Here is a 144,179-nt window from a genome sequence, read left to right as displayed (position 1 = left end):
TATTATTTTTTAACAATAATTTAACTGGTTGTGGGGGGATGACATTATCAAATGCTTGCATCCACTTCTAAGAAATTGAAATGGTGTCTCTGTTATAATAACATAAATATTTATTATACAGTTATAGTCTTATAGAGTATAATGTTCACAAAGCTGAAACTATTATACCACTTAAATTCAGTAGTTTAATAGAGAGGATAACGAAATCCTCTTCTTTTAAAAAAAAAATATTTTAGTAATCCTTTTCTTGTTATAATATTATAATAAGACGTTAAAATCTTCGGGTGCGCAAATTTGTTTTTACTGTACATTTATATCCCACTTATGAACAGTTTTCAATTCATCCCCAACGCTTAAAATTATTCCTTATTCAATATTCTATATCATTAAATACTGGTTTTTTAGTTTTTAAGATCTCGTTTCGCGTCGCTTACGATTAAGCCACGCAATAACAAATACAGTGAAGAATACGTTGTATGCACATCACGCATTCGGGAGGCATTTTTTTAAAAAGTATTTCGTCGTATGTCTTGTTTTATTAAATTGTTAACAAGGCGCGAATGAAAGAGTTTCGCAAACCTATTGTATTTGCATTATATTATTTTATAAAGACGTCGCGACGTTTAGCACATATTATTATCATATTGAACTCGGCGACGGCGTAAAAAAGACTGCATTATATTATATTGTATACGAAAATAAAATATTACGTTTACACTGTGATCGTCAGAATGCAACGTACAAGATAAGCGTCCGCATCACTTGTGGGTACCTGCGGCAGCTTTATATAATAATATAATATGGGAACTGCCGCGTGAACAATATAAATCCGTTGGATTGTTTTAATTTGTAGAATTTTGTCTCGGACGTTTTTTAATCTCCCAATACGATCGCGGTACATACAGTATCAAACCCATATAGATATATTATCTCCGCTGGTCCATTGTACGACGTAGCACCGCGCCGATGAAGTATGAGGCTGCTAATTTTTGTTTATAGCGCGCGCGACCGTATTATTATGTAATATATATTAATAAATTGTACATGGAAACGTTAAAAACCAACAACGAAATATTTACCTATGATATACGATATATATTAATTGTATGTCTGAACCGCATTATTATTTATTATGCGCATGAATAATATTATTCTTTAGTTTTGTTTTTCAAACTAAGTCTTGTGCATATATACCAATATAATATAATGTATGCGTAGGAATTTTACTAACGTGCGCAGTTCTAAATTAAAATGTTTTTGTTATTATTTTTAAATTGTGTACAGAATATATACTATTAAGCGTAGTGAAAGCGAATAATTTTGATGGTACGTATTGTTTTCCAAATATTATGAATCGTGATTACAGCGGTCAAGCGATGACTGTTAACTGTTGTTAGTCATATTACAGTATTAGGTATACTGATACACTTATATTAGGATTATTATATCCTTATGAACATTGCTCATTATATCATTATTGAATCGCGATTATAGGTATATGAGTACAACAATGTTTTGAAATATTTTAAATCGTGTGTACAGCCATTAGTCAAGAACTCGTATGCTTATTGAATGGTGATAATGTTCAACTTAATGTTTTATGGATACTGCGAATTTGGCTGTCGAGTCATAAATCATAATAACCTGGAAGGCTGTAACATGCTGTTCATTTTTCTTCCAGTATTATCATCACGATCAATTACTGCGCATTTGTTAGAATCACGCAATCATAATATTTACATTGCGTCGTTATAATTTATGTTAGATGGTATAACGACCCAATATAATTATAAAAACAATGGTAAATTTAATAAAAAAATATTATTCTTTGTATTTATTTGTACATTACTAAACTACATTAAATTTTATACTTGAACGACTTGTCTAGTAAGATCTGGCAAAGATCAATGCAATATTAAAGTGATATACTAAAGGCCAAACGACACTCTTGGTCGCTGAAATGTTGTCCATTATTTAAAGGTATCCAGTATTCAGAGGGTTCAGTTTGTAAAAAAATGTTTAGGCCTCCCCCCCCCCCAAAAAAAAACCCTGCTTAAATGTGTCTGTTAGTGAACTTTCACTATTATGATACAATTTGCAGTTGTTGAATTTTAAATATGGCATTACGATTGTAATTAGCGAGCGAAGCAACTGAAGAATTTTTTCACTTACATAAGGATGTGCTCTGTGAAATCTAAAATTTCTTTAGCGTAGGCTCTAAGTACGCGTATATCGTGCAGTCTTTATAATATTATTATGTACGCAATAATTATTTATCTCCGACCCAAATACGTTTTCTGTGTATATAATAGTGTATAATATATAGGTATGTATGTATAATATACTTACGCGGCCAACACAAATCATCTCTCACGTTTGTATAATTTTATATACGCGCACGTAAGGAGTGTAAACATAAATTAATATATAATAATAATAATATACTCGTTAGACGTGCGCGTGTGATTATCCTATTAACCGTTCGACACCGTAAACGGCTTATTATATTTTTAGGCCTGTTCGATTTTTTTTTTTTCATAATCTTAGCCGGTACAACTATACATATATGGTAACCTATCGAATAAACACATAATAATTAATAATATCCAATACGTGCGCATTACACGTTAGGACTTGAACGCCCATAAATTTGCGAGTTGTATGTGTTTCCGCGACAATTCGTGACCGCACGTCGTGCCCTCTATAAATAGTAAATACATCATAATATACACTGCACATACAGATTACAGACACAACTCATTTCATACTTTATTGTACCTAAAACTTGTTTGTGTGTTTTTAATTTCATCACTTCTCATAAACGGTTTAATGAAATAAGATTATTTTTTTCTTAGTTTTATTTTATAATTTAAGCACACATATCGAATCTTCGTTGGTCTTAACAGTAATATCCATCTGTATTATTAATAATGATATGTTATATGCCGTTGAGTAATATTTCTCGACGAGTCCAACGGCCCACTCTACAGTAGTGTTCCTTCTAATAACGATAATATAATACCCCCTAGCAAACACGAAATAAAAAAAGGTTACACCCCTTTTGAAAATAACATGTTCTTAAAAATTGTGACTTAAAAACGTTTAAATTATAGTTATACAGAAAAACATACATATTCTATCATGACTTACGAGTTCATAATATAAGAAATGAGCGTGTTGTACACTATTTCGAAATTGATCTAAACTGTTAACGGAAAAAGTATTTGTATTATCGTACATATATTCTACGGTTATAATAATGTATAATAATTATAATCCACGAAACAATGCTTAACTTTTAGTCTTGTACGTTAAGATTACTAATAACCATAATTATTTTGCAATAATTTATTATAGATAATAGATATTATTTTATAGTCCGGGAACACATTTGTATATCCACTATAATATATAACAATGTATTTTTCTATTAAATTTGTTAACTCTCTCACTAAAACGCTAAATTTATTATTTTCTATACAAACCATGTATCAGTGCAATTTACCTCTTATAACATAAAAGTAGACGCAAATGTTACATATTTTTAAGCCATTTTTTGTACTACCTAAAAAATGATAACAATGCTCCCATTTTTTAATTAACAATATATTTTGAAAATTATATTCAAAAATATAATTGTATAAAAACTATTTCCCCAGACTATGGTATATCATCATGTTGTTGCATATTTTTCTTGGCCCGTCGTTTCAAATTTAAAATATTATGTAGGTATTGTATTTGCATATGTACCATAATAGCTATGAAAATATTATTTAGTATTTATTAGTATATCACATTACCTAGTCCTAGCTACAGTTGACTAAATTATAATAACGCATGATGATATTATGTAATAAACGAGTGCGGTAGCCGTCAGCAGCAAAAATTAACGAATCTATTGTGCGGTACTGCAGTGTTCTGTATAATATAATATTATAATACACAAAAAATATATGTTCTTTTATATCGGGTGCTGTATACAAATATATATTTAATACGAGCGTGATAAAATATTATGTTGATTCGAATTTAGCCTGGTTAAAATGGTATCATATACTTATGCTTAGACGGTTATTATAGTTATGCATGTTGTAATGTAGAATTATAGCGACGCGACATATAATAGGTACCGAATCCGACGCATTTTTAATATAATACGGTGAAACCTCCACTAAAGTGTATTACTAAATAGCAGACATCTCCAAATAATGAGTGTTTTTTTTTTTTTTTTGATGGAAAACATACTTTCGACTAAATGAAATCAACTTCCGAATAATGGACAAAACTTCGGTGACTAAAAGTATTTAATATTTAGATGTTTAATGGTGTTATATTATTCTCTCGTGCGTAATCGTGTGAAATTACATTAAAATTAATCTTCGTGTACGATATAGATATAGAAATGTTCAGTATACAATAACACGTGCAGGATTTTATTTAAATTAAAGTTTTTACCTAAGATTAATTACAGACCCGTGAGGAGATTTGCCTCCATATTATAATTATTTGAATTACTCTAAAATTTAGTCTACGATTGTCGATTAGAGTCATATAGGTACAGCCTCAACAGGTTGTAGTGGACATGTTAATATAATTGATTTATCAATTACGGACAGTCATTTAGCAATGTTTTTGATCAGCTAAAAAAACACTGAAACTCAGATCTTCGATTTTATTGCAATTTAAGAATTGATTTTATATCCATATTAAAAATGATTATTAATTAGGCCCGGTTTTTCATTCACATTTATCCGTCAGATAACACGAGTTATCTACGTATCTACTTTGTGTGTTTGTGTAATGATTGTGTGAATAGAAATGTTTTAGTAAAAAGAGGATTACGGGAACTGTAAGTCTGTAACGTCTGTAACCCCCGCGTACGCCATAAGCAGTGTGCGTGTGTTGTAAATAAGTACTATTGTTAGTTTATTGAATTCTCGTTTGCGCCGCAAGGAAAGAGGAACCGCAGAGAATAAATATAATAATAATTTTGTACTTTTTTTTTTTTTTTATACCGGGGCGCCAACCCGCGGCAACAGGGCAGTAAGTTAGTTGGCGTCTCGAAGATGGTATGGCGGCAGCGCGTCGTCAATGTAATATATTATAATAATAATATTATTGTGTACGATATTTCAGCAGTAGACTATGTTATGATGCGCATAATAATAATGCGCGTCGCGCGTGTGTAACGGTCCGTTTCTAACGCGCGCAAATCACACGGCCATCGGTCGCAAACAACGCGCGGCACAGACACGCGCACTATAATAATATGGATGGAGTATATTATATTGTATTTTATTTTATTTTCTTTTTTATTCGTGAAAAAAAGATTCATCGATTTTCTGTGGAAGAAGAAGAAAAATATACTCGTCGAGACGACAATTTATGTATAAAAATAAAACGACGGTACGCGTGTGATGCTTTATAATATGCTGAAGGCTGCAGTGTCCAAAACTCGCACACAAGGGATTAGTTCGTGTGGAATAACTGCCAGTGGACTAGCGTGGTGTCTGAATATAATATAATGACAATCGACGTGTAATGAACTGCCGATTCGAACTATACTCTCTTTCTTCGCTGCTCCTCCGCCGCATTCGGTTCGCGCGCGGTCGGACCTTTTTGTCGCAACACAAAAATATCACATTATATTATATTGTACGCGTGAAATAACGTTTATAAATTATTATGTATAGTAATATTGAATAGTGTACGTGTGTCGTCGTGTATTATTATAATATGTATATTATATACTATATTATTATGTACGACGCCGACGTACAGACGAGACTGTATACAGCGGGAGACCATACAGTAGTATATTATAATATATAAATCGGCAGTTCTACAAAAGAATCGTCATCGATATTATATTATTTTGTTATAAATATAACTTGGTATGTACGGAGAAAAAACCTTTTATAAAATAATACTCGTCTCGTATACATACAGAGTGAGTCACCGAGCATATACTCGCTTAGCCCATTTTTTAATGTAATAATGAATTTATTCAAATTTTAAATTTGAGAATATTTAAATATACTTAAAAATCATATTTTCAAATTCGTAAGATTGTTTGTATCACTTAAGGAATGGCAATACAAAATTCTGTTTTACAAATTACAACCCTTTCCTTTTTTATTCAGTACCTAAATTGGCTAAATTCATAGTATAAATAAATAATAATTTACAATAAATCTACATAATATTTTGAAAATGTCATAACACTCATAACGTATAGTAAGATTCATAAATTATATTTATAATAGATATATTATTATGAATCACAATATATACGTAAAAGTTGTAAGTCCCTACAGATTTTCAATAATTTTAACCTATAGTGATTAAATTTTATCATCATTTATAGAAAAAAATTCAAATTTCAAATGTCAAAACATTTTTTTTATTTTACACAAGTAAAATCCACAATCTATCACAAATAGAATAATAAAACAATAAGTGAAAATGATGGTCGATTGTATGGCTTGAGTGGCGGATTTAAGAAGCCTAGCCTATAGTGATGGCATTTCAACAGTTATTTTGTATACATTTGTAATGTCTATAAATAACTCAAAAAGAGTCAAAATATTTTGAATTTTTACTACGTGTAGGAAATGCAAACATACACATTTGGTGAAAATTGCAAGTATCTAAGGTTATTCGTTGTTGAATTACAACAAAAAACAAATATCGATTTGGTCGATTAATCGTATAATTACGGTTTTCCGTAAAATTTCCGTTTTGCCGGGTATTCTGAAGTACCTATACTGGAAATTTTACCTTTGACCAATCGATGTACCAAACTACCAACTAGATTTAATTTTCTACTAGAATCTACCTCCAAGTTTAAAATCAAAGCGTTATTTTTATATTTGAATATAACTGTATCATTGAAGAAGAAAAGGGAACGTTCGCATCCTCGGTGTTTCACCCTGTATATACTATTGATCAACTGCAGGCAAAATGTCCAGCGTATATACATGTATATACTGTCGAATATAATGACGGGTTCTGTACATCTATACAGGCTAACGTGCGTTATATTGCTTTTACCACTTCATTAAATCGCTACTACCCCGTAGCATATGCAGTCGCATCCGTATATTATATCGATAATAATAATAATAATAATATATATATAATATTAAATTATATTGTTGCACGCGCGCGCTTGTGAGTGTGTTTGTCGAATGATATTGCCACGGAGCGCCGCCGCCGTCGCTCTGCCATTGTTGTACCGTCATTTTTATTGTTGTATACGCATGCCGGGACTCGCAGCCGAAAAGGCATTTATTCTCGTCCAATAGTTATTATTATTATTATTATAATGCGTGTGTAATTTTATTTTTTGCACACGCACAATGAATCGCTGCGACAAACCGGTCCCCGAGAATTTTCTCGCACAAACACACAGGGTTGAATGTAGTGGAAAATTGTGAAATAAAAATCACACTCGCACACCGAATATCATGTACATTATACAATATACATATATACGCTTCACGTCATACATACATAGATATACATACGGCGATGTTATTGCTGATGATGCTGCTCGCCGGGGACAAAGATATTAATGGCCGCGTTTTTATCGAACTTAATTGTATTCGATGGGCGCGCACAACACAGGGGCGGGTTTGCGACAACGCGCGCCTATATATACCCATTATTATATTGTATCTATTATATATTATGTACGGTGCCTTCCGCGTACAATAGTGCGTATACTATATTATGCTGTACACATTTTATTCGCGTGTATTATTATTTTTATATTTTATTATACATGTCCATAGAAATGTGTGTGTGTATGTATATATATGTACGCGGCGATTATATATTTTGCATATATTATACGTCACGATGATGTGATGTTATGCGGCGGAGGTGGTCTTCCGTACTGCAGAGTCGCCGATGACAACGACGCGTTGACACTAAAAATGCCTATATAATATGTTTATACATAAAACGTGTAATACTTGTATAGGTATACTACGGTATAAATATATGAATACGACCAGGTTGTATGCGCCTACCCAACAACCCGGTATGTGACGTATAGGGCTGCGCGTGCATTTTCCGAACGCAGTGGACAGTGTAATTTAAGGGTAGGTAAAAATAATACCACCGGTATCATTCAAAAGACGCACATCGCGTCGTTAAAAAGCACTTAAACCCGCCTTCTGTGCAGCCTCCGCGGGATTGTAAAAGCCCCTCGACCACGTGCGTTTGAAAATAAAGAAATCATTGGCCAAGATAATTTATAATAACAATAATAAGCGAATTATTATTATTGTCCCTGTGACTGCTGTAACGCGTAACCTACGTGTATAACGTATGTACGCAATATACATTGGTAAATTACACAAACGTCTGCGTGCGCGGGTTTCACGAAAATAATATAGTATATATGATGATAACAACCATTTTCGAACAATATAAATATAAATAATAGTGTACGGTGATCGTGAGCGAAAAAAAACGGTAATCGATTTTCAGAAAACTTACCTTTTTTTTCATCGAGTCATCGCCTATTATACACATTCTTTTACACACCTGCAAGCCTTGTATATATATATATACAAACAATTCGTTTTGTTTAAACGTTCAACCGCATTTATGCTGTTATGTACTTCGTCGCATTAAAAAAGGGACTCGGAAAATTGTAGAAAAGATCGTTTCAAAATATATTATATTTAGTCATGTATATCTATAAGTAAAAGGTAAGAAATATAATCCTATGTGGCTATGTATATACCACCACGGATAGTCAGATAACAAAATGTCGACATTTTTCAAATTAACGCGCAATTAATATTGGTGTAATATAACAACGTCAAAAAAAAAAACAAAAAAAGTAATAACTATTAACAGCTAATAATATTATAGTTATTATTATTATTATAGTTACTAATCACAAATCATTTTTAAAGGTACAATTTAATTAAATATACAATATTTTTTTAACAGTCATCGAGCGTTTTTGACATGGGATATATTTTATCCATCGCAACAAAAATTTTATCCTGCGCCTCCTCGTCAGAGATCGGGTCAGTAAGTAAAGTAATTAATATATTATCTGTCTTGATTTAATGTATATTTACATTACAAACTATAGATACAAACTTTCAATCGCGAAAAACAAAAATATTATAATTAATGTTTATAGTTTTAATTGATAATAATAGTGAATAAATTAAGTAGAAGAAAGAACGAGTAAAAAACATATTATATAAACATACAATATAGTGCTATATGTGTCCTCACACAAATATATTAAGATAACAAATACGTATAATAATACTAATAAGTTAGCAATAAGTAATAACTAATAACCATTTTAATGAATAGATACTTTTTTATAAAAAATTGATTGTTTTTATCAATTCACTGCTTTCACAATACATTAGCTAACAAATTAAACAGATTATTTTATGAACTTTCAACCTGATTTTTACTTTTTGCTTACGTGCAAATATTTTATGCTGATGAATGAACTATTATTATTTATATTATTTATAACATATAGTGTAGGTAGGTACACATAATTATGTAATTATATTATACGTACTTTTAACGCTAATTAATTTGTAAAATAAAATAAATTTCAAGTGTTCTCTTGCTACTCCTAGGTTTTTGTTGTACATTTTTATTTCTGTAAAAATGTGTTGGTTTTAAAATAGATACTAGCATAAGCATGTATACGTGTATGCATATATTATTTACGGCACAATATAAAATAATTGGTGGCCTAGTGTAAAAATAACGCGTAGGGATCAATTTTACGAAGGAAATATTTATTATACACACATTATAACTTGTCGTTAAAATATAATCTTCTGCATTCACATTAACGAAAATATATTAATGTATACATACATATTTCATCATCAGTATGTATGTATTTATACCAAAAAACTCTATATTATAATTTGTATACGTTAAATCGGTCGATTTTTAATTGCAGCACACGAAATGTATTTTAGTTAAATTTAGATACGCGCTTGAATGTTGGACGTTGAGTGGTACGTATTATATACTTTAAGAACGTAATAGATATAATGAGTAAAATCTATCATCACAATAATCGATTCGACACGAGCTACCAAATATTAATTATACAAGCGGTGTATGTCTATTAAGTGGTGCGCGCCGTAGTGTATAGATAAATAATAATGAAAAAACTACCGTTGAAATTTGAAAAGCGTCGCATGCCATTATACACCGCGTGCACACGTGCAGCAACAGTGTATATTACAGCCGTAAAATACATAAATATACTTAAATCATTATAAATTATAATATACTATACATGGGTCATAGACGCGTGCAGCAAGACGCTAGTAAGTATGTTTATATTTTCTGTTTACAAATAGCTCGCTATAAGAAAAGGTGCTCAGCATTGTATGGAAAAAGAAAAGTATCCGGGAACGATGTTAAGTAAAAACGCTGCAAGTTTGATTTTACGATCGATTTAATCCGAACCGCCTTGCTAATTTAACACGCAAACCTGCAAGCCCAATGACGATAGGTGTATTATTATTAATGATATATGTATACAGAGTGATTCACCACTAACTATGATGCTAACTTCCATTTTTTCATTGAATAATGAAATTATTTAAAAAATTATAATTTTAAAATACATGGACATCATTAAAATGTTTACAATATTATGAATAATAGTTCTTAAAAATGGTTTTATAAAAATATAAAACAAATATAGGTATAATATCAGATCTATAGAACTTATTATCCTTTGACCATTTTTATAAATTATAAATATTGATGTATCAATATATATATTTATTTATTTAATCTATAGATTAATAAAAATTACCATAAACAGCTATTATTATATTTTTTTCGAAAACCGATTATCGTAAATCTATTGTCCTTAGAACACAAAATTGATAATTCAAAAACTACTCGTTCGAATTTTGATTTTGATATGTCAAAATTATGTAAGAAGAATTATCCACTAAATAGTTTACTAACTAAAAGAAGAGGAGGTTTTAAATTGAAATCATCTTCTTAGTATTACTCCTAAATACTACAAAAAAGCTCAAAAATTTTAAAATATGGTATTTAAGTATATTTAAAGATTCCGACATTCAGCTTTTTGAATATCTGCATTATTAAAGAAGAAAGTGGGAGTGAACATATGCTTATGGTACCTACATTATGTACATAATATTGTTATAAAAATGATAACATTACTTCGTTGCGTACGGTATACCTATATATGTGTAATATTATTATACAACTATACTATAATAATATTATAATAATATTATGTGATATGGCGTAGCTTGCACGTACGATATAGCTTCGACTATACGAGTCATGTGCGGGGGTACCGTTTGACAATAAAACGATTAAGAACTTAACCGCCGGGGAACTATGTGTCTCTCTATACATGTATATATAATACACGTATACATGCGTTATTATTATTACTATATATACATATGTAAGTGTATATAACTGGTACACACACACACACACATACATACACACACGAACCGTGAACAATGGGTTACACGCTGCATCACCCAGGGGAAAACAAACTAAACGCCGCAGAATCACAGCATATTATTATATACGCGTGTAGTAGTGGGTACCTACCACACACACTTTGTCGTTTGCACGCCCGAGTGTGTGTGTAACGAAAAGGGTGCGCGAATTGGCCTATCGCAAACGCATTTCAGACGATGCGCTCTGCCCCGCGTTTAAAACGAGACTCTCCCTTTTCGTTTATAAATAATAATAATAATAATAATATGTATTATAATAGGTATACGTATATACCATACAAGCGACGCGGAGGAGATTCCCGGAGCACATTCACACGCCATTCAAACGACACGTTAACGAGATCGTATTTATATAATATTATAATACTAAATCGCGTATATATGTGTGTATGTGTTCACTTTATAATATAATATATATATATATATATATACGCGTTTTATAATGTAATTTTCGAGAGTTAAACTAATCGTTTATATCGCATCATCATATTGAATAATACAATATTAATATTGCAGTCATCGAGGACGGGAAACCCATTAAAAGCGTGTGTGCCAGTGTGCCCGTGTATGTGTGTGAGTGAGTGTATAGGGCCATTTTTAATACGATTTATTTTTTACTGTACTCTACTTATTAGTTTACAAAAATCAAAAAAAAAAAAAATGCATGAAATAGGTATACCGTCATACGTTGGCACATGTTATACATTGTTTATGTGCACACGGTTAGTGTAGCGTTTTCCTCGTATTATAATATTTTTAATTAACTATATAAGGCAATCGAAAATATTGTAATAATCAATAATATTAGTTGTTATTACACAAATCATTGACGAAAAATTATATTAGCGTACCAACTGTAATTAATTTTGGAATTTTATTGTTGAATTGTTGACCCTTTTCCAAAACTCCTAAAGTAAGACTTCTTGAATATTATGTTACACGGTTAGTACTTAGTATAAGACGAAGTATCTACACATTTATTATCCATATAAATAAGTTAATAAAGTATAAGCTAAAAATGGCTTATTGTATAAAAACAAATAACACTCTTTAGTCTCTAGGATAATCTAAACTCTAGAGAGTAGAGTCTATACAGAACTTTTAACTAAGACCAAAATTAACGTTAATATTATTGCTATGACTATTTCAACTTTTGTCAGTTCAACAGGATGCTCTTTACAGAATTTAATTAGTCTGAAAATCTCGTGGAAGAACGTTTGTTAGAGTTCTATGTAATTTTGAATGTATACAATTATCTATTTTAACCATGCGGTCGTAAAATAATAAAATCACATTATTTTTTAGGTTAACTAAAAATTAATAAATTACAACTTAGTTCGAATTTTCTAATTTTACGATTGGTGAGTAAAATAATTTTTACTCGTACTTATGAAGCATATTCATAGTGTTTAAAACATAATATTTTACTACATAAATCAATTTTATAATTTATAATACTAACATTTTTTTTTTTTTTTAATAATATTTATTTATTTAAAATAATAACAATATGTTATTGATACATTTCATACGTATTGTTAAATTATAAGTATTCTAAAAGTTACAATAAATATCACGTGACTCGTATAATTTCATAAAAAATTACTGTTAAACGCTACAGTTGAAATACCAATAGACATTTTTAAATAATAATAATAATACATTTCTTCAACAAAACAAAATATACAATTTTACAAAAATAGTAATTATGGACCATCATCTAATTTAAATACTTGGATTTTCGTGATTTAATTGATATAAAAAGATAGGCCGATGGTCCCTTATGCACGCCAGTACATTTATAGAAGCTTCCTGTACGATCTAAACACTTATATAGACGAAAAATTTGTTTTTACGACAAAATCATCAAAACGTGACGAAGGCGAATAAAATAAAAAAAAATTTCACGTTTTTTTGTACGTTTAAATATTTCGGCGACTCATCTAACAACGCGTGTTAAAGTGTCGGAACTATAAATATATGTATATACATTTTAAATAAAATATTAAATTATGTATATTTGTTTTATTTATATATTAATGCAAAATTAGCACTGGATTTGCCATAATAAACAGTTTTTAGATAAAGGTAAACAATAATATTAGTTTTTTTTAATCGAGTTAAATTATTATATGAGGACAGAGTCATAGTATTTTTGTATTTAAAAATTATATGTAAGTTGATAATATAATTTTATTAAGTCATGTAGGTTTATAATATATTCATAATATAGACCTCGGATGGGCAACTGGTGGCACTCTTACCATTTTTAACTGGCCCGGTGGCCCGTGCTACATTTCAAATTACTTTACAAAAATATAAAATGTTAGGATTTTTTTGTATTTTATATTATCATATTTATAAAACCGACATAATTTTTATTGTAAAACGTAAATATGCATTCTTATCTAAGTACTGAACTATACTAATGTCAATTTTAAATTGTATTGACCTTTTTTTTTTGTTCTCTGGCCCGCTAGATTTTCACTTTCTAATGATTGGTGCTCCAATATCATTGAGGTCTATTATATTACTCTATGGTCTATCCCTAGATTATAAAGTACCTTTGCATCGAGGAGGCAATGCGATAGTAGTTCCCGCCGCGTCATCGGTTTCAAACTGAAAAAATAAGACTAAAGTACCTATTTATTGGGTAAAGTTTTGATACTTATTTTATTTTTGATTACCTATATATCGTGATTTCAAGCTTTTTATAATATGTATATAATTTGAATTTTTCCAGGGCTTATACCATATGTGATACACAATTGTACTTACTAATGATTAAATAATTTGTTTAAGATGGTTATTTAAAATTACGGTTTGTTTTTGTTACGCTACTTGCAATGTATACCTATATTTCATTTTAAACATTCCTTCATATATACCACCTGTTAAGTATTCAATGGATTCTGAATAGTTAATTGTAGGGCAGTTGCAGCACCTAAAACTATTATTATTTTTGTTTAAAGAAGAAGAATATAAATTGTTTTTATCAAAATCAAATTTGTAAAAATTACTGATTTTAAAATGAATAAAATATGATTTAGATAAATTATAAGCTCCAGATAATCATTGTCGAGGCAATTTTTAATTAAACTGATAGTATCACTAGTATCTTTTTTAAATTATTAAATAAGGATCTGAGTTACTAAATATCACAAATGTCTCATCTATACAAAGCATAATATTTCACTTCTAATATCTATTCGTATTGATTAGCTAGAATGTATAATATTTTATACATACCTAGGTATGTTATTTATTAGGAATTAGGATATCCATCGAGAACGACTGTATCGTATCTACTTAAAATATACGGCTCACCACTTATTTAAGGAAAACGCCATTCAATGTTATTTAATGGAGTACAAGTGAGTACAACGCATATAATATATGATATTATTCGGTGTTTGCTCTCAGGACGACTATAATAACTAGCATTATTTTTCTGGAATCGTTTTTTTTTTCGACATTACTCCGCGATCATTTTTGACCGATACTGTTGTTGTTTTTATTTTATTATTAAACGAAATAACCATTAAACGTATATTTAAAGACGATAGTGCCGTTGTATTATATATGGTTACCATTGTTTTTGGCGCATGATCGCATGAAATGCAGCCGTATAATTTTATAATAGAAACCGAGCGCAAGTGATCATTAAATTTCTCATCGGTAGCCTACTTTCACGAACATATACACACACACACACAAACACACATAAACAGTATTTTAAATAATAATAACGACGATAATAATGGCAGCAATAATTATTAGACACCGTCGATGGCGACGGGGTTTTGGCAAAGTGAAATAGCACGTTTCCGCGACCCTGTTCGTTTAATTGCACGACCGTATGGTACGGCGAAACCCAAACATTTCCGTTTTTAATAGGTATGTGTAGAAACAACGACAATAATTGTTACTCTGCAATTCTCATTATATGCATTTAAATGTTATGATATTATGTTTGTTCAGTGTTTATTTTTCTTCGACTTGTATACGTTTTTTTTTTTTTATGACCATCGATTTGCCTCCTCGTCGTCGTTAAACCAAAAAAAAAAAAAAATCTTCTGGTCGCATTTTTTAATAAAGCGTAATACACCTATTATAGAATCTATAAAATGTATAATATTGAAATTTTATAATAATAATACATTTTGCAGTGATTATTCTTGTTGACATTCCACCGCGTTCCCGTATCTATATCTATACATCATTATATTATTAGCCCTCGGTCGTTAATCTTTTTTTTTTTACACGAGTCTATGTTTAATCTTAAAATATATTACATGTTAGGCCACCTAGGCACGACCTATTACTTTTCCGAAACCGCTTAAAATAATAGCAATATGGACTAAGTGGAGCTGTCGTCGGTACTATAAGTGATTTGGTAGCAAAAACACGTGTCGTTTTACAAATGTATATGTCGTGATACACCCGCGTGGTCTTGTGTGGGTGGCTTTTACTAACGTATAAATACTTGTCAAGTAAAAGAGATACGTAATTTTTCCAATAAACAAACAAATAGTAAATTATTATATACACGAGTTACGTATAGTATATATATAAGCATAATGAGTAATTATATATTTATATTATCATAACGCCATATTATAGTGTAAACTATGAGATTAAAATAGCATTTTTTCAACTTAAAGATTGTATTATATGAATGCCAATTATACATAAAATTGCATTTAATAATTTAACATTGGTTTTCCACCTCAAACATACAATTTTACAACTATTTTCCTATTTTATAAGCATTTATTCGATTATTGTAATATGATCGTTTTTATTGTATACCTAATTGATATCTTACATATAATGGCATAATGCTATGAATTTTCAATAAAATATGAAAATATTATAATTTATAAAAAATATTTATTTTTTACATTTGTACATAATATTAAATAAATAGGTAAAAAGATAAATTGAAGAAAAAGTTCTCCTAAAGAGAAGACGGATCAAATTAGAACAGAAACAATCATTTTGATTTTTCAAATCAATTTCCACTAACAAACAAAACGTTAATAAATCATAAATATTTACTTCATACATTTTTTAAATTTTAAAATTAAAGGCGCTCCCTGTTATCTATACAGTATAGGTACACTATACACCTTATTCGTAACCACAAATTACTTTTTAATTTTTAGTGAACCATATAATATTCATTACAATTTCATAAACATTTCACAATTTTTGAATTTTCTCATGTTTTTCTGCAACTTTCATATTACGAATTAAACTTATTGTTAACTACTCATTACAGATTTTCCCCAGAAATTTTAATAAAATATTTCAATTGTTAAAAAACAACTAATCAAAATAAATGTTAGGTATACTTTTTAATAAACATATAGGTATTGAATAATTTTTCCAGCTTATATATATATATATATATATATATACATACATTTATAACGATAAATCGACTAACACTTAAGAACCAATATATTACAAGTTATAAATTTTAATACACAAATTTAATTGTTTTGGGGTACCACATTCATTTGTATAGGATTTAACATAGGCAAACTTAATACAATCTAAAGAAAATTTTTAAAAATTATATAATTAAATAAAAATAAGTAATCAATCAAAGCGATTTTAAGCGGTTCTACATCAGAATTTAGTAATCAACACCATTAATAGTTATACATATTTAAAATATTATTACAGACAGCTAATAAAATAGTATATGTGATATATTATATACCTACTACAGCTGGTATGCCAGTTCGAACAATTCTCCACATTTTATGAATATAATTATAGTATTAATAAGAAGCCCTCAATCAAAAAAACACCGCCAATAATTCTAAATTTTTCAAACAAATAAACTTAGATAAAAACTAAGTATTATATGAAATATTATAGTATTGAACGACGTATAGATTTTCCTAGTAGGTATAGGTATTATTTAATTTATATTTTATAAAATAAATATTATAATAGATAAAAGAAAACTGTTCTTATATCTTAACATATTTTTGGAATTAAAGCCAACTGAGGGTGCTAATTTTGTATACGCGAATATGCATGCATAATATGCAGTATATTATAGCCTGCAGTAGTACAAACAGGCATGTCACATGCGTGGCCTACGGCCTTCAAATCTTTTTTTCTCGGCCCCCAGCCACTAGGATTATTGAAAAATTAAATGAAAATAAAGAGATAATTCAATTTTAAAAAACAAATTCAATGAGGTTATAATATAAGACTACCTGCAAGCTTTTACAGTGTTACAAATATATCCCGGCATTACGATATGTCGAAATTTATAAGTTTGCTTCATGTAAAATTATTTTTATACATTTATAGTACTTATCAATGTTACAAGTTACAACTATTTTCGTGTAAAAATAACAAAAAGTCTTGATCCAGAAAGTTCCTTTATTCAACAAGATTTTTCAAATTTTTCCCGAAACAAAAAAGTTAATGGCAGAAAATAAATGTCAGGTACCTATCACAAATCACAATCATCAAGAAGAAATTATTAATTTGAAATAATTTTGTAAATTGAATATTAACCTTTAATAAGTAATAAATAATTTATTTTATTATTATTATTATTTTTTTTTTTATTAATGTCTATCTAATAAATAATTAATATGATTTATGTATATGATATTGAAATATTTAAATAATATATAATAATAATATTCAATATATTTACTGAAATATTGCAAATAACGATTACTGCGATTATTTTACTGTTTGTAAAATGATGTATATAATATATATATATCTATATATATATAATAGATACGTCATTGGTATGCATATTGTACATAATTAGTGCATACTTATACATCACACCGTATACTTACTCTGCATATAAATTAACATAAGACATTGAGGCCAATGTCATTAGGATATTTATCCGTTCTGCAGATTGTTTGAAGTGTTATGTATACAATCTCTGACTTATTCACCTTTACCATTTTAGGTGTAATATTATTGTTGTATTAAATTTAAATATATCCGTACGTGTTATACGGACTGCGTAGCAGATCATATCTCTATCAAAACTTTAAACATGATCACTGCACAATGTTGCTAAACAAAACAAATTATAATTAAAAGGTCTCCACGACTAAACACTTAACCATTTTTGTGGGTGTTTATTTAACACAATATATTATATATATCTAATAAAAAATATTGTGATTGATAAGTATACATAATATATCCTATAAACTTTATAAGTATACAACTGACTTTCGCGCCACCTCTCGTGTTACACAACATAGCAAACCCACCGGTAATATTGTATTTTTAGTACCTATACATCGTAGTGTTCTAAAATTCTAAAAACTAATACAATAATTATAGGCAAATTTTTAAATGGCAGTCAATACATTTTTATTTTAGATAAAAGATTTTCGTCATGGAGTTGTCATATATTTTATAAAGTAAATTAAAAATTGCATATATTAATTTTAATAAATACAATTCTATATATTGCTTATAACTTTATAAGTATATTAATTTAGTTAGCGTTTAACTTCAGATTATTATAGATTATAATATAATCTACATATTATGTACTATACTTTGAACTAAAAATTATTTAAATGTATACATTGAACTTATTATTTTCAATAAGCACTTTATATATGTATATTGCATATATTCCTACATATAAACAAGGATTCTATAAGTTAAGTTTCCAACTTTTCCAAGTATATACAAACAATAAACGTTTATTGAATTTATCAATAATAAATTTAAGTTTTCAATTTTTCCTAACTTTTGAACACTCTGTATGAAAAACTATACTACTCAATTTCAATTATTAGATAATAATACAAATCCGCAATAACCGTATTATTATATCTAATGTACAATTCAAAAAGTGAGTGCCTATATAACTAATAATAAATGGACCTGAAAATCAATGATGGGAGAGGCCAAAAGCCTTGTTTAATTTCTAAAGTAAAAATGTATTATTAAAAAATCGATAAATTAATAAAAAATTATTGATATGATAGATAAAATATTCAACAAATTATTTTTACTATACATAACAATATCCTTTGTCGCCGTGTGTGCTAAATACATGAATTTTAGTAATTTTTTTTTCTATTATAAAACTGATTTATTAATTTATACGCGGATATATAAATAAAATAAAACTGCACATTGCTTTATATTTAACTTATAAAAATAAAAAGGAGTGCCTGCTATGGTCAGACACTCAAACATTAATTAAATACGAATTCCTATACATCATTTCAACCATAAATCTATAAAAAAAAGTTAAGCATAAAGCCACAGACATATCTTAAGTGTATTTGAATTTTGAAGATATTGGATTCGTATAATATAATGCCTATAGATTCATGACACACATTTTGTTAATATTCAAAAAATATTAATAACTTGAATTTTTGAAGCATAATACATGAAAAATTCCACTGTAACTTAAATAATCTTTTCAATACACAATGACATTTTCAACATTTTAAGCTATTTAATGCATTTGAATTTAAAGATTATTCTTATATCAGAATTAGAGTTGAACTAGTACAGACTACAGATACGATAGTAATATGGCACGATGTAGACGTTCCGTATAATATATAATATAAATCAGAGCGCGTATGGTGCAGTGCGGGAGCAAAGAAAATATTAAAATATTTAAAATTGTTATCAAAAAAAAAGAGTTTTGATTTGTTTTTTAAAAAAATGCGCCCCTCATCCCTCCGCACAAACCTTTATTCGAAGAATATTAAACGAAATAACATTTTATCCATTTCGCTTGTTTACACGAGAAAATTGATGTAATATGAAATTCTGATCATCCTGCGTAGTTATACTATACATACAGTAGTATAGTAGTATGTATAGTAGTATAGCGTTTACATTCGACGTTTATGTTAAGATGAACGTTTAAAGAACATTGTTATTTATTACTATACGTGTGGTGTTCGATGTAGTTTTGCGAACGGGGGCCCGTGTCCGAGTTCGTGCCTGTACTTACATTATTATATCATATAATATGTTCATGCCTTATAGTATTGGAAATCGCGTCACAGGGGTCGCAGATGTTGAAATAAATATACGCGCGCGTAGCGTACAAATTTGTCCGTCTCCGAGGTGGTCCACACGCCATTATTAGTATTACATAATAATATCAATAGCCAAACAATTGATATCTATGATATAACAATACGATATATTATATTATTGTGTTATAGTATATCGAAGCGTGCTTTTATTTTCGCAACACATTTAGTGTTTTTCTTGAATGTGGTATCTGGTTTTGTGTGTGCGTGTGTGTTGATGTATTTACAAGATGTGCGAGCAACGTGTGTAGTACACACTGTGTACCTACTGAGATGTATATATAGCATAAATGTTATTATAAAGGTCGGGTGGGTCGATTTCGAGTATTTTCCCTCCGGATACACGCAATATTGACAATAGAAAAAATAACTGTAAAAAGAAACCTATATATAATCTTAAACTATATAAGTGTATTATTTATTATTTAGGTGTATTACATCGGTGATATTGAATTGAGTCCATGCTACTTTTATGTGTTTGAATTGAGTCCCGCTTATTATCTTAATATCTTTGAATTGAGTCCGTATAGATAAAATGTCATAACTACCTAGTACCTACACAGTAAAATTCACTCAAAATTAAATGCTTTTTTTTCTTTCCGGACATCCAAATATTTTTATTCTTGTGGACATTCTTCTGGGAATACAGTCTGATACATGTATAAAATTAAAAAGCAAAGTAAAATGACCATGTAAAAAAACATTGGAAAAAGAAAAATTTTTACGAGAACAGACAAACAAATATATAAATAAGCAAATTTGGAGATTTGACTTTTTAAAATCTGTATCATTTAAATTTTTACCAGCTACTATTTAATTAACATTATTATATTACGCATAATCATTATTATTATTTTAAAAACATTATTTATAGATATAATCAATATTTGGGACTCAATTCAATGTCAGCCTATTTCATAACATCTACGCAGTCATTTTTTTCTGTAAATTTATATATAAATAATATATTTATAATAAATGTGAAGTTTATGCTGCACCCTGTGTGATAATAATATATACCTACTATATAATATAAGATAAATTCCTGTTACGCTAATTATATACATACAACATTTTGTAATACAATATAACATCAACTATATATCCTAAACGAAAAAAAAAATGTCTTTAAATTGGCGTATAATATAATATATGAGCATATAGTTATGCATAGGAATTACGAAAATTTTCACATGATATCATAATATTACCTATTTGTAAATTATTAATTATCAATGTATATTTTTTTCTGTATTTTTGGATGTTTGTGTCAGTATTCATTAAGAATTGTAATAGTGTCAAGTTTTACAATATTTTTTTTTCCAAATTTATTTGCTTATTTTGACAAAATTTGATATTTATTGCATATTAAAGTGAAATATTTATATATTATTTTCAAAGCCTGGTTAAGGTATAAAATAATATTTCGTTGAGTAAAAGTTCTAATAATACATTTTGTCGACTACGAACCTATAATTTATCGACTAATAAATTTATTAACTAATATCAATTAGGTAGGTATACCGTTTTTAACAAACAAGTTTAGTTACTTATGATTATCTTGTTAAGCTATTTAAATATATTTTATTTTATTTAATTAAACATTTAATGCGAATAAGTATACATAATATTATGTATTTATAATTATATTATATTATAGTATTATTAAATAAATATTATATTATTAATTGTGTGCCTACATGGCTACATTTAATAAAAAATATCACATAATTATTGTATATTTTACGATTTTTGCTGCATATATTGTGATACTATTTATTGAATAAAAATCCGAACTGTTGTTATCAATATTCATTACTCATTGATTATTGCATATTTATACGCACAATATAATATACGATATCAATATTTGTGTAATACAATCAAATAACATTAGGAAGAAAGTTAATTGAAACTTTTTAAAAACACTTTTGGTAGGTGAATCTATATAAATAATGTCCAGATTTTTAAGTAAAACGCGCGTTTAGATAGTTTAAACAATATTGTAGAAGTCTTAGAAAAACTAGATTCTGTTTTCTCAAAAAAAAAAAAAAAAAATGATATGTATTGTAAAATGAAAACGTATTATTATACTAAATAAATTGGTCATTAGCCATTATTATTCATTAGATAAACAAATAAAATTCAAGATTTTTTTATTTAATCTGGATATTTAAATTTCCAACAATAATAATGATTAGTGATAATTAATAATATCTATAAATGTATTACAAAATATAGTACCTATTACCTATATACTTTTGTGTATTTTATTATATAATAATTAGTACAGAATTAAATTTTAATTGAACAAAAAACATGATAAAATTACCAATTAAATTCATCACAACATCTATTATTTACCTTCCAAAATATGGTTAAATAACATAACTATAATTATTAAAAATTTGCAATATAAACTTCACAATTTTAATTTAAGTACCTATTAAGTATTAGTAAGTACTAATAGTACTACATATTCAATATGTATTTGGAAAACAAAATGAACATCACGTAGGTATTCACGTGATCTGTACATCATACAATTTTAATTTATCTCGCACTACCTACTATTCATAATATATCATATTATTATACTTAAAACTTATATAATATTATTCAACGGTTAATTATTATTATTATCATTGTTGGCTATATCCAAATATTGTTTTTATGTTTCACGATAATAAATCAGATCTAAAGGCTCACTGAAAAATTAGATTACGTCTAATCACATTATTACCTACTCATTAGATGCCCGTAGTCCGTAATTGATATACGATAATAATCATTATAATATATTATATTATTTCTGTTTGAACAGTAATATAATGATGCAAATTAAATATTTCGCTACATAGTTACTTTATTCTGCAGTTTAATTATATTTTCGATCGCGAAGAATAGCAATAAAATATATAATTATATAAATATATATTATACCTATTGGCTATTGTTAATTATCATATACACAAATGCTTATCATGTACGAATATACGATATACCTACCAGTTACTTATTATATATTTATATTATAGAATTAAACTATTAAATTATTCTTAATGTATATGTAGAAGTGCCTATATAGGTACTTATATACATAGACGTATTTAGGAGAGCATTTTGATGTAATACGGTACCTAGGTTTTTCTTACATTGAGCGCGAAATTCCTAATATGTAATACATATTTGATTTAATAAGACAAACAAATGATGTTGTCGATGTCGTGCTGAAATAATTATGCAAAAATTGGGACAGATAAATTAATTACCCTTTCAAAATGTTTCAAATTCAAATGTGTTTTTTCAAGGTAGGTATATAATAGTTTTATAAAAGCTACTATTATATGTAATGTATATTGTTTAATGTTTCTATGTGTAAGACATGTTTAAAACGAGATGTAAAGTTAAATTAATCCAACACAATATGTCAGATGAATTTGAAGTTACAATATAGGACTTTGTCAATAAGGAAACTTCTTGTCACCGTCAGTTATTCTTTAACATATAGCGCTATAGAAACGATCATTAAGTATTCATTTTACATAACAAAATTTTTAAACACTTAAAAAGTCATAATTGCTATTCAGTAACAAATGACTGCGGTGCAGCATCACAATCGACACACTCGCATACGAAATAAATCTGAAATTAAAATGTGTGCACTACAATTCGATTACAATAATTCGTAACTATTATACGAGATGTTTTTCTCAACCTCGACGGACGACGATTATAGATTATAAATAAATGCAGATAATTTTTAATATATTTTAAATACCTACTTATAGCATAGTCAATGGTCATTCGATATAATCTAATTATTAATTATTTTGTGTTAAGCTAATTAATTATAATTAAAACACGAGTAATATTCATATATACAACAAGCCGTTAATTGATTTGATAAAACACATTTTTTTTTTTTGTAAAATATTATATTGATACTGCAGGCCTGCTTTCGTTTATTTGGTCTACGTAATTATTATTAATTAATTATTATTATTAAAGTACGCTAAAATATTATTATATTAATAATTTATTCGTCTGCGGGTCGTCTAGAACGCGTAAAATGAACGGAAAACAATATAATATGTAATACGAGTATATAATATATTATATATAATCTCAAAATGTATTTTCATTCTCGCACGATACACTTGTATATACCTATATAGTATATACGTAGTACATAATTATGTATAAATATTTATACCTAAATGTACACTACAGATTTCACATTTCATAAAGTCTTCTGCGCGATTCAAAATATGTTATTATCTTGTTATTATTTTAAATAACCGTTCGCTTTTGTTGCCTCCGGGACACGTATGTACTAAACAAGTACACGCCGTCATATCTCCATACATAACGTCAAATCGTTATTACATGTGCCTGTGTGATATATCATTATAACATATCGCAAAAATACCATTTGCTTCTACGGCGTGCTACGTGCTACCGCACGATCGAAATAATACTTTTTTGCAACGATTTGTTCGCGGTTATATACTACAATAAATTGTTCTTACTGTGAGTACACTCTTATTAATTCCCCAAATTCGTACGCGTAAAATATAAGTGAATACATAGGTACAATATATTGTATAGTTGTATCTGTTTTATGGGTACCAACTAATTATAATACAATGTATGTACCGGCATCATGGACGATGATGGTGCACTACACTTTGAAATCGAATCAAAAATATTCAGTCTACGTGGTCGATGTAACTAAAATAATCTGGTAGGAGGGATGGACTCATTTCAAAATATGATTTCCGGGTTTATCAGTGCAATATATAAATATTATGTGCTGACTAAATATTAACTGACTGAATTATATAGGTATTATCGATAAGTTTTTTTTGCTTTTTAGATTCCTTCTATATAAACCGAAAGATTATTAGTTACGTCTAATCTGTACAGTCTGTACCTTCATTTTGCCTTTTCGAATTATTAAAAAAATAAAAATGAAAATAATGTATTTTGCGTGTTGAATACTTTCAGAGGGCTCTAGTGGAATACGACTATACAAAATACACATAGTACAAACGTCGTCCGTCCGATAGATGCCGTTGCTATACACGGACTTCAATAAATTGTACGGCCCGTATCATCATAAGCATAACTCATAACTTCATAAAAAAGGTAAAATTCGCTATTTATCACATGTCCGATTTCATATCAATATGACATCAATAATCGTTAACTGATCTGGATTATTATTTATATTCCAAGTGAATTGATAACTTAGGTAAAAAAAAAAATAGTAAATATATTTATTTATTTATTTAAACGGGCGAACCCAATTACAATTATTATTTATAGACATACGTCCAGGATTTGCATAATGTTTGTAATTACATTCACAAAAACATTAAAAATACAAAAATAAGAAATATATAAAAAATAAAAAATTAACTTAATGTGATATTTACATAATAGTATTAAATAATAGTAAATAATATAATAGTAACAAGTAACAATAAGTAATATTATACATAATATTTATACAACCAAAAGATTATTTAGGTAATAATTAAAATCATTTAGTGAAACACAGGAAAACAGATCAACATTTAAATCATTTACCTATAAGTTGCATTAATCTATGTATAAATATAATAATCGTTACACATTATTCCTGCCCAGTTATAAGCTGTAGGTAAAATATATTACAATAAATTATTTAAAAATTTAAAGTACTCATATATCTCACTTTAAAATTTAATATCGGAAAAAAACTTCAACAGAACACAGGCACTTCAGGCACCTATACATTTGACATTAAACGTAGCTAAATTTATTTTATTATTAAAATTAACAAAACTAAGCTTGAACAAGTTTGATCTGTTGTAAATATTTGCTGTTACGCGATTGTAAAAACGAGAAATTCGATAAGTATGTTACGTCCTCTAAAAGAAAATTTAGCATCCATCCGGCTTTAATCACAATTATTTTGTATTATTATTATATTCGTGTAAACCTGCATTATAGTCAATTTTTTGAACTCAGCATTTGTTATAAAATAATAATACGTTAGTCGTATTGTCGTGAGCCATGACAGCTAGGCATTTCACAAGTCATAACCCTTATAACCTATAATAAAGTTACGGAATTCGGATTTAAAATAGTTAAACAGCGTGTATAATGTATATCGGTCGTAATGGTCGCATGTCAATTGTCTATATATACAATTCTCAACCAAACGAACAACTTCATTGATCCGTTATCCTACCATTCCTAACCTACACCTATGACATAGTACTTATATATATAAACGTGACCCAATTGTTATAGTATCACGTGTCATCCAACAATTTATTCTATAAAAAAAACGAAATGTTTTAGTCATATAATATAATATGACGTGACATTTAAAAAATAATACTTTTTTTTTTTTAATTTCTCGATACAAATAAGGGTGAAAAATGTAAACAGCAAAAATAAAAGTAACGGTTCTCCTTATTTTTGAAACTGTGTAAAAAGCGTACCCTTCAACTTTTTTTATGACTTGATACCAAAACAGCTGCGCCAACTAACATTTCTGGAAGTTGATAGTTATTTTTTCTATATTATTTATTACTACGCCAATAAAATGACTAAGAAAAAATACAGAAAATTAAGAACTATATATTCAAATATACATGTATTAATCTATAAGTGCTATAATTTATCTGGGAAATTAACAGTTTTAGACGGGATAAATCTATTTCCATAATTTATTTTGTCATAGCCAATGCTGTGCACACTCAGCTAGTTTATTATAATTCCGTGCGGTACTTTCGTATTTTATTCTGTATCGAAAATTTACAATTCACAATAAATTAGTGTTCTAATCCAGTAGTCTTCAACCTTTTTGGACTCGCGACCCACTTTTTAAGCCTGAATTTTTTGCAACCCACGTAAGCTTTGTAAAAAAAGCTAAAATTTCTTTGCAGTAGTACTATAAAAACTGAATACAATACATGCAACATTTTGTTAACTGTTTTTTCATTTATTAATTTTCTAAGTTTAATAATTAAAAAAATATTTTTTTACCTTATACGATTTTATAAATTTTATTTTTATTTTAAAAATAAGACTTTTTGGGACTCAATTTTAAAGCATACGTAACCAAAAATGAGTCGCGACCCACCGGTTGAAGACCACTGTTCTAATCAAAATTGACATACAGCAATTTTAGTGTACGTTTAGTAGCCCGTTTACAACGCCGTGTAATTTTTTATTTTTTTATTTAAAATTAACTCAAACATACGCGTATTCAGACTTCAGAGAAAACCTGGAAAATAGATCGAATGGTAGGTGTATTGGCATTAATAAAAAAAATTGTCAGAAATATTTATCACATATTTTTACCTATAAAACCAATCAGATATCAGTCATAAAATTCATGTCTATTGAAATTTGAATATATATAATAAATATTAATATGCCAATACATCCCCAACATTGCCAACTATACCCGATATATTGGTTTACATTAGTCACCTTTGCCAATATTTAGTCGATTATATTAGGTGAAAACTCGTGAATTATAACTTATAACTTACACGCGTATTAGGCTATAATAGTCTATAGTCATATACTAATCATAAAAATTGACTTTTCATGGATCCAAATATTATCAATTTATTTGAACAATATTTTCTCAATGGTACTATTTAAAAAATCATTTAGTATGTAATTTTATTATATTTTAACTTATAGAACCAATCAGTATGTAAATACCAATAAATAAACAGAATATGCATGTTAATTCTTCTTTAGCAATGGGTTTATCATCGTACCTACCTATATAATACCATGTTATGACAATAAATTAATAAAAATACATAAATTATGAACGACAGCAGAGATTAATTATTTTATAATATATTTTTTAGCCTGCTATGGCTGCAAAGTGTAACCCAAGAACAATTTTTATAATAGTAGATACACATGATATACGGAGAAAATGCAATTGAGCAATAAGCAAAAATATTGCAATTACCGAATGTAGGCTAATTATAGGTAAGTATACCTATCAATCAACGCATATGATTAAATACAAAGAAGCGCCATATAATCAGATATAGAACTGTCACTGAATAAATCACATCCATTTAATTGGTATCAAGTTGTATCATTATATACAATCATTAGTTTGTTATTAATATAATCAATGATATAATTTATAAACACTTAGAAAATCAAATGCAAAATAATGAACATGGTCGACGTTTATGCGTGATTACAGTGTATAAAGAATATTTTATTAATATTTTTTTAATAAAAAGAAAAATTATGAGATAACGCTTGGATTATACGTATATCAAAGTGTACCTATATAATATATTATATGATTATTATTATTATTTTATAAAAATATTGGTTTTTATTTATTAGTTTAATACATTATAATGGGTTTTAAATTATTAAACACTATTATGATTGTTATAATTATTATTATATAATATAGCCCTTTCCCTGTGCATAATGCATAATATTACAGTCGTACAACATATTTCACTTTAAGAAATAGTTTTTACTCAAAAATGATATGAAATAATTTACTATTACTTCTTTTGATTTATGTTTAAATATGTACTGGCTTCGGTTCCAAAGAAATATGTTTCTGAGTTATTACTTACTATTTCAACCACTACGTTTCAAATAAATGTATTATTCTAAAATAATAATATTTTTGAATGGTTTAGTTCTCAAACGGCAATATGTTTTCGAAAAAACATAAAATTTTAAAATTAAAATTTAGTTTCAGATGAATATAATTATTTAAAAATAATATTTTCAAAAATGTTATGTTCTGACCAATTATTTTTTACCTCTCTTAAATCTGATAAGAACAAAGGTAGGTACAGGATTTAAATAAAATTCAAGTATTCAAAATCACAAAACGATTAACCTTTATCTTATATGTCTTTAACTGGATTCTTCACAAAAACTTTAGCATTAAATCAACATAGAAGAAAAAGCTGCACTATATTTTTTTATACACTGGAAAATCACCATAATCTGCTCATGAATAGATTATAAACCCCTTCACTTCGACACTTCTTAGAAATCGGCGCAGTCTCGCATGGCTTAAAAGAAAGCAGTAATCCATTATTTTATTTTATTTTATTTCAACTTAATTACCTTAAGTTAAGTGTCAGTGAGTATCACTATTATAAATTATAATTATTGGTTTTCATGATCACATAATTCCCATCATTTCACATACATACAGATGTACTTACTGTGCATAAATCTGTTATTATAATTAGCGTATGTGGTTACGTATACGCAATAATATACCTATTTAGTATATTAAATATTATACAGAAACGAAAACGAGATAACATAGGATAAATTAAAATAAAATATGTATAATTGATTTGAAAGTAGTTGAATATTATTACTTATTAGGCTAACCAATGAAGGACTATGTTTTATCGAAACTTTTCCCAGTGGGCTCGAACTGTATAGGTAATGGGTAGCAACTAGCGGCAGTTGTTCTGTTCTTCATATAGTACAAATAATAATTAGAGTTATTCCTGCTAATGACTGTAGAGAAAAATAAGCTGATTGAATAATATTGATGATGTAGCATGTGGTCATTATTGGCATTATGAAAAATATAAGTGCTTTAACAGATAAGAGACTATATACATTTTTTTTTTTAATTTAATATTATATTTTGTATTTTTTCGTTATTAATATTAAGTACAAAATATATATTATTTCAATAAATAATTTCGAAGAAACACGTTCTATTAAATTTCAAAATAACTATGCATTTACACTAAAAAATCACTTTATATGTCCAGGGCGAAACAAATTCGAGAACCGGTCAAATAGGTACTATTCCCGCCTCCCGGGCCTAATGTTTTTATTAGTCCACCACTGAAGTTAACTAATTGACATGTTTACTATCAAAACTGGGCTGGGGTTGTGAGGCACTGAGGCAGTCAATTCTATAGAGCCTGAGACCCAAACAATATGGTTGATAGTCTACTTTCTTCTTCTGTAATTATATTTTAGTGCATTTTTTGTGTCCCATTTGTGCAAGAAGACTGTACATAAATACATAATGTGATGTGTAAACTTTTTTAAGTGTACACCACAAGTTGCGTACGGTAATCGTTGCTCGATACGTCAAAACTTGTGAGTGTATGTCTTGGGGCATTCACTTTTCGAAGTGGTGGAGGGAATTAAATCTGTCTAGATTGTACATAGATATATAGCCGTGTATTAATTTAAAAAACAACTTTATTTTTGGCTTAACGGCTTAAGTAATATGAAAAATAAATAACCCTCTATTAAGTATTAATACCTTAATCCTTGTAATGTATTTAAATAAATTACTCATAAATTATAACTATGTTTTTTCATTATTATCTATATATTACTTATAAAATGTTATAATAAATAGTTGATATACTTGAATGTATTTGCAAGTACCTAATACTATATTTCTAAGTAGATACATATGACGTGTTACTTTTATTCAAATACTTTCAAAATAAACGATATCTGTATCTGTATCGATTGTGCCTATTGAAATTGAAATGCTTTTAAAAAGTATCTTTTGCGACGTACAAGACTATTATTTAAACTCTATTGGGCCACCACCAGAGTCTTAATCATAGTCGATAGACTTTTGAAAATTAAAATAGTTCATTAAATTATATCATATACCTAGCCAATAACTTGTTAGTAATTTATATTGATTTATAAACTTATTAACTTGTTAATAGGTCAATGATAATAATTTATGTAGGTCTACTATGTCTATGTGTATCGTGTACCTCTGTAGTTTTAGTGTAGCCGATCGTTTGGTCTACTTGAAATACGCATTGGACGCATTTTGAGAACCCCCGACGCTGCAACTGGGTCTGTGAATTGTGATACCAGGGATTATTTATTTTTATCAGTCATATGACGACGATTGATTATTGTCTCGACGGCCGTCGTACAACTGATCGTATTTACTCGTATCCGTCGTGGATACGCAGATAGGTATATAATAACAAACTAACAAAGCGTATAAATGTACAATATTCAGGTTTCGGATAGCATTCCCCCGTTCAGAATGTTCCGATAGTTACGTGTCGGTCATTCCTACGCGGTTAACCGGTATTCTCTAATTTAAAAATAAAAATACGATTCGTAAGTCGAAAGCGTCCGGGGCCCGGCGAAACGCCATTATTTACGGCATTAATGATATCGTTTATTAATAATTAATTAATATAACAATTATATTATTATTATTATAATTATTATTGTTATGATTGTTCCGTCTCTCTGTCTGGCACTCAGTGGTAGTTAAGAAACGTAGGTTCAACTACATTATCGATAGAATATCTACATACCTATTGAATAGAATTTCAAAAATTGAAATGGCCGTGGCACCTAATCCGGAATATTTGCAGGTATATTAATTTACCATATTTTTTCACTTAACTATATTTACCCAAAAAGAGTTTCATTTTTAATATAAATTGTATTCTTTATTTCGTTTGTGGGTCAATACTCAATAGTCCAATGTACCTATATATCTCACAACAGGTTATGACCTACTAATATGTATTTTTAATAGCTGAAGTAATTAATAAAGACCACCTTGTAGGTATTCAATTTCTCAGTTGACTTAAAAAAAATAATTAATAGTTTGACAATTTTTTTTATATCTATTTAAGTATAATTATTTATTATTCTGTTTATTTTAGAACTAAATATATTATTATTAATTTAGAATCAAAAAAAGCACCAAAGGTAAAAATAAAAAAATCTAATTAATTTACTTTCAAGCTATTCAATTAACAAGGCTGTAAAACTGTTCATAGAGTAAACAATTGTTCAGTGTATATAAAATTTTGATATTTATTCAAATAATTAAATCTATTATAAGGAAATAATACTAATTGTGGATTCTCTATAGAACTAGAATCTATTTCTTTATACACATCATAATTGATGCGTAATAAAATTAATGCTTAAATGATTTAAGTATTACATTACATAATTAATTATCTAACCATAAAAATAATTTTTAATTTCAAGACTCTCCTAGAAACATTCAAATGTTTTATTTGTATGGAGAAAATACAAGATGCACATTTATGTCCACATTGTTCAAAATTATGTTGTTATTCTTGTATGCGTCGATGGCTTACTGAACAACGATCTCAATGTCCACATTGTAGAGCTACATTACATTTACATGAAATTGTCAACTGTAGATGGGTTGAAGATTTATCCGAACAACTTGACTGTTTGAACAGTACGGTCAATGTAGGAAGTATAAGGCAGAGCCAAGAACAAAGGTAATTAACAAAAAAGTTACTACTACCTATAAAAAATTATTTAACATTTTTAATTTAATTTTATGTTAGATGTGAAACTCATAATGAACAATTGTCTGTATTTTGCATTTCATGCAATTCAACTATTTGTCATCGATGTGCTCTATTTGACAATTCAGCCCATAATGGTCATTCATTCCGACCTGTTGAAGACATTTATAATGAAACAATAGCACAACTAGGCGAGAGTTGTGACAACCTTAAAACAAAAGAAGAAATGATTAAGAAAGACATTAAGGAACTTGTACGTATTTTAATTTAACTAGTAAATACAGTTTAAAAACTATATATTTTTTTTTAATGCTTAATAGGGTTGTATGGTGTATCTGGTTTTTTATTAATTAAGTTCCCTGTTTAGATTTCTATGCTAATTATTTAAAAAAAATTAACTTTAAAAATACAATTCAAGTATTATTTTTAAACATATTATATTGTATAATATTTATTTTTTTAAGTTCCTTAATTGAATCAAATGTAGGATTTATGCATGTAAAGTTGTTTACACAAAAATTATTAAGTCAATTTTCCGACTGATTTAAAGTTTAGATATTCACTCCATGAAATTCTTCTATTTTATCCAGAAAATCTATAGCTCAATAATATTTTATGTCTTAATATAAATGTAGTATATTGTCTATCACAATCATGATATAATTAAGTAATAATGTGATTATGAAACAAAACTTTTCATTAATTAAATGACTATTTATTTTTTAGGATAAAAATATTAAACTAGTACAACAAGCCAAAGAGCAAAAAGTTCGGGAAATACGCACAGCTGTGGAGTGCATGATGATTGATTTAGAAAAAGATCTCAATAACAAACTTACTACTTTATTATCTCAAAAAAATCATTTAGTTAATGAATCCGAACAAATAGAGGAATTTTTACATGATTGTGATCTAGAAGTATCTCGTATGCCAATGTCACAGTTAATTAATAACGCTCCAAGATTTAAAAGAACTATTTCTGCAATGCAAAATAAACAATCTCCAGTCCTTATGTCTGTGTATCCAGATTTTCATAGGTAAGTTATTTTGTTTTCAATAAAATACATTCATTTATTTATTTATTTATAATTATTAGTGAAGTTATACCAAAATTTGAAGGAGGTAATTTAATAATTAAATCATTTTCTGACAAAATGATTCAGTCTGAACCCATCTATTCACTTCCAATTGGTTGCAATGGTGTCAGTTGGAGACTTAAAGTATACCCTAATGGCAATGGCATCGTGAGAGATAGATATTTATCAGTGTTTTTAGAGTTAACATCTGGGCCAGCTGGAGTATCTAGGTTAGTTATTTATTTTTATTTTTTACTGTTAAGTCTAAGAACATAAATTTGAATACATTTTAGAAGAAAATTATTTCTGTAATGAATATTAATTTTTTCTAGATATGATTATCGTATTGAAATGGTTAATCAACTAAATGAACAAATCAATGATAAATCTAAAAATGTACTCAGAGAATTCACATCAGATTTTGAAATTGGAGAATGTTGGGGATATAATAGATTTTTTAGACTTGATTTATTAATTAATGAAGGATTTTTACAACAAGATACATTAATTTTAAAGTAAGTAATTTTAATGATTTTATTTTTATTTTTTGATACTATTATTATCTTTATTTTTTAATCAGATTTAGTGTTCGACCACCTACTTACTATCAAAAATGTAGAGAGCAACAATGGTATTTATCTAAATTAGAACTTGAAAGATCTGTACTCTTGCAGCAATTTGAAGAATTGAAACAGGTATTTTTTACTACTTTTATTACTAATGTTTAAGCATTTAAATAAATTATTAAATAATTTAATTACTTTGCTATTTAAAAATATTTGATATTTTTATAGAAAATCCCTGCCAAAGTTAAACCTATTAGTAGAGAAATTCCGAGTCCAAAGAAGAAACTTAAAATTAAAATACAATCATTGTTGGATGAATTTGAGTGTGCGGAAGCAACTGGGTAAGAATTTTAATGACATACATAGATATTTCCTATGATGGGTTTTATAAAAAAAAAATATTTCTATAAAATCTAATGTACACTATATATACGCCACTGAAAAATAGTCTATATTAAAATATGTTTTATTATCCTAATTCTAAGATTTTTTGTAAAATTATAAATCAAATAATTTAAGCTTATGTAATAACTATTGACTAACAAATAAATATTTTATGTAGACATCTCAGGAGTCCAATCAAAGATCAAGAAGTTCAAGGAGCATCGTGTGAAACTGCTTCTAATATGGTTCATCCTCCGTTATCAATACAAACTTTATATGATAATGAATTCCAAAATCGTTTTCAAGGCGAAACTGCGCAATCCATGTTTGAGAGACTTAGTCGTCTTTTTGAAGAATCAGATGTAAATTATTTGTTACTTATACAATACCCTGTGCATAAAATCTATTATTCTTATTATTTAAATTATTTTTATTTTATTTTTTTAGAACCCAGATAGACCCAGTCCTATTCATATGAATAATATCAACAACATCGCTCTAGACGATATTGAACATACAAGTCCATCAGGTTTGTTAATTATCATTTCTCAATTAAATTTTTGTTTTTAAATTAAAATTTTACAAAATTATAATACTTTAGATTTTCGTTTGGAAAATTGTTTAAGAAAAGTTGGAGAAAATCAATTGAATTCACCTAACAAATTAAGTGGGTTCTATTTAATTTACAACATATTACACATTCAACAGTTTTTTTTTTTATCAATTTACATTTTGATGCTATAATTTTCATTGTTTATTAGGAACTTCTGAAAATTCACAAATGGTTAATAAAATTCAATATGAAATAACTGAAGCAAAGTAATTTTAAATTTTTACAAATAATTGATCGTTTACTAACCCAGTATTGAACAATAATTTATTTTCTTAATTAATGCTTAAATTATTTATTATTTTAACTATTAGATTTCGCTTGAAAAAATTGGAAAATGCTATGCGTAATTCTCAACCAGGTAGGCTAATCTCAAGCTATTATTAATATTTTAATACTCAAGTTCTCTAATGTTCAAAAATATTAATTGTTTCATTTAAGAACCAATAATTACTAATTTGATTAATCATTTACCATCAACTTAAAAAAATAATATTATAAAAATTAGATATTTAAAAAAATTAATTGACTCTAATTAGTTAAATTAATATTTTTTAAACTTTTTAATCAAATTTTTATGTATAACATATTGTTTACTGGCTTAGCTCTGCGGTATCATGTGTATGTTTATTTAGTCTGATGTTTTGATAATTTTCCAATGGTCATAGAATCAATTGTTCAAATTGTTTTCAATACTACTAAATACGAGTATGGGCTTTTACTTAAAAAAAAGTATCTAAATATTAGATATTTGAACAAACAATAATTTTCACCTGTCAATACAATATATATTCAACATAAAAATTTTTGAATAGATACTAGAATACTAAATATATTATCTATACTCAACATGCAAGAATCTACACAGGTGGTGGTTCAAAATAGTTTGAACTTTGAAGCATGCCAGTTGTCTGTAATTTCCTTATTAAGAAACCAAAAAAGTATAATAAGTGTATAATAAATTATTCCGTCACCAACGCGACAAGTATAAGTTACAAGATAGTACGTTTTTTAACAATAAAAAAATTTAATTAATTATTAATTATTTTTGTTTCATTAAAAAAAAAATGTATTTATCTATGTCTTATTATCTTTAAATAATAATAAATAATTAAAAATATACCAGATAAAGCAAAGAAAAAAATATTTAGATACAATATATACAAGTTTATTTAATAAACCTTAATATGAATATCAGACTAAATTAAATCTAACACTATAAATATTAAATCAAATCTCACCTTTATTTATTTCAATAATTTTAAAATGTATTCTTTACAAGAATAATTTAATGTTTCAACTTTCAGAATCTTCTAATGAATTGGCAAGTTCGTCAGATCCAATAAATCTAAGAATGTCTGAAAATAGATTTGATGATTTGCCTCACCAAACTAATACAGTTCGTGGATTACATAACTCCTTACAAAACGTAAATAATTTAGAAATAGTTATTAATTTTTATTAGAACATTATTATTATGTCTACAGAAAGATGAACAACCCGTAGTTCAAGAAACAACAAATACAAATTTGTCAAATAGGTAAATTATATTTACATAACTACATTTCAAACTATAACTTTATTAAACATTAATATTTTTATTTGATTATAAGGTTTTTAGATATGTCAGATATATCGGACGATCTTGAAGATTTAATCAATTCAGTTTTTGTAGACAACGCCTATAATATAATAGGTAATTGATTTTTCTTTATCCAATAATTACATTGTTAAATTTCTACGAGCTATATTCAACACAGTGTTAAAAAATCATCATTATTGAAGTATCAATCACATTTCAAAAATTTTTTAATCTTATATATTTTTTATATATATTGATTTCTTATTTTTACGTTATTGTTCATTAATAATTTCAATGAAAATGTAATAAAATATTTTTAGTTATATCCTAATAAAATATTTAAATTACTTAAATTAATTCTGATTTATTTTTTAATTTTTGTATTACAATATTATAATTTTTATTATTATAGATAACTGGGAAATTAATCAGAGCTCTTCCAGTGAAGAAGTACAAAGTCCCAATAACGAGTCATTGTGTCCTGATCATCTGACCAAAGATGAATAAGTGTTAAAACTTTAAATAGATATTTATATTTTTGTTAATTGAATTTTTGAAAAACATAATTAGTTCTAATTATTTTGTAAGTTATATAAATATATATATTGTTTAAAATTATTTGTTGATATAAAAATTATTATAATTTATTAACTAGGTACCTCCAGTTTTAGTATGATTAATCAAAAATTGAGGTAAATCAAAATGTTAACTATATTGAGAAGTGTAAATACATCATTTTTCAAATAAAATTTATAAATTTTTCTTCAAGCTATTATTATATTTATAAAAAAAAGTTTATGTGTGGTATTGCTATATAGTAGGTTTTAGCAATTTGTTGCTCAGACACATATTTTTTTTTTATACAAGCCACCAGTCACCACCTAAAGAACCCTTTTTTATTTTAAGCTAGGTAGATAATAAATATGCATGTGCCTACTGTTGTCTATTTAAAATAATCAAAGATTAAAATCTATAAATATTGTAGGACTATACTCTTTTTATTTAAACTTATTTATTAATTTATTTTATAAGTTTATAATAATACACTACGAGACTCAAAAAACATAGTTTTAAGTTTATTTGATATTTATAATATTATTTTAAGATAAATAATAAAAATAAAAGACCCAGTTGAATCTACTCTCGTTAATAAATGTGAGATCTTCATTAACAATATTGTATGACAATGTAGAGAGTAGAGTATTTAATAAATAATAAGAAGGGAGAAGTCTATCTAGTAAAGTAAGTTGGTTTTTAAAATGTATTTGTGATGGTAAAGTACAATCAATTGAGTTGGATAAATTGAAGAAAGAAAGAAATAATATATTTAAAACTACATATGTTGAATAGGCTCACTATAATGTGGAGAATAAGGGACTTTTAGAAAATAAGCAATGAATGATAAGAATTTGTGTTAAGCCCTTTTCAACTGCTAGGAAATTCACACATAATTGAGGGTTTTAATAGAAACTTTTAAAATTGATTTATAAAAAAAAAAAAATCATTCATAAAATATTTTAGAAAAGTATGAGCGTTTAAATTACTATTTTAAATATCATGAACTTGAAGAAGTAAAAGTAATTTGTAGTAATTTCGCATTCGGACAAGTTACTAAAATAATAAGTATATATAATGTAACCATTGTAACTAATATAAGAAGTTTTATTTTAAGCGAGATCGCAGGTGTGTACAATAAATTATTCTAAATATCTAAAGTAATTTAAATTCTTAATGAATGTTGTATTTAAAATGTGTGGACTACAATGAATTAATGTAATACGATAAATCAATAACTATATTGTCTATATTATAATCACTGAATACGCGAATTGTTGAGGATTCACCCCTTAGGGGCTTTGGAGGATGTCCTAGATGCGGGAAACCATAAAGATAGTGTATACCATTTATAAGCATTTTGTTATCACTTATCAGACAGTGTATTCAGTAGGTTATCGACATTCGTTGTTTACGTTTAGTTTTTTGAAAATTTTGAATTTACTCGTTTCATTTAATAATATTATAGTAAATGCTTAATGTTTCGTTCTAACTAAAATTGTCGAATCATAAGAACCTAAAACCCGTAAAACGTCTCAGTAATCTCTCGCATGCTCCGACCACGACGACTATGGGAAAAGAACACAAAAAGCACAAAAAACACAAACATTCAAAGAGTAAACACAAATCGAAAGATGATCATGAATATCATGTTCCGATCGTTCCGCTTAAGAGCGACGTACGTCCGAAATCTGCATCGACCGCGGACGAGCCGACGAAAGATACCGCTTCAGTCAAACCCATCGGACCGATTCTGCCATCTGGTCTGTCGGGCACCGTTGGTGGCAAACACGACGAGACCGCTGCACCAGGTGAATCTAACCACTCGTACGGACCCAGCTTACCACCGCATCTGGTGCCGCAGAAACGCGCTCCCGGACCGTCGTTGCCTTTAGATTTTAAAATAGAGGAGAGTGTAGTCGCCCAGCAGATCGACGATGACATTTCGGGTTTTGGTCCATTGCCGGCCGAGCTGATAACTTCCGATTCCGAACAGCTGTTCATACAGAAGCAATTAGAATTGCGAGCCGAGTATATGAAGCGAAAATTTGCTGGAGAAGTTTGTACAGTTTATTTACTTGCATAAGCATAATATTAATTGTAAGCACACCCTGTTTGACTGTTTGAAATGAACTAACACAATAACTTCTTTGTAGGTATATGATGATGTCAAACAAGAAACAGTTCGAGAAAAATGGATGTTGGAGCTACCACCGGAAAAAGCCGCCAATCTAGGTTTAGGGGCAAGGCAGTTCAGGAAACGAGAGGCTCCCGACATGAGTAACCGATCAGAATGGACTGACACTCCGTCAGATAAAGAACGTAAAGTCCAAGAACCAAAAACTGCTGATGAAACTGATATGGAAGCATTAAAAATGATCGCCATTCAAAAACGCGATGAGCAAATGGAAAAACTGGCGGAAACCTCAGTAAAACGGAAACCCTATTCATTATTAGAAATGCACCAAGAAAAACTAAAAAAACAAAAAAAGGTAAATTTAATATGTATTTACCTAACTAATAAATTATATTTTTATAATTCCAATTTCAATTATCATTAAACTTGAGACTTTATACTTGTTGGTGAAAAATTAAAACTAACTGTTCAGTTAATATTTAGGATTTTCAAAAATAGTAATTTGTTAATGTTTTTTAGGAAAAAATTAAAGAAGGACCAGTAGAAAGAAGACCTTTTAGTAGGGAAATTGATCTGCAATGTAACAAATTTGATGATGCTCAGAAACAATCAATATTAAAAAAAGCCAGTCAGCTGAATAATAGATTTTCTCAAGGTGAATCTAGGTTTCTTTGAATTAAACTGTTTAATTATGACTTGTTGGTAACAGCCCGTCATTAACATCTAGGTATGTTTATTTAGTGTACGTATGATTTTCTTGACTGAACTTTAATACAAAATATATTCACACATAATTTGAATGAGACTATTAAAAATTTGATTTTAACTTTAATAGGTACATATTTAATTTGATTTATATTAAGTCTATTATATCACTTGCATTATTTATTACATTTTACCATTCTAATTGATATTTATAAATTATAAGTAGGTTACTAATAAATATTATTTTTACTTCTCACACTATTATAGTTTACCTAGCAATTAGAATCAATAAAAATAGAATTCAAACACTTTTAATATGAAAACACATTAAGCAATATGAATATTTCTTTAATTTTATTATATCTATTATCTCATTCAAAATATTAATAATAATATCTTGTTAAAATAATTTACACTTGTCACTAGATAGATTGAGTGATCTTTAAATTATCAAAATAGTTTCATGACTGATTAGTGATTAATCTTCTGTGATAACTTCTAGTAGGTTCAAATGCTTATTTGGGTATGAGCAATTTTACAGAGACAACATTGCTTTAAAAAATGTTATCCTGTCAGTAACATAATTACTAGTACACATAAATTAATATATACTCTAGTATGTTATTTTTTTTTTTCTAATAGTTTGTCATCAAGCACTTAGATTTAATATTTCAGGGATTAGAAAATGTATTGTAATGATACAATAAAAAAAAAAATACAGTTTTATTGACAACTAATAAAATATATTGTGAAAAATTTTTACAATATTTAAATATGGTTGTAAATATTACACAAAATTGTAAAATCTCAACAGACTTTTATTATCTATTCATTTACATATTCAAACAATCTTATAAATTTAATATACTATAAAGTAATGTGCAACTTTATCATGTTTTTATGGCTTTTTGGGGCATGACGTCCCATCGTTAACATATCCTAATCTTTTCAAATAACGTAAAGTTATACCAGTGCCCCCTAATGTTACCATATATCTGAGTGGTGTAAATATTTTATATAGACCATAGGCAATAACCAAATAACTGGTCCACGAGTTGCCATTCCTTACTTTGTCGATCATGCTATCGGGAATGCCCAAGTGTTCCAACAGGGAGGGCACATCAAATATGCTGGCTACAAAGTAAAACGAACCAAACCATACAGTCGAAGTTACCAAATGAACAGGCAGTACAATGTACCAGTATTTCTTGGCCATGTTTTTGAACCTCTGGAAGATATTTTGTGGCTTTTCGTCTGGTGGATTCGTTGTTGTTGACATGGTCTGTCGTCTATTGCAAGTATACAACATATACGATCTAAGGTCGGGTGTGGTGGTGGTTATACATCCGAGGCTGCGACGCGATTGTTGTTTCCTCTGTCCGGACATGGCAGTTGTACACTTGGACAAACAACCCGTACAAGGTACGAACAATCGGCGTTGACCAAACACGCTCAACCTCGCGTTGGCCATCGCGATTGAATAAAAGTTACATCTAGACAGCATATTTTTGGCTAACTACGAACGCCGGATGACTTTAAACAATTTGAACTAACACCGACCACCAACTCCATTGCCGGACGCTCCGGTAACACAATTTGATGTGACTAATAAAAAGCTAGCACTGGTAGTGTAAAATTATTTATTTATTTATATACGTATGAATGTATGATTGCATATTATTATTCACTATGGTTTAAGAAAAATAAATACGAATCGCAGTTGCCGTCGTTAAGCCGTTATCATCACCGTCACGCGGTTATCTTATCGATTAGTGACAACACGATATCACGTGGTATCGCCATAGATGATAAATTAATTTATCTCACGGATTTAGGAATTTTCATTCCTTTTGTGGAATATATGTATATATCTTAAATCAAAGCCGGTACGTTTATTTTATGACCTGTAGTCACAGACTGTCCCAGGCAATGGAAATAAACATTTACATTTTTGTGCACTTTACGAATTTACAACTTAGAAATGGTGCAGCAGCTGCAGTATTCAGTTTTTACCACAGATATAAACAATTTGGTTACTATAGATTCTGAACTCCATAGCAAAAGTGAAACGCATACAATGTTACAGAGATGGCGTTGTGCGCGGTATTACCGCAGTCGCACAGTAACCACGCCCATTGTCTCCGTGTCATGTATCGTAGTATCGTGTTCTCAGTTACTCACGGCGTGACGCAGTAGTACTCAGTAGTCAGTAGTCGCGGCGTGGCGTGTACTATTTCATTGTCATAATTAATTCGAGAGTTGTCAAACTGAGTTATGCGCCTTCATAGATGATATTGTGTTCATTGTAGTGTAAACTATCGTAGTTTTAACGTAAAGATGCGGTGCGCTCGACCTAGGCTAAAACCCCTATTTACTTAAATTTGTGTACTAATACATAAAGCAAAAGCATAACAATTTTAACCACATGACTTAATTCAGATTTATAACCTAGTACATTTTTAAAATAGTTATAAAATAATAGATTCATTAAGATTTAATACATTCTTTTATTTTTTTACTTTAAACACAGGTGTTGAGTCTTATTTTTTGTGATAAAATTCATAACCCATAGGTAACCTGAAGTACTTTTCATATGATAATTTTTTATTTTCTTACACACAGATTTTTTTATAGTCACAATATTTCTTTATAAGCGTTTAAAGTTGATATTTTCAAGAAAAGTATTAAAATTACGAAAATTAGGAAATTATTTTTTAGTTCCAAATTTATAAAATGTTTATAGATGAGGCCTAAGACTTGAAAATTTAATACAAGGTTTCTCCAGTACATACTTCATAATGGAACCAAAAAATGTAAAAAATTTAATTGTTTTTAAATTTGGTGATTTTCATTATAATTACGTCATATTTTAATACTATTTTTACAATTTTACGATTATATAGTAGACGTTTAAATTTGTAAATATTAATTTTTTTTAAAGTATAATTGTATATTCATTTTTCGTTTTTATATTTTTGTATTTATCTTAAATGTTATTCTTTAATCTTTTACTAATTCCATTGAAGGTATTAAATTAATAATAAAACATGAATACAAATAACAACATTACAACAGCCGTTCCGCAATCGGTATAATCACTACAGATTGACTACAATGTAGTCACTATATTGGCATTTCAACACAGACAATATTATTAAGAAAAACAACGCAATCGAAATAATTCGGAAATGTACTAAAAGTAAAATTGAGAATTGTAATACATCAATATTATTATTCTATTATCTCTAAAATGCAATTTGGGTTACATTCTGAGTTACAACCCTTTAATCCGTTCCCCCTGGATACTACACTGTACAATGTATATATATATATCTTACATACCTATTTGTAATTTGTAAGCATTGATTTTATAATAATATACTTTGTAAATAATAAAATCAATGCTGTAAGGTTTGAATCTAATTGAGATTTGATTTAGTGGCCCACGGTTCATTAAGAGGCTGTTCTGGTATGAATATATTTTTTAATATAATTTTCAGCATTAATCTGATCTCTCCATTCAGAATCATTTTTCATATGCATTAATTTATTATTTTATTCAAATTTAACACATGCATCGTGATGACCTATTCAATAATAAAGTATACTTGAAACCATCTTTACAGCAGACTGACTTTCTCAGTTTTGTAATAGAATTATTAAAGTACTAAGTTATAATAAAAGACTGAAAGCTACATTTATATTTGATATTTTACTATTTTAGTTTTCACTATTTCACTGACAAGGGATGGCATGATACATTATTTTATTCACTATTAAATACAAATTGGATGAATTAATAAACAAACTCAATATTGTCACTAAATATTATAATGATATTAAAATATATTTAATTAAAATGTTTAAGCGAATAATGAATAATAATAAACTATAATGATATTTAGTATCATAAAGTAATAAATAATAATTGCAAATTTTCCATGTAGATACCTAATTATTTTACAAAATATAGCATGTACCATACATCATATTATTATAAATTATAATACTGAAAACACTGGGATAATCTTAAACTATAAAGTATTAAATAATTTATAATAACCTTGGCGAGTTAGTAATAGGCTTATAGCTATAAATACAAATACTTAAAAATGCTAATTAAATAATAAAACTATGTATTAATGTATAACTATAATATTATAAACACTCAAAAAACTCAAAATGTGTATTTGCTTAGTACAAGCAATATCTATGATATAAAATAAGTAATAACAAAAAATAATAATTAATTATAAACAACTCTTCAGTGTCATATAAATTTTGTAGGAAGGCGTACCACTGAATTAATTTTACTATCATTGATAATACATAAGTAAATTTGGAAACTACAAGATCACAATGAACGAGTTTTATATAATATAATATTATAATTCATATTTAATAATACATTTTAAAGAAAGGTGGCTTTATTGCAGGGGACAATAGAATTAGTTTAATAAACATAAGATTAAATTTTGATATAGAATACTAAACAATTAACATTTAACTAAATAAAAACTTTAAACATTTTAACATGATGTATATTATACAAATAAATTGTAAAAATGTGATTTAAAATTATAAGTTACTTATAAAATGAAACCGATATTTAAGTCAGCTACATTAAAAAGTAAATTAAAAATTCTTATTAAGAATAACCAAATTTAAGAATTGTATCTACTTTATTATATGAGGTTTCAAATCTATAATAATTTAAATAAATTATTTTAATAGTGGGTAAAAATCTACAATTATATCAGTATATCGTTATTTCTATTGATTAACCTAAGCACGCAATTTAAGTAAATCAATTTTATGTTACTTATTTAATTATTGTATATAATTTTGGGAACACAAAACAATTTTTTATTTGATTAGAAGACATCAAAATATGAATAAGGAAAAGACTTAGTGACAACAATTACGAAAATATTTTAACAACCCTTCAACTAAATAAGTATGCCGTTCAAGTTTGTCAAATACTATTCATAGTTATGTAGACTAATATTCATACCATTAGTATGTAATTATTGGTTTAGTTGCTTCCTCCGGGCAGCACGTTGCTTGTCAAATCTCATTTCCATTTCTTCCAATACTTTTGGTGTGTATCTGACAACTAACTTGACAGATCCTTGAGCTTGTTTTAGTAACTCAACAGCTTTTTCATGATTTTCACCTTCTACGCACTTTAAAAATATTTCCTTGGGTTTAAAATAAATACAATATAACAAATAAAGTTAAAAAAACAACCAACCACTCCGTTAACTGACAGAAGTTGATCTCCTCGCTTTAAACCACCATGTCTGTCAGCTACACCACTAGGTATTATGCGTGATATATAGATTGGAGAATTTTGTTCTCGTCCACCCATCACATTAAACCCAAGTCCTTCTTCTGTTTTGGGTAATTCTACCACTCTTGGATGGGCATGACCTTCACTAGCAGCAAACGCAGCGACGGTTGCTTTAGCTGTAGCTGAAGCACGAACATCCTACAAAAAACAAAAAAAAATGATTAAAATATAGGTCAATATGAAAACAAATCATGAATTAAATGTTAAGCACCTGAGATCCTTGTATATCAACAGTTTCATAAACATGCTCGTACACTTCTCGCACAGACGATAAAAAGTCACTCTGCAATACTTTTTGTAATGCAGCTAATTTGGTTACTGGCACTTCTCCGGCTAGACAAAAACATACAAATAGTTTAATTTTGATTTAATATAAAGATTAAATTGTGGACTTATTACTTTTTTGGAGCTTTTCCAACAGTTCGACGGCTCGTTTGACATCTGTGAAAATTATAAACATCAAAATAAGTTACAATAGAGTATAAGAACGACCAACGATCACATAGTATAAAGTTAAAATCGACAACTAAAACTCACCTTTCGCTAAGTTCAAAGGTTCTCCAGCCACAGCCATCTTTTAGTGTCTTGATGATTCAAAGGAGACACCAATAAATGTAAGAGTATTATTATTTATTAACAATATAACTAATATTTACGATTTTGTATTTTATACAATGTACATGGACTATTTCTGAAATAAAAAAAATATATAAGTATAATACTGGTGTGATATCAGTGCTCAAAGCTAATTTGTGACTTCTAGTGTGTACTGTAACTAGTGATAAGAAACCTATATAGCAGATATGCATGTTTGCATTGTAAGGTGTATCGGGCGCAAGTTATCATGGTGCAACATCCTACGAGATGGCGCCATGAAATCCATCTGAAAGTGCACACGCCTCACAGGCCACAGCTGCTCACACTCAGTCGACAGATATATGCCATATGGTAATATACTCGCATAGTACTTATTATTTAGCTCCTATCGCTTCCAAAAAAATCTGAAATGCATATTTGAATACGATTAAAAAATTACATTTTTTTACGTTTCGTGGATATTTAATTTTTTGGTAAAGTTTTTGAATGTGGGGCACTATTTAACCAAATTATTTATAACGTCTTGAAAATTTTCTACTCGATACAACAACTAAAAATGTAGTTATGAACATAGCAGTATTTTATATTTTTATGACATTAGCTTTACACATACTTTTAAAAGATATTGTACCGTTTTGTAATAATTGTACCAGTTGTTATTACATTTATTATATTCGTGTTTAAAATTATTCATTATATACGTTGATTAGTCAAGTACTCAAGACTTAAATATATAAGTACGTACAGTGAGGTCACAAACTTTTTGAACTACAAGGGCACACCCACACACCACACACATTCATCGTACTACGTACATTCGTACCTACCTACCCCTTATATCAACTCATATTTTCAAAACAATATTTATCTTGAAAAATTAATATTGAATTCATTTGGATTATATAACTTAATTTATACCAACTATGTTAATATTATTAATTATTATGTCATAAACTCATAATATAAGAGATAACACAGCAATGAATAAAAAAAGAATTCACCCATATCCATCAACCTATCCATCCCAAAAAATGCTAGGACAATTGCCACAAAAAAAGTGTTGTCGAGATGCCACTGAGTACTAAGCCGTTAAGGTAATCGAGTTAATGAAAATAATTAACTTAAGCTAATAAATTAATAAGATATTGTTAAATTAGAAGTTAGGTAATAGTTTAAAAAAGTTATAAATTTAACTCGCTAAGTTTAAAACAAATTTGTGCCTAATATGCTTTTTAAATTAGCACGTAGTTTACGTTATATTCACCTCAATGATAAAAATACAATTCTATAGTCTCGAATTATCTGGGATGATACTATGATAGACTAAAGTATTTACTCTAAAATATATTTGCTCTAATTGGTATAAATGTATTTTAATTTTCTTAAAATGAATGTGCATTTTTAATGAGAAAATTATAATTCTCTGTTAAAGTTGTAGAAAGTTGTATTATTTATAAAATAGCTAGAATAATCATAAAGAATACAGTTTATAGTACTATAGTAGCCATTAGCCAGTAAGGAAGTTGGATAATCAGTATGAGCATCTATTTTATATATTTAATAATTTACTTCATTATTATGTACTAACATTATATTATTTGTCCTATTGCAGAATAGGATGGAATGTTCTATAATTATTAGTAATCTATGCCCTTTTTATCAATCCGCGTTTGCAAATAATACATATTTTATGCCAATCTATATGACGAGGTATATAATATAATACCTATTGCGAGTTCTTATTTTATCAAAAAGCATAACAGAAATTTGAGAAATTAATAATTTATAGAATTACATTTACATATTGCCATTGTAAATTATAATAGTATTAGATTGTTTTTATTTAAAACCCTGTATACAGACTATATACAGACATACAGGACGTATTAGAAAATAGATACCGACTAATAAATAAAACCATCAAAACCAACAATTTTAAAAACAATTTTTAACTATAACATTTTTAACTTGTTAAATTATTATTTTTAAATCAACTAAGAAAATCCAAGATATTTAACAGTCATCATTCATTTAAATTAATTAAATGCACAACATTTATTTATTGTATTATATAATATAGCTTAGAAAACAAAAAAAAATAATTACAAATAATTCTTCGGTATAATAAATAATAATTATTTAAATGATGGTTAAGGTGGTTAAGGTATAACGTACACTTGCTTAATAGGTGTACCTATTGCATTCATGAGTGACTTAACTAACCACGAGTATTTAAAATAATAAAATATATAAATATTTAAAAAAAATAACAATATTCTATTTAATAAATGATAATTGATAAATTACTAAAAAATGTTATAAAAAATGCAAATAGGTTTCAAAATTGAAATTACAATAGTAATAAGATACTTAGATACTTATGATGATTATAGTAGGTATAAGTGTATAAAATAAACACAACGTATGTCGTGTAATGTGTATATACTATGCACTATGCAGTAATGCAATGCAGTATACATTATATAATAATATAAATGCCGAATAATAGGAAATAAAAATAAAAATGTACAACTGTTCTTTTCTAATAATTTACAAAATATTCCGCTAAAGAAACTAAATATTTGTGGTGTAACCTGTGAAATAATTTCTTAAATACGTAACAAATTTTTTTTCTGTAAACTGTGCATAATGCACAAATTGTTCACAATTTTTACTCTTTAATAAGCTTGTATATTATTCAATTAAATCTAATCTATTCTGTGCGTGTACTAATTATAGCATAAGGTCATAGATTAATGATTATTATGCTCATTGCTCAGCGGCGGCCAATGGTATGTAAAAGCACTAAAAGCTACGGGACACGGTCTAAGATTACAGCAAATACTATAGTGTAGTATTTGATAATAGTCGTGCAGTCGTGTCTGAGTGTCTCGTAATAAAATTATATCTATATATAGGATCTTAACCCTTTGCCGAATTGATAAGAATACGAGAATCACCACGCATGCGCACAATTGGCGGTGCATTCCTGTGTTTACGACGGTACTGTGATTGGATTAGGTTTAGATTTTTGTTATTGTTATTATTTAGTTTTTTAGGTTGTGAGCTTGTGAACAGTAATTGTGGCACCGTTCACTTGTGCCGCTGTGGAAATTATTGAGGAATGCTGATTAGTGATTACGGACATCGATGATGGACCTTTCTTGACGGGTTCAGGATAGCACGATTCCGACGCCTCATACTATAGTAGTTCATTGTTCATTTAATCCCGGTGAGTATTGTGTGGGGGTGCCGAGTGTAGTTTGACAGATTTTACTGCATCACAATAATATCGAGCCTTCTTATAGTGTGGTGCGTTTTTTTTTACTTTGTTTTTAGATTTAGAAGAGAACTACATATTGTTATAAAGTAAATTGAGACTAGCATCGTTTCCACCTGTTGTCCAAACACTACAGGTAATTATTTGAATAAATAATACAATCAAATATAAAGTTACATTCTGGTTTGACATAGATTTGTTTGTTTTTTTATGCCATGTGTACATAGAAATAATATATAATTATAGAGTATTTATGCTTTTAAAAACCAATATTCCATCCTGACTATGCGAGGAAATTAAAATTTTTATTACAAATTATGCTGGTGACTGCAGTTGAAAGCTAGAGTGATTTATCTGGTGATTTTTATTGCACTAATAAATTAAAAAAATTAATTACTCCTAATTAGGTAAACAATTTGTTGTACCAAGTAATCTAAATATCTTAATACTTTTTTATTGATACTCTATTTTTAGCTAAAAATTGAACAATAGTTACTATTAAATATTGATTTTTGATTCTTATTTTTCTCAATTATTGGCATGGTTAATATTTTAAATATGTATTTAATAGAATCTATTTTCTTTAGAAAATTGGAATGTGTTTTCTTGTTTAGTTATTATAGTATTATTATAAACTTATAAGTTTAAAAATAAACCTGTTTGTTTAAAAAAAAAAAATAGATTTTAAGTTTATTTCAGAATTATCTATTTATATTAATTTATATTTTTATAAATAAAAAAAAAATAATACCAAATCAACTTTTATTTTTATAAGTTATTAATTTTTTTAACATTACAATTAAAGTAATTTAATGTTTTATTATTAATAATTTATGATTTAAAAGAATTTATATTTTTATATTTTAAAAAATAAATCATGTTTTCTTTACCTACAGATATCTCACAATGGAAGAAAATAGTGTTAGCCCATCCGATGCTAATAAAATTAACCAGCCTGTTGTTGATGAATGGAAAAATGATGTAAATAATACTTCCAATAATGATAACTATGAGAATAATGTAGTAGAAACACTAAATAATACCACATTAGATGATAATTCTGTGTTTAAAAATGCTGATAGAGAAACACGAGAAAATAACTGTGATTTATCTAACAATGAAAACAACACTTGGGTTAATCAAAATGAACCGAAAAACCAATTTGGTAATAAAAATAACTCAGGATATCATAAAGGACCAGGACGATTTAATAAATCAAATAATGGCAATAATTCTTATGAAAAATCATGGAGTAATAATTCCACTTCAAATAATAACGGACGTGGCCGTGGCCGTGGTCGTGGTCGTGGTCGAGGTATTATTAAAAGACTTGATGAAGAAAATGAATCATTTAGAAGTGAATATGACTCTGATATTAATAAACATGGTGATAACACTGCCCCTAGTCATCGAGGTCGAGGACGAGGACATAATAGAGGTAGAGGTGGAAGACGTGATCAATCATCAGGTGGCTGGTATGGCAATAGTGAAGACGTTCATAAAAAGAATGAAAATGATAAACCAATTATTCCAAAAGCACAGTACATTCCTCCTGATATTGAAAATGAAGAGTCTATTTCTGGAATTGAGGCAGGGCTTAATTTTGACAAGTATAAAACTATTGAAGTAAAAGTGAGTGGAACTAATCCTCCACAAAGTATGACATCGTTTCATAGTTCTGGTTTGTGTACTATTTTGTTAGATAACTTATCTAATTGTAATTTCTCTACACCAACTCCAGTACAAAATTATGCAATACCTATTATCATTAATGGCAGAGATTTGATGGCCAGTGCCCAGACTGGTTCTGGAAAAACTGTAAGTTAATTTAATCTTTAAATCTTTTACAAATGTATAAAGTTTTTATTTTTTTAGGCAGCGTATGTTTTACCTATTTTGCATAATTTACTAAAGCAACCAACACAATTAATTTATGACGAAAATCATTGTCAACCACATGTTGTTATTATTGCACCTACAAGGGAGTTAGTGGCACAAATTTCTGAATGTGTATGGAAATTTAGTAAAGGAACTGATATTAAAAATGGGTTACTGTATGGAGGTACATCTGTTTCGTATCAAAAATCTAAAATCCTGCAGGTAATGAAATTTTAAATAATTTAATAATTAAAAAATAAATTCACTTATTTAAATGTATATTTTAACTATAAAATTTTTTTCCATCTAGAGAGGGGTTCACATATTAACTAGTACTCCAGGACGTCTTAATGATTTTGTTGAAAAAGGTATTGTGACTTTCTCTTCAGTTAAATTTTTTGTTTTGGACGAAGCAGATAGAATGTTGGATATGGGATTCAAACCTGATATAGAACGAGTATTAACACATTCAACTATGACTCCCATTGTAAGTATTCTTTATTATTTACAACATATTAAGTAGCAAGTATTGGGTATTAAGCCTGATATTATGAATCTGCGATATGATTTTTTCTTGACTAAAATATAAATTATAATTTTTATACCATAAACATACACAAATACGCCCTAACTAAATACACAACATTTTTTTTCTATAATAATTCTTATAATTCTATTACTTAAAGTATAATATAATTAATGTGTATTATAGATTGTCATAAATCTTTGTAAAAAATATATTACTCTGGAACAAAATAAATATTTTTGGTTCATTCTAGTAATTTATAATAGTAAATAATTTTATACAAAAAAAAAGTTAGTGTGTAAAACAATTTTTTGCCTGAGGGCAGGTGTATCCCCCTGTCCTATTTTTATATCAGGTCCTGATGGTGTACAAAATATTAAATTATGTACAATGTACATAAATGTGACTATAACAGAAAGTTTTTATGAGTATAATTTTTCTAGGAGTCGAGACAGACAATAATGTTTTCTGCTACATTTGCAAGTGAAATACAACATATGGCCACTTCATACTTGAAACCGGATTATATATTTGTAGCTGTTGGAGAAATAGGAGGAGCATGTAAAGATGTTGTACAAACAGTAATAGAAGTCACAAAATTTAAAAAAAAAAATGAATTACTTGATGTAATTAAAAAAATGGGTATGTTTATTAATGTAAAATGTTTAATAATTTATTAAAAATGTTAAAATATTTATGCAGTTATTTATATTTTTTAAGTTTGTATAAATATTAAAACATTATTGAATATTTTAAGTTATAACCATTATAATTACATTTATTGTTATATTTTAGAAAATTGTCAAGGTACAATAGTGTTTGTCGAGAGAAAAAAAGTGGCAGATTATACTGCTGCATATTTAAGTGAATTAGATTACCCTACTACTAGTATTCATGGTGCACGCGAACAACCTGAACGAGAACAGGCATTAAGAGATTTCAAGACAAATAAAATGAAAATTCTTGTAGCTACTGCTGTTGCAGCTCGTGGCTTAGGTATTTATTTTAAATTATTATCTTATATTATAGAATTTTATTTGTAATATATTTTTTTTTTTGTATTAATAGACATTAAAGGTGTGAATTATGTAGTGAACTTTGATCTACCAAAAACAATTGATGAGTATGTCCATCGTATTGGGCGTACGGGTAGATTAGGAAATGCTGGTAAAGCAATTTCATTTTTTGACCCAGAATTTGATGGTCTATTAGCTCCTGAATTAATTAGAATTCTCAAACAAGTAAGTTTCCATTAATACAAATTCTTAAAAAACAATTTAAATTGATTAATATTAAAAATGTTATATAATTAAATTTATTATAAAACTTAAATAGCTAAATTTAAAATTAAATTGTTTAAAAATTATTAATTAAAATGTATAAAATATTAAAAAATAATGATTTTATTTTTAAAATTCTATAAAAAAAATAATGTGTTTGAAATTATATATTTTAGGCAGATCAAGAAGTACCATCATTTCTAAATGACGCTTCTGAACGTATTCTTCTAGCCTCTCCAGCTATTGACAATTTCAACGATATAAGAACGGTAACTTGAATACTAATAGTTTTATTATTATTATTATTTTTAGTAAACTAACAATAATACATTATTTTTTTGTTTTCTAATAGCCTATACCAAAATTGAATGATGCTTAAATGTGTTAATTTTAATTTTATTTTTCTAGAATGTTGATGTCACATCCAACTTGGTTGCTACTGAAGAAGAAGAACAGTGGTAGATTATTTGATTAGTTTAGGATTTAGATTTACAAGAGTATAAATACAGAGTAATTATTTTAATATGAATCAGTTAATATTATTAAAATTCAAGAATCTAAATCTGTTATAAACATGGTTTGGGACTTTAGGCATTTACTTTTTTATTTGAATTGACTTTGAGCAAAGACACAATTGTTATAAAAATGTATGTTATATTATTATAATTTAAAATATTTAATTTATTCAAATAGTTTTTTGTTATTTTTTTTTCTTTTTACTTTAAAATAACTCAGATAGACAGGAAAACACTGATAAAAATCTAATTTTTTCCTTAGTAGTGTGTTTATGATTGAATGTTGTTTTTTAACGTATTACCTATATTTAGTAGTAATACTTATCTTGTCTTTGTTAATTTTTGATCTGTTGTGTCGGTCATGACTAGTCATGGGTTATAAAAATGTTTCAACATGGTTTAAAATATGGTCAGTTGATTTTTGGTAACACTGTTTTTATATTTTAATTAAATTAATAAATTTAAAATTGGAAAATGAAAAGTTTGTGCGGTATAAAAAGTTATGTATTTTGTTTTGGGTCTGAAGTTTTTGTCATTGATAATTATGTTTAATGTTTTAAAAAAAAAATATTTAATTTTTAAGTGAGACCCTATTTATTTATTTTTTGATTATAGGAAAAAATTTAAAGTTTGCTTTTTTTAATTGTTTATTTCAGTGTTACAAAATGAGGTAATAATGAAGTTTTTAACTGCTTATTTTTGATGATTGTAGGCTAGTTATCTAGTTCCAAACCCTGGATATAAAATATAATTAAAATTAATTTATCTACTAACAATATTATGAATTAAAATTTTAGTTTTTACTATTTAAACACATTTAGAAAGTGAATAATTTTTAGACTGGTTTAGATGTCAAAATTTTTTGTTAGAATCTCATTAATAATGGTGAAAACATAATTTTTGGATATTGTAGATATTGACTGATGTGCATTAAAATAAAACAAAAAACTGTTGATATTTAATATTTTTATAAAAACTATTTTACAATAGTTCTATTTCATAGGTAAATCAATAAAGCATTTAACAATATAAACCGATAGTTTACAAATATATTAAGCATTAAATATTTTATCAAAAATGATTATTTTTTCACCTACCGCCATAAAAGCTAATAACTTGTTTTTGTTACAAACTTTAAATTGTATGGGACCAAATAAATTCCTTGTGTTTATTAGAGATATTCAAATCTTGGACTATATACAAACAAATTTATTGACAATATTTAACTTAATTTTATATAAATGATTATTTGTTACTTAGAAAATTGTAAAAACTGTTTTTACTAGATGGTTTAACAGATCAAAATATTTATATTTAACTTTAAATTTTATACTTGTTAACAACTTTTTTAAATACTCAGACCGAACTAAGTATTTAAATTTTTATTATTTTATTTTGTTTAATTTTTTTTTTTTTTTTTGATGACATAAATAACTGTGATTTATTTATTTTAATTGTAAATTTTAAAACTAATACTGTATTATTTATTTTAATATTTTATTATTGAATATTGATAGGCTTCAATCTACAAATGATTCATATAATGATATAAAACTGTATCACTAATACTAATTGTTTGTTATTTGTAATGTTAAGTACAATTATAGTATAAACATAATATTTAAGCTTTTATATTTATTCAAAAAAAAAAAAAATAAGAAATCAAGAAAGAATACATACTGTCTATTTAAGATTTTTTTTCAATTCTTAACCATGGTTTCATATTTACTAATTTTTAGTAACTAATAATTAGTAATAGTTTTATTTATATTATTTTAACTAAGTACTGTCTATTTTAAGCTAATTGCAATAATAGTGTGGATACTAATGTTTGTATGCAGTTAATTCTATGAAATGTTAGAAGATTTTACAACTGATAATTTTAAAATTGGTTAATTCATAATTAAAATTATATTTATGTGACAATACTACGTGTAAGCAATAAGCATATTTCACTTTGGTTACTACTTATTACTATTTACCTCTTCAATAGTTCCTCTTAAATTGTTTGATTAAGTCTAAAGGCATGAATTTTATTCGTTTTTTAAATTTATTTTGTAGTGCCATTTCACTAGAAACATAATCACAATTATAATAATTTATAGTTATATTTTTACTTGTTATAATTAGTTGTGAAAAAAAATTACAATATTGTTTGAGTTTGAGTAATTTGTATGTACCCATAACACTTCCTAAATACTCACATGACTGAGTACAATTTTTAGGTTTTTAGACCAACCACTGCTATTAGAAAATTACGTTAATAAACTTTTTTAGTTAATGATAGCTTATTAGTTGTAACTCATTTAATTTAAATTTGAATTCAATCAATGTATCTGTTGAAATTCATTTGGTTGGAATCACAAAATACTTTAAATGAAAACCAAATTTAGAATAATAATTTTATTAATTATCATGTCTATTACAAAAATGTGAATAATATACATAAAACCATTATTTATTTTATATTAAGTAATTTATACAATGTTTTACTTGACATAATAATATAGCGTTCTATTTTTTGAAAACTGAAATAATATTTATTTTATATAATGTTATTATTTATTAGATATATTCACTTTTAACAAAATATAATATGTTGCTTTGTAATAGTGATAATTGCAAAATATATTGCATATAAATATTCAGTATTATAGATTATTATGGATGATAGCTTATAATTTTAATATTGTTAAATATTTAATACATTTAAAATTTATCATTATGATGTTTGTGTTTTATATTATGATAAATTACCCATACACTGAAAATTAAAATTATTGTTAAAAATAAACTTATATGTGCCTATTTCATTTTTTACAATATTTTTTCATTTCAAAGTGATAATGAAGCTAAGTAAAAATGAATTATAATGAAATAATTTGATTACTAGTTATAATATTTTTAATAACCTGAGTGACTTGTCATTAAAATTTTTAATTAAGAGGATGTAGTAACCGCATGTGTTGTTTGCGTCTTACACACATACAACACATTACATTTTCGTTGACCAGTTTCAATATTGCGCTGTTCGTTTTGATATTTGAGTGAACTGACTTATTATAAAATTTAAAGGTAAGATTATTATCTAGGGCCCCACGGAAGCCTTTTATTAATATTATTATTCTTAAATAAGTTATGATATTTTTGAAACTGCACATTTTAAAATAATAATATCAATAAACGGCTTCTGTGGGGCCTTGTATAATAATCTTACCTATAAATGTTATAATAAGTCAATTCACACTAATATCAAAACTAACAGCACAATATTGAAACTGGTCAACTAAAATTTGCTATGTTGTGCGTGTGTAAGACGGAGACAACACATGCGGGTACTACGTCCTCTTAAATAAATTTATCATATTTTCAAAATTTTAGAACGCTTACGTGGATAGTTTTTGGATATTTTTAACAAATGAGTTAGGTATTAAAAAAATAAATAATGAATCTAATATCAAAATTGTAGCCATTTTATATTCGCTATTAAAATTGTTAATATTTTTTAACTTGTAGGAAGAACGTTTAATGGTCAAATTATAAGTTTATGTATTTTTATGTTTTTAACGGTAGTTCAAAAGATTATTCATTTAATTGAAAATATATAAACTTTATTAATGTCAAAAACATTTCATATTTTCATTCATCAACTAGCCAAACCTTGAGAAGTTTTACATAAGATAAGTATTAGGTAGGTATTAGGTATTAGGTACTTATCTATCTTTATCATATTATATTTTGATAGTAATTGAGTAATATTTCTATTATCTAGGGTGAAGTGGTATGCTGTTAAAATTCATCATTCATGAATCATGGTCCGTGTATATCTACTATTAAAATCAGCAGTGCGTTTTTGTTTCATCGTGCAATGCTCTATAGAGCGGCAACAGCACTATAAATATAATTGCATTTGCTACAAAGTTAAAAAATGAGCTGTTTACTTGTTGAATATTTTATACATCGCTAAATCGGAAGTCATAAAAAAATAAATAAAATTAAACATCGTATTGAGAGTAGGTAACTGTTATTAGGTATTATTATTGTTTTACTTCGGTAGTTCAATGCAATACGTACAGCACATAATATATATAATTTATTATAATTATGTCTTAGAAACAGTTATAATATAAATTAAGGATTCAAATGAGAACAATAACACAGGATATACAGACAAATGTAGGTACCTCTACTAATTTATAAGCCCCGTGAGCTGGAACTATGTAAAATTATGGTAAAATATGATTAAACATCATGATAAATATTATGATAATATTATGTGATCATTAATTCATGGTCATTTGCTGACATTTTGTTAGAGAAACATTAAACAAGGATGATGGGATAGACGTTTTGAGGTTCATCCTACATTATATAATTTTAAAACATTAAAAATAACCTAAGATGGTATAAAACAAAGGTATAATGTTAAAATATAAAAAATTACGTACATAGGTATATATAAAAACATATATATTCGTATACAATAATAATCATGTATATTTAGAGAAGTAAAGGTATTGACATCAATTAATAATTATTAATTTGTACAATAAAAATTGGTGTATAATATAATGTAGGTATAAAACTGTAACTAGGTACCTATCTATAAGTTTGACTTACATACCCATAGTTTTATCAAAAACGGAGTTTTAGCTAGATGTAAGTACAATATATTTGGAATTTCGAAAATTTTTTTGCATAAAAACATAGACCGACGGTCCCTCACGCACGATATAACATTTGCGAAAGCTTCTTGTACGATTTGAACACCAAAAACGACTAAAATCAGTTTTTTACGGCGAAATAGAAAAAAGTAACGAATGTCTTCCAAAAGTGACGAAGACCACTGAAAAAAATAATTTTGAATGTTTCCTGTTTTTTTAGGCATAACCTGTTTCGGCGTTACTACTGAACATACGTGTGAAGTTTCAAACTACAAAAACGAATACTTCACCTTAAAAACTTGCACAACAGGTTTTTTCAAAAAAGTGGTTATAACTGGATCTAAGTAGTTTATATTTGGAAATTCGAAAATTTTTTTGCATAAAAATATAGACCGACGGTCCCTCATGCACGATATAACATTTGCGAAAGCTTCATGTACGATTTGAACTCCAAAAACGACTAAAATCAGTTTTTTACGGAGAAATAATCAAAAAGTAACGAATGCCCTCGAAAAGTGACGAAGACCACTGAAAAAATAAAATGTCAAATGTTTCCCGTTTTTTTGTGCACAAACTGTTTCGGCGATACTACTGAACATACGTGTGAAGTTTCAAACTACAAAAACGAATACTTCACCTTGAAAACTTGCACAACAGGTTTTTCAAAAAAGTGGTTATAACTGGATCTAAGTAATTTATATTTGGAAATTCGATAATTTTTTTGCATAAAAATATAGACCGACGGTCCCTCACGCACGATATAACATTTGCGAAAGCTTCATGTACGATTTGAACACCAAAAACGACTAAAATCAGTTTTTTACGGAGAAATAATCAAAAAGTAACGAATGCCTTCGAAAAGTGACGAAGACCACTGAAAAAATAAATGTTAAATGTTTCCCGTTTTTTTGTGCACAAACTGTTTCGGCGATACTACTGAACATACGTGTGAAGTTTCAAACTACAAAAACGAATACTTCACCTTGAAAACTTGCACAACAGGTTTTTCAAAAAAGTGGTTATAACTGGATCTAAGTAATTTATATTTGGAAATTCGATAATTTTTTTGCATAAAAATATAGACCGACGGTCCCTCACGCACGATATAACATTTGCGAAAGCTTCATGTACGATTTGAACTCCAAAAACGACAAAAATCAGTTTTTTACGGAGAAATAATCAAAAAGTAACGAATGCCCTCGAAAAGTGACGAAGACCACTGAAAAAAAATAATTTTGAATGTTTCTCGTTTTTTTGCGCATAACCTGATTCGGCGATACTACTGAACATACGTGTGAAGTTTCAAACTACAAAAACGAATACTTCACCTTGAAAACTTGCACAACAGGTTTTTCAAAAAAGTGGTTATAACTGGATCTAAGTAATTTATATTTGGAAATTCGATAATTTTTTTGCATAAAAATATAGACCGACGGTCCCTCACGCACGATATAACATTTGCGAAAGCTTCATGTACGATTTGAACACCAAAAACGACTAAAATCAGTTTTTTACGGAGAAATAATCAAAAAGTAACGAATGCCTTCGAAAAGTGACGAAGACCACTGAAAAAATAAAATGTCAAATGTTTCCCGTTTTTTTGTGCACAAACTGTTTCGGCGATACTACTGAACATACGTGTGAAGTTTCAAACTACAAAAACGAATACTTCACCTTGAAAACTTGCACAACAGGTTTTTCAAAAAAGTGGTTATAACTGGATCTAAGTAATTTATATTTGGAAATTCGATAATTTTTTTGCATAAAAATATAGACCGACGGTCCCTCACGCACGATATAACATTTGCGAAAGCTTCATGTACGATTTGAACACCAAAAACGACTAAAATCAGTTTTTTAAGGAGAAATAATCAAAAAGTAACGAATGCCTTCCAAAAGTGACGAAGACCACTGAAAAAATAAAATGTCAAATGTTTCCCGTTTTTTTGTGCACAAACTGTTTCGGCGATACTACTGAACATACGTGTGAAGTTTCAAACTACAAAAACGAATACTTCACCTTGAAAACTTGCACAACAGGTTTTTCAAAAAAGTGGTTATAACTGGATCTAAGTAATTTATATTTGGAAATTCGATAATTTTTTTGCATAAAAATATAGACCGACGGTCCCTCACGCACGATATAACATTTGCGAAAGCTTCATGTACGATTTGAACACCAAAAACGACTAAAATCAGTTTTTTAAGGAGAAATAATCAAAAAGTAACGAATGCCTTCCAAAAGTGACGAAGACCACTGAAAAAATAAAATGTCAAATGTTTCCCGTTTTTTTGTGCACAAACTGTTTCGGCGATACTACTGAACATACGTGTGAAGTTTCAAACTACAAAAACGAATATTTCACCTTAAAAACTTGCACAACAGGTTTTTTCAAAAAAGTAGTTATAATTGGATCCAAGTAGTTTATATTTGGAAATTCGATAATTTTTTTGCATAAAAATATAGACCGACGGTCCCTCACGCACGATATAACATTTGCGAAAGCTTCATGTACGATTTGAACTCCAAAAACGACTAAAATCAGTTTTTTACAGCGAAATAGTCAAAAAGTAACGAATGCCCTCGAAAAGTGACGAAGACCACTGAAAAAAAATAATTTTGAATGTTTCTCGTTTTTTTGCGCATAACCTGATTCGGCGATACTACTGAACATACGTGTGATGTTTCAAACTACAAAAACGAATATTTCACCTTAAAACTTGCACAACAGGTTTTTTCAAAAAAGTAGTTATAATTGGATCCAAGTAGTTTATATTTGGAAATTCGAAAATTTTTTTGCATAAAAATATAGACCGACGGTCCCTCACGCACGATATAACATTTGCGAAAGCTTCATGTACGATTTGAACTCCAAAAACGACAAAAATCAGTTTTTTACGGAGAAATAATCAAAAAGTAACGAATGCCCTCGAAAAGTGACGAAGACCACTGAAAAAAAATAATTTTGAATGTTTCTCGTTTTTTTGCGCATAACCTGATTCGGCGATACTACTGAACATACGTGTGATGTTTCAAACTACAAAAACGAATATTTCACCTTAAAAACTTGCACAACAGGTTTTTTCAAAAAAGTAGTTATAATTGGATCCAAGTAGTTTATATTTGGAAATTCGAAAATTTTTTTGCATAAAAATATAGACCGACGGTCCCTCACGCACGATATAACATTTGCGAAAGCTTCATGTACGATTTGAACTCCAAAAACGACAAAAATCAGTTTTTTACGGAGAAATAATCAAAAAGTAACGAATGCCTCGAAAAGTGACGAAGACCACTGAAAAAAATAATTTTGAATGTTTCTCGTTTTTTTGCGCACAAACTGTTTCGGCGATACTACTGAACATACGTGTGAAGTTTCATACTACAAAAACGAATACTTCACCTTGAAAACTTGCACAACAGGTTTTTTCAAAAAAGTAGTTATAGTTGGATCCAAGTAGTTTATATTTGGAAATTCGAAAATTTTTTTGCATAAAAATATAGACCGACGGTCCCTCACGCACGATATAACATTTGCGAAAGCTTCATGTACGATTTGAACTCCAAAAACGACTAAAATCAGTTTTTTACGGCGAAATAGAAAAAAGTAACGAATGTCTTCCAAAAGTGACGAAGACCACTGAAAAAAATAATTTTGAATGTTTCTCGTTTTTTTGCGCATAACCTGATTCGGCGATACTACTGACCATACGTGTGATGTTTCAAACTACAAAAACGAATATTTCACCTTAAAAACTTGCACAACAGGTTTTTTCAAAAAAGTAGATATAATTGGATCCAAGTAGTTTATATTTGGAAATTCGATAATTTTTTTGCATAAAAATATAGACCGAAGGTCCCTCACGCACGATATAACATTTGCGAAAGCTTCATGTACGATTTGAACACCAAAAACGACTAAAATCAGTTTTTTACGGAGAAATAATCAAAAAGTAACGAATGCCTTCCAAAAGTGACGAAGACCACTGAAAAAAAATAATTTTGAATGTTTCTCGTTTTTTTGCGCACAAACTGTTTCGGCGATACTACTGAACATACGTGTGAAGTTTCATACTACAAAAACGAATACTTCACCTTGAAAACTTGCACAACAGGTTTTTTAAAAAAAGTAGTTATAGTTGGATCCAAGTAGTTTATATTTGGAAATTCGAAAATTTTTTTGCGTAAAAATATAGACCGACGGTCCCTCACGCACGATATAACATTTGCGAAAGCTTCATGTACGATTTGAACTCCAAAAACGACTAAAATCAGTTTTTTACGGAGAAATAATCAAAAAGTAACGAATGCCCTCGAAAAGTGACGAAGACCACCGAAAAAAAATAATTTTGAATGTTTCTCGTTTTATTGCGCACAAACTGTTTCGGCGATACTACTGAACATACGTGTGAAGTTTCATACTACAAAAACGAATACTTCACCTTGAAAACTTGCACAACAAGTTTATTCAAAAAAGTAGTTATAGTTGGATCCAAGTAGTTTATATTTGGAAATTCGAAAATTTTTTTTGCATAAAAATGTAGACCGACGGTCCCTCACGCACGATATAACATTTGCGAAAGCTTCATGTACGATTTGAACTCCAAAAACGACTAAAATCAGTTTTTTACGGAGAAATAATCAAAAAGTAACGAATGCCTTCAAAAGTGACGAAGACCACTGAAAAAAAATAATTTTGAATGTTTCTCGTTTTTTTGCGCATAACCTGTTTCGGCGATACTACTGAACATACGTGTGAAGTTTCAAACTACAAAAACGAATACTTCACCTTGATAACTTGCACAACAGGTTTTTTCAAAAAAGTAGTTATAGTTGGATCCAAGTAGTTTATATTTGGAAATTCGAAAATTTTTTTGCATAAAAATATAGACCGACGGTCCCTCACGCACGATATAACATTTGCGAAAGCTTCATGTACGATTTGAACTCCAAAAACGACAAAAATCAGTTTTTTACGGAGAAATAATCAAAAAGTAACGAATGCCCTCGAAAAGTGACGAAGACCACTGAAAAAAAATAATTTTGAATGTTTCTCGTTTTTTTGCGCACAAACTGTTTCGGCGATACTACTGAACATACGTGTGAAGTTTCATACTACAAAAACGAATACTTCACCTTGAAAACTTGCACAACAGGTTTTTTCAAAAAAGTAGTTATAGTTGGATCCAAGTAGTTTATATTTGGAAATTCGAAAATTTTTTTGCATAAAAATATAGACCGACGGTCCCTCACGCACGATATAACATTTGCGAAAGCTTCATGTACGATTTGAACTCCAAAAACGACTAAAATCAGTTTTTTACGGCGAAATAGAAAAAAGTAACGAATGTCTTCCAAAAGTGACGAAGACCACTGAAAAAAATAATTTTGAATGTTTCTCGTTTTTTTGCGCATAACCTGATTCGGCGATACTACTGACCATACGTGTGATGTTTCAAACTACAAAAACGAATATTTCACCTTAAAAACTTGCACAACAGGTTTTTTCAAAAAAGTAGATATAATTGGATCCAAGTAGTTTATATTTGGAAATTCGATAATTTTTTTGCATAAAAATATAGACCGACGGTCCCTCACGCACGATATAACATTTGCGAAAGCTTCATGTACGATTTGAACACCAAAAACGACTAAAATCAGTTTTTTACGGAGAAATAATCAAAAAGTAACGAATGCCTTCCAAAAGTGACGAAGACCACTGAAAAAATAAAATGTCAAATGTTTCCTGTTTTTTTGTGCACAAACTGTTTCGGTGATACTACTGAACATACGTGTGAAGTTTCAAACTACAAAAACTAATACTTCACCTTATAAACTTGCACAACAGGTTTTATCAAAAAAGTGGTTATAACTGGATCTAAGTAGTTTATATTTGGAAATTCGAAAATTTTTTTGCATAAAAAACTAGACCGACGGTCCCTCACGCACGATATAACATTTAGAAAGCTTCATGTACGATTTGAACACCAAAAACGACTAAAATCAGTTTTTTACGGAGAAATAATCAAAAAGTAACGAAAGCCTTCGAAGAGTGACGAAGACCACTGAAAAAAAATAATTTTGAATGTTTCTCGTTTTTTTGCGCATAAACTGTTTCGGCGATACTACTGAACATACGTGTGAAGTTTCATACTACAAAAACGAATACTTCACCTTGAAAACTTGCACAACAGGTTTTTTAAAAAAAGTAGTTATAGTTGGATCCAAGTAGTTTATATTTGGAAATTCGAAAATTTTTTTGCGTAAAAATATAGACCGACGGTCCCTCACGCACGATATAACATTTGCGAAAGCTTCATGTACGATTTGAACTCCAAAAACGACTAAAATCAGTTTTTTACGGAGAAATAATCAAAAAGTAACGAATGCCCTCGAAAAGTGACGAAGACCACTGAAAAAATAAAATGTCAAATGTTTCCTGTTTTTTTGCGCATAACCTGATTCGGCGATACTACTGAACATACGTGTGATGTTTCAAACTACAAAAACGAATATTTCACCTTAAAAACTTGCACAACAGGTTTTTTCAAAAAAGTAGTTATAGTTGGTTCCAAGTAGTTTATATTTGGAAATTCGAAAATTTTTTTGCATAAAAATATAGACCGACGGTCCCTCACGCACAATATAACATTTGCGAAAGCTTCATGTACGATTTGAACTCCAAAAACGACTAAAATCAGTTTTTTACGGAGAAATAATCAAAAAGTAACGAATGCCCTCGAAAAGTGACGAAGACCACTGAAAAAAAATAATTTTGAATCTTTCTCGTTTTTTTGCGCACAAACTGTTTCGGCGATACTACTGAACATACGTGTGAAGTTTCATACTACAAAAACGAATACTTCACCTTGAAAACTTGCACAACAGGTTTTTTCAAAAAAGTAGTTATAGTTGGATCCAAGTAGTTTATATTTGGAAATTCGAAAATTTTTTTGCATAAAAATATAGACCGACGGTCCCTCACGCACGATATAACATTTGCGAAAGCTTCATGTACGATTTGAACTCCAAAAACGACTAAAATCAGTTTTTTACGGAGAAATAATCAAAAAGTAACGAATGCCCTCGAAAAGTGACGAAGACCACTGAAAAAATAAAATGTCAAATGTTTCCTGTTTTTTTGCGCATAACCTGATTCGGCGATACTACTGAACATACGTGTGATGTTTCAAACTACAAAAACGAATATTTCACCTTAAAAACTTGCACAACAGGTTTTTTCAAAAAAGTAGTTATAGTTGGATCCAAGTAGTTTATATTTGGAAATTCGAAAATTTTTTTGCATAAAAATATAGACCGACGGTCCCTCACGCACGATATAACATTTGCGAAAGCTTCATGTACGATTTGAACTCCAAAAACGACTAAAATCAGTTTTTTACGGAGAAATAATCAAAAAGTAACGAATGCCCTCGAAAAGTGACGAAGACCACCGAAAAAAAATAATTTTGAATGTTTCTCGTTTTTTTGCGCACAAACTGTTTCGGCGATACTACTGAACATACGTGTGAAGTTTCATACTACAAAAACGAATACTTCACCTTGAAAACTTGCACAACAGGTTTTTTCAAAAAAGTAGTTATAGTTGGATCCAAGTAGTTTATATTTGGAAATTCGAAAATTTTTTTGCATAAAAATGTAGACCGACGGTCCCTCACGCACGATATAACATTTGCGAAAGCTTCATGTACGATTTGAACTCCAAAAACGACTAAAATCAGTTTTTTACGGAGAAATAATCAAAAAGTAACGAATGCCCTCGAAAAGTGACGAAGACCACTGAAAAAATAAAATGTCAAATGTTTCCTGTTTTTTTGCGCATAACCTGATTCGGCGATACTACTGAACATACGTGTGATGTTTCAAACTACAAAAACGAATATTTCACCTTAAAAACTTGCACAACAAGTTTTTTCAAAAAAGTAGTTATAGTTGGATCCAAGTAGTTTATATTTGGAAATTCGAAAATTTTTTTGCATAAAAATATAGACCGACGGTCCCTCACGCACGATATAACATTTGCGAAAGCTTCATGTACGATTTGAACTCCAAAAACGACTAAAATCAGTTTTTTACGGAGAAATAATCAAAAAGTAACGAATGCCCTCGAAAAGTGACGAAGACCACCGAAAAAAAATAATTTTGAATGTTTCTCGTTTTTTTGCGCACAAACTGTTTCGGCGATACTACTGAACATACGTGTGAAGTTTCATACTACAAAAACGAATACTTCACCTTGAAAACTTGCACAACAGGTTTTTTCAAAAAAGTAGTTATAGTTGGATCCAAGTAGTTTATATTTGGAAATTCGAAAATTTTTTTTGCATAAAAATGTAGACCGACGGTCCCTCACGCACGATATAACATTTGCGAAAGCTTCATGTACGATTTGAACTCCAAAAACGACTAAAATCAGTTTTTTACGGAGAAATAATCAAAAAGTAACGAATGCCTTCAAAAAGTGACGAAGACCACTGAAAAAAAATAATTTTGAATGTTTCTCGTTTTTTTGCGCATAACCTGTTTCGGCGATACTACTGAACATACGTGTGAAGTTTCAAACTACAAAAACGAATACTTCACCTTGATAACTTGCACAACAGGTTTTTTCAAAAAAGTAGTTATAGTTGGATCCAAGTAGTTTATATTTGGAAATTCGAAAATTTTTTTGCATAAAAATATAGGCCGACGGTCCCTCACGCACGATATAACATTTGCGAAAGCTTCATGTACGATTTGAACTCCAAAAACGACTAAAATCAGTTTTTTACGGAGAAATAATCAAAAAGTAACGAATGCCCTCGAAAAGTGACGAAGACCACTGAAAAAATAAAATGTCAAATGTTTCCTGTTTTTTTGTGCATAATCTGATTCGGCGATACTACTGAACATACGTGTGATGTTTCAAACTACAAAAACGAATATTTCACCTTAAAAACTTGCACAACAGGTTTTTTCAAAAAAGTAGTTATAGTTGGATCCAAGTAGTTTATATTTGGAAATTCGAAAATTTTTTCGCATAAAAATATAGATTGACGGTCCCTCACGCACGATATAACATTTGCGAAAGCTTCATGTACGATTTGAACTCCAAAAACGACTAAAATCAGTTTTTTACGGAGAAATAATCAAAAAGTAACGAATGCCCTCGAAAAGTGACGAAGACCACTGAAAAAAATAATTTTGAATGTTTCTCGTTTTTTTGCGCACAAACTGTTTCGGCGATACTACTGAACATACGTGTGAAGTTTCATACTACAAAAACGAATACTTCACCTTGAAAACTTGCACAACAGGTTTTTTCAAAAAAGTAGTTATAGTTGGATCCAAGTAGTTTATATTTGGAAATTCGAAAATTTTTTTGCATAAAAATATAGACCGACGGTCCCTCACGCACGATATAACATTTGCGAAAGCTTCATGTACGATTTGAACTCCAAAAACGACTAAAATCAGTTTTTTACGGAGAAATAATCAAAAAGTAACGAATGCCCTCGAAAAGTGACGAAGACCACTGAAAAAAAATAATTTTGAATGTTTCTCGTTTTTTTGCGCACAAACTGTTTCGGCGATACTACTGAACATACGTGTGAAGTTTCATACTACAAAAACGAATACTTCACCTTGAAAACTTGCACAACAGGTTTTTTCTAAAAAGTAGTTATAGTTGGATCCAAGTAGTTTATATTTGGAAATTCGAAAATTTTTTTGCATAAAAATATAGACCGACGGTCCCTCACGCACGATATAACATTTGCGAAAGCTTCATGTACGATTTGAACTCCAAAAACGACTAAAATCAGTTTTTTACGGAGAAATAATCAAAAAGTAACGAATGCCCTCGAAAAGTGACGAAGACCACTGAAAAAATAAAATGTCAAATGTTTCCTGTTTTTTTGTGCATAATCTGATTCGGCGATACTACTGAACATACGTGTGATGTTTCAAACTACAAAAACGAATATTTCACCTTAAAAACTTGCACAACAGGTTTTTTCAAAAAAGTAGTTATAGTTGGATCCAAGTAGTTTATATTTGGAAATTCGAAAATTTTTTCGCATAAAAATATAGATTGACGGTCCCTCACGCACGATATAACATTTGCGAAAGCTTCATGTACGATTTGAACTCCAAAAACGACTAAAATCAGTTTTTTACGGAGAAATAATCAAAAAGTAACGAATGCCCTCGAAAAGTGACGAAGACCACTGAAAAAATAAAATGTCAAATGTTTCCTGTTTTTTTGCGCATAACCTGATTCGGCGATACTACTGAACATACGTGTGATGTTTCAAACTACAAAAACGAATATTTCACCTTAAAAACTTGCACAACAGGTTTTTTCAAAAAAGTAGTTATAGTTGGATCCAAGTAGTTTATATTTGGAAATTCGAAAATTTTTTTGCATAAAAATATAGACCGACGGTCCCTCACGCACGATATAACATTTGCGAAAGCTTCATGTACGATTTGAACTCCAAAAACGACTAAAATCAGTTTTTTACGGAGAAATAATCAAAAAGTAACGAATGCCCTCGAAAAGTGACGAAGACCACTGAAAAAATAAAATGTCAAATGTTTCCTGTTTTTTTGCGCATAACCTGATTCGGCGATACTACTGAACATACGTGTGATGTTTCAAACTACAAAAACGAATATTTCACCTTAAAAACTTGCACAACAGGTTTTTTCAAAAAAGTAGTTATAGTTGGATCCAAGTAGTTTATATTTGGAAATTCGAAAATTTTTTTGCATAAAAATATAGACCGACGGTCCCTCACGCACGATATAACATTTGCGAATGCTTCATGTACGATTTGAACTCCAAAAACGACTAAAATCAGTTTTTTACAGCGAAATAGTCAAAAAGTAACGAATGCCTTCAAAAAGATGACGAAGACCACTGAAAAAAAATAATTTTGAATGTTTCTCGTTTTTTTGCGCATAACCTGTTTCGGCGATACTACTGAACATACGTGTGAAGTTTCAAACTACAAAAACGAATACTTCACCTTGAAAACTTGCACAACAGGTTTTTTCAAAAAAGTAGTTATAGTTGGATCCAAGTAGTTTATATTTGGAAATTCGAAAATTTTTTCGCATAAAAATATAGATTGACGGTCCCTCACGCACGATATAACATTTGCGAAAGCTTCATGTACGATTTGAACTCCAAAAACGACTAAAATCAGTTTTTTACGGAGAAATAATCAAAAAGTAACGAATGCCCTCGAAAAGTGACGAAGACCACTGAAAAAATAAAATGTCAAATGTTTCCTGTTTTTTTGTGCATAATCTGATTCGGCGATACTACTGAACATACGTGTGATGTTTCAAACTATAAAAACGAATACTTCACCTTAAAAACATGCACAACAGGTTTTTTCAAAAAAGTAGTTATAGTTGGATCCAAGTAGTTTATATTTGGAAATTCGAAAATTTTTTTGCATAAAAATATAGACCGACGGTCCCTCACGCACGATATAACATTTGCGAAAGCTTCATGTACGATTTGAACTCCAAAAACGACTAAAATCAGTTTTTTACGGAGAAATAATCAAAAAGTAACGAATGCCCTCGAAAAGTGACGAAGACCACTGAAAAAAAATAATTTTGAATGTTTCTCGTTTTTTTGCGCACAAACTGTTTCGGCGATACTACTGAACATACGTGTGAAGTTTCATACTACAAAAACGAATACTTCACCTTGAAAACTTGCACAACAGGTTTTTTCAAAAAAGTAGTTATAGTTGGATCCAAGTAGTTTATATTTGGAAATTCGAAAATTTTTTTGCATAAAAATATAGACCGACGGTCCCTCACGCACGATATAACATTTGCGAAAGCTTCATGTACGATTTGAACTCCAAAAACGACTAAAATCAGTTTTTTACGGAGAAATAATCAAAAAGTAACGAATGCCCTCGAAAAGTGACGAAGACCACTGAAAAAAATAATTTTGAATGTTTCTCGTTTTTTTGCGCACAAACTGTTTCGGCGATACTACTGAACATACGTGTGAAGTTTCATACTACAAAAACGAATACTTCACCTTGAAAACTTGCACAACAGGTTTTTTCTAAAAAGTAGTTATAGTTGGATCCAAGTAGTTTATATTTGGAAATTCGAAAATTTTTTTGCATAAAAATATAGACCGACGGTCCCTCACGCACGATATAACATTTGCGAAAGCTTCATGTACGATTTGAACTCCAAAAACGACTAAAATCAGTTTTTTACAGCGAAATAGTCAAAAAGTAACGAATGCCTTCAAAAAGTGACGAAGACCACTGAAAAAAAATAATTTTGAATGTTTCTCGTTTTTTTGCGCATAACCTGTTTCGGCGATACTACTGAACATACGTGTGATGTTTCAAACTACAAAAACGAATACTTCACCTTGAATACTTGCACAACAGGTTTTTTCAAAAAAGTTGTTATAGTTGGATCCAAGTAGTTTATATTTGGAAATTCGAAAATTTTTTCGCATAAAAATATAGATTGACGGTCCCTCACGCACGATATAACATTTGCGAAAGCTTCATGTACGATTTGAACTCCAAAAACGACTAAAATCAGTTTTTTACGGAGAAATAATCAAAAAGTAACGAATGCCCTCGAAAAGTGACGAAGACCACTGAAAAAATAAAATGTCAAATGTTTCCTGTTTTTTTGCGCATAACCTGATTCGGCGATACTACTGAACATACGTGTGATGTTTCAAACTACAAAAACTAATATTTCACCTTAAAAACTTGCACAACAGGTTTTTTCAAAAAAGTAGTTATAGTTGGATCCAAGTAGTTTATACTTGGAAATTCGAAAATTTTTTTGCATAAAAATGTAGACCGACGGTCCCTCACGCACGATATAACATTTGCGAAAGCTTCATGTACGATTTGAACTCCAAAAACGACTAAAATCAGTTTTTTACGGAGAAATAATCAAAAAGTAACGAATGCCCTCGAAAAGTGACGAAGACCACTGAAAAAATAAAATGTCAAATGTTTCCTGTTTTTTTGCGCATAACCTGATTCGGCGATACTACTGAACATACGTGTGATGTTTCAAACTACAAAAACGAATATTTCACCTTAAAAACTTGCACAACAGGTTTTTTCAAAAAAGTAGTTATAATTGGATCCGAGTAGTTTATATTTGGAAATTCAAAAATTTTTTTGTATAAAAATGTAGACCGACGGTCCCTCACGCACGATATAACATTTGCTAAAGCTTCATGCACGATTTGAACACCAAAAACGACTAAAATCAGTTTTTTACAGCGAAATAGTCAAAAAGTAACGAATGCCTTCAAAAAGTGACGAAGACCACTGAAAAAAATAATTTTGAATGTTTCTCGTTTTTTTGCGCATAACCTGTTTCGGCGATACTACTGAACATACGTGTGAAGTTTCAAACTACAAAAACGAATACTTCACCTTGAATACTTGCACAACAGGTTTTTTCAAAAAAGTTGTTATAGTTGGATCCAAGTAGTTTATATTTGGAAATTCGAAAATTTTTTTGCATAAAAATATAGACCGACGGTCCCTCACGCACGATATAACATTTGCGAAAGCTTCATGTACGATTTGAACTCCAAAAACGACTAAAATCAGTTTTTTACAGCGAAAAAATCAAAAAGTAACGAATGCCCTCGAAAAGTGACGAAGACCACTGAAAAAATAAAATGTCAAATGTTTCCTGTTTTTTTGCGCATAACCTGATTCGGTGATACTACTGAACATACGTGTGATGTTTCAAACTACAAAAACGAATATTTCACCTTAAAAACTTGCACAACAGGTTTTTTCAAAAAAGTAGTTATAGTTGGATCCAAGTAGTTTATATTTGGAAATTCGAAAATTTTTTTGCATAAAAATATAGACCGACGGTCCCTCACGCACGATATAACATTTGCGAATGCTTCATGTACGATTTGAACTCCAAAAACGACTAAAATCAGTTTTTTACAGCGAAATAGTCAAAAAGTAACGAATGCCTTCAAAAAGAGACGAAGACCACTGAAAAAAATAATTTTGAATGTTTCTCGTTTTTTTGCGCATAACCTGTTTCGGCGATACTACTGAACATACGTGTGAAGTTTCAAACTACAAAAACGAATACTTCACCTTGAAAACTTGCACAACAGGTTTTTTCAAAAAAGTAGTTATAGTTGGATCCAAGTAGTTTATATTTGGAAATTCGAAAATTTTTTCGCATAAAAATATAGATTGACGGTCCCTCACGCACGATATAACATTTGCGAAAGCTTCATGTACGATTTGAACTCCAAAAACGACTAAAATCAGTTTTTTACGGAGAAATAATCAAAAAGTAACGAATGCCCTCGAAAAGTGACGAAGACCACTGAAAAAATAAAATGTCAAATGTTTCCTGTTTTTTTGTGCATAATCTGATTCGGCGATACTACTGAACATACGTGTGATGTTTCAAACTATAAAAACGAATACTTCACCTTAAAAACATGCACAACAGGTTTTTTCAAAAAAGTAGTTATAGTTGGATCCAAGTAGTTTATATTTGGAAATTCGAAAATTTTTTTGCATAAAAATATAGACCGACGGTCCCTCACGCACGATATAACATTTGCGAAAGCTTCATGTACGATTTGAACTCCAAAAACGACTAAAATCAGTTTTTTACAGCGAAATAGTCAAAAAGTAACGAATGCCTTCAAAAAGTGACGAAGACCACTGAAAAAAAATAATTTTGAATGTTTCTCGTTTTTTTGCGCATAACCTGTTTCGGCGATACTACTGAACATACGTGTGATGTTTCAAACTACAAAAACGAATACTTCACCTTGAATACTTGCACAACAGGTTTTTTCAAAAAAGTTGTTATAGTTGGATCCAAGTAGTTTATATTTGGAAATTCGAAAATTTTTTCGCATAAAAATATAGATTGACGGTCCCTCACGCACGATATAACATTTGCGAAAGCTTCATGTACGATTTGAACTCCAAAAACGACTAAAATCAGTTTTTTACGGAGAAATAATCAAAAAGTAACGAATGCCCTCGAAAAGTGACGAAGACCACTGAAAAAATAAAATGTCAAATGTTTCCTGTTTTTTTGCGCATAACCTGATTCGGCGATACTACTGAACATACGTGTGATGTTTCAAACTACAAAAACTAATATTTCACCTTAAAAACTTGCACAACAGGTTTTTTCAAAAAAGTAGTTATAGTTGGATCCAAGTAGTTTATACTTGGAAATTCGAAAATTTTTTTGCATAAAAATGTAGACCGACGGTCCCTCACGCACGATATAACATTTGCGAAAGCTTCATGTACGATTTGAACTCCAAAAACGACTAAAATCAGTTTTTTACGGAGAAATAATCAAAAAGTAACGAATGCCCTCGAAAAGTGACGAAGACCACTGAAAAAATAAAATGTCAAATGTTTCCTGTTTTTTTGCGCATAACCTGATTCGGCGATACTACTGAACATACGTGTGATGTTTCAAACTACAAAAACGAATATTTCACCTTAAAAACTTGCACAACAGGTTTTTTCAAAAAAGTAGTTATAATTGGATCCGAGTAGTTTATATTTGGAAATTCAAAAATTTTTTTGTATAAAAATGTAGACCGACGGTCCCTCACGCACGATATAACATTTGCTAAAGCTTCATGCACGATTTGAACACCAAAAACGACTAAAATCAGTTTTTTACAGCGAAATAGTCAAAAAGTAACGAATGCCTTCAAAAAGTGACGAAGACCACTGAAAAAAAATAATTTTGAATGTTTCTCGTTTTTTTGCGCATAACCTGTTTCGGCGATACTACTGAACATACGTGTGAAGTTTCAAACTACAAAAACGAATACTTCACCTTGAATACTTGCACAACAGGTTTTTTCAAAAAAGTTGTTATAGTTGGATCCAAGTAGTTTATATTTGGAAATTCGAAAATTTTTTTGCATAAAAATATAGACCGACGGTCCCTCACGCACGATATAACATTTGCGAAAGCTTCATGTACGATTTGAACTCCAAAAACGACTAAAATCAGTTTTTTACAGCGAAAAAATCAAAAAGTAACGAATGCCCTCGAAAAGTGACGAAGACCACTGAAAAAATAAAATGTCAAATGTTTCCTGTTTTTTTGCGCATAACCTGATTCGGTGATACTACTGAACATACGTGTGATGTTTCAAACTACAAAAACGAATATTTCACCTTAAAAACTTGCACAACAGGTTTTTTCAAAAAAGTAGTTATAGTTGGATCCAAGTAGTTTATATTTGGAAATTCGAAAATTTTTTTGCATAAAAATATAGACCGACGGTCCCTCACGCACGATATAACATTTGCGAATGCTTCATGTACGATTTGAACTCCAAAAACGACTAAAATCAGTTTTTTACAGCGAAATAGTCAAAAAGTAACGAATGCCTTCAAAAAGAGACGAAGACCACTGAAAAAAAATAATTTTGAATGTTTCTCGTTTTTTTGCGCATAACCTGTTTCGGCGATACTACTGAACATACGTGTGAAGTTTCAAACTACAAAAACGAATACTTCACCTTGAAAACTTGCACAACAGGTTTTTTCAAAAAAGTAGTTATAGTTGGATCCAAGTAGTTTATATTTGGAAATTCGAAAATTTTTTCGCATAAAAATATAGATTGACGGTCCCTCACGCACGATATAACATTTGCGAAAGCTTCATGTACGATTTGAACTCCAAAAACGACTAAAATCAGTTTTTTACGGAGAAATAATCAAAAAGTAACGAATGCCCTCGAAAAGTGACGAAGACCACTGAAAAAAAATAATTTTGAATGTTTCTCGTTTTTTTGCGCACAAACTGTTTCGGCGATACTACTGAACATACGTGTGAAGTTTCATACTACAAAAACGAATACTTCACCTTGAAAACTTGCACAACAGGTTTTTTCTAAAAAGTAGTTATAGTTGGATCCAAGTAGTTTATATTTGGAAATTCGAAAATTTTTTTGCATAAAAATATAGACCGACGGTCCCTCACGCACGATATAACATTTGCGAAAGCTTCATGTACGATTTGAACTCCAAAAACGACTAAAATCAGTTTTTTACAGCGAAATAGTCAAAAAGTAACGAATGCCTTCAAAAAGTGACGAAGACCACTGAAAAAAAATAATTTTGAATGTTTCTCGTTTTTTTGCGCATAACCTGTTTCGGCGATACTACTGAACATACGTGTGATGTTTCAAACTACAAAAACGAATACTTCACCTTGAATACTTGCACAACAGGTTTTTTCAAAAAAGTTGTTATAGTTGGATCCAAGTAGTTTATATTTGGAAATTCGAAAATTTTTTCGCATAAAAATATAGATTGACGGTCCCTCACGCACGATATAACATTTGCGAAAGCTTCATGTACGATTTGAACTCCAAAAACGACTAAAATCAGTTTTTTACGGAGAAATAATCAAAAAGTAACGAATGCCCTCGAAAAGTGACGAAGACCACTGAAAAAATAAAATGTCAAATGTTTCCTGTTTTTTTGCGCATAACCTGATTCGGCGATACTACTGAACATACGTGTGATGTTTCAAACTACAAAAACGAATATTTCACCTTAAAAACTTGCACAACAGGTTTTTTCAAAAAAGTAGTTATAATTGGATCCGAGTAGTTTATATTTGGAAATTCAAAAATTTTTTTGTATAAAAATGTAGACCGACGGTCCCTCACGCACGATATAACATTTGCTAAAGCTTCATGCACGATTTGAACACCAAAAACGACTAAAATCAGTTTTTTACAGCGAAATAGTCAAAAAGTAACGAATGCCTTCAAAAAGTGACGAAGACCACTGAAAAAAAATAATTTTGAATGTTTCTCGTTTTTTTGCGCATAACCTGTTTCGGCGATACTACTGAACATACGTGTGAAGTTTCAAACTACAAAAACGAATACTTCACCTTGAAAACTTGCACAACAGGTTTTTTCTAAAAAGTAGTTATAGTTGGATCCAAGTAGTTTATATTTGGAAATTCGAAAATTTTTTTGCATAAAAATATAGACCGACGGTCCCTCACGCACGATATAACATTTGCGAAAGCTTCATGTACGATTTGAACTCCAAAAACGACTAAAATCAGTTTTTTACAGCGAAATAGTCAAAAAGTAACGAATGCCTTCAAAAAGTGACGAAGACCACTGAAAAAAAATAATTTTGAATGTTTCTCGTTTTTTTGCGCATAACCTGTTTCGGCGATACTACTGAACATACGTGTGATGTTTCAAACTACAAAAACGAATACTTCACCTTGAATACTTGCACAACAGGTTTTTTCAAAAAAGTTGTTATAGTTGGATCCAAGTAGTTTATATTTGGAAATTCGAAAATTTTTTCGCATAAAAATATAGATTGACGGTCCCTCACGCACGATATAACATTTGCGAAAGCTTCATGTACGATTTGAACTCCAAAAACGACTAAAATCAGTTTTTTACGGAGAAATAATCAAAAAGTAACGAATGCCCTCGAAAAGTGACGAAGACCACCGAAAAAATAAAATGTCAAATGTTTCCTGTTTTTTTGCGCATAACCTGATTCGGCGATACTACTGAACATACGTGTGATGTTTCAAACTACAAAAACTAATATTTCACCTTAAAAACTTGCACAACAGGTTTTTTCAAAAAAGTAGTTATAGTTGGATCCAAGTAGTTTATACTTGGAAATTCGAAAATTTTTTTGCATAAAAATGTAGACCGACGGTCCCTCACGCACGATATAACATTTGCTAAAGCTTCATGCACGATTTGAACACCAAAAACGACTAAAATCAGTTTTTTACAGCGAAATAGTCAAAAAGTAACGATTGCCTTCAAAAAGTGACGAAGACCACTGAAAAAAAATAATTTTGAATGTTTCTCGTTTTTTTGCGCATAACCTGTTTCGGCGATACTACTGAGCATATGTGTGATTTTTGTGGTACACATACTAATCCTTCACCTCGAAAACTTACATAACATGTTTTTCAAAAAAGTAGTTTAGATGTAAGTACCATATTTTACTAAATTTATATTTTTCACTCCTATGATGGGTTTTAGTTATTTTTAAAATATTTTTATGTATTATGTTTCAACTAGTATAGTTACTGAAAACAATTGTGGAATCAGAATTCAACATTTAGTTTTAGTTTTCAATCTGTATTGTAAACATTTAATTATTATATATTGTTTTGTATTTAAATTGAGTTTCTTCGTCTTTATTTTTGATTGTAATTCTTTTATGTTTTTATGTTTGGAAATTTATCGAAATTCCCATATACCTAAATTCACCACTGCTCATGTAATACGATTATAGTATGGAAGTACATTTTGATTTAACACATTATTCTATGTAATATATAGTTATTATACTTGAGAATTGTTATTTATATAAAATCCAATATTACAGTCTATACTACTTAAAATATATCTTATATTTTATATATTATACATATACATATTTTATTAACAACTTTCATTTTGGTATTTTTGTAGTATTTGTATTTGGAGTGATTCTGGTGCTGTTTTGAGTGCTAGTAGAATTACCGACCGAAGCAATATCTATGCTAACGGAGTGCGTGGGTGATACTTCGTCTTGAGTCGATACTTCCGTCCAACTTGTCATGAACTGATGAGTGTTTATATTGTTCTTTATACTCTCGTAATAACTGAAAATATCATCATCATTTTATAATTAAAAACGAACTAAGAGTATAGGCAGTATAATACCGTGAAAAAGTTTAAATAGAATTTCACTGGTTATAGAGTCTTTGACTCTCTAACTATAAAATCCAAATACAAGGTTGTGTAATAATTATAAGACATACTATTATGTTTTACATATTATTAATGTTTTAAAATTATTATGGTAATACACACATTAATGTTGGTTTCATTTATTTCCTATACCTACCTGAGCATTTGGCCACGGGCCAACTTTATAAACTAGGCGATTAATTTAACGTAGAGGTAAATAATATATTTTTATATTTTGATGAGCCGAGTAGAAGGTGAAGCAACATTTTTCGAGGTACCCCTATAATATAGCTGTGTCATTCCACTCCATTCGTCGAAACTTTAAACATTTAGAAGAAATAATTCATAAATTACTCATTTTAAATTCGATTATTATTTTTCAAAGTAAGTAATCCGAAATATATTTTGCTAAAAATGCATATTGTCATAAGAAAAAGTAAAGACTGTTGTTTTGCAACGAAATTTACCATAATAAAAAAATATTTTAAGTAGGTAATAATATAATGATTTTATAATATTTTTTACATTTTATCGTTGAAGTGGTCGAACATAATATGATAATTGAATATTATGGTAGGGGGGATTTCGCACAGTAGTCAAGTGCCTACTCCGAATGTGAATTGTACACTGTGTGTGCTACTCTACACTAAAATAGGAACCACGATTTAAGATACTATCTTAAATCATGATAGGGACTAAAATGCACCTATTCAAACTTTTATAAATATGGAAAATAAATAGTATAATTTATAGGTAGGTACTTATAATTTATATCTCAGTTCATAGTTATCAATTGTATAATATTAACAATTTAACTCGTAAACTATCTAAAGATTCGCTATTTGCGTCTTTGGTTCTGCTCTATTAATTTGCTGAATTGTATGATTACAATTAACATTTCCATCCATTAAACATTTCTGGATACCACTGAGTAAAGCAAAATATCATGAATTGATTTAAACGTTTTGAGAACGTCACTGTGAATATATAAAATATAATAATACACGTAAAAGTTATAATTCTCCACGAATGATATTTATCAATTACTACCAAATATTTTCAATTTCGTAAAAATATGAATTTTAAATACCCAGAAAAAATCTATTAATATGATCTTAAATAATTTTAAATAGCTTTAATTGAAACTTATGAGGAGCTTTGCATTAAATTTTCAAGCTTTCCGCTATATTTATTATTAATTATAATACATACCCGTTAGACGGCTGATTGTTCTGTGATTGATGTTGTTGTTGTTGTTGTTGCCCGTACCGAGTGGTCGGCGGCGACTGCTGCTGCTGTTGTGGAGATCGATATTGCTGTTCGTACCGCATGGACGGTGGCGGCGACATCGGCTGTTGCTGTTCGAAGCGCGTGTGCGGCTGCATCGGCATATACGCTTCGTACCGCATCGGTTTTTGTTGTGGTTCGTACCGCACGTTTGGCTGCACCATTGGCTTGCTGCGCTCGTCGTACCGCATCGTCGGTGGCTGCTGTTCGCGGTACGGTTTTGGATCGACGTCGATGATCGTGAACCTCGGCGGCGGCGCAGGATGTGGTGATCTGTTTTGTTGCCCATCACCCCTTACGTCGATCACTCCGGAATGGACTACCGCTACTTCCGGATACTTGTTATTGTTGAATAAGTTGTTACTTCCACCACCGCCGCCGCCGTCTACGCCGCCTCTGTTGGGCTTTTGCAACGGCACTTCGACCAGATCCTTGTCCCAAGTTGCGCCTCTATTATCCCACGACGAACCTCTATTATCCCACGACGAACCTCTGTTATCCCACGGACTACCACCGTCCCCACCAAGCGGCTCCCTGTCCCACGAACCGCCGCTGCCTCTATTAAGCGGCTCTCTGTCCCACGAGCCACCACCCCTGGTTAGCGGTTCCCTGTCCCACGAGAACGTTGGCGAACCTCTGTTGTTGTTGCTGAACGATGTCCGGTCCTTATCCCAAGGTGACGACGTCCAGCTCTTGTAGAATGGTTCAGCCCACGAGGCGTACTTGGACGTTAGCTCGTTGGGTCGGTAATACGATTCACGGAATTCGGCCGGTTCGTCATATCTACTGTTGTACAAAGCCGTCGTCTTGGACGTGACGGACGTAACGCCATTACCACCGCCGCCACCGACTCCACCGCGGTTGTAGGTATTCTCGTAGGACGTCAATCGGTTGCGCTGCAAACTGTCCGGCGGCGCTTTCCTACGAACAAGACGGATGTTGTTTATTTATAATTAAACGCTTGTCACAATAAATTATGGGCAGTTTTGTACAGCACTTCAGTAAAAGTATTTGAATAAAAGTATAAAAATACTTTTTGAGTATTTACTCAAAACGAGTGACGTACTCAGAAATGTTAAGTGTCGTGTTATTAGTAATCATGTGTATTTCAAAGAATTGAGAGGGAAGAACCAAAGACGTAAATAACGGGAATTTATAGAAATATTTATAATGTATGCACGGAAACAAATAATTGGTTGGTTTAACTAAAATAATATGTGTACTAGCCGTAAAATGTTGTTACACGTGGCATAGCCCAAAATTCAGTTGTAAGTACCAAATGGTTACAGTTGTTTATTATGTACGATTCATTAAGAATGATAAAATATTTATGATAACCACGTACTAAGATTATATAATTATATGAAATATTGAAATTCCATGCCTTTAACTGTATAATACATAGGTCATAGATGGGTAGGTACATTTTATAGCTTAGTCTATACCGCATGATCAGTGTGTATATAAGTACGTTTTCGCTACAGCGTCAAATAATCATAGTCTAGAATGTAGACTCTATAGTCTAGACGACGACCGTATCCGACGTTGACACTAGACGTCGCCGTCGCGTCAAAACGCTTCAGGAAAACGTATTGATAGTTGATATACGGTTTGAGTGTCGTCGAACAACTGATTAGTGATTACACACAAGTTTACTTATATAGAGTATAGACCTGCATATTTAATAAGGTTTTTGTACAACGTGTAAAAATGCTCATGTAATCTTACGGTATATAGTTAATATAGTATGTTTGTAGTACATAGTAGGGCACTGTCGTACATTATATTTGTAAAAACGATTAAAAAGTATTAATTATTTCTCAGGAGAAGCGGATGGAAAAACATAATTAGCCACTTCATTAGATTTTGATTTTGTAGGAGAAGGAGAGCCGTGTGGCTTGCGTGTTCATGGTCATGTCATATTAGACATATTTTTCGTAAAAAAAAATGTCAAAAATCTTTATTTTTTCTATGATAGTGAGTTAGAGTATAGAGTCGCTCCATATAATTTTGCAGAGAAGTAGGCTGTTGGTACGTCATAACGTGTGTTGAATAGTTTTGGAAAAATGTCAATCTGGGCCGATTTATACCTCCACGGTGTAAAATATTTTACATAAAATAAATAAACTACAAGACATTGGACGTCGAACATGCTAAAAAAATCGGTTCAGTTGATTTATAGGTATAAAAATTAATGTTATATGCGTATGGATAACCTGCGTGAGAGTATTACGTGAAATAGTATTTGTTTTAGCCCCACTAGCGCTCAAAAACATAGGTATTTTAAACACTTTTCAAAATAGATTATACTATATCGCACGATATTTAATAAAAAAAAAAAAAAAAGGTCTTCTATACAACGAGACGGCATTCGCTATGTAGGCGGCGGTGGTACGCACCTGCTTGAGTCCTGCTGCAGTTGCCGGAAGTCGGCAGAAAACGGTCCCGGTCCGAGCGCGTACGGATCGGCCGCGGCGGGCGGCGGGTAACCGGCCGGCGCCCGGATCACGTCCGGCAACGTCGCGTAATATATGATCCGCTTGGACGTCCTCTGCACGGCCGGTTGCTGCTGCTGGCGCGAGTGCTGGTAAAAGCTGCTGTCCTGCTGCTGATGGTAGAACGCGGCCGTCGCCGCCGGAGGCTGTGGCGGCGGGATCTCTTCGACGCGCGAGTACACGCTGATCTCGGGCCGGGGCCGCTGCCGTTCGGCCCAGCCGTTGGACGTGACGAATTTGTGGTTCCGCGGCTTCCGCACCTCCACCTCGGCCGATCTGAGGTACCGGTCGCACGGCGACGTGCCGTTGATGTCACCGCCGGCGCCGTCGGACACCGAGGCGGACGACGGTGGCGACCGGACGTTGCCGTCGTCGTTGGCCCTAGCTTCGGGCGCGGGCGCGGCCGTTTTGGGCGTTTTGGGTGTTTTGACGTGCGCGACGTCCGCCGTGCCGATCGGTTGCAGCGACCAGACGACGGACAACAGGGCCACCAACAGCACCTCCTTCATCCTGCCCCGCCGGATACCGAGAGTGACCAAGACGACACTCGGCGGTCGACGCTTTTATAGAAATCGAATATATATATATAAATAATATATTGTGATTTATAAGCACCGTGTGCGGGGTAATACCAATAGCTGATGGTTTGGTGGTATGTCAGCTCGTGTAATGTTACCAGCCGTGCACTGTTCGCCGTCGTTGAATCTGCAGGGAATTAAATCAAACGAATATGACGTTAGTTTTTTTTTTTTTTATAGAAATACGTATCTATCGCCACATTGCCACAAATCATGTAATGCGTATAAATGTGCAATAGTACATCGGTAATTTGGTATAATATTATTGTTACAGTTTACGTTGTCTGCATTTGCGTGAATAACAAACTGAATAGGTAGATCCGAATTAGATCTCAAAACTATATGGCAATTCTCTTATTTTATCAAATCTTCCGAGTCTCCGACTCTTCGTCCAGTTAGTGTAAATTAAATATATTATACTTATTTATTTTTTGAAAATAATATAATAGAATTAAGAGTATATACTGAAGCGCGAGTAAATTATTTTCAAACATTTTTTGATTGATGTTTATAAGTTTTAAGCATTTTTTAAAAATATTTCTTATACTATTATTAAAACGTTTTTATTTTATCAATATTTATTTTATTTTATTTTAGGTAATAATATTATAATGTATTCCGGAAATATTTTGAAATTGTTTTTATAGATTTTAAATATTAAATAATTATGTTGTATTTTCTTATTGTAGAAATGTATTGTATTATTTGTACACGTATCAGTGAATTAACACATTTGAGTTGACTGCAGAGTCTTTGTTAAAATATATATGTTTGTTTTAAATTACAAATAGTTATTAAATTATTAAATGTTAATAGTAAAACGAAAACAGCCCTTGAAAAACCAAATTACAGAGCACAATTTTAGGAATCGCTGTATCAATCAATATTATATAGAATTTATTTCCTCAAACAATTTTTCGCCAACATTTGTGTCTATGTGTATATGCATAATGTATATTATATACTAGTTTTACACGTTGGTTGATACGCATATTATATATATTTATATTATACAGTAAGATGTGTATCATCGCATAATATTTTATTGTTATGCTGTGAAATTTCACAACTATATAGACCGAAAATTCGAACCGCGCATATAATATTCTGTATTTCTGATTTGGGATAAATATGTGTATATTATAATATTGGATCCAAAACTAGGTCATTATCGTCATCGGCGACTACACGGATGAATTATTGTAATATAATAATAATATTAATAACTATCATAGTTGGTTATATTCTGCAGTATACACGCCGTGGGTACAAGTTTATGCTGCGCACACCGAGGTCTGCTGGTATGATGAGGAGCGTCATGGTACACGACTCGACCGAGCAACCGAACCCGGTAGTAGTCGTTTCTTTATTCGGAGGAATCACGGTTTGGTGAACCCTCATCCTCTGCGCCCTTTATAACGCAGACTGGAAAATCGCGGTTTGCTTCGTGGAAAATTAGTTTTTGCTGTTCTAATTAGCGATTTTGTGCGACGGATTGTCGAAAAAACGCAGATTTTTTTTCCTCCGGTGAATATAATCGGTATGAAACGATTTTACTTGGGGACGAAAAAAATCAACTATTTGAAATTTTCTAAAAACTTTTTTCGACAAAGACTAATAATTGATTTAATTCACCGTCGAATCATAACAATTAACTGTGAATAAACTTTGTTTGTCGAAAAAGATAGTTGTGATTAAAAAGTTCACATTTACAAAACACGCTATCAATCACGTTTTAAAAGACATCAACCGTTATGTCCTGCACGTGACTTTGACACTTTTAAATCGACTGTAAATACCTAGTTAATTTATTTGTTGTTCCGTTCGTAATGCATAACACTATTTTTCTAACCCGAGATTCTAAAACAAACGATATTTGTGAATTTGCACTTGTTTAAATTGCTCCAATGAGCTTAATTTGGTTATAATATATATGATAGTAAAAATGAGTTGAAAGGTACTTAAAAATATTATCTCATATTGTTCTCACGTCGTAATACGTATTATTTTATAATTTATGTACGTGTGCTATACCTATATTATGTCGGGGGCATATTAAAATCGTCATGACCCGTAAAGTGTTAATGATCCGACAGTCTAAGTTTAAACGTGTATCCATATATATATATATTATATACACAATAATATACGCATAACTCGTTTTATGAGCGTTATTATTGCATGTACAATAATAAAAATGAAAGACAAAGACGAATATTTATAATCATAAAGTAGGTACCTATGTATATACATTTATTCCTTCCTCGGATGATCCGTACCTGATAATGTCACTCCGAATAAATAATTAGACCGTTCATATTGCATGGAACTTAAACTGAATCTAATCGCACGCAATCTCACGCAAACACAAGACGAAACTGTTTACTTGTGTACAACTATAAACATATAATAAGAATTGAGAATATTATGTAAAAGCAATGTAATAGCTAGCTGGAAAGGAGATGCTATATGCTTATATACATATTATACTGCTATAGGTACTAATACGCAATATATTATGTTAAACAAACATATACTTATTTCACTATTTACGCGTTTTGAAAGCTAACTCTACCTATATGTCTATTTTTTTTTATTTGAAATTAGTTATTATCAATTAAAGGTAGAAGAAATTAATATTTAAACTAGGTCTTATTTTATTAATTTAAAAATGTTTTTGTATTATAGGTTATAGTAATTAGTATAAATTATATGAATGATGTAAAGTATAATATTATATACATTTAATAATTCATATCAGTAATTAATCATATATTATACGTATTATAGGTACCTCATATTTATTAATTGATATTTCATAAAAATTATTCAGCCCTGACTATGTATAGTGAGTCAGTCACGATTTTAGTTTTTACTACTACCTTCTGTTGCAACGTTGCAAGACTAAGTTTATAACGAAAACTGTAATTATGAACCGAATTTACATTTTCCCTTACATAAATATCGTAATTATATGTATTACTGTTTTTAGAATTTTTCAAGTTTATGTAAGAACTGGACCGACTGTGTAAACATTAAACATACATTATTGTAATATTATTTACACGCCGTGTATTATATTCTATTCAGAATGCATTGCAAATGATAGGCCATCGAACAAAGTTGTCTACATATTTTGTCTGCGGCAAGATGAGTTGTGCAATTATTAAGAAAATTTCATAGAACGATTAGCTCAAGAAGAAAATACTACAGCCAGAGGAATTCACACAGTAGTGAAAAACTTGCGCATGTTATAACATTGTAGCAGCACGGTTGAAGGTACCCTATGACTATAATTAATACTTAATATTATACATTACGCGGTTTCGTGGGAAACCAACACTAGTGAGCTAGATTAACAATTGCTATCAAATATTTTACCGGTTAAGTGTGTGTGTGTGTGTGTGTGTAGTGTATGCCGTAAAAGAATTCGAACACTCGAATGTGTAAATATTGGTGTATATAGTTAGGTAATAATAAAAATAAAAAATGACTAATAATAATAACAATAATTATAAGTATATAAAAGACCCAAATATAATTATTTTTAACACATTTCTTCTAAACGTCACTCGAAAATCGACACCCCCATACATAACTTTCACACACGTCTCGGACATGCGGGGTTGTATCCAGTATAATTTATTTATTTGCTTAGGTGACAATGGTTACATGGTTCTAGATGAATAATATTAATATATAAAATACCGAAATAACGTTAAATCGCGCCAGGTTACGATGTATAGGTATATAGGTAATATTGTGTTATACTCACTTAAATATGATATGGTTCAGTACGAATGGATCGCATACGTTCGACGACTGCGGTGCAGCAAATACTGTGCGTAACGTAAGATCTTTTCGCAGACGGAGGCTAATGCCTCCTTAGCCTCTATTATAAATACTGTAAATACCACCACCGTTGTATTGCGGCGATGAGAACGATACTATACAACTGTAGTTCTCTTTATTATATATACACGTACAGAGTGATTCGCCAAGTACGCTCATCCCCGTTTCCCCTTTAATAGTGAATTTATTAAAATTCTGATTTTCGACATTTTGAAGTTCACTCGTAAAATCCACAATATTTTCAAATATTACACTTTATTTTCGCATACGACGGAGTGCGTCCCGGGTGATACAATTTTTTTTTCAAACACAGATCACCCCGTACACAACCACTCTGTATACATTGTGTATAATACGATGAACTGTAACTGCAGTTATTGCAGACTGCTATTAATTATTATATATTTATAATATGCATATATATATATATATATATATATATATATATATATGTATACGTAAAACCGTAGAGGGAGTACTCCGCGGCAGTGCAGACGTCTGCGGCAAGTATAGCTTGATATTGCGTTTAAAACAATTCCTATAATTAACGATCCGGACCATAAGATAGGTAATATAATGTATACAGATTTTAGTGTATACGTTCGTATTGTTGTGTGCCTTTAAGTGTATATTATGCATTATTATATTGTTTAATTCGGTAAAACGCCCGTTTAACTGTAGCGCATGTGTCGGGCGTTTATATAATTCGTTTAAACTCTTTAAAGTGTACCTATACATACACTCTTCGATTCACTTAAAAACTCGTCTGCGTAAATCGGCGTACCTAGTAATATATTTTGTATTAAGTGCAATTTTATTTTATTTTAAGTTTTTCATAGTAAATTTAAATTAAGAAAAAAAAATATTTTGAGATTAAATTGTTTTGAACATACGTTTTGATATTACGACACATAAAAATAAATTCCAAATGCGATTCTTGAACAAATTATCAATAAGTACGCTTGCAGGTCATCGAATTATTGACGTGTTGCATTAATTATTAAACCATTAAATATACATAATAATTTAAATGTATCAAGCTTAATCGTTAGGTGTCAATTAATTATTTTATGTTTTTTATAACATCTACAACAAGCATTATTATTTTAGTTTAATCTGCAAGATGCAGAATCATTGTAAAATTTATATTGTACTCGACTTATGTCGTTATTTATTATACACATATTAAATGTCTTAGGTAGTTTATGTTCAGTGTGTTTTTTTTTTAATATTTGAAACCAAAATTATCTATATTATTATTTATTATATTAAATATATTATATATACATAAAAATTTTTTTTGACTCAACAATAGAACTCACAATTTCATAATAACATAAAAATACGTCATATGTTATACCAGTATCGTGGTATCTTAACATGCTGTCACGAATCATGACTAGTATATTAGTGAGAACAATTTTCAGAATTTTTTTGAAACAAAAGTAATTTTATTAGTTGCAATCGTATAATCGTTTTTTATTAAACACATATTATATAATATTAAATAATTTAAATAAAATAAAATATATTATATTATGAATTCACATATGGTATAACTATAAAAAAAATAGTTTATAAATGTGTATAGATTCATTTACTTATATAATAGTTGTTTAATAATTATTTTATAAACTTGTTTTCACATTAATATCGATTAAATACAAATTTTTATAATAACTATAATTTGGGAAAATATAAAAAAAAAACAAATAGTGTGATCAAAGATCATTCTTATGCGTAGAATTTAAAAATACATATAACATATTGTTTTGGAATAGTCAATTATTTATTGATGGACATTTATAGTTTGGTATTTACTGAGATAACAATCCTTTTATTTCGTTTAAAAGAACCGAACCAATGACCATTTTCTCACAATTAACGCATACCGTAGCCAAAGACTCTTGTTTGGTAATAGTAAGTAACACAAGACAATTAGATGACAATGTCTGACCACTGAACCTGAAATATGAACATCAATTATAATAATTAAAATTTCCACTGGAATGAAACATTATTTTTAAATTCACAAAACGTGAAAAAAGCATGTTATTTATATTAAAGCGTTTGGTTTTTGTGGGTTAAAGTTTATTATTTTATAATAATTTCATTGTTGTTTCTTCTATGAACATGTAATATTAACAAACATATATCGGTACCTGAATATATTTTGTTCTTCAGTAATAACACGTGCAACGTTGAATATTTCAAATACGGCTTTTTGTATTTCTAGATTAACATTTTTCAAAGTGACTTGGGCCATATGCTCATTCATCCCTTTAAGTTTTACTAAAAGCAAAATGTTATTATTATATTTAGTGTGAAAACTATAAACGCACGAAATAATATTAAAAGTCAAGGGTCGTTTTTTAAATTCAACGATAATAATAATTAAAATTGAAAAAAAAATCAGGATCCATTTAATTTTGTTAGTATTATTTGGTTTACCTTGTTCGCTAACAAAGTCGTCCTCGCTCATGGACAGCGGCTGAACGAGTTCACCAGCGGGGACGCGCAATACGACGTCGCTTTTACGTTCCATACCGGCGGTGAACCAGGAGACTTCCAAAACGAGAGGTTGAATAGAATCCTTGTAGTCGACTCCGAGTGCACCCAGGGTGACCGAACCCGGTAACAATTGCATGATCGGGGCCGAATTATGAATACTCATGTCAGAACTCTATAAAGGTACATAAAAACATATTTAATTAAATATACGTCCCTTGTTGTACCAATAGATACGTACAGCGGAGTATAAAAACCTTACCACAGATAATAATAGGGATTGATTCAACGAGTAGTGATGAGCTATAGCGTATGACGAGCATTGAGTAATAATGTCGTTGTTAATTGTATATAATAATGCGTAACGATGTTGTAAAAACTATGTATACATTATGTATAAGCTTTAATCCTTTTCTCCCTTTCCCAAAAATAAAATAAAGATAAATTCAAACTTTGGATTCCGTATTGCAAGAAAAACTATCAACCTTCGTGAAAAATGTTAATACGCTCATTTTATAGGAGGCAAAATCGAGATCAATAACTATATTTGATTACCATATATTATATAATAATTAATATAGTACTTACGTACGTCTTAATATAGATTATGTGATCTATATTATGTACGGCAATAAAGGTAAGATCGTATAACACTGATTTCGCCTCCCAAATGAGCGTGGGCGACGCGTTTGTTTACTGTGGAGATTGTCTCTCTCGATATATATTCATATTATACATTTATGCATACAGAATGTACAACAAGAAGTAAGAATTGAAAAAATATGTAATTATAGCTAACTATCTAATAGTTTTCGATTTTAAATACCGATTAGGATTAAAATCTTGACTAGTTAATTACATTGTTCAATTATTTATATTACACTCTATGTATAAATATATAATATACAATGTATATTATATATGTACAAGTATGCGCGTGTGTATGACGACTATGACGTTTATGTATAGAATTGAAAACCATCATTGTGTATTGTGTGTTTATGAATACCTTTTGAGTCCAGTGAATGTTGGTGAGAGCTTCTTTACTATCGTGATTAGTGAGGGTTAATTCCACGCTAACCATTTTCGATATTAAGTGAGGACTTCTTGTGAATCGCGCTAGTATACTCAGTTCATTGTGTCCGTTAATTTTGTTCAATATTTCGGTTTTCACAGATGGCACAAAACTTGGAGCTACTGTCTATATATTATAAACATAACACACGGTTGTAAGATTTTTTTTTAACTAATGTATCAGTTCATAGTTATTACATCAGCGTACATAGTATATTATACTAACAGCCAGTTTTAATAGATATACTTTCAAACATACCTTTCTGAAATTTTGTAGTATTGATTGTGTAGCGGGAAATGATGATGGTTGATTGCTGCTCAACGGAGAGAGAATATTCCCCAACGACGGTACCAACGTAGTTTGTCCGACCGGGGCAACTATGCATATTCGAAAGAGTAGAAAAAGTTTATTAGTATTGTATAACGACAAACGCCTTTAAGGTCATTTAGAATTTAAAAGTACGGCGGCAATAAATATCTCCTCAAAATGATTGCAGTTTTAATTAAATTTGATTAATTTTCCATAATAGAAAAAATAGTTTTTGGAGTCTTGCAAACATGTTATTATGAACAGTGTATTGTACCAGATAACAATCGTTCCAGGGCATATTATTATTATATACATGTTTGCACGCACAAGACCTATCGTAATATGAGAGTGTACGATAATATTCAAAAAACCCATGTACACCTATCATGTCAAACTCAAAGTATTACTTGGACCAAAACATATGTATAAAAATGTTTGTGGGTCACACGAAAATATTTTTTTATTATTATTATTATTTATTATGAATAATTAAAGATTTTTCTTTCTTAGACTTTGGGCCGCAAAAAAATTAAGTCGCGGGCCGCGTGCTTGACATGTTTTCTGTACATTATATAATATTGAGCATACAATCATGATAAACTGATTTCAAAAACTTACAGTCATCTAGTTCCAACAACAAGTCTACATTGCTCTTAGCAGACGGTTTGGGGACATTTTTTTGTACAGCAATAACATGTTCATCGCTGCTATCGCTCTCGACGGATTCACTGTCTGAACTATTTTCATCGGAATCGATAAAACGTCCTTGATTTTTTTTCGTCTATTGCATATATTTCAAACAATATTACCATTATAATTTAAATAAATTACTACCCCTATCTTCTATTTAACCCCATGATCATTTTACCTCCGGTTCAATTTTTTCGTAGGAAGAATCCGACGACGAGTCTGTAGTGTCGTCGTCAGAATCGTCAGATTCTTCTGAACTGTCGTCGGAATTGTTCTCGGAATCGGAATAGAATGTTTTATTCTTATTAATGGTAGTCCGTTCGGCCTTCTGTTTAACAGGCTTTTCTTGTTCTTCCGGCAAAGCCACGCAACGAACGCTTGAATCCGTTGGCAAATCGGGGAACTGAGGTAAATCTTGATATCCGATTGCTCGGCTATTGATGTAATGCGATAATGAGCCCATTTGATATTCTTCCCGATCTGTGATTATATGATTCAAATATTATACTACTCGATGTAAGAGACACGCGAATAGAAAATACTAAAGAATAAGATTTATATTATAAAATATGATATTATGAAATTTAAATGTTAATTGGTAATTATACTATCGTATTATACGACCAGACAAACTGTCTACCTGTAATAAATAAAATCTGCGAATTACAAAGAATAAACTATATTAACTAAAAAAAAAATTCTTCAATATAAAAATTAATCAATTAATATATTATTTGATTAATGATAATTGGGGCCTGGATTTAAATTCCTAAGACACTATCGCTCGATTTTGGCACTAAAGTAAATATACCTAATATTAAATTAAAAGATGACAATATTTTGGAGGACAAAACGTTGAGTTTTTTTTAAAAAAATTAAAATTTTGAAAAGTTAAGGTTATTTAAAAATTTTGAAATTTCGGTAATTTTAAACGATTATAATGAATGTTATATTGGGAATAACGGAAAAAACTCAGCGTCTTGTTCTCCGCAATATTGTCATATTTTAATTTTATGATAAGTATAATTACTCTAGTACCAAAATTGAGCGAGTTCTACTCAGACTGCGTAAACGCGTTTTGTCTATATCGTACATAAGACGGAGACAACACATGCAGGTATAATGTCCTTTTAATATTAAAATATTTATTTGTACTTATTGATTATCGATATATATATATATATAATTTAAGTAATAAAATTAATTGTTAACAATAATCTGCAACTTTTTATTAGTTAAATAAATGTTTATTGAAAAAATTAATTACCAACGAAATTGGACTGTAGTAACGGAGCAGGTTTTTCAGCTAAAAATATGTTATTCGCATGTTTGCTCAATACGCTGTCCTTGAATTGTTCGGGAGGAAATAATATGTTGTTCAAAAACCTCGAACGATCTCGAATATCGTAGTTTTGATCGTATTTGGCTTGTTTTAACACATACTGGCACAATAAAGTTGTCTGCGCGGGATTTGTCAAGAACAATTTGACCGCTAAATTCATTATCTGTAATTTCACTATATCTTCCTATGCACACACACAAGCAACAATAAACATTGAATTAAAATATCTGTATTACACGCAAATAACGGTAAGTCGTGGCCAGTACATTACGTAATTGAATCATTTTAAAAGAGCTAAGTTTACCTCAGTGACGTATGTTTTTGCGACTTTCCTAAGAACATCGGGCGCTATGGTGGATACCAATTGTGAGTATTCTCCTAACAACCACAAAATTGATGCCCTCGCTTGAGGTACGGCTATAGAGTCCATTAATCGAGCCATGTGTCTTATTATGTCGCAGTGGGCTTCGGGCTGGTTTTGCAACAATTTTTTAATGACTACAACGCTTTCGGCTACTACCGCTTCTATGAAAAACGACAAAAAAGACACGCAATGTATACACTCGTGATTTATGTACAGGCGATTTAAAATCTGTAATGCTATTGGGACTTACCGTCACGACTCGACAACATGGAAACCAACCCACTAAGACACGTTTCTGTGACTTCTTTGATGTTGGAAGCACATCTGAAAATAAAAAAAATGTTTAAATGGTACATAAAATATTCATTTAAACAACTCTGCAGTCATATAAATCAAAGTTATATAATATGGATTCCACGACAAAATATCCCAGTAAAAATATCCCGCGTAAATAATTACTTAAAATGTTAACCTTTATAATAAAAGTTGTGATTAGAAATAATAATCGAACTTTATCTAAAGTGAATGTATATTATTCGTTATTACTTATTTTGATAATGTCAGCTAACAGTTTTAAATTAAATTGTTTAATCAAAACTTTTTATAATAATCTTATATATACCTTTTATATTACAATATCGTTTTAAACATTTTTTTGAATTCTATAAATTCTAATAATAATTGTATTGTATTAATATCTATTTAACTTGTTAAAGATTTACATTTTGAATTAATATTTACGCGGGATATTTTGACGTGTCACCTATAATATGTACTACACAATATATATAAATATATAATACTATAATGTATCTTGTTATACAGTGTTTTTATGATTTCGTTCGATGAAATTAAATGTATGAGCATTAAATATATATATACATTTTAAACAATAACTATTTTTTTCTATGAAATGTATAGCAGTTTTAATTTTGCTGAAAAATTCATCATTTTTGGTTCATCACTTTATTAATTAAAATTAAATTTATTAAATGCATTAATTTTCAACTGATATCTGAATAAATGTATTTATTTATATTTTGTAATATATAATTACTTATTTGTGTAGAGGTATCGATATTAAATATGAGCGAAATGCTTTTTTTTGTGCTACATTATTTATTAGATTTTTGATACAAGTTTAATTTTAAAAAACAATTACTTAATTCTAGAAAATTAAAATGATTTTAATTAAAAGTATTAATGAATTCTCCAAAGTTTTAAGAGGATCGTAACTAATGAAGTAGCGAACAAAATTGATTAAGCATTTTTTGTTCTTATTTTTATCTTACCACAAGTATATAACAACAAGTTTACTTAACGTTAAGTTTCGTTCAATTTAGCATTATTGTATCAGATAACTTACCTATCATTAAACTTAAACGTGTAATAACTTTATCTGTGTTCTGTCAGAGGTGCTTTTTTATTACTTTAATTTTGAAATGAAATATGTTATTGTTGTCGATATTATACATATTTATAGAATATATATAGAAATATTTTTGACAAATATTATCATATTAACTGTTAATTTACCTACATATATTATAATCATATTTTTTTTTTTTATAGAGATCTGACTACCTAACAGTCAGTTGATCATTGAGACCAATGAGGATCGATCAAAAAGAATCATAAGAAGAATTGTATACCATAAAGGCCTGAGGAAGGCCGTAAAATTGAAAGCAAATTAGATAATGCTGTGATATATTGGAATAGAGAAACTTAACGCGTGTTGATGAGTTCGATGTTTTCAGATCGGAAATCGAGATCACGAATAGAATCGGAAAAACGGCTAATCGAGCGTATAAAGATCGTCAGACAATGATTTCTTGTCGTTAATGGCTATCACAATAGTAAAACTGCACGTGTTTGTATAAATGTATATATTTACAAACCCAATCATTTACAGGCAACATTCGTTTAAAGTAGATGTATACTGGAGGAAGTCAACAAGTGGGTGACATACACGGAAAAACAAAACAATCAATTCCACTACAAAAATAATAGGATTAACGTAATATCTATAAGAATGTCTGTATTATAGGGAAAGCCATAAAATTGGTAAAATTTACAAACTGAAACATTATGTTCAATCTACGAGTACTGTAGTTATTAAGAATTTTCATTGTTCATACTATTTTAGTTAATTCAATTAATTCAATCGACAGTAAAAAAGAATACCATTAAACAGTAAAATACGTACGTATGATAAATATTACATTATAAATTTATAAGTCAACAATAACTGTATAGTTAGTTTCTTATTAAAGACTAATCATTTTATATTATGGTCATAAATCATAAAATCCATTATATTATTTTAGTATTTAACCATATTATAAGTAACATATCAAGTCTGACTGATAATTGTTTTCAATATAATGCAGAAAAAACTCGTTAAGATTATTATTTGACGGTATTTTCATAATAAACACCACGTGGAATTTCTAGTCACGAGTTGTAATTGGAGTTTCAACTATACATAATTGAATAACGGTTATTTACAAATTATAAGTAAAACACGAGAAAGTGTTGTTGGCACAAAATAACTTATTAAATGAAGTCTTCTAAAGTAAGAAAACGTAAAAAAAAAAGTTTAATATATATTTTTTTTACCGTTTAATTAAATTGTTATTATACTTGGGGACGTAGGATAATGACATTACTATATTTATTACCCTGTATGTTGGTTATTATCTGATAAAATCTAGATTTATATTTATATTGGTATTGATCGTACACATTACACAATCATATTTTAATAAATATTAATAATATAATAATTACTTTATCAATTATAAAAAAAAACTAGACGAAATGCGTACTATCAATAAATTGATATACTTAGGTAAGAATTTAGAATCTGTCCCCACTCTGCTACATGTTCATACTTTAATTTATTTGATTTTCTTTTATGCCAATCATTATTTTTCCTTGACCTGTTTTTATTATTAATATTTTTACCCTTATTAAATCAACTGGAAACAATGACATTGTCTTCATATTTTTATCAATCTACTCATTATTTCCTTTTTGTCAAGTAATGCTCTGATATAAAATTATAAACGTAAACAATTAAATTGATTTTTGTCATCAGCTTTTGATGGTTAAACTTGAAACTTGAAATTTTCGCGAAATGTTTATATAATCATTTTCTATATGTGATATAATTTTCAAAATATGTTGACTCTACTGGAGCGATTTTTAGGCATAATTTTTCTAAATTTCTTTTACTATATTTGTTAATTAAAAACTATTCGATGGGTCAAAATTCTTAAAAATTTCAAAGAACAAGTATTTAGTAGTAAACATTTATAAAATCAAAGTTTGAAAATGCAATATATTATTTTTCGTAGATATTTCATAGGTACTAGAACTAAAAATCTAATAAATAAACGACACAATTATTTTTTTAGACATTTGAAGGAATTCAAATTTGAATTAAATTACATATTTTAACGGTGGTTAATTATGTTAATTATTTTTTTAAAATCAAAAACATTATTCGTGGAGACTATAAACTTACGCATATTATTAGGAATTGTGCTATACACAATAACATTTTCAAGATAAAATTTTAAATTATTAATAAGTCAAAATTACTTTAAAAAATTCAGTTTATCTGAATTTAATAAGTGCCGTACATTTGTCTAATATTTTTTAGGAGAAAAATACTTCGAATTTCCACTTTTTTTAGGGGGCGAACTTCATACATTATATATATATATATATATATACAGTAATGTTCCCATCATTTTTTATGAGAGCATACTATGCTAAAGAACGCTAAAATATAGGTATTTATTTTTTTTAACGATAAAAGTGGCGGCGAGAGGTTTAATTGACAAAATTGAAAAAAAATGACTACTATATTTTTAATATATAAAAACTAAATTAATTACTTAAATAAATTGACAAAAAATTGTTTTCTTAACTCATGTCGAGTGTCGGTATTAATATAATATGGTTTGCTTGAGAGTATACGTAGTATATGTAGTATACCCAATGGGGACACTACCTATTTCCCACTTGTCATCACTCACAAGGTGTTCTCTGATATCAAATTGGATCTAATTAGTACTTTGAGGTCAAAAGTTAAAATACCCTGTACTTTTTATTACTTATAGTACTTATTAGGGACAGTTTTTTTTTATTAATATTAAGAACTACATTGAAGTAATTCATTTTAATTTTTCCTAAATATTATAGGCATTATTAAAAATATATGTAGACCTTGTTTAAAAACTATATATATATTGTATATTAAAAACTAAGTAATTAATTATAATAAGTTAAGTAAGCAAAGCAGATAATAATCTGAAATGCAAAAGAGCTAATATCAGAATGTGTTATAAATTATAAAATAGATTTTTACCCAAAATGTATTGGTTATCCTTAATAATTATCAAACTACAACAAATAAAAATGATTCAAATTGGATATTACACGCTGTGGAACTGTGATCAGATGTATTCAGAAGTATAGTTAGATAATAGTTTATAACAAAATTACATTTTGCGAATTAAATAAATAAATAATAATTAAATATTATTTACCTTCCAATAGCTTGGATAGCAGCAGCAACAAACTGCTTATCTGTGCTGGAAATGTATGTTTGAACTTCTCTAAGTATTGTGGATATACTTGTTTCATTTGCCAAATTTGTCATAATGTCAAGTTTTAATAATTTTATATGTGTAGGATCATTAGATCTGACAAAAAAACTTTTTAAGTAAGGTTCAAACATACTCTGAAAAATATCAAGTTTTAAATAACTATTAATTATTAATTTTATCAAAAAAATACCTTTCTAGCTATTGAAATAGATGCAATGGAATTCAACACAACTGATTGAACTTCTCTATGACTTCTTAATAAGCGGATTAATGCTTTAGCAATCACATTAACTTCCGATTTTGGAGCTAAATGATGATATAACTGAGCAACACTCATCACCACCTTATAATTAATACAAAAGTAAAGTAAAATTAAATTTTTTATAAATATCATTACTATCAAGCAAAATGTTTGAGGTAAATTAAATATTTATTGATTATAAATGAATTGTATTATTGAAAAGATTGGTGTTGTAGTAATGATTTAAAATTTTTTCAGCACCTTCGTAACTCAAATTTTCTACAGTAAATCTATCACTACCCCCAGTTTTATAAGAAAAAAAAGTAGTTTTAGATAAGACCACTGAACAAAGGTTATTTTTATTGTGTCACAGTCGAATGTGCTGACAGGTAGATCATTATTTAAACAAACCAAGCAATAAAAATGGTTTTCGTGTAATTTTAGAGATATATTTAGTTTATATTTTTTTTTTCAGTTTAAAAATATGAACTGTTCAGTTCTTGTAACCCACAGTTAAAAATTGATATTTACAACTAAATTCTAAACCATGAAAATGGCTTATATCTGAATATTAATATTGTTTATGAAACAAAAACAGATTTTCAACATTTGACCTATTTTACCAATTTATTTTCTAAAAGTATAAGAAATGATGTAACATCATATATATATATAATAATATTATTGAATGGAAATTTGATTAAGTTTTCTGAGATGAATTCTTTTCAAAAATAATTTATGAGCATTATTAATTTAAATATTAAAAGAGATTTCAAAATTCACTGTTCAATTAAATTAAAACATTTAATAATAATTTACAGCAGCATTTCTGCTTTGAAACAAAGGCTTAGCATTCCTAAGCAAAAGACGATGGTCTTGATCCAATACAGTTGATTTATCATCTACACCAGCCTCCTCACAACTAGATAAATCAGAGCTATCCAAGTTAGAATTTTGGATATTTGGACAATCATTTGTATCCTGTAAATATATACTGATTAATTTATTTAGTTCAATAAAAAATATTCTATTATTCTTACATTTTTATTAGGATTGACAAATTGAGTACGGCCATATCTTGTTAACATGTTTACAATAATTACTTGTCCCCATTCATCGATATCAACCAATAGGTTACAAAGTTTTCTATATATTTTGTGTATAAGATCAATTCTTTCGGGACAAACCTAAACAACAATTTAAAATTATATTTATATTTAATATTTAACCTATTTTAAAGACAATCATATTCAACATAATTAAATTTAATTGTCGATAAAATAAATAATTGCTACTCAAAAATTAAAATAAGATATTATATAAAAACTAAATAAACACCTCTTCAAATGCCATAACTGTTGATCCAACTACAAGTGTTGATTTATCAGCTAATAATTTTTCTATTACTGTAATAAGTTCTTCTTTCTGATCAGGGTCCAAACTAAAACAAAATTATAATAGTTTTTAAAATAATTTTTAGTTTTTTGTTTTAATTAATAATATAAGTAAAATAACAATTCTTTAGGGCTTGTAAATTCTAAAATTTAGAATGTCAATAATTACCTGTATAATTTGGGAATAGCGTGCGCGGCAGTCTTACGAACATATGGTGACATATCAGCAGCCGAATCTTTAATAGCTAACATGACAATTGGAACAATCATTACAACTCTTATACTAGATAATACTCTCAAAGCAGATGCTCGTATTAATTGATTTGGGTCCTAAAATTATAAATATATGCATATATAATTACATTTATTGTTTAAAATTTTAACTTATTTCATTTAAAATAAATACCTTTAATGCTCTTTGGAATGTAGATATAGATAAAAGTGCTAAATCTTGTTGTTGTTCAGCATAACGAACTAAGTATACATATACTAGTTTTTTTACTTCAATATTTTTAGAAACTACATTCTTAACAACAGCTGGAAACAGCTCTGATGCATCCCTTCCTTTGGCAATCATCTAAAATTATAAACACTTTCAATGAATCATTTTATTAATAATTTTAATATTTTTATAATGTATATTACACCAATAATTCGTTTCATAGCTTCCAATTTTGGTCCATCTTTTGCAGAATCTAGCATTTGTTTCAAATCGTCATGCCTGGTAAAATTATTATTAATTAAATGCGTACATAATATATGTAATATATATTTAATTGACTAAACATACAAAGATAGCTTATATAATAACTAGAATAATTTGATTTGGATGCAATAGTTTGTGTTAATGTATTTAAAGTATAGAATAAAACCACTAAAAACCATATGTTAAATCTACAAATTTTGAAAAATATAATATTTAATTTTATACCATATAACATCTTTCATCCGTAAAAAATAAGAATAGATCAAATTAGTTATCTTATTTTAATACTATTAAATTATTTCATTGCATCACAAATGTATTTTTCAATTTGATACAATTTATTTTTATTATAAACAGATTGCATAAGTTAAGATCTAGTTAAGGGATTTGGAGCATGCCTACACAACTATATTGTTATTTAACAGTATGTTAAAATGTCTAAATGTTTGTTAGTTGTACATTTGATATAAATGTATTTTTTTTTGTCCATAATAAGTAGAAATTTACTTTTTATAATCAGACACAAAAAACGATGACAGTCCTCCTGAAGCTGGATCACTTGCATAATCACCATCACCAGTTGTAGATGATGACAAGCCATTCTTGTCATACGATCCATTGGTGCCACCCGACATGTTACTGTAATTCTGTGGTGAAATCGAAAGCATTGAAGATCTTGGTAATACATAGATCATTATAACAATTTAAGTATTTATTGAATAAAAATTCTACTAATGCACTGATCCCAAATGAATAATGATAAATATTTACTTACAGTTGTTGATGAAGAATTCATGAAGGTAACGGGATCCAATAATTGGAATCAATAAGTAGTTAATTTAATTATTTAAAAAAAAATCTGTTGTAAGCTTTATGGCTTAAACTGCTATAGTGGACTATTGGATTACCTACATTCAAACGTATAGCAATAAATAGTGAAACCTATAATTAAACAGGTAGGTGTTGGTGTCAGGTGAACACTGAACTTTAAAACTGTGCTTGTTAGTTGTCAGTGCTTAGTAGTAGATATTATCACCGCTTTTGGTGACTGTGACGTAGGATTTGATAAGAAACAAATTGAAATGCAATGATAGTCGATGGATAATAATGATAATATTATTATATAAATGAATATATTGTAAATTATAAATATAAATAATATTTGATGTAGACATCTCAGGAGTCCAATCAAAGATCAAGAAGTTCAACTAGTTCAAGGAGCACCGTGTGAAACTGATTCTAATATGGTTCATCCTCCGTTATCAATACTAACCTTATACGATAATGAATTTCAAAATTGTTTTCTAGATGAAACTGCGGAATCCATATTTGAGAGGCTTAATCGCCTTTTTGAAAAATTAGATGTAAATTATCTGTTGCTTATATAATATTCTGTACATAAAATCTATTATTCTTATTATTTCAATTTATTTTACTTTTTTTTTTTAGAACCCAGATAGACCCAGTCCTATATATATGAATAATGCTACGTAAGTTTACATCAGAATTTTTGTCAATTGGACTTCAATTTGAACAATTTTCAATATAAAAAACATTTGGAATATGTTTGTTATTTTTCTTTATTCGACACGACTCCATCGTACTTTATCGACAACCAGTTGTTGGGCCATTACAATATCAAAAACATTGCTCTAAACGATATTGAACATACAAATCAGGTTTGTTAATTGTCATTTCTCAATTAAATTTTTGTTTTTAAATTAAAATTTATAAAAATTATTTTATTTGAGATGTTTGTATAGAAAATTGTTTAAGAAAAGTGGGACAAAATTAATTGAATTCACCAATTAAGTGGGTTCTAATTAATTTACTACATTTTGCACATTTAACAGTTTTTTATTATCAATATAAAATTGAATACATTTTTAATTATTTTTGTTTCATTTAAAAAAAAAATGTATTTATCTGTGCCTTATTATCTTTAAATAAAAAAAAAGTATTTAAATACAATATATACAAATATTTGTATTTAATAGACCTTAATATGAATGTTGGACTAAATAAAATCTAGCACTTACAAGAATAATTATTTAATATTTCAATTTTCAGAATCTTCTAATGAATTGGTAAATTTGTCAGATACAATAAACCTAAGAATATCTGAAAATAGATTTTGATGATTTGCCTCACTAAACTACTACAGTTTGTTATAATATATTACTTATCTTTAAATTATATATTAGACAAATTTTAATAAAATCTGTACAAACAACACACTAAATGCTATAGAAGTAATAGTCAGAAGAACAGGTAAATACATTAAACCGTCATATACGTTTTTAACAAATTTAAGAAACTTCCCTTATCACATGGGAAAAACTATATTCAACAATTTAAGTAACGATGCGAAGAGTCTAATAACAAGTTTATGTTAAAACCAATGATACAGTCAATAAAAATCAAATAAAAAAAGGCTATAAATAAGATAGTTAATGAACTAGATGAGAATGTGTATAAATGAGATTTTAAAAAGTGAATATGTATAATAATTCTAATATCTTATCAGAATGCGTATATGTTAAATGTGTTACTAAAATATGTTCCACTAAATTTTTTACTACTTTATAATATTAATTAATTAAGTCATATCTTTAATTGTATAAGTATCTTTTTTAAATTTTTTTTTACTATTATAAGAATTTTAATTTATAAAAACTCCGTATACCAGATACAAGCTTAGCTCAGTTGGTATATGTATCAGCTATTGTTAATGTATTCTTAATGTAATAATTTACTTATTGTATCATATAATTGTAATTAATTTTGGCTGAAATAAATAAAATATTTTGGTCGGTGAATACCTTAAATAAAAATTGAAATATTCTATTAAAAAACCTGGAATATTTATTTTCCACTTATAAATTTGATAAAGTGTACATTAATCTTTTTACCGACGTCCTCATTTGTCTATGTTTGGTAGTATTTTTTATTGATTTCTTCAGTCATCTAATGCTAATTTTGTATAATCCGCAACAACCTCATGTTTCATTTTTCTTAATAAATGCCAAATTCTAGGATATTTAATACCCAATATCTACCGATTAAATGCAAAAATCTATTGTTCCTGTCATCTGTGATATTATTTGTTGAACATAAATAAGGAATAAAAATACATATGGATATATGGTAAGAAATAAAATATTCTTGTAGCACAATAAACAGCATTTTTATTTTTTATTTTTTTACATCAAACGATTGTATTGGTAAAGCTTACTTAAGTACAACAATGTAATATAATCTTAATAAAAATAATGAAAATAAACACAATAAGTTTTAAAGTATTTAGGACTAGAGTAACACGGTTTTCAATTAAATGGTTTGAAGAGAGTGGAAGATCTTAGAAGATGTAATTTAATACACCCATTTAATTTATTAGAGATTGATATTTATATTACCACATGTTGAACTTTTAGATGAACGTTTATAGTGATTTATAAAAAGAATTATACTGGGAAGTACAGCTCTGCACAAGATTAAAAAATTTAAAACTAAGTAAAAATGTATGTTATTAATAGGGGTAAGAGAATATTTTTTATAATAGTATTCAGTTTATAAATAACCTATTTACAAATTATAAAAGCTTCAGCTCTCACAAACCATTGATACATATTGTACATAATTTGATATTGGAATGTTATGTAATTCTAGGAATATAACTTATACTAAGTAGATTGTTTTTATTTAATAGGAATATAATATTATAGTGTATAACATTATTGAATTTATAAGCCAAACTACTGTGGTATTTAATACATACCTATAATATATCAATTAAAAATTTGAAATTAGAAAATACGTAATATAAAAATTGCACATCAATAATATTATGTAAAACAAAAATAAAATCATGAAAAATAACAAAGCCATCAAAAGAATTTTAAGTACAAAAATGTAGAAAAATAGTGGTTTATATCAATAATAATAATAATAATAATAATAATATATGTATTGTGTTAGTTATAATTTGTATTCAATGAATAATAAAAATTCAAACACAACTTTTTGAAGTTCATCATTAAGTTTTTTGTTAGATTTTGGTTTTAAGAGATCACGTTTTTAGTTGGAATGTTTGGTAACAAGACATAATAGTCAATAGTTTATGAAATCGGCCGGACTGAATGACAGGTGATATGTAGATTTTGGATCGAAATGAAAATATAAGAATTATAATAATTTAAAATTATACATAACCTTAACACCAAAATTCTAAGATTGTATGAGCAAAAACCCTTAATTTAACTACTACTATTTAAACCCAACACCTGAATTATATTTCAAAATACCTAATTAAAGAAAAGTACTAAGAAAAATAGTATAATATAAACTAGAAATATAATTATTAAGAATTAATGCATTTTTAATATTTTACATTAATCCATTAATATTATTAAAAAAAAAATATAATAAAATGTAAGTGATATATTTTAAAATTAAATGTAGTTATAAAATAATATTAAAACAAAATCAATATAATTGAAATCATTAGAGCTGAAAGGAATGTATGTTATCAAGATGTTAAGTTAATTAATACAAATGTTACCTACAGGTATTAGGTATATATTTTAATCTGGGATCAAAGATTATTCCTATAAAAATTTTCCACTGTAATAGTTAGGCGGGGAGTGAAATGAAAACTACAAAAATATAATCATTTTACTTATAGGAAATAAAGTCATCTTACCTAAAAAAGACTAGTATTTTATACCACATTCAATAACTTGCACTACAAAAAGATGAATAAATCAAATATAAAAATGTTGGCTAAATAATAAATATCTTTCTAACATATTTTTAAAAATGCCAACAATAAAGTATTCAAGTCTACACCATAAGAAAATAGTAAGACAAAAATAAAGTTGTCATAAGGTTAAGCATTCTTATTTTTCCTAATTAATTAAAATACATGATGAACTAGAGGTATATATAAATAGGAAACACTGATTAGTATTAAGTAAATTATTCAAAAAATATCAATCTTACACCTAACCAAAAATTATATTTAGAATATATGAAAAATGCGTTTGTTCAATTTGGAAACATTGTATGGTGGTAAGTATTTCTGGAACATACTACAAACTATACAGTATTTTTACACTAAGAGAGGCTACTATATATTTCAGCTAAAAGACATTGGACTGAAATGGGTTCTTGAAAAATTAAAAATACACATTTGAAAAAATTTTAAATTTTTATCCCTATGGTATGCACTTGTATAATACAACTTATTTTTAATGTTACAGTATTTTTTTTATGAACATATTATGTTAAGACTATTTTTTAATAAAATGTATGTATACTAAGAAGTCTCTCTAACATCAAAATTGATTAAGTTAGAGTAAATCAAAATGTATGAATAATCATTATTTATAGTAATAGTTTAACCATGTTAATTTTAAAGGTATCCACGATAATGTACAAAGATAAGATATAAAATAAATATACACTTATGCAGTTTGTAATAGTATATTGTATATCTGTAAAGCTTTTTAATGTAAGTCGTATTGCATATGTATACTTTAAGGGTTAAATACTTAAATTTTTTTAAATTTGTAATATAATACTCTTTAAACTCTTTGAATACCCAATTAGTTGAAATATGTAGTAGTGTCTCTTAGTATAAATACACTGTATATTACTAACTTGATAAAGATTTAAGCACCAATATTTCATATAGTACCAACACCAAAATGTATTATTTACAAAAAAATTCGTATTTATCGGTACATGTAGTAAACTTCAGTGGCACCTTTAGCATAGAAAAACTCTTATGCAGTAGTACAACACATAAACACTTAAATTAATAACAAAAGCTCTGTAATAATCAAAACACAAAATGTTAAGATAATTAAAATTGTAAAAGCTCAAAATCATTATAAAATCACAAATTTCATTGGGACGATTTGATTAGATAAATGCATATATCTAAGTGAACTATTTCTTAAAAAAGAAAAATAATTGTAAATGCTATAATTTGATCAAATTCTTGAAAATGAAGTCATTAAAATGTTGAGCACACATATGACGAGTTGCATAAAAATTGATTAATTTAATATTTCACCAAAATTTAATGAACCAATATCGGGGCATTAAATCATATTAAAAGGACCAATAGTTTAAAATGTATACATTAAATGTTTACTTAGTGATTGTTTATGCAACCCAGTAATAGACATTTAATTTTAATTAACAATGTCAAATTGGTACCTAATAAACTCCATCACCTTGAACTTAATTTTAAATCAATTTTTATGCATCTTACTCTAGAGTGTAAAGCTATTATAAAAAGTGATTGAACAAGTAGTATTCATTTACTAAAATATCTTTGACCTGATAAAACGCCGCAATAAAAAGTCTTTACTAGGTTCATAATAATTCTTTTTGAAAGCAGCAATTTCTGGTGCTTTTCTTATGGTAGCAATGATATCAAAATCAGATTCTAGAACAATAACTACAATCAAAACCATCATAAATAATGCAAATATTACTGGCAGCAAAGTCTGTCGCAAGAATGACAAGCTTGATCCACTGTTTCTAATTGCAGTAGTTTCTAAATGCTTTTGACCAGACATCTGATTCGAAATAGATTGGATTAATGGTGAACTGTCTGTAACCGTTGTAAAATCTATAAACAAATTATACATTTATAAGTTAACAATGATAAATATAAGTTTTTATTAAATGAGCTTTAAGCTGCAACAAGTATAACAATATATTGTATTTGTATAAAAATAATACCAATATAAATGGTAAGAATTTGATTCAATCTAGAATTTATACAAATTTATTTAATAATAAATTGTCAATGTTTCTTTTAATATACAACAGCCAAATTAATAAAATTAATAATAAAATACTCTTGAATCATACTCATTCTTAGCCAATTTTTTTGCTTTATTATGAACATATATCTACTTTCTACACTATTTGTTTATAAGTTTATAATTGTATAATACATCAATATAATTTGTATAATATGTATAAATGTGATATGTTATGATAGAATTCAGTTCTAATTTATTTTAAAATTACATTAAAGTAGTAACTACTTACAATGACGAAATAGGTTTAATGCCATTTAATTGAAGGCCTTGTTAAAACTTCTATATTGTATGTAATAATTTGTAGCAGTTATGATGATGTCTATATAATGGCTATATTGATGTTATTATGGTAATTTAAAATAAATAATTATCTTTGACTGTATTACATTTATGGAAGGTAATATAATAAAAAAGTAGTAATAATTTTTATCGTAAGTGAAGTTTGTGAACTAAATCATAGTAAATGTGCAATATTAACAGTGTGTTATGAGCAAACATAAGCATTTCATTATAAATTGAGGATAACATGAATGTTATTTTTTAGCTTAAAAAAAAGGGGGGGAAAAAATTACAACATAGCCAATGAATAGTCACTATAATTTCTAACATAATTATAGAAGGCTCAAAAAAAAAAAAAAAATAGAACAAGAGCTTCAAAATAAAAAAATTATTTATTGAGAAACTTTGAAATTGTAACATAAAAATATAACAAATAATATTATTTTCAAATATTTTTTTTAGCATTTTGGTTAACCATCTGTTACTATAACTTATTTTTACTGGTTCCATAAATAGTTAAATGTCATTATAAATGGAGGCTATTGAATATTTATTCATTAGATATACATTATATATCATAACTAGTGTTAGACTTAAATATTTTTTGGTTTATAATTTTATATTATGATTACATCAAAAAACTAAAATAGAAAATATTTTCGAATCAGCGATCAAAGTGTTAAAAATCACATAAGACTGGATAAAGAGAAATCTACATTTAATTAAAATTAAATGGATCTCATCTTAAACCATAATGTCTCAAAATAATTTGATTCATCATATTCTTTTAAATTGTATCAATGTATTATTATTAAAAGAAAAAAGAATGTTTATACATTTTAGTAGGAATAAATCTTCGAGTGTCCTAGTTAATTCTGTACAAATTATTAGTAAAAGCAGGACCGTATTCAGCTTTTTCGAGAGCCCCAGGAAAAATAAATCTTCCCCTCCCCTTTTTGGGGGTTAGGACTGATTTACAAACGAACAATTTTTTTAATTATACATGAAAACTAATTATTAAATGGTTTTGGCATAAAATATTTCAACCATATTGTTTAATATGTTTTATTTTGTTTTCATAATAATATTTATTTTCATTATATATATCAATAAATTTTTAGGCTTAAGACTGGACCCCAGGCATATGACCCGAGAAAGCCACTGATTAAAAACAATATTGCATTTATTTGTTTTTGGCATATGTATAATATTTTTTCTAATAACTTTTAATATGTAAGAAATTAAAAACTTGTGTATTCCTATTTTTAATTTTACATTTAATTTTTAACTTATTACTTATAAGTTAGTTATATAGGCACTAAAATAAAATAAAGGTTTAAGATGAACAAAAATGTATACTACAGAATTTATAACTAATAGGTAAGTTAAATAACTTAATAAAATAATGTACATTTTTAATCTATAAAACAGCATATGTATTATTATAAATAATACACAAGCTACATAGAAATTATTTCACAAGCTACACTATTATTTTGTATATAAGCTATTATTCAATAAATTTATGAAATAATAAAAAATAATTGTACATATATTTTATGACACTGGTCTGATATCGCCCGGATATGTTATAATATTCAATTTTTTCTGGTATATATGAATATTTTGAATTATAATATTTATATACTTATAACTATTATAAAGCTTGAAGTATTGTAAAAAGCCCAAAATAAAAACACAAATAATGTTCTAAACTTGAAATTTGATAATAAGTCAATTCATATCAATATTAAAGTTTACAACACAAAATTTATTTTGCTAAGTACAAATTTATTATTTTGCATGAGGGTCAGGGATAAAAAAAAAGTCTATTTTCAATTTGATATTATTCCTGAACAATTGGAAAAACTTTTTTGTAATTTTATACTATTTAAAAATGATAAAATTATTCTTAATTTATAATTACAATATACTTTATAATGAAAGTTACTATTATTCATACTAATATGGTTTGAGGGAGGGGGATGCTGATAATTAAACAATGATTAAGAATATACACTAAATATAAATTTAAATTTGAATAATTTAAGATTATCTACATTAAAGAGAAACTAGTAGAAAGTAAAATAATTTTGAATTTTATAATATGAACGATAAAATTTGAATCTATAAATATATTTTGTAGTATCCAATTGATGGGAAAAAATTGAGTCTGTACTGTATATTGAAAAATTAAAATGACATTACCTCTACTCAAAAAATATTATTATATTGATGGACAAAGTATAAATTTTTTATGTTAATACATATTTACATATAAATATATATTTCAGTCACGTTTAAAATTTTATAAATGTGATAAATATACATTTTAAATTTAAAGTAAAAAATCTTAACCTTAATTACGAATATCATTAATTTAAAATTGAAATAATTTATAAACTAAAGAGTAAAAATACTATAAAGGATGAAAAAATATATAATGGTTAATAATTAATACTATAAAAAATTAGCAAGCAGTTATGATTAATGACTTCGGAGTAGATACATTTTGTAAATAATAAAAATATTAAGCACTAGTTTTATATTGGAACAGTAGAGCACCAAAAATATAGTTAAACTATAAATATAATTCAGAGTAAAAACAAACATGATGTATTTAATTTAAATGTGCCATCACTATATTATTATTATTGTTTTATTATTTTAGCTATATTTAAGTAATTTAGCTAAAGTAACATTATTGCAATTTAAATTATAGATTTTGTTTAAAAAAAAAAAAATTCAATAATATTATTAACAATGATTTGTGAATGTTAAAAGTATCATAAATAATGAATTAAAGCTTTTTATTTTTTTTGAATCAAATTAGGATTGCAAAAAAAAAAGATTTTAAGTTGAGATCATAACAAAATAAAACGTGTGGCAATTAGTTTAAAAACAGTATGCATGTTACATTACATAATATAAAGTTATAAATATTAACATTAAGTAGTAAACTATGCATGATGTGAAATAAGAAATTATTAAAATTATGATAAACGATAAAAACACCATTAATTGATTAATCTTTACTTTATATTTAATTAACATATTGCAAAAGGAATACTATCAATGTTAATGTGCATTTATTTATAAGGTTATAATGAGTAAAAATACAATGGTGAAATTGTACCAATTATGAGCAAAATACGACCCAATACCCGACACTTACCAATCAGTAAATGATCATTCAAGATTTCTTCATGATGGACCTCTTGTTCAACTAAGAAATTATAATTAATAATATTTTTTAATTCTAATATATTTATAAATTACTCTTTTATAATATCTAAAGATATTTAAAAAAAAAAAAAATAGTTATTCCTTAATAAATAACAACAAATATTAGTTTATTAAAAAATTAAATAATGTATCTTACTTTTAGATGTCATGATCTCTTGGTCTTCTAATAAAGTCTCCAAAACTGAAGAATTATCAATTTGATTCGATGAATCTATTGAAGCATTATATTCTTCACTAGTGTTTGTTAATGAACGAGGAAGGCTATTAAATCCTGCTGTAAAGTATTAATAATAATAAAAAAACGATAATTTGTCTAATTTAATAAAATGTGAATAAAACAAATCAAAACTTAATTAACTTAAAAAATTAAGTCTATTGCTAGATGATAAGTTATTAACCAAAAAAAAAAAAAAATGTTTGAAATTGTTTACATGATGAATTTAAATGGTTTAAATTAAGATATACTAATAAGTTATTAGTAATAACTAAAGAAACCTAAGAAATGCATCAAGGTAAGAGTCTAATACCTAGTTATTTATATTCTATCTGTCTTTAGTATTATCATTGATTATAAATACTAGTATTTATAATCAATAGTATTATATAATGTGCAATGTATATTATTGCAACATGGAATATATTTATACTATCCTTCAAAATGTATATCAAATGATAAATGTAGAAACTATAGCCTAAAACATTTATTTAAATATCTAAATTCATCATCAGAAGAGTAAATCATTAATATTTGTTATTCAATAAATTAATAAATATAATTAAAACAATTATTTAAGTTATTAATTATGTTATTCTTTGTAAAATATATGACAATAGTTGTTGAAGTATGAAGCTTGATTTTGTATTGTACAGGTAGATAAGTAAGGGTATGCTCAAGATTTTTAAGGGGTATAGGATGAATGTAGAACTTTTATTTAAATAGCCTTATATTGAGATTTAAAAATTATCAAGTACAAATGCATGAACAATATTACATAGATAGGGTTACTATAATGTTTATAGAACAAATCCGGACATCAGTTCTGTTTCAGGGAGGGGGGGTAAAATTGAAGATAGTGATTAACAAAATTGTTATTTCATTAATTCAATTTTAATTAGATACATGAATAAAATGTCTACACAAGAGTTATTAGGTTAAATTTATGTTATAAAATGTGTCATATATTGATTTTTTTTTGCGATAATAATGGGTACTTACTAGATACCTAGTCACTTACTGTGACGTCCTGGGAAAAAATATGAACAAAAATAGAAATTACATATAATACATTTATATTGAGTGTACACAAAAATCTGTCACTTAACATAACTTTTTATATCATGTTTTTTTCAACCATGTTAAATGGTTAACTTTGTAAAATCCGGATTGTCCAGACAAAATCCGGACGTATGGTACCCCTATACATAGGTCAATAGTAGGAGTTTAAACCTTATGAATACCCTATAACTTAAGAGAATGCCCATGGTAGTAAAATGGATAAAGAAAAATTAATGGTGGTTTTTTAATTTATTTTAAGGGTAATTTTCAATATTAAACTATTTCATATTATGCAATAACTTAATTACATATTACATATAATATGTTTAGTAATATTCTTTTTTAATAAAATAATATTCTTACCAACTTGGTTTATGACAAGATTAGAAGGCGTAGGAGGTTCACTTGATGATTTTCTTCTAAGACTACCAACACGTGTTACAGTTGGAGATTCTCTGGTAATTGTCACATCTTCTAATATTTCCCGTTCAACACGTCCACTGTACTTAAATTTGGTACCCCATGAAAAAAATCCCCCACCAGAAACTACATTAGGAACATCAGAGCTCGAAGGAAACCTATAACAATATAAAATGCATATTACTATTTTAGTTTAATTTTGCATATTAATTGATTAAAACAGTACAATAAATTTGCATTCATATACTATTATTTTAACAATTTATTCATAGTATCGTATTTATACAGTATAAATGTAGTAGGATAAAGTATTTAAATGAGAAAAATTATGGAGAGGAGCTTTATTAGCAATTTAAAACTGTATACCAATTTATAAAATAATTTAAAACAAACTTGTGGGGTGGTTATAAAACAAATAATAAGGTTATTAGAAAATATTAGTCCAATAGCAAAATAAATACATAATAAAATATATTTAATAATATAGGCTGATAGACTGGTCTTTACTCAAAATTGATTTTGTATGCAACAATTAATCATAAAAATCCAAATTTAGCACATTCATTATAATGATGAAGTACATTCAACATTAACTGTACAACTAAGTAAATACTTTCTTAACACGTTGACTACCATGCAGCTGCTGGTGGTTACAAGAATATTTATCATGGTTACGTCAAGGACATTTTTCAGTGTCATTAAAAAATTTGTACTAGTATATAAACTATTGAGTTAGAAAAAAATTTATGTTTATTACATCAAAAAATTGCAATTGTTCTCATTACGCCACAGCGCATTTTCTAGATCATTATTGTAGCGCCACATAAAAGTTAATAATATAAATCTAAATTAATTTACGGCAGCCTGCGGCCGTATGGCCCCCTACTAATGATATGGTGCGGCAGCCGGAGATCTAAAGATTATCAATACCTAATTATTTTTATACGGACGCCGGCGGCCGCATGGCAATCAATGAACAACCTTTATCAGAAAAAAAAAATATATACTTACGTGAAAAATAACATTTGTTCAACCGCACATTTCCATACATGACGACATGAAGAACCTCTAGGACATTTAAAACCAATAGTTTGCTTTTTCTGAAAATATTTTTATACAAAATATATACAACACATAAATTATTTTTTTTGAATTATTGTAAAATAATTTTTATTTTATATTAAACATTTTCAGTTTGTTAATTTAACTATCCAACAATTTGAGTAAAAATAAAAATTCTACGGTTATTCTTTAGTACATGAAAAGATCTATAATTGTTTGAAATATCTATAAGGCTACTCATTACATTTCACTCTTGGAGTTAAAATGAACATTTTTTACTCTTAAAATTTATATGAATTTTATAAATTGTGATATTTATGTATAAAACTAAAATAATGATTTTAATATGTTATCTAAAATCAAACTATAATTAGTAAACTATATAAAAGTGTCCAGTGAATATCTAATTGATTAGATAATAAAATATAAATAAAAATAAACATAGCTTTTGGTAAAGAACTTTACATTATTCAACTGAATAATCTATATATTAATTTATAAACATGAATATATTTTTTTAAATTAATGTTAAAATCCAGTAGTTTAATAAATTAATTGATACTAATCAAAACATGAAAATAACATACGAAAAAATGTTATAAATATAATATATATATGTGTATGTATGAGTAGATTTATTAAAATTAATAAATAATTAAAAAGTTATTTGAAACAAATATACTTATAAAAGTAACCTAACTTTTTGAAGTAATTTTCTTAAAACCATAATTTTCCCAAGTAAAATATTTTAGAATCACATATCCAAGAATAATCTGTTTTTAAAATTTTTTCTAGATAGTATATTATTTATGCAATTTGTAAACCAATGTTAAGAAATTAAATTTGTATAAAATTTTAATTATGATCATATATGTATTAGTTCATATTTTGTAAAATTTCATTAGGTAAGTATAAAGCTAATATAGAGCCCCAACCATGTTATTACATTTTTATTGAAGTAATACTACAATACTAAAATATTCATTAGATAATTTTGATAAATAGAAATTTCATCATACATTATTATTATATACTATATAATCAATGATAATACTAATTATTCTAAAAAAAATTAATTACAGTAACTACCTTGATTCTTTGATCCTAAGAAGCATGTAATTACATACAAAGTTACTCAAATAAAGTAAATAAACTAAAATACAAAAGGTTATAATAAATACAAAATAAATTAATTTTGCTAGATTATTATAAATAAAGAATACCTCATTGAGAATGATATGAATGATGAACATTTTACCCTCAAAGTTAATTTTTTGAACTTGTGACCAGCTGAAATGGTTCATTTTTTTACTTCCTTGGAATGTAAGTATTCCAGTATGATTAATACCTAGATAAAGTTGATTGCCTCTTTGATCCTATACATCAAATAAATGTGATAAATTTTTCAAAGTAAATTATTATGCTATTATGGTTACATTATATTTTTTACCTTAACAGCATGAGGATCAACGCCATATGTATCTAAGACACATGCTTTTTTCAAAAAAATAGTTTCCATTTCAGCTGCAGTTTTACCTTTCAATTCATTTTTATGAATATCCATCATTTTCTCCTCTAATTGTAAAGTTTGTTTTAGTAGTATTTTTAATTCATTTACATAATTATCAATATGTTCTTCTGGATTATAATCTCCAAGTTCAGCTATTTATAAAGGTTAAATAGTTGCAATATTGTAAAGTAATTATATAAATATATTATAATTTATTACCTTGTAGTATATAAGCTCCTAGTAGAGCAGCTTCAGATGTATTACAATAAAGCCGACCATGTAATAAATCTCTTTTTAATTGAAGATAAATTTGGTAACGAGTAATATCTTCTTTTAAACGAAATGGATTTGGTGGATAAAATTTAACACGGAAGCTAAATAATATATTGTCTGCTTCCATATCTAAAATAAATTAACATTTTTAATAAATTATATTTAATAATAAAGACTATAAATTAACAAACCTCGGATTTGTTTAAAAATTGATTTTGAGGGTTCTAGCCAATGCTATAAAAATACAAAATAAATTATTTTTTTATGTAATTAATTAATAATACAATAGATGTCGCTTAATGAAATCATTAATTAATTAATTAAATCCATTTTATGATATCATAATATTATTGAACTTATCATGAAAACATTAAGTGATACCTATAGTAACTATAATTATAAAAAAAAAATTCAATACCCTTTGACGTTTACTATCAACATAACGTAAACCAAAATAATCTTTTTCAATTAAATCCAATTGTTCACAAATACGACTTATCAAACTACTGCCCTTTTCATTTATCTATAAAATAAAAATAAATATACATCATTATTATTAATTGAATCACAATATATACAGAACATTTTTTTTAAAATATAAATTAATAAACACATATCTAACTGTATATTTTATACATGATCAGAAATTCTTAATATAGTTAAGTTCAACACCAATGTATCATGATAGTATAACTGAAATTAAGTAATAAATGTAATAATTTTTCAATGATGTTTTTTTTTTGTGTATACCACGTTTTATGCATATTATACAATAAAAAGTCAAAATAATACTTCGATTTTCTTACTTTGGGATAGTACTGATAGATTTAGTTTGTTCTTTAAATAGTTAAAAATTAAAATTCTTTGGACTTTTAAAAATATTTAGGAAAAAAATAAAGAAAAATGAGAAATTTTACACAAAAATCCAGTTTTCAATAAAATTGATTTTGTTTTTTTGTGATCTACTCAAAAATGAATAATAATTATGAATTACCGTAGATATTGAAATTTTTACCAAATATTTGTATGATCATTTACATAGTACAATTTTTAATATATTTAAATACTGAGCTATTTGTAGATACTAGAAATTTTCTATTTTTTTTTGTTATTACGAATAAAAAAAATTATTTGTCGAATAAAAGTTCTGCATAAATTGTTTATATGTAAATTAATAAATAACCAAAATTGTATAGTAAAAACATTTTTTCACAAGTGTTTATGTATATTTAATTTGATTTTTGGTTTTAAAATGAAAAATACCTTTTGATACCACTCTTTCCAAGGATCAATATTTAGAAAAATGATATCTGAATTTCTCTTCTTAAATTTTATCAGTGTTTAGTACTAAGTGTACCTATTACATATTCTTAGAATAATTTGATACAAATATAAAATTTAATCTAAACGTATTGCATCATGTATACAAATATACATATGTTTATCTAAGATTTATCAAATATGTAATAAGACATTTGCAATTGTAATAATGAAGCAAATACTTAATGGAAACCTTGTAACTAATAAAAAGATATATAAATTTAAAAAGTATAACTATACATGTGTTCATTATCTTCTCGTAAACATGTATATTTGTAGTGTTGAAATATGATAGAAAAAACTTAATTTAAGCATTCTGTAAATTTATTTTCTATTTGTTATTACTTATGTTTCGATTAATACATATTAAATATAATTATCCTATTACACATTAATGCATTGCTATAAAAATTACAGTATTAGTAGGTAAGTACATAATAAATTATAATTTTTTTAAGATAAGTTAAATTAAAAAAACCTTATTGTTAATATAGATTATTAAATATTGATAAATACAATATATACGCTTGTACCTAAATATTATGATAATTAAATATCTAAATTAACTCATCAATGTAAAACATTATTTATCAATCTATTTTATAATTATGATAAAAATAATAGTTAGGTATGTTAATAATTATATATTTTTAGTTTTGATAATAAAAATACGTATAAATAACGAAATGCATACCTATCATATTAAACTAATTGTAATTTTTTTTTTTATTAACATTATGATTTAATAACATGTTTTATTGCCAAAAAAGTCAGGAATCAGAAAACTAATATAGACAAGTGATAAACTTTGTTTCAAGATCATTAAAATATTTACTGCTGTTTTAACATAATTATTTTGATAATGACTAATTGGCTGTTAATAATTTATTTATTCATAATATATCATATCAATTGTACATACACACTCGTTTAAAAGTAAATTGAAGAAAACATTAAACAAGTAATATTTAATTTTATATAATGAAGTCTACCTAGATTACTATTTATATCTTATAATGTGAAATAATTATAAATGATACATAAATTCTCTTGAATAAATTACCATTCATGCTTATATCTACCTGAAATTCGCTGTCCAACAACTGAGAGTCGTCCAACAGACGGATGGTGCACTTGATTGGTGTATTGGTGGAGTTTTTGCTTCCAAACTTCATCATGTTATAATTTAGAGAGCAGCACAACTGTCGAAAGGGATTTCGCGCAGCTGACACCGTCGAAACGTTTAAATCCTGTGTGGTAAAACGGTAAAAGTAAACCAGACGACAAAAAAATAATAATAATAAACAAAAAAAAAATCGTCGTATGAAAATCACAACGGTAGAAAATGCGGCCGGGCAGTATAGGTGGTCAGTTAGACGAACCGTACTTTTTGGTTAAAGCCGACGTACATACGCGGCATTACACACTATTGTTATTATTCATATATCGCACATAATACGATCCTACTACCACCTACCTATGTATTATCGTTATTGTGAATAATCGATGGTCGCCCTACCCTATTCGGGTTTGGTGCGAGCAGCTTACAAGTCGGGAACGCGTCGTCGTGGAAAACTGACAACTACGGCAAAACAAACAAAAAAACGGTGCATAATACTATTGCATGGACTCAGGACTACAGGCGATTAACGGCGCGCGCGAAAGGTTTCGTTCGTCGGTCGACCGCTAATTATTGACTATCACCCGGTCCGCAGCGCTGGCCAAAGAAGGTCGCCGGCGCACGAAGTTCGGGCGGCGGGCAGCGGAGTGTGTACAGTACATTACAATACACACGGGACGACGCAATACCCGATTCGTCGCGCTCAAAGATTACGCCGCGTCCTTATCTCAGCAGCAGTCCTCCCACCGAACGATTCGGTTTGTTTACACACGCACGTCCGTCATTGTTGCCGGACCAATAATAATAATAACAACAACAACAATAAAAAATGTATTACGGGATCACGTGAACGATCGCGGTCGTATATATATATAATTATTGTCGAACGGCTAATGGTGGGGAATGTGTCTCCTTCGATTGTAGTTGTCACGCAACCTCATTAATTTTAATTTTTTGGCAGTCACTGCCCAATACCCATTGGTGTATAGACTATAAACGTAACGTATTATGTAGAGGATGGCGGACGCGATTGGTGACAACTGACCAGTCTGCTCTTAACGTGTTACAGTAGAATCGGTAGATCTCTCATGACGTACGTACAATGATAATTACTAATATAGCCAATATATAGACCACATTAATTATTATAATATCTTCTTTTTCATCCATCGCTCTCGATTATATTGAGTAGGCCATCCTTGTCCTATTCCTACTTAGGGCTCTGACGCTCTGTAGTCTGTACCCGTAACAACAATTTAACTTTTATACCGAATCTATTCGATAATAAAAATATTCGAAAAAGATCGGTCGTCAACGTTTTTATGTACAAAAGATATTGTATAATACATGGGTAGAAGACTCGTCTGCTAACAGTAAATAACTAATGCCCACGCCACAATAAATGATTTTTTCTCGCGTTTTATCCCGATTTTCGTCACCAGCAATCGATAAATTAATATTATTATTTTATGCCGACCGTCATACGGTGAATAAAATATAATTAATTACATATTTATATCAATCTTTACGTTGTACATTATATTGTAATACACATTACACATCCGTCACAGTGTTCAGAAGCCGGACGACAGACACCTTACTTTTAAAGTGACGTAAATTACGTCTTTACGATAAAGTACCTAGTAAATGCCAATGTGCTAAGGTATAAATAACTGTCTAAGTGCCCAAGTGATGAACTAGTGACTGCCGACTGGTAAATACTAAGAAGTAAAATATAGTAATAACTATAAAGTTATTAGTACTCACTACTTGTTTTCGGTGGTCACTCATCGTTAAATTGGTTTGAGCGCGGGGTTTAGAGATTGGTCAATGGCCACACTGGTGCATAGACAGGTGGTTGGTAGCGATGGTGGTGATAATCATGAAGCCTAAATAGAATATTTAGTGTAGTTCGTGGTGGTTTTGCTTGGCGGCGGTGGCGGCGGCGGCGGGTACTCACGATTGATAACGAGAACCTCGGCTCCGGGTGGCCTGGATATCACTAATCACTATCAACGCGTATCATTTGTGTTTTGACCGGCGTCGACGATGGCAGCAATTGCGTCCAGCGTAGTCGTTCTCGACAGAGGAAACAACACAACATGCACGATCAACTTGCACGGTAATGACTGTTCACATTTTTACTCCAAATAATATTATATTACTTTAATCGATCGATCGCCAAAAATCTGTAATTGCTCGTGCGCCGGACGGTATCTGTTATTCGGCCGGTCGCGCCTCCTGCAACTGGCCTTGATCCTTATTAAATTAATATACCTATAATAATATTTCAATGATTCTTGATGATATTTTCGTTACAATTTCTACTCGATAATTATTTTTTTGTAATTTTTTCATATATATAAAGTCAATCACCTATTCGTTCTTGTTTTAACAGGTGCCACTGTGGTCTCTTGGAGGGTTAACAATCAGGAACAGTTGTTCGTCAGGTGAGTGTTTTTTTTTTTTTTTTTTTTTTGTTCATGACTACCTATTTGTTTTGCACTTATTGTAATATATCAGCGTTTTATTTTATTTATGAAATAGAAAAACTTTTTACCTAGGCATGATGTATTATGTACAGCCGTACAGGTATCTATCGTTTAAAAATTAGTTCAATTAAATGTCTCTTAATATTATTAAATATTATTATTTAGATACCGATCTTGATAGTTGATAACTACTTAATTATTTTACCAGTATAATAGTGACTGATTTAAATGGTTTTTACATTGAATTCGATGTACATTTTTTTTTTATATTATAAAACTTATTAATTTAGGTTAATTAATGTATAATTTTGATTAGATGATGGGCATACGATTTCCATTAATTTAACATAATAATATTCCGAGTTATTTATATATCTAGTATAATATATAGTGTAGTTTTAAGGATATATATAATTAAATATTTAGATTACGACTTATTATCTATAGGCATAGTTTTTTTAATTTTAATTTTTATTATCGTAATTCGTTATTTTTCATGTCATTTTTGTTTGAGAATGGATAAATTAAAAATTTTCCATTGAATGAATTACGGCGTGAGGCTATATTTTAAAAGTCGTAAAAATATTGGTTTATTATGTTTTATTTACTAAAAAAGTGGCGTAAGTAATTTTTACCTATTATAAAATTGTAATTGTCCTCTAGTATTAGTAATTAGGTAATAACACAATGTTATAACAGTATAAGATAGCCAAAATGCTAACATTTGCACACATGCACGTATAAATAAGTATTTAAAAATAATATTATGCTATTATATAATAATAGCTACTAATAGATTTGTATTGTTGTAATGTACCAGATTTAATTAAATATATTTGTATTCTTTTTGGACGCTACTGATAGGTAATTAACTAGGTAGATGTTAGGTATAGATTATAATTTTTATCACAATTAGTATATTTATATTGATTAAAATATTAACTAAAAATCTGTGCACCTTGTGTTTGTAATTTTATATAATATTTATTAGATATTGTGAAAAAAAAATTTATTTTAATTTTATATTTATTTTTAAAATAAATACATGACGTGAAATACTATTTTAAATATACTTATAATATATTAATTATTTTTCACTATATTTATTGAAATTTGAAATTCATCTAATCGTTTTTTAATTTAAAAAAGTGTAATTAAAATTAAAATCCGATTCAATATTTATTTTAAATATACACTCTTTTTAATTAACGTCAAAAAATAACCCTTTTTCAAAATTAGCTATAAACAAATTCTGATTTCGGCCACAGTGAATGTTGATGACGATAACGCCAATGTATAATAAACTAAGCTTTGATTTATTTGTTTTAAGCGGATTAAAATACACAAAAAATAGTAACGAAATTAGTTTTTAGTTAAATTTACCAGGATAGAATAACACATTTGGAATAAGTTATTAGTTTGACCTCTAAAATATTACCTCTGTGCATAAAAATAGGAAGAATTGTTATTGTAACTTGGTGATTACCAACATTTTATTATTTATTTTGAAAAGACCTTTTTAACAAACAGAACTGAAGAAAATGTTAGATTTTCAAGGTTGAATAATTTTTTTTTTCATTTAGCCTGTTATAAAGTCATAAAACGTGTCAAAAGACCAACAATATGACCGTGAAATTTGTTCATTTTATTTTCAAGATGGTACCTTACAAAAAGGTACCTTTTTTTCTTTTAAAAATACGGTAATAAAATCTTAAACCATTTTTCTTTCTTGTAGTATAAATACATCTCAGAGATACATTATAGTTATTTACTGCGTGGTTAAGCATATGTACAAACGTTTATTTTCTTGTTAAACGTAGAGTATTTTAATGAAACGGTTATGTGTAAGTTATAAATATTTAGAATATTTTCAGCTCAAAATTATTTATATATTAAATTGGTATATACCTGGTAACTTTTCAAATAAAGGTTTCCGTTAAAAAATAATTACAGTTTAAGTAATTAAAAATATTAAAAATTCAATTTTCTAGTTACTTATATGGTTATATTTTAATCAATTTTGTTTGTATATAGAACCACGGAAACCATTTTAAATATTTATTGTTTTGTGCTAATCGAGTATTCGGTATTACTGTAATTTTTTATCTAATCTACTATTAAAATAATCTATAAATATATTTATAATATATATATTATACTCAATATAGTATATATAGTTCATAATTTTATAAGTTATACTTTCATAATCGTAGACACTGAATAGACTTAAATCCAAAACTATATAGTGTTTACTAATTAATAATAAACAAATTAACAGAATATTTATAAAATAATTGTTGACATATTTTGTTATTTATCTCATTACTTTTGAAAGATTCGAAAAACTTTATACATTTTTTAATAGTATTTTCTATATGGAATATTGAGATAATATTTCAGAAAGTCGCGAGGAGTGAAAAAAGAGAGGTATATCCTTTTTATTTTTTTTCGAAAATGTTTGTTTTAATTTTTTAGAGATAATAAAAACTTTTTAAAAGACATTATTTAAATCAAAATTTTAATAAAATACCCTTTATTTAAACACACTTATGTACAGGGAAAATAATCAAATTTTAACAGGTTAAAATATCAAAGGCTTGAATATTATTTATTTTATTTTGTTACTAAATAAAATTAAGAAAAACTACGTGTATAATTACATTATACTTTTAGACGATAATTTATAAATACATATAAGGTATTGACTAACTATTTAACCATTTTATTTATTAATATATATATAATCTCCATATTTTAATATTTTATTGTTTAAAACTGATCAGATTATGTATGATGGTACCTGTCTTTACTATACTATATAGTATATACCATAATATACTAACTTATGAACTATGATGTACACATGGAAATATTTATTATTAATTTATGTTATAAAATGTTATTTTTATAAAACAAATTATTAATACTTTATCTAAAGGTTAGAAATTTGTAAAAAATACTAAAAACTTTTTTAAGACAATTCAAAGCAAAATTTGCGCAGCTGGCAGATAAAGGGTTTCGTTGTTATTTTTTTACCCCTCTGAGGGTGTGGCAGCCTGGTAATGACTGATGAAGCATTTATCCCGCGTAAGCACCCTCTCGCTCTGTCCAAGTCATTGTCGTCCAACATCTTTTGACTGATAGCCTTGGCCCGGATCAACCCTTGAGACTCGTTAATCAGATTATAACTCCTCCTTTTGTCCCTTAGATACTAGTAGACAAGTATAGGAGCTGCTTAAAAGGTAATAAGATGGAATTTAAAAAGACGCAAATCACTGCATTATGATGGATGCGTACTATTTTGTTACTTTACCTATATTGCGGAGTGTAAACTTGTTGTATATTTTATTATAACTATTAGCATAATATATTAGTCTAAATTGAAAATAAGAATCAATTATGAACAGTTTTTCCACCGTGTATGAATGGAAATGTAGTTGTTTATTAATAAGTTATCATTTTTTTATTACTTTAAAAATTTAAAATATGGTTATCCATAATTTGTAAAATTGAAAACTATTGATACTAATCAAAATATTAAAACATTATTATAAATTGACTCATTACTAATTATTTTTATATAATTTTTCTGAAATTAATTTAATTTTAGTGAGAATACTTGTAAGTTATGAATGTATTTGATATATATATATATACATACATATTTATATATTTTTTTAATATAATATCAAATATTATTTGCTTGAAAGTTTGAACTCAATACAAGTATATACTTGTATTGATCTCTCATCATATGATGAGATAAATAAAATATAATATTTAATCTATGATACTAAAATCTATTCATTTTTATTTGTTAAATAATAAATGTTTGAATTAATATATTTATAATAAAAATTCTACAATTATTGATCTATAGTTGATTCACGATTTTACACTAGAATCACCACAGCTGTGATTAAAATTGTAGTTATTTCATAACAATTACTAAATAGCAAAATAAGAAATATTTAAAATATATTTATTAAATTATTGTCGTCCTCGTACCTATAGGTATACGAATACATAAAAAACAGTCAGTAAATATCAAAATTATTTTATTTTGCAATGCATCTTTAATTGCTTCTTAAAATATTTTATGGGTAAATTTCATTAGATAATTTAATATATTATAATTTAGATTCAATTTTATTTTTTTTTATTTAGATTTTAGTTGTATATTTAAAAATAAAATCCAAGTATTTCGGGTTATTTTATTTCACAATAAATGAAATATAAAATATTTTGCTTATGCTGCAGTCATTGAATTGTATGTTACATTTTTAAAAAATATAATGTAAAAAAGGCTGTGTAAAAACGAGATTCCCGAGGAGGTCAAGTGGTACTTGTGAATGTTTTCCCGAGTCGATAATTTCGTCTCGACGTAATTGTTTGATGTCTAAAAGCCTGAAATGACCCGGCTCGACTCTTGTTTAAATATATGGTGCTCCGACCTGAACATAATAAAGTTGAATAGCATTATCAGTACGCATAGGACGAGATTAAATTTAAGCTTTGACTTTGTTTTATTGGCCCAGTTCGCCGTTTAATTACAATGATTAAATTATGGCATTGATGTTTAATATAATCAAGCGTAACCTTTGTTCTCGGGCATTTTTTGTACTCTTCGTATTTTATCTATAATTGATTTGCTTTTAACAGTATACTAAACTGAAAATTATACTTGATATGTAAAATCTATAATTATAAGTTTAATAGCACATGCTGTTCACATTTAAGTATAATTTAAAAATTATATTATTTTACTCATTTAAATAAGTATTATACGTTTTAATGTGATATCAATGGCGGATTAAACTATTTGTCACCTACAAGCAGGAAATTTGCCTCAGTCCAAAATTATAGTATAATATTATAAATATATTTTATTTTTTATTTTTTAAGTGCGCCAAATTTGTCGCTTCAATCACCTGATTATTTTGCTTATAGGGTAACCTGATACTGTGTGATATATTGGTATATATACGTATATAGGTATAAACTATGGTTTTATAATTATTATTGGTGAAAATCAATTTTTTAAAGATCCGTAAATGATGTAACAAATTTATTAACCTTAAATCTACATACGTTTAAACCTTAAACGATCGATTCATTATTCCCGTCCATTGTTTAACCCTTTCTTCCGTGTGTAGGTATATACATCTATATGAATCACTGCAGCACTCGCGCTGTACGGCTGTTCCGGCTATTCACCACGTTTGGTGTACTGTGTGTTAGATAGTATAGTGTGGCGGTGGTTAATTCCCCTTTGTCCATCTCCTCATATATAGCCATATAGGTACCTCATATATGCCTCGTCCACCCTACAGTACAATGTCAGCATCGGCTATAACAGTGTTAACGGCGATAATGGCTAGGTTTTTGCTTGTATCCGTTTTGTAATCACTAAGGCGGCTGTTAATGTCGTTCGGTGTGGCAGTCGTTTATTAATGGCCAACGAGCTGCAGGGAGCACTCGGTAATTACACGGTCGCACACGACCGATCCCCATGTTCCGCAACTATGGTTGGTGGTGGTTCATACTAGCCAAGTCCAGCGTGAAAAACAATCGGAGAAAACTTGACGCCACACACCATTACTTTGGGTGGTTCCTCTTGCCACCTCTTACTCCGCGAGCCAAGTTATACTATAAGACCCAAAACTGTTATATAGCTACATAAAATACATTACCGTTAAACTATGTTTTAAACTTTTAGTCGGTAATTCATCGTTTCGTATGATAATCCACTTAGTTAACTCCGCCCAGTTGTATATAATATGTAAGTTGAAAACTGAACTCTATAGTGTAATCGAATCCTCTTATGGGTGTTATATTTTTAATACATATAAGGTAGTGATTACAATAGTTTTTCATAATCGTGTATAAACTATAAAATCTATAAAAATTTTTTTTTAATATACTAAACAAAACAATGTTTTTAATATTTTATTAATTTAAAATATTTATAAATTATCAATCTTGACTAGATTTACAATTTAGCCAACATTTTTAAATAAGAGTAAATAAATACTCCGAGGTTTTATCATTTCCTTATTATGAAAAAAATTCTTAAATTTTAAAAAGCTTAAAGAAGAGGAGTGCTCTAAAATATAATATGTCTTCAATTCTAATGTATTCAATTTAATCAATCGATTGATTGATGTTGTACCTATAAAAAGTTTTTTGAAAAAAGTACATAATAGTATAAAACCAATATTTGTTAACTGTGTAATATAATAAAATGAATGTACATTTTATAAAAATTTAACTAAATTTCAATGATTTGCTCTTTTTTAAATTTAGAATAGTTATTTTGACTCCATAACATATAATATGCTTTTAACTTTATTGTTATAATCAGGTTATGTGGGTTCATCTATTCTAGCTTTGATCTGTATTACCACATGTAATACATAAGGCAAGGCGTGATTATTTTAACAGAAAATACTAATTATTTCAAAAACTATAAAATTAATAAATCAATAATTTATCTATTATTTTACATTGCCTTTATAATTGCTGAGCAAAGCAATGACAATATTATTTAGTTTTATAATGATGTGTGGTTTTTTGTATTTTTTTTTTTGTGTGTCTTAAGACATTTTTTATATAGTAAAATATTTTACAACCTTTAAAATTTAAAAGTGGTTTCCAGTAGTTTCACCATTTTCCCCATTTTTGAATTTCCTACGTGTAAAATAACTATCAAAATATTATGATTCCTTTTGAGCTATTTTTAGACATTTTAAATTTTCCATTCTTTATTTCTTTTTATAAATTTCGGAAAAAAAAATGATAGATCAAAATGCTTGAAGATTACGTATTATGAAATTCTTCATGAGTTTTTAATTTATCAATTAAGTAATATTAAAAATATATAGTCACAGATTTTATTAAAGATATCGAAATTTTTGCAGCTGAAAATGAGTTAAATATAGAAATTTTATATCTTAAGCTAAAAATTGAATATAAAGTTCATATTTATATTGAAACTAACAAATTTAAAAAATAGACATATATTTTTTTATAGATATTTTGATTTTAAATGTAGACAAAATAATATATTTAAACAATCAATAATGATGTAAATTATTTGGTTATAATTCAAAAACATTATTATAGCCGCGGGAACTTAAAACTTTTACTTTCATTATTATATATATCACACACACAATAGCATTTTCAAATGAAACGTATTCAATAAAAATTATTCAAGCTTCTGTATTACTTATAATAAAATAAATTACTTCAATAGAAATATCAAAAAAAAAAAAAATATTAAGAAATTTACTTAGTAATATAGACTGATAGACCGTCTTTGCCCGGAATTGTTTTTTGTATAAATGTGGTATATTATTATTGAATTAAAATCTAACACATCCATCACAGTGATCCACTTTGCTGTACGCAAAGTTTTTTAGTTATTAATACATCATAATGTTTAAAAATTTACATTTAAGTCAACTTTATCATCAGTATATTATACTAAATTAAAATTATAAAAAAAATATAATATATTATCATATTTATATTCGTATAAGTAAATAAAATGTTAATTTAATGCATTTTAAGGTGATAATTTTAACTCTATAAAGCAAAAACTAAATTTTTATGAGGGATAAACTGATAGAAAAATTATACTTTGCAATTTTATATTATAATTTAATAGAAAATTAAGGTATAACATGTTATTTTAATTTAATATTAATCAAAATTGCATAAAGCACAAGGCATAACATATTATATACTATAATATATATAATAGCGGTGTACTATAATATATAGGTTCCGTATTTCTACGTGATTATATAGTAATGTCATTGATCTTAATTTTAAATTCAGTAATTCGTTGGAACCCACCTCTCATATCGATATGATATGCAATTGCATTGAAAATCCTTAGATTTTTAATGATATTAACTAATACATTTTCTCAAAACAACATAATAACAATACACTGTGCCCTAGTGAGACTTATCTTAGAGTACGGATCAATAATTTGGATCCATATACTGTAAATGGTTCTATTCAGCTTGAAAGAGTTTAACAATATCCCACTCATGATTATGCTTCAGTCACAAAAATTCTTGGCCTAAAGGTTAGACTCCTTAAATTAAGCAAGAATTTTCTAAGGTCTATATTATGTAATAATATGCTATTATGTTATACATTGAGCATATTGATGAAGTAAAAAAAAAAAATCAAAATTTAAAAAAAGACTGTCTTAAGAAAAATTAGTAAAAATTTTTATGTTTACGGTTATTTGTTTTTAAGTTACACTAAAAAATCAAAATCAATTTTTTCATAAAAATTCATTTTTTCTTAATTTTTAATTGTTTTTTCCGATTACTTTGAAATTACTGGCAAATTTTAATTTTTACCTTGTTTTAAGGTATAAACTAGATCCAGTTTTCTATCAGAAACCACATTGAAAATTGAAGGTCGAAGCTTTTTTTCAATTACTTATCGTGTATACAGATACGAAAAAAAAAACAACAGCCACTTATTGCAAAATTAGTATACTTATCGCTCTGCTTAGAATCTAAAAAAATTATTTATATACATACTGTTAAATTTATCTTGAAAGTACAGCAATTTGTAGACACATTTTTTTTACTAAATCACTCGTCTTATTACGGTTTGTTGTAAGAAATAATAAATGATCTAGAATATATTTCTTTTAAAATTTAAATTATAATCTCAAGTTAGAAATATTTAATTAAATAACTTATGCTTACACAAATTCTTAACTGCATAAAATATTTTAATCTCTTAAAACGTAATTTAGATTTTAATATTTTTTTAATTAATAGTTCATTGACATGTTCTTTTGAAATTTTGATGTTTGATGTTAAAAGGCTATTTTTATTTTTCTTCTTTTTAAGTATCTAATAAAATTAAAAAGTTAAAAAACAGCTACGTATCTTACACAAAATAAAATAAAAACTTATTAATTCGATTTTAATACTAAAATCGTCGAAAATGTCTAAGGATGTGTATAAATCACAAATTAAATCTTTTGAGCACTACTCTGCAGTTTTCTTTAAATTTAAAATAAAAATGTTATATTTTTTATATTATATACTAATAACTAAAATAATTTGTTAATTGACATTCAAAATTAACCAATTATTAAATATAAGTGTATTGTTTTATCGCTTTGTATTATAAATACAAACTAGTTTAATTAAGCTTTTTGTTCATTTAATTATATAATATTGAACTGTTTAATGATCATTTTTAATCATAGAATTTTTTCATATTATGTATAAAATACAATCGATCATTTTAATCAGTTTTTATTTTTAGAAAATATAAAATGTATAGCTTATTAGATTTTAAAACATACTTTATATTTTTATTAATAGTATACTAGTATGATATGTACCTACAGGCTACAGCGTTTTAGTATTATCAGCGTATACCTAAGTATACATCTGTGCATATCTAATTGTCGACATATCGTCATGCGTGTATACTTATACGTCTTACATAATATATATATATATATATATATGTATTCGCGTATTCCGATTGATAATTATTATAATTTATAATATTATTTATATTATTCGCAATCAGTAAAGTATTACACCTGTATATATTGGATGGTTTAACACGAAATCGTACACATGATAAATCACATATATTGATTTATTTAGGCATACGAGGTAATATCTACAATTTATTAGTTATTATTGTGTTGTAAATTAGTAACAATATTATTATCTGGATATATATGATAGTCACTAAATTATTATTATTATCATTACAATATTATCTTATTATACCTATACATATTATAATACAATTATTTGCAGGCAACAATTAGTATGCAATACGAATGCTTCTGTACCCGCTGCTCTAGTATTCCGAGTATAACTGTTTGTGCGGATAGTATGTAGCCGTGTATAGGTATATGTAATTATATTATCTCAAATGTCCCATCTTTTATATTTTCAGTTCTTCAAACAATTTTGCTCCACGACGTGAACGCTTGAGTACAATAGATTTACGTATTTAGTATTTACTATATATATATATTTATATTATATATGCGTAATATCGTCGTTATGATTTTCTGAATAGACGATAATTTATTATTCTGACGCGGTTGCGGTGCTGCTTATCATGTATAAAATAATATATCTGAGGGACGAGAATGTCGCCCTCTTGTGCGTTGCAATGTGTCTACGCGTCGTTCATGGCTAGTTTTTTGCTGCAGTTGCCCCATGGTGTGTCCAAACAGTAACAATATACCGACGGTGGTGGCCACGATTGTAATTAGTGATAAAGGTCCTGTATGGATTAAAACGAGCGAGAAACCCGGAGACGACAGTGGTGGCAAGGGTGAAGAATCGATGTTATGGCGGTGAGGTAGGCAGGGGATCGTGTGTTGTAGTATGAAGAAAAGCGCGCGTGAGGGTGCAAAGGCCGAGAACGTTGCGGGGACATAGGTAGAGAGGAAGAGAAAGGGTCTCCGCCGTTCGACGGTTTTTGTCTCGAACGCTCATTTGTCAAGGCACATGCCGAGGAAATGAAAGGGATGCTGTGTAAATAGGAGGGCTGTGTGGACCTGCAGGGTTAACTCTTCTTTGACCGACACCCTTAAGGTTCGAGGACAGAAACAAAAAAAAATATTGCGCGTGCTCAAATTATATGTATATTTATATATCACACACATGCTTGCTGTAGAGTTACAGAGTTTATATGCTATCGCTGCACATCCATCAGGATAATATTTTCAATATCATCTAATAATATACTATATACCTTAATAATTTATTGTACAATATGCAGTAGTTTATGTATAATGTAGTATAATTTTATAAGCTATGCACTAGTATGGAACAAATATAGTTTACTAGCTACTACTACTATTATCTGCATGTACAAAGTAATCTTATAATAATACAATTATGCGAGTATATGACCATTGCTACTGTCCTACCAATGTATAATTTTTTCAAAGTCGTGTATTTATGAATTTTATAAAAATAAATTGTCGCAGTAGATATTCTTACATATAATAATATATTATTTTATATTTCCTAAATTTTTTTTTAATGTACCTAAGAAAAAATGTTTATATTTTTAAATAGTAACTGTTAAAATCTATTGTAAATCTATGATCTATCAAATATTTGTATTTTGTATCAATATTTTAATTAGGCACTTAATGTTACTCATTTTATAAATGCAAACATAATTTAAACTTATTTTTGACATATATAAAGGAAGAAGTCTGAGTAATATTTATTTATTTTGTTACTGTTTTGTATCTATATAGTGGCAAATTTAAACATTTATAAAGTATGTTGAATATTATACTATAGAAATATTGTTTTAGAATTTTCACGTGAATTGTGTACCTAGTCTATATAGTACGTAAATTGATTGTAAACTCAAAACTGGACAAATATGTTATACGTAAAGTATTTTAGAGTTTACTTTTTAATTTATCAGTAGTTTTTAGTACAATTACAAAATATTAGTGCATTTTACTCTTTATTAACACTACTTAAGTGTTTATGTTGTTATTTACACTTCAGTTATAGTAAGTAATGAACTATACAGGACATGGGTAATAAATAATGATCCAAATGTTTTAAAAAAAAATACATAGACATTTTTTGGATTTTATTGAAGAGATAATATAATTCAGCGATACAGTTTTATGTAATTAACAACAAATTTTGAAGAAAATATTTATTTATTTAATATTATGAATCAAATGATATAATATATTATGCATGTATAAATGTATAATAAAATGTGTAATTTTAGTTGCCTATTAAAACTTGATTCATTATACATAAGCAGTAAGCACCATACGAGTAAATAAAAAAATATTTATTAACTCGTAATTTTTTTTTAACTACAAATTTGAAAAACTAATATATATGCCGTACAATATTATATTGAAATTTATTTAAATACGTTTTGAATATATTATTGTTATATTTTTGCTTTCAGAAATTAATAATCATTATTTCTACAATTTTCATTAACACTAATATTATATATCTTTTAACACTATTGCATAGTTGTAACGAAATGAGCAAAGTGATACTCATATAAGTTAATAGTATAAATAATGCTTCATACATTCATAATTTTAATTCTGGTTATAACCCAATCTATAGATCAGAATGGTTTTACTATAATATGGTTCTTGGTACTTGTAGAAAATTTGACGTAGTTGGTATTTTTCAGAGGTGCAAAAGTCAATACTTATATATTACCTACTTAATTGTTTAAAACTATCAAAAAACATTGGTATAATAAATTGTTAGAAATAGAGGCTTTTGTATACAATATTTTATCATTGAGTTTACATTTAACACATCCGTTAAAAAATAATTTAACGCATTTTTCGTTTTTGAAACTTTTTTGTATAGGTACACTAGAAATTTACTTTATAGCAGAACGAGTTTTCATGCTTTTTTTGATAACCTACATAGTAAATAACTAAATTAAATTTATTATAATATTTTCCTTCAATAATAACATTATATAATAACACTGCCTACGTGTAATGTTTATTGCAGTATACGTTATCAGTAGAGCATAGATGTCAATGTCCTCTAAAAAACAAGAAAATTTTTTTTTATTATTAATGTTATAAATTATAATGTACTCACTATATTACACAACTTTGAAAAAATGTCCTTAAAAATTTTTCTTAACATAAAGTTAAATAAAAATAATGAAACGAAAATCTATTTATATTATTTATTTAAATTTACTTAATTTAACTTTATCGCGGTTATTGCAAGTTGTAAATAAAACGACCTATCTAAATTACCTACTTCTATACAAATATTTTATAGAAACATTTGCCCACATGTGACAAACATTTTGTTTGTCTGACTGTTGTGCAGCCGCCGCCGTTTTCGTCTAGTACGTAAGGAAATAAAGTACATTATTCATAATAATAAACATTATCTAATAATTTTACACGTTCTTAGAAAAGCAAACAAAAAATGTATATAAATATAAAAAATATAATTTAATAATTTAATATTCGCTAAAAAAAAAAAATGCTCAAAATAAAAGTTCCATTGTTAACTTAATTAATGTATGAAACGAAATTTGTATTTGAAAAGCAATGTTTTTAAATCTCTACCTTAGTCATCATAATTTTGATGATATTTAAAAGTGTATCGGAGAAGACTACTAAATTATAATTATAATTTGTATAACATAAACATTGAAGTAGAATCACTATTTCTCTTGAAATATGTGAATAATGGTTATGATTATAATAAAAAAATAAAAAAAAATATGGTTTTAAATTGTTATGTACAATATATTTAAAAAAAATTACCCCAATAAAACTATTATCCATCTACTCTTAGAATCTATTAAGTGAACATTTATCTATAATTTAAAATTGTTAAATTTGTATTATAGCTAGATAATTTGAAAAAGAAAAATAATATTCATTATCAAATTTAAAAGATAAAAAGTTAATGACTTATTATCAAGTGGTATATTATTATTATTTTTTAAATTTTTCATAAGTACTAGGTATACAGAACTACACATATAAAATCGCACAATCAATGAATCATTTATTGCTTTATTGATGTAATTCAATACTTTTTAACTGTTTTACTTACTGGTAAAAAAGTATGATAGTCCTAGAACTTATACTATCAAAAAGTTTCAAGTAGAACTAATTGTAATTTGTATTTTTATAATTATAACTATACATTTAGGGATGTTATCACCAAGTGATAATGTTTAATATTTTTTTTTACTTATATAGTATATACAATAAAAAACAATTGTAGAACTTGGTCTTTTGTTTAATATAGAAGTATCCACTGTTCAGCGTACCACATAATTCAGTAGGCCATTATATTGTATTTTTTAAATGTGAATTAAATATCGCGTACGAAAAACGATTTCGCCGGAGACAAATTTAGTCTAAATATATTTTATCATACATTTATGTTAGTAATTTGTTTTAATATTAGTTATACGATAAGTTGAATTAATTTTCGTTTAAAACATCGTATTTATTATATTACCTAATTATTATTATTATTATTAACTTTTGGTTTTTGTGTCAATAGCGAGTCGCGACTCTGCATAGAACTTTGTATTTAGTATAAAAAGTTAAAAGGCTATAACTGATAAATCTAAATATTTTTAAATATTCATTGTGTATAGTAAAATATAATAATAAACGGATACATTTAAAGTCTTTGCTAATTGTTATTTTTTGTTTAGATATACAATTTCATCAAAATACGAACTTCAAACAATCTTTAAAAAAAATGATATATATGTATATTTTAGGTCGTTATTTAATAACTTATGAAGAATCTTGTATTCAATTGCTAAGCCTTAGCTATTAAAATTAAAAATTTAATACAAGGTTCTTAATAATTTTTACAGCAACATAAAAATCTAAATATTTGTATATGCATGTTTTTTTTATATACATTTGAAGTTAAAATATTGATAAAATTGAATATTTAAACAAATAATAATGATTTTAGTTACTTAGTTGTAGTCCAAAACACATAATTTTTAAGTATTGGTTAATGACATCTAGAAATACATATAAATATGTATATAATAATTATTGTATAATATATTTATGCAATGTGGTTTGGGCAAAAATTTATTCAGCCTACCATATTATAAATAGATTATTAAATTACCATTAGCAGTATAAATATATTATAAAATATCTATAGAAATATAGGTTGACAAACAGTATCTGCTCATTACTGTGACCTACTCATTAATGAGGTACACTCAATACCTAATATTTAAAAGAGTGACTTTCCCTGTTTATTTTAAATAGATATAGGTTGGTATTACTGTAATGGACTTAAACTTTCAACTAGTATTAATAATAAATAATGTATGTAATAAAACTAAACAAAATCTACCTGAATACGTAATAAACCTAAATATGGTATGAAATATAAAATTCAAAAGAATATACTTTATTATGCATTATATAAAAATATCTGTGTTGAATGTATTAAAAATATACAAGTACTAAGATATCGTTTTTTCTACATTAAAACTAAAACTATTAAAATTTTGAAAGTATTTAAAAATCAGTTATATGCATTTATGCTACTTAGGTAGAATTCAATAAACATTTTGAAAACAAGGTATTAATATTAGTTAATAAGTAATTCACTTTTAATCCAATAATTACTTAATATGTAAGAATTATATTATTTATTTTAGTTTCATGATTCAAGAAAATATTATTTTAAGGAAAACTATACAGATAATACTCATTTATTTAAAATACCAAAATACCCCGGAATAACAAGTTCTTTTACATTTGACTACCAAAAAGTGCCTACCATATCCATTTACTATTAAAAACAATAACTCATTTAGTTTCATGATTCATGAAAATATTATTTTAAACAAGACTATACAGATAATACTCATTTATTTAAAATACCAAAATACCCCGGAATAACAAGTTCTTTTACATTTGACTCCCAAAAAGTGCCTATTATATCCATTTACTATAAAAAACAGTACTCAAAGTTGAATATCAAAACCCTATTTTCTACTTTTTTAAATATCCCAATACATGGACAAAAAAAAATTAAACAACATATATCATTAAAATACCAAATATAATATTTGTCCAGAATCTAAAACTTCTAAAATAATATACCATTATACATTGTACTTAAATTCACTAAAATTAATAGATTGTTTTTAATTGTATATGTAACTATATAACTAGTTTCGGTAATTATTAATTTGATCAATTATTGATTATTTTTTGTATTTATGTTTAGTAAACTGGCTGTTTTTGATGGTCAAAAATCAATTCGAGGAGGCATTCCTATAGTTTTCCGTAAGTACCTTCAGATATTAATTTTCATATGTCATTTGGTGATTAATAAATTAAAGAAAGTGTTAAAGAATTAAATTTCTTAGGAAGTTATAAACTAATTTTAATTAACAATAATAATAATAATATTATGCTCTTTGGTTTTATTATGTCTTGTATGGCAAGGTTATTAAATTGTTTTTATTATTTATTATCTATTTTTATTCAATTTAATTATTGTAAATTGTCTATGATTCCTTAAACTTTAAAGCAATATTTAGGTATATTATCAGTTGTCAACAAAGCAGTAAATATGCACAAGTATTAATGTGGTTAAGCGGACTAATTTGTAGTTGATGCAATTTACTGGATAATGAAAATTATCTTGGTGTTACAGGTAATGAATTTTCAGTAGGTTATAATTTACAATAGCCATTAATTAAAAAAAAGGCAGAATATTGAAACCAGGGGTTGATGGTTGTCTAATTTAATCACATTGAAATAAGGTTGGACAAGATTATAGTGTTATTTTTATTATTATTAAAATTTTGAAAGGAATGATAAAACTTTTAAAGAATTTTTATTAAAATTATAACATATTTAAATATATTCATAATATATGTGTTGTACTATCAGTTTAAAAATCAAATTTTAATTATTATTATTATAGTATAATGAAGAAAAATATAAATTAGTAAAATATATTAATCAAAGGAATAAAATATTTATAAATGTATTATGTAAACATAACAGATAAATATTTAATTGTATTTTTATAAATGTATAACAATTGGCTAATGTTTTTATTTTTTTAACTCTTTAATTTTTATACAAAATATGAATCAGCTTTTATGGGTAAATTACTAAGAATTAATTATTAAGTAATGCCTAAATAATTATTTCAACTTTTCTAAATGAACTATTATAAAAACTTAGTTTTATACAATTTTTATACATTCTTTCAAGAAATCCCAAGAAAGTTTGTAACTTGATGGTTATTTTTTTTAATTTTGAAAAAGTATTTATACATTTTTTTTTAATAAGGTAAATATTCAATAGTGCTTATTGTTAATGTTCAAATAATTATTGTATTATAATATATTTTTAACTATATATATATAACTAACTAATATATTTTTTATAAAATGTATTATTATAATTTTCAATTAATTAATTATTGTCATTCTAATGTTTTATATTTTTATTGATTACTTTTGTAACAATCAATATACTAGAATTACTAATAAATACTATTGTTGTTATTATTATTATTGCTATTGATAGTTTTTATTTGACTAATAGGGTGTGTATTGTACAATAGACTTACAAAATAGGTTTAAATTAATTTTAAATTAAAAATATGTTTTTATTTGTTTTCAATACAGCTCATTTTGGACCCTGGGCTTATGGACCTCTTCATGGGTTTGCCATGACATGCAGATGGACTGTTGAAAAACAACCTGAACCATTAGACAATGGTGATATTGAAGCACTATTTTCATTAGTGGACAATTCCATTACAAAACAAATGTGGAATTATAGGTAAATATTTTTCATGTTTTAATAATGTGTCTAGAACTTATATCAAACTTTTTTTAGTTTCAAATTAGTGCTAAGAGTGATATTGAGAGAAAAAGAATTACAAGTCAGCTTCAATTTATACAACTCATCTCTAGAACCATTTCAATTTAACATGCTTTTCCATACGTATCTAAAAGTACCAGATGTTCGAAAGTGTAACATATCTGGTCTTCAAGGATGCATGTATGTAGACAAGGTATGTACTGATTTATTTAATATTTAATATCATTCAAAGATATATTATGTATTCACTAATTAGCAATAAGTTATTTATTAATTTTTTGACAAAAATTAGACAAAGGAAAATAATGTGTATCAAGAACCGAGAGAAATGGTGACTGTAAATCATTGGACTGATAGAATCTATCAAAATACACAACAGGAACATGTTATTTCAAATGTTGTATCCGGAAGAAAAATGAAAATGATTAAATACAATATGCCAGATACAGGTAGATGGAATTATAATTAATTCCTATAATTTGAATAATTAATAGGTACGTTATTTTTAGTTGTATGGAATCCATGGGATGTAACATCGAGTACAATGAGTGATTTTGGTGAAGATGAATATCCAAATATGATATGTGTTGAAGCTGGCATTGTGATCACTCCAATCACATTGAATCCAAATAACACATATGAAGGCACAATAATTTTACAGGTACCTACATAAAACAATTTAAATATACAATATACATATACTTAATTGCCTTTTAAAATGTATCATTTATTTGTGTCACAGGTTATGTGAGTAGAGTCGGGAGCTGCTGTTGGTGGGGCGAGGTCTAAAGTACGTGGGGTCAATGCACGCCAACGTTGCTCGCCATTATCCGCAGACATTAATAGAAACTCCGGCAGCTCCTATTTTCAATCACAGACATCACCTGTTTCAACAATGTTTAACAGACAACCAGCTGTAAATCATGGCTGGTTTACTTCCATGATGACTACGACTGATTTTTTCAGTCCCCAACGTTATCCATCCAATAACCCAGTACCACCCGTCCACCATGAATCAACGTGTGATCAGCATTCATCGTGCACCATATGTTCTCTAAATTTGTAAACATTTTATAATCTTTATATATTAGCTATTATTGTATATTACATTAATTTATTTAGATAAAATTCATATTTTTAATAATTAATTTTAGTAGGTAAATCCTTTTTTTTAGTCTAAACATTAAAAAATGTGCCTAAAATTTAATTTTTTTTTTGAAATGCCTTGATTTATATTATCAACACATTTAAAAAGTTAAAAACTAAAATGTTTCTAACAAAAATCAAATTAATAAATGAGTTGAATATTAAAGTGTAAGATTATTTAAGTAATTTTAGTTTTTTTTTTTATTATTATAAATTATCACTATGTTATGTCAATAGTGTTGATTTCACTCGTTAAAAAATTGAATATCATGTTCTTTATTTATAGTATAAAATAGATCTGATATTGTTTTACACATTTGTGTTTTGTTTATAATTTGTTATTTTTTTTTATGAAAAATCCAATATCTAATTATTGGAATTATGTAAAGTAGAATATTTAATTATATTAATTGATTGCTCAACTCAATATACAATAGTAAATTATTACTAACCAATTTTTATTGTGATTATAGTTAGGGTGAATTTATATTATATCTCATACTAATTGATCTGGTAATATTATTCTGTAATATCATTCCATTTTAATAAGTTTCATTTTCAGTTAAATTATTGTCAATTTTTTTTTTTATTATTATTTTTATATGTTAACTATTTTATTTATATTTTTGTGGATGGACATGTTATTTCAAATACTTTCATTTGTGATTATTATATTAGTGAAAACTAAAAAGTATTTGATTTATATAGTCATACAAAACTAAGTAATGGCTATAATTTTAATTTTTATTTATAGAAAACATGATTATTAAAATGTTTAAAATCAGAATTTAAAGTATTTTATTATTATTTTTTTTTTACTGCACTAATAACAATTAGATTTAATTAATAATTAAATTTTTGATACATTTTTTATTAAATTCTTCATGTACCTATAGAAGTGCTTTTCCAAACATAATTTTAGTCTGTGTTGTAATTATTGTGATCAATATAGTGTCAAAAATATCAGTGTCACAAGTTGATTTTAATTGTAATTTGTAATAAATATTATAAAATAAAAAGTTTTGTAAAAATTATATGAAATTTATTATATTAATTGTTTAATTTAATCTAAAGACATTTATTTTTAAATAAAATAACAATCAATATAATTTTTTTTTATTCGTTATAATATTATTTTTTAATGATTAAGTCTTCCAATGTAGGCAACCATAGAAGAATACAATAATAAAAAATTGTGATTAATTTTATATAAAAGATTTAAAAAATATATATATATCCTTATTATTTAACTAATAAACTATGGGTTTAATGTGTTGTATCTTAAAAGTAGAAAATCAATTTTATGAATTTAAGTGTAGATTACAATAATATTATTGTATTGTGATTGTACAGTAAGTTATTATTTATTAGTAATTATTTGTTATTTTTTGTTATAAGTAAAACTGTTTTTTTTTGTATGTGTATTAAATAAAATTGTAGTGAAGCCAAAAATAATTAACTGTTGGGTCTAAATATTATTATTTATCAACAATAATAACAAACAATAATTATGGTGGTAATTTATGGTATAATTTTATTTATTTTTCATATTAAATAATTTAATTGAGTTAACTTTATATCGCTGTGCTTTTATTTACATTTTTACACATGTAAATACTGTATTGTAGATCAACATCATTATTTGTATGCATAATTGGTGGGTGGTGAGTGTTCCTATTTGAATTTAAAAATTTAAATTTCTTCACTTTGAGAATGAGTAACTTTTTAATTGGTTTCTGTGATTACACAAACATATGTACTGCACATTAGATAAGTTGTTAAAGTTTGTCATTATAATAATATAAAAATAGTATTTATTTTCTTCTCTTGGTTTTTTCCCGTGGTATTTTTCTGCAAATAAATATTATATTAATCAATTGTTTTAATTTTGTTTTCTTAATATTTTTCTGTAATTGATAATAAAAAATATCATTTTCAGTTAGTACTTTTCATAATAATTACATAAAAATTCAAATCGTGAATGATTAACTCAATTTGCTTGTTATTTGCAAATTAATTATTAAAATGTTAATGGTCACTTTACTCACTTCATTCTAATTAGGTGCCTACTTGTACAGCACTGTCAACACTACTAAATGACAATAAACACAATCACTAAAAATTCACAAATTGTTTTGAAATGTATGATCTTTAACCGTTAAATTAATTGCAATCTTTTAGGCCTAAATAAAATTGTCAAAACCAATAAATTACTTACTTAATGTTATTTTGGCACATACAAAATAGAATGGATTATTAAAAGATAAAAAAAAAATGTTCGTAGATAGGTAGCAACATACTTTTTAATTGATGTACAAAAAAACGTATTAATACTAAGTTAGTTATTAGTTATGAGAAAAAGGTCTATACAAATGTTTAGTTATTATTTAGATCTATATTTTCGTTAACTGTCGAGTGTATTAAATTCCGGCCAAATAGTCAAATTTATGCACAATATTGTGTATTACACAGTTTTTACTATTTTTTGGTAACTAGGTATAAAGTGGCACTAGATAAAAGCACCAATTTTAAAATGAATCAAATTGATTTCATTGTTACACTATTCAGTAGGTATATATAAAATGCAATGTTTATTGTCCAGCGAATAAACAAAATTTTAAAAAGTAATGCTGAAACAAGATAGAACGGTCATAACGATTATCGCAGCGGTTGGCCACAAAAACTCATCGTACTTTTCGAACAATATTGAAATCGTATTAAGTACCTATTATTATATTATTTTATATCGTACTGTATAGCGATTAAGATAAACTAATTTTTCATTGTTAATAAACATAGCATTCATAGACACATCAGCATTTGGCCCTAAATTTTGAAAACCTAATTTTTCAAACCAACTCTTTTTGTTATGTCAGAGCCAAAATGTTTATCAGATGTTTTGCATTTTTGCATCACACTCTTTTTCCACAACAAATTAATTATTTAATAGGGAAAGCATAAATTAGATTTGCTTAGGGTGGTAAAAACCCTGGGATCAGTCTTGGATATTTACCATGAATATAATTGGGGTCGTATTTCCATTGTGATTGTGATTCATGCCAAAACTTAGCACAGTAATCAAAGCTTTGTATATTTTAATCAAACTTCAACCGTTTGAGAGATACGCACTTTCGTTAAAACTTGATTCGTTAGATGAGTGGAGAAGTATAGTGCACCACCGTGCACTGTCGTATATTTCGATGAGTATATAGTTACACTCTTTAGTTAACCTATTGAAACGTTACTCCTTTTAGATGAACTGTAAAATATGAATATAAATAATGGTAGCCATTATTTAAATAGGTTTCTATATTTCATTGATATTTATACTTATCTATTTTTGAATGACAAATGTTCATACAAATATTGTGTTTCAGGATCTGAAATTTAAAACGAAAGCACCCCACACGGCCACACTCTACACCCTACACATTACAACCTATACCTACCTATTATTATAAATAATTTTAAAGCAATGATAATTTAAACAATTTAATTTCAGTTAAACTCAGTTTATTATAAAGTAGGTAAATAAAATGTGAGATAGTTTAAAATTTAAATTGTTCAAAAGATTGATTACCGACAAATATTTTTAAAATGTTATAAAAAAAATTATAAACTCGTGAATAATATAAAATTAAGACGGGATTGAATGCATTTTGTAATACAATGTAAATTCTAAAACAGTTATAACTAAAAATTAAACATTTTGTAAAAATAAATAGGCACCTACCAGTAGTCAGGGGTTAAAGTGAAGGGGGACACAAGGAGACTCAGTCCCCCTACCTCTAATGGTGGTTAAAAAGCTTCCCCTTTAACAAATTATTCGTAAGGTATGCCAGAACGCTTCAATTATATTCAGACATTAGTTAATATAATTCAGAATTCCGTTGCGATTAAATCTTCTTAGTTTTTGTTTTTTACAAATGCATGTTATTTAATGGCAAACATTTATAAAACAAAATACAATCTATGTCCCTATTTAAATATTTGTGATAGTTTTTTTTTCTAATAGCTCTTTATTAAATGATGTAAAGTGTGAATGTATGGTATTTTAAGCATGCTCATCACGAAACTTTTCTTGTATAATTTAAAGCACTAAAAATACTACATTTTTATGATATAAATATTTTTTGTTTAGTTGATTTCTTTAGTTTTATTCATAATAAATGACAACCAATACTTACAACTTAATATTATGAATTTATGAGAAAAAACATTCTCTTTTAAAACATTAAATTTGCATAAAACATTCGTTATTCTTAAAAATGTATTGTTTGTGATTTAAATTTTTCATGAAATAAATTACAAATATGAACACTATTCGGGGATAAAAATGGGGTGAGTTATAAAATCATTGCTTATACATTAGTACATTACATATTATACTATTTGAATTACTGTATTAGACATAATACATAACATTATAAATGGAACGCTTAAGACTTTATGGAGACATATACACATTAGTCCTCTTGGAATTTTTTCCACACTGTAATCCCTGCCACTAGTGTACAGTGTACCAGCGTTCAGTATCATATATTTCGATGAGTACTTAGCACCTAGTTCGCTTTAGTTATCTTATTACAATCTACCTACCAATATAATAACTAAAAATAATAAAGTAGTAATTAAACTATTATAGTTTTTATACTTTTATCTTCCTAAGTTATAGGTCGAAATATATGGAATTAAAAAATTAGAATACTGTAGATAGATACAATATTTTTAATGATATTTAGATATTTAGTATATTATAATAATTCAAAATTAAAACAATCGATACAATTTTTTGTGAGAATTTTCAGTATTTTTGTATGTATTTTTTATATATACTTACCTAAATAGGTAGTTTCATATTGCAATTTGTAATTTGTTATTGTAATATGTGTTACTGCCTAATAATAGTTAATAGTTATTAGTAAAGTGGATTATTATATACGTATACAGACTTTTATACATTTAGGTATACCAAAACATGCCACAATATACACAATATAATATGTAGTAAAAAAATTTAAAATATACAATGAAAAAAAAATAATATTTAAAAATTAAAAATTGTATTAGATGAGTATAAAAAAAATACAACTATAAAAAAAACACACTTACGTTAAATTAATATATTAAAATATATTTGTTTATTAATTATAAGTAAATATAAATCAAAATGTGTTTTATTTTTAAAATAAACTATTAAATATTATTCAAGTTTTTCTTCGGTAAAACATTGGCGTCTATCTTTTATCTAATAAATGTTTGTATTTACATATGGAGAATTATCACTAACATCAACTGAAGTTGTTGGAGCATATTATTTAAAGAGCTTAAAATTACTGGGTTTTGTTTGATTCCATCTAGTTGAACCTCTTCGCCTAATAATACTTTATTAATTTTACTTAATACTTTTAGGCCTTTGTTTAAAACTAAACGATGTCAGTGTCAACTGATACCATAGTCGTGGTTATAGTGTATAGAAAAGTTTACTAAACTTTAATTTCCATAGCCTGTAGCCGCTGACCAGTGACCACTGTAGGTAATATAAAATTTAATTTATTACATCCATAACGATAATATTACAGTCGTTCTTTTAAAACGATAGGATTACCTCAACTACCTACCTCTAATGTATGCATGTCACAAAGACAATGTATATACACCTATATAATATATAATATTATAATGTGTAATTTAAATTAAGATAGACCGACTGAAATTTTCGTGACGGCGCATAATGTTTTCATTGAGTTACCTATGCAATAAAAATGTATTCAGGGTCAAATATGCAAAATACAATTTTTCCAATTAGTATGACTTGTCAAGATAATTAAATTAAC

The 144,179-nt window shown here is 27.8% G+C and overlaps 9 protein-coding genes and 1 long non-coding RNA gene across 17 annotated transcripts; 5 read left to right on the top strand and 5 right to left on the bottom strand.

The window, feature by feature from the left end:
- Positions 1–31,589: 31,589 nt before the first annotated feature.
- LOC113560734 (E3 ubiquitin-protein ligase TRIM37-like) lies at positions 31,590–37,800 on the top strand. Of its 4 annotated transcripts, XM_026966785.1 has the most exons (17): positions 31,590–32,040; positions 32,672–32,934; positions 33,004–33,217; positions 33,691–34,001; positions 34,061–34,270; positions 34,373–34,555; positions 34,621–34,735; positions 34,835–34,947; positions 35,169–35,352; positions 35,438–35,519; positions 35,592–35,657; positions 35,752–35,809; positions 35,915–35,961; positions 36,908–37,029; positions 37,088–37,140; positions 37,214–37,296; positions 37,595–37,800. In XM_026966785.1, the coding sequence occupies exons 1-17, from the start codon at positions 32,008–32,010 to the stop codon at positions 37,687–37,689; spliced, it is 2,232 nt and encodes a 743-aa protein (XP_026822586.1). In that variant the 5' UTR covers positions 31,590–32,007; the 3' UTR covers positions 37,690–37,800. The 4 variants fall into 4 exon arrangements, 3 of the variants coding, with proteins under 3 accessions (XP_026822586.1, XP_026822587.1, XP_026822588.1); XM_026966786.1 differs by lacking the exons at positions 35,752–35,809; positions 35,915–35,961; XR_003406130.1 differs by lacking the exons at positions 35,915–35,961; positions 37,214–37,296; positions 37,595–37,800 and having other exon boundaries at positions 37,088–37,114.
- A 1,319-nt stretch (positions 37,801–39,119) lies between these two features.
- On the top strand, positions 39,120–40,674 carry LOC113549541 (GPALPP motifs-containing protein 1). The gene is made up of 3 exons (XM_026950895.1): positions 39,120–39,796; positions 39,894–40,229; positions 40,394–40,674. Exons 1-3 carry the CDS (start codon positions 39,308–39,310, stop codon positions 40,547–40,549), a joined length of 981 nt encoding a protein of 326 aa, XP_026806696.1. The 5' UTR covers positions 39,120–39,307; the 3' UTR covers positions 40,550–40,674.
- A 632-nt stretch (positions 40,675–41,306) lies between these two features.
- On the bottom strand, positions 41,307–42,327 carry LOC113549540 (protein FAM210A). The gene has a single exon (XM_026950894.1). The coding sequence runs from the start codon at positions 42,081–42,083 to the stop codon at positions 41,478–41,480; it is 606 nt and encodes a 201-aa protein (XP_026806695.1). The 5' UTR covers positions 42,084–42,327; the 3' UTR covers positions 41,307–41,477.
- Positions 42,328–45,191: 2,864 nt separating this feature from the next.
- LOC113560427 (protein lin-7 homolog C) lies at positions 45,192–46,676 on the bottom strand. The gene is made up of 5 exons (XM_026966291.1): positions 46,470–46,676; positions 46,332–46,373; positions 46,144–46,265; positions 45,834–46,070; positions 45,192–45,765 (listed from the first exon to the last, which is right to left on the bottom strand). Exons 1-5 carry the CDS (start codon positions 46,504–46,506, stop codon positions 45,607–45,609), a joined length of 597 nt encoding a protein of 198 aa, XP_026822092.1. The 5' UTR covers positions 46,507–46,676; the 3' UTR covers positions 45,192–45,606.
- Positions 46,677–49,518: 2,842 nt separating this feature from the next.
- On the top strand, positions 49,519–55,248 carry LOC113560426 (ATP-dependent RNA helicase vasa-like). The gene is made up of 10 exons (XM_026966290.1): positions 49,519–49,761; positions 49,869–49,945; positions 50,706–51,627; positions 51,685–51,909; positions 51,998–52,174; positions 52,657–52,855; positions 53,009–53,209; positions 53,282–53,454; positions 53,670–53,762; positions 53,902–55,248. Exons 3-10 carry the CDS (start codon positions 50,716–50,718, stop codon positions 53,953–53,955), a joined length of 2,034 nt encoding a protein of 677 aa, XP_026822091.1. The 5' UTR covers positions 49,519–49,761; positions 49,869–49,945; positions 50,706–50,715; the 3' UTR covers positions 53,956–55,248.
- Positions 55,249–78,169: 22,921 nt separating this feature from the next.
- LOC113548126 (uncharacterized protein DDB_G0283357-like) lies at positions 78,170–86,712 on the bottom strand. 2 transcript variants are annotated; one of them, XM_026948817.1, is made up of 6 exons: positions 86,613–86,676; positions 85,077–85,233; positions 82,892–82,964; positions 82,164–82,819; positions 79,690–80,685; positions 78,170–78,389 (listed from the first exon to the last, which is right to left on the bottom strand). In XM_026948817.1, the coding sequence occupies exons 2-6, from the start codon at positions 85,088–85,090 to the stop codon at positions 78,197–78,199; spliced, it is 1,932 nt and encodes a 643-aa protein (XP_026804618.1). In that variant the 5' UTR covers positions 85,091–85,233; positions 86,613–86,676; the 3' UTR covers positions 78,170–78,196. The 2 variants fall into 2 exon arrangements, with proteins under 2 accessions (XP_026804618.1, XP_026804620.1); XM_026948819.1 differs by lacking the exon at positions 85,077–85,233 and having other exon boundaries at positions 86,613–86,712.
- Positions 86,713–88,320: 1,608 nt separating this feature from the next.
- Positions 88,321–100,923, bottom strand: LOC113560373 (AP-3 complex subunit beta-1). 2 transcript variants are annotated; one of them, XM_026966207.1, is made up of 20 exons: positions 100,713–100,923; positions 100,445–100,612; positions 99,877–99,952; positions 99,638–99,808; positions 99,401–99,561; positions 99,176–99,278; positions 98,878–99,024; positions 98,657–98,818; positions 97,787–97,939; positions 97,537–97,730; positions 93,228–93,301; positions 92,918–93,138; positions 92,539–92,797; positions 91,450–91,751; positions 91,200–91,362; positions 90,531–90,649; positions 90,207–90,398; positions 89,141–89,372; positions 88,852–88,981; positions 88,321–88,654 (listed from the first exon to the last, which is right to left on the bottom strand). In XM_026966207.1, exons 2-20 carry the CDS (start codon positions 100,603–100,605, stop codon positions 88,507–88,509), a joined length of 3,168 nt encoding a protein of 1,055 aa, XP_026822008.1. In that variant the 5' UTR covers positions 100,606–100,612; positions 100,713–100,923; the 3' UTR covers positions 88,321–88,506. The 2 variants fall into 2 exon arrangements, with proteins under 2 accessions (XP_026822008.1, XP_026822007.1); XM_026966206.1 differs by having other exon boundaries at positions 100,445–100,584; positions 100,713–100,733.
- Positions 100,924–101,100: 177 nt separating this feature from the next.
- Positions 101,101–102,752, top strand: LOC113560374. Its single transcript, XR_003406113.1, has 3 exons — positions 101,101–101,301; positions 101,387–101,616; positions 102,008–102,752. It is a non-coding gene; the product is annotated as an uncharacterized LOC113560374 (long non-coding RNA).
- A 1,074-nt stretch (positions 102,753–103,826) lies between these two features.
- LOC113560970 (FERM domain-containing protein 5) lies at positions 103,827–117,968 on the bottom strand. Of its 3 annotated transcripts, XM_026967116.1 has the most exons (13): positions 117,643–117,968; positions 117,248–117,415; positions 115,264–115,368; positions 115,037–115,079; positions 114,792–114,974; positions 114,513–114,724; positions 114,286–114,438; positions 114,152–114,166; positions 113,012–113,100; positions 111,944–112,158; positions 110,441–110,578; positions 110,234–110,284; positions 103,827–106,580 (listed from the first exon to the last, which is right to left on the bottom strand). In XM_026967116.1, the coding sequence occupies exons 2-13, from the start codon at positions 117,341–117,343 to the stop codon at positions 106,270–106,272; spliced, it is 1,611 nt and encodes a 536-aa protein (XP_026822917.1). In that variant the 5' UTR covers positions 117,344–117,415; positions 117,643–117,968; the 3' UTR covers positions 103,827–106,269. The 3 variants fall into 3 exon arrangements, with proteins under 3 accessions (XP_026822917.1, XP_026822919.1, XP_026822918.1); XM_026967118.1 differs by lacking the exon at positions 110,234–110,284; XM_026967117.1 differs by lacking the exon at positions 114,152–114,166 and having other exon boundaries at positions 117,643–117,966.
- Positions 117,969–119,233: 1,265 nt separating this feature from the next.
- On the top strand, positions 119,234–138,378 carry LOC113548054 (putative glucose-6-phosphate 1-epimerase). The gene is made up of 8 exons (XM_026948711.1): positions 119,234–119,407; positions 119,684–119,735; positions 135,578–135,636; positions 136,998–137,154; positions 137,212–137,389; positions 137,489–137,645; positions 137,706–137,857; positions 137,939–138,378. The coding sequence occupies exons 1-8, from the start codon at positions 119,335–119,337 to the stop codon at positions 137,945–137,947; spliced, it is 837 nt and encodes a 278-aa protein (XP_026804512.1). The 5' UTR covers positions 119,234–119,334; the 3' UTR covers positions 137,948–138,378.
- Positions 138,379–144,179: the final 5,801 nt, after the last annotated feature.

Source organism: Rhopalosiphum maidis, chromosome 4 (assembly GCF_003676215.2).
Source record: "Rhopalosiphum maidis isolate BTI-1 chromosome 4, ASM367621v3, whole genome shotgun sequence".
Taxonomy (NCBI): Eukaryota; Metazoa; Arthropoda; class Insecta; order Hemiptera; family Aphididae; genus Rhopalosiphum; species Rhopalosiphum maidis.
Note: the sequence above shows the minus strand (reverse complement) of the source record. Positions and strands in the feature narration are given on the sequence as shown.

Bases quoted from the DNA above. Each gene is read 5' to 3' on its own strand.
- LOC113560734 (XM_026966785.1), top strand. From the start codon at position 32,008: ATGGCCGTGGCACCTAATCCGGAATATTTGCAG. The intron at 33,218-33,690 runs GTACGTATTTTA...TTTATTTTTTAG, and splicing joins AGAAAGACATTAAGGAACTT to GATAAAAATATTAAACTAGT. The intron at 35,810-35,914 runs GTAATTTTAAAT...TTTAACTATTAG, and splicing joins TATGAAATAACTGAAGCAAA to ATTTCGCTTGAAAAAATTGG.
- LOC113560373 (XM_026966207.1), bottom strand. From the start codon at position 100,605: ATGCTTTCGATTTCACCACAGAATTACAGTAACATGTCGGGTGGCACC. The intron at 90,650-91,199 runs GTAAGTTTTTGA...GAATATGCATAG, and splicing joins GTTGTTGGAACTAGATGACT to TTGCCCCGGTCGGACAAACT. The intron at 89,373-90,206 runs GTATTCATAAAC...GTACCTTTATAG, and splicing joins ACATTCACTGGACTCAAAAG to AGTTCTGACATGAGTATTCA.
- LOC113549541 (XM_026950895.1), top strand. From the start codon at position 39,308: ATGGGAAAAGAACACAAAAAGCACAAAAAACACAAACATTCAAAGAGT. The intron at 39,797-39,893 runs GTTTGTACAGTT...ACTTCTTTGTAG, and splicing joins AGCGAAAATTTGCTGGAGAA to GTATATGATGATGTCAAACA. The intron at 40,230-40,393 runs GTAAATTTAATA...AATGTTTTTTAG, and splicing joins AACTAAAAAAACAAAAAAAG to GAAAAAATTAAAGAAGGACC.
- LOC113560427 (XM_026966291.1), bottom strand. From the start codon at position 46,506: ATGGCTGTGGCTGGAGAACCTTTGAACTTAGCGAAAG. The intron at 46,266-46,331 runs GTAATAAGTCCA...GTTTTTGTCTAG, and splicing joins GTTGGAAAAGCTCCAAAAAA to CCGGAGAAGTGCCAGTAACC. The intron at 46,071-46,143 runs GTGCTTAACATT...TGTTTTTTGTAG, and splicing joins TTGATATACAAGGATCTCAG to GATGTTCGTGCTTCAGCTAC.
- LOC113560426 (XM_026966290.1), top strand. From the start codon at position 50,716: ATGGAAGAAAATAGTGTTAGCCCATCCGATGCTAATAAAATTAACCAG. The intron at 51,628-51,684 runs GTAAGTTAATTT...TTATTTTTTTAG, and splicing joins AGACTGGTTCTGGAAAAACT to GCAGCGTATGTTTTACCTAT. The intron at 53,455-53,669 runs GTAAGTTTCCAT...TATATATTTTAG, and splicing joins TAATTAGAATTCTCAAACAA to GCAGATCAAGAAGTACCATC.
- LOC113549540 (XM_026950894.1), bottom strand. From the start codon at position 42,083: ATGCTGTCTAGATGTAACTTTTATTCAATCGCGATGGCCAACGCGAGG.
- LOC113560970 (XM_026967116.1), bottom strand. From the start codon at position 117,343: ATGATGAAGTTTGGAAGCAAAAACTCCACCAATACACCAATCAAGTGC. The intron at 114,439-114,512 runs GTAAAAAATATA...TTTGATGTATAG, and splicing joins TTGATCCTCATGCTGTTAAG to GATCAAAGAGGCAATCAACT. The intron at 106,581-110,233 runs GTAAGTGTCGGG...ATTTGTTTATAG, and splicing joins GAATGATCATTTACTGATTG to ATTTTACAACGGTTACAGAC.
- LOC113548054 (XM_026948711.1), top strand. From the start codon at position 119,335: ATGGCAGCAATTGCGTCCAGCGTAGTCGTTCTCGACAGAGGAAACAAC. The intron at 119,408-119,683 runs GTAATGACTGTT...TTGTTTTAACAG, and splicing joins ATGCACGATCAACTTGCACG to GTGCCACTGTGGTCTCTTGG. The intron at 119,736-135,577 runs GTGAGTGTTTTT...ATTTATGTTTAG, and splicing joins CAGGAACAGTTGTTCGTCAG to TAAACTGGCTGTTTTTGATG.
- LOC113548126 (XM_026948817.1), bottom strand. The intron at 82,820-82,891 runs GTATTACCCCGC...TTTCTATAAAAG, and splicing joins CACCAAACCATCAGCTATTG to CGTCGACCGCCGAGTGTCGT. The intron at 78,390-79,689 runs GTATGTATTATA...TGATATTTTCAG, and splicing joins AACAATCAGCCGTCTAACGG to TTATTACGAGAGTATAAAGA.